The 144,179-nt window shown below is 34.5% G+C and overlaps 3 protein-coding genes and 3 long non-coding RNA genes across 8 annotated transcripts; 3 read left to right on the plus strand and 3 right to left on the minus strand.

Annotated features, from left to right (window-relative positions):
• Positions 1-15,329: 15,329 nt before the first annotated feature.
• Positions 15,330-20,210, minus strand: LOC135111798 (uncharacterized). Of its 2 annotated transcripts, none has more exons than XM_064025513.1 (2): positions 19,782-20,210; positions 15,330-15,860 (listed from the first exon to the last, which is right to left on the minus strand). In XM_064025513.1, exons 1-2 carry the CDS (start codon positions 20,208-20,210, stop codon positions 15,762-15,764), a joined length of 528 nt encoding a protein of 175 aa, XP_063881583.1. In that variant the 3' UTR covers positions 15,330-15,761. The 2 variants fall into 2 exon arrangements, with proteins under 2 accessions (XP_063881583.1, XP_063881584.1); XM_064025514.1 differs by lacking the exon at positions 15,330-15,860 and adding an exon at positions 17,329-17,403.
• On the plus strand, positions 16,793-22,795 carry LOC135111801 (uncharacterized). The gene is made up of 2 exons (XR_010273914.1): positions 16,793-17,120; positions 20,119-22,795. It is a non-coding gene; the product is annotated as an uncharacterized LOC135111801 (long non-coding RNA).
• Positions 22,796-32,653: 9,858 nt separating this feature from the next.
• LOC135111799 (uncharacterized) lies at positions 32,654-39,537 on the minus strand. 2 transcript variants are annotated; one of them, XM_064025516.1, is made up of 3 exons: positions 38,601-39,537; positions 36,772-36,903; positions 32,654-33,229 (listed from the first exon to the last, which is right to left on the minus strand). In XM_064025516.1, the coding sequence occupies exons 1-3, from the start codon at positions 38,649-38,651 to the stop codon at positions 33,149-33,151; spliced, it is 264 nt and encodes an 87-aa protein (XP_063881586.1). In that variant the 5' UTR covers positions 38,652-39,537; the 3' UTR covers positions 32,654-33,148. The 2 variants fall into 2 exon arrangements, with proteins under 2 accessions (XP_063881586.1, XP_063881585.1); XM_064025515.1 differs by lacking the exon at positions 38,601-39,537 and having other exon boundaries at positions 36,772-36,999.
• Positions 39,538-43,623: 4,086 nt separating this feature from the next.
• On the plus strand, positions 43,624-105,571 carry LOC135111836 (uncharacterized). The gene is made up of 4 exons (XM_064025548.1): positions 43,624-44,929; positions 45,085-49,445; positions 99,423-99,552; positions 101,250-105,571. The coding sequence occupies exons 1-2, from the start codon at positions 43,624-43,626 to the stop codon at positions 48,948-48,950; spliced, it is 5,172 nt and encodes a 1,723-aa protein (XP_063881618.1). The 3' UTR covers positions 48,951-49,445; positions 99,423-99,552; positions 101,250-105,571.
• Positions 105,572-114,775: 9,204 nt separating this feature from the next.
• On the minus strand, positions 114,776-121,655 carry LOC135111802 (uncharacterized). The gene is made up of 3 exons (XR_010273915.1): positions 121,483-121,655; positions 119,380-119,492; positions 114,776-116,442 (listed from the first exon to the last, which is right to left on the minus strand). It is a non-coding gene; the product is annotated as an uncharacterized LOC135111802 (long non-coding RNA).
• LOC135111803 (uncharacterized) lies at positions 116,436-121,343 on the plus strand. The gene is made up of 2 exons (XR_010273916.1): positions 116,436-116,781; positions 120,729-121,343. It is a non-coding gene; the product is annotated as an uncharacterized LOC135111803 (long non-coding RNA).
• Positions 121,656-144,179: the final 22,524 nt, after the last annotated feature.

The raw sequence follows: 144,179 nt of genomic DNA on the forward strand, positions 1-144,179 counted from the left end.
AAGTCTTGTGCAGCGAGGCCGCGGGAGGAGGAGAGGCATGCAGTTAGCAAGATCAGAAGAGCAGTTGGCATGAAAATAGCAGTAGAAGACAGCTAGATATGCAACATTGCGGCGGTGAGAGAGGGGCTGAAGACAGTCAGTTAGAGGAGAGGAGTTGATGAGACGAAAAGCTTTTGATTCCACCCTGTCTAGAACAGCAGTATGAGTGGAACCCCCCCAGACATGTGAAGCATACTCCATACATGGACGGATAAGGCCCTTGTACAGAGTTAGCAGCTGGGGGGGTGAGAAAAACTGGCGGAGACGTCTCAGAACACCTAACTTCATAGAAGCTGTTTTAGCTAGAGATGAGATGTGAAGTTTCCAGTTCAGATTATAAGTAAAGGACAGACCGAGGATGTTCAGTGTAGAAGAGGGGGACAGTTGAGTGTCATTGAAGAAGAGGGGATAGTTGTCTGGAAGATTGTGTCGAGTTGATAGATGGAGGAATTGAGTTTTTGAGGCATTGAACAATACCAAGTTTGCTCTGCCCCAATCAGAAATTTTAGAAAGATCAGAAGTCAGGCGTTCTGTGGCTTCCCTGCGTGATATGTTTACCTCCTGAAGGGTTGGACGTCTATGAAAAGACGTGGAAAAATGCAGGGTGGTATCATCAGCATAGGAGTGGATAGGACAAGAAGTTTGGTTTAGATCATTAATGAATAATAAGAAGAGAGTGGGTGACAGGACAGAACCCTGAGGAACACCACTGTTAATAGATTTAGGAGAAGAACAGTGACCGTCTACCAGAGCAGCAATAGAACGGTCAGAAAGGAAACTTGAGATGAAGTTACAGATAGAAGGATAGAAACCGTAGGAGGGTAGTTTGGAAATCAAAGCTTTGTGCCAGACTCTATCAAAGGCTTTTGATATGTCCAAGGCAACAGCAAAAGTTTCACCAAAGTCTCTAAAAGAGAATGACCAAGACTCAGTAAGGAAAGCCAGAAGATCACCAGTAGAGCGGCCTTGACGGAACCCATACTGGCGATCAGATAGAAGGTTGTGAAGTGATAGATGTTTAAGAATCTTCCTGTTGAGGATAGATTCAAAAACTTTAGATAAGCAGGAAATTAAAGCAATAGGACGGTAGTTTGAGGGATTAGAGCGGTCACCCTTTTTAGGAACAGGTTGAATGTATGCAAACTTCCAGCAAGAAGGAAAAGTAGATGTTGACAGACAGAGCTGAAAGAGTTTGACTAGGCAAGGTGCAAGCATGGAGGCACAGTTTCGGAGAACACAGTTTCGGAGGGACCCCATCAGGTCCATAAGCCTTCCGAGGGTTTAGACCAGCGAGGGCATGGAAAACATCATTACGAAGAATTTTAATACGTGGCATGAAGTAGTCAGAGGGTGGAGGAGAGGAAGGAACAAGCCCAGAATCGTCCAAGGTAGAGTTTTTAGCAAAGGTTTGAGCAAAGAGTTCAGCTTTAGAAATAGATGTGATAGCAGTGGTGCCATCTGGTTGAAGTAGAGGAGGGAAAGAAGAAGAAGCAAAGTTATTGGAGATATTTTTGGCTAGATGCCAGAAATCACGAGGGGAGTTAGATCTTGAAAGGTTTTGACATTTTCTGTTAATGAAGGAGTTTTTGGCTAGTTGGAGAACAGACTTGGCATGGTTCCGGGCAGAAATATAAAGTGAATGAGATTCTGGTGAAGGAAGGCTTAAGTACCTTTTGTGGGCCACCTCTCTATCATGTATAGCACGAGAACAAGCTGTGTTAAACCAAGGTTTAGAAGGTTTAGGACGAGAAAAAGAGTGAGGAATGTACGCCTCCATGCCAGACACTATCACCTCTGTTATGCGCTCAGCACACAAAGACGGGTCTCTGACACGGAAGCAGTAGTCATTCCAAGGAAAATCAGCAAAATACCTCCTCAGGTCTGTCTAGTTCTTTGTAAAAGTTTGTTTTATTCACATGTAATGTGATTGCCCTTCTTTTAAGTACTTTATTGCCTAACACGCTCATAAACACTCAATAGACATTTTCTGGCAATATAATTTTTTCCCCACATAAACCTAGTTTCGCATGGAATTTAGTGTTTTGGTAACTAAGAATGTGAAAAACACTCAAAATACACGCATTTGGTAAGGTTGTTCTGTATCTCAATCAAGAGTGTTATTCATGAGTTTCAGCATTTTGGTATCTAAGAAACTTTTGCCTTGTGGTTGTTGTGAAACTATAAAACACTCATTATACAGGTTTCTCGGAATGTCCTTTTGTTTCCCAATATAGTGTGCTTTGCATACATTTTCGCGTTTTTTGTAGGTAAGAAGCTCAAAAACACTCAAAATTTACCTTTTTGGCAGTGTTATTCTATTTCTTCATATTGGTTTGTTTGCATCCGTTTTAGTGTGTTTCTACGTAAAACACTGAAAAGACAAGTGTTAAATGATTTTGTTTTGGATTCCCATATAGAGTGACTTCCATATTAATTATTGTTTTGGTGCCTAACATGAAAAAAAAAACACTCAAAAGACAGGTTTCTGGTAAAGTCGTTTAATTTCCCTATAGAGGTGGCTTTGCATGCAATTTAGGTTTTGGTACATAATTGTCCGAAAAAAAAGCTAAAATTAACTTTTTTTGATAATGTTCTTTTTTCCACATAATTTCCCTGAATTTTGCCTGAATTTTGGCATCTCACTACCTATGAAGAAGAATAACAAAAAAAAAGGAAAATTCTTTTTTTTTTCTCTCTATAAAGAGTGTTATTTGTGGATTTTAGCTTTTTGGTGCTTAAGAAATTCAATAACATTCATAATACACGTTTCTCGTAATGTCCTTTCGTTTCCCAAACATAGGGTTCTTTGCATGTATTTAAGCGTTTTTATAGGTAACATGATCAAAAACACTCAAAATACATGCTTTTGGTAATGTTATTCTGTTTCTTTATAAAGGATGTTTTGCATGCGTTTTAGCGTTTTGGTATGTTAGGAGCTCAAAAAACTTAAAGGCAAGTTCTTGGTTAAAGTTGGTTTTATTCCCATGTAATGTGATTGCCCTGCTTTTTAATGCTTTATTGCCTAACACGCTCAAAAACACTCAAAAGACACTTTTCTGGAAATGTCTTTTTTTTTCTCCACATGAAGCTAGTTTCGTATGCAATTTGGGTTTTTGGTAACCAAGAATGTGAAAAACACTCAAAATACACGCATCTGGTAAGTTTGTTGTGTTTCTCAATTAAGAGTGTTATTCATGAGTTTCAGGGTTTTGGTATCTAAGAATCTGAAAAACACATAATGCACGTTTCTCGTAATGCCCATTTTTTTCCTCATTTAGGGTGCTTTGCATGCATTTTGGCATTTTATTTTTCACGGAATAGCTGAAAACACTGAAAATACACGCTTTTGGTAATAAGAACATAAGAACATAAGAAATAAGTAAATATGCAAGAAGGCATCAGGCCTACACGTGGCAGTACTTGTATGAAATATGCCTACTTATTTAAACCTATCATTCCCATCTATAAATGTGTAATTTTCTCTTACAGTTGCCAAATGCCTCAGCACTAACAGCTTGATTACTAAGTCCGTTCCAATCATCTACTACTGTATTTGAAAACTAATTCCTTCCTGTTTCCTTTTTGAACATCAAGTTTTCAGGCTCAAGCCTGAAAACTTGATGTTCTATTTTTCTTGTTCTATCATGGTTACAGATTCTAAGAATTTTCCTTATGTTCCCCTTGTTATAACCCATATACCTCTTAAAGACTTCTATCAGGTCCACTCTTAACCTACGTCTCTCTAAAGAATGTAAATTTAACAGCTTGAATCTCGCTTCGTAAGGAATACTCCTCATTCCCTGTATCTTTTAGTCATTCTCCTTTGAAGTGATTTTAATAGACCTTTATCCTTCCTGTGATGTGGTGACCAGAATAGGACAGCGTAGTCTAGATGAAGTCTGACCAGCGCTAAATGTAACTTTAATATTACTTCGGGAGTTTTACTTTTAGCACTCCTGAAAATGAATCATAATACACTATTTGCTTTTTTTCTGGCCTCTTTGCATTGCTTTCTTAAACGGAGTTCAGAGCTAACTTTAAATCTCAAATCTTTTTCTAACCCTGAACCTACCAGAACTTGGTTGTTCATTGTGTAACTACTGTGTGGGTTTCTTCTACTTTCGCTAAGTGCTTTGCATTTGTTGATATTAAACTGCATTTGCCATCTGTCTGTCCATTCGTTCATCCTATCCAAATCTGCCTGCAAGGCGATGGTATGCGATTCTGACCTAATTAATCTACATACTCTCGTGTCATCCGCAAATTTACTAACAACACTACTAATTCCACTATCCAAGTCATTGACATATATTACAAACAACATCGGCCCTAATACTAATAATCCCTTTGTCACCCGACTAATTACTTGACCCCACTCGGATTTAGAGCCGTTTATTACAACACTCTGTCGCCTGCCGCTTGGCTATGACTTCATCCAGATTACTTATAACATTTTTCCAATTCTTAAATACTGTGGAATAAATTTCATCTGGTCCTGGTGACTTGAACTTTTCAGCTTATCTATCTCCTGTTCCACTATCTCTTTAGTTATGGTAATATCTGTCAGCTTCTCATTTTCTTCTACTCTAAATGTCTTGTCACTATTCGGCAAATCCTGCATGTTTTCCTGGGCAAAGACAGTTAAAAAATACTCGTTCACAATTTTACTAATCTCCTCCCAACAACTAAGCAGGTCCCATTCTGCTGTCTTTAAGGAACTATTGTTTCTCTATTCTTCGTCTTATATGCCTGATAAAATCCCTTGGGGTCCATCTTCGCTTGGCTGGCTACCTTTAATTCATAACTATTTTTAGCTTTCCTTGTTAAACTCCTGACTTTTAAAATTCATTATATTATGGCCTTAAAACCACTTCCCCTGTCTTTAATCTCATATATACTTCTCTTTCGCCCTATGTAATGTTTTAACCTCAGTCATCCATTTAGGATCATTCTTCTGCGATCTTATTCTTCTGTCCTGAATGTAATTTATCAACGAAATATTTATTTCGCTTCTCTATAAAGGGTGTTTTGCTTGAGTTTTAGCGTTTCTGTACATAAGAACCTTTAAAACAGGTTGTTAGTAATGTTATTTTGTATTCCATTATGGAGCGCTTTCCATGCTTTTCAGCGTTTTGGTGTCTAACACGTTGAAAAACACTCAAAAGACACGTTAATGATAATGTCGTTTCGTTTCCCGATAAAGGGGGCTTCCAATGCATTTTGTCTTTTGGTACTTAACAATATAAAAAAAAGTTTAAGTAAAAGTTTTCGGTAGAGTTTTTTCCATATAAAGTTCTAATCATGTGTTTTTGAGTCTGGGTACCTAAAAAGCTCAAAATCTCTCATAATACACTTTTCTCGTAATGTCCTTTCTTTTCTCCATGAAGGATGCTTTGCGTGTAATTTGGCACTTTTATACTTAACAAGCACAAAAACAATCAAAATACAAGTTTTTGGTAATGTTAATTTGTTTCTCCGTAAAGGTTGTCTTGCATGCTTTTCAGCGATTTCGGATGTAAGAAGGTGAAAAACACTCTAAAGACACTTTCTTGGTAATGTTATTTTATATTGCCAAATAGGGTGCTTTCAATGCTTTTTAGCATTTTGATTCCTAACACTGAAGTAAACACTCAAAAGACACGTTTCCTGTAATATCGTTTTGCTTCTTCATATAGGGATCTGCATGCATTATGATGTTTTGCTACATAATGTGAAAAACGCTCAAAATAAAGATTTTAGGTAATGTTGTTCTTTTTCTCTATATAGGGTGCTATTCATCCTTTTTAGCGTTTCGGTACTTCGGAAGCTTACTTAGGAAGCTCAAAAACACAAATAAAACTTGTTTCTCCAAACGTCTTTCCATTTCCCCATATAGGATGCTTTGTATGTATTTTGACGTTTTGGTACATAAAAAGGAAAAAAAAACACTCAAAAAACACGTTTTTGGTGATGTTCTGTTTCTCTGTTAAGAGATATACAATATATTTAATTTTCATTCAGGCGGTTTAGTGTTTGGTACTAAGAGACTCAAAACTCTCATAATGCACGTTTCTCGCAATGTCCTATCGTTTCCTCATACAGGGTGCTTTACATGCATTTTTAAGATGATGTACGTAACAGACTCAAAAAGACTCAAAATACACGTTTTTGGTAATTTTTTTTTTCTGTTTGGTAAGATTATTCGTGTTTGTTGCACGTGTTTTAGCGTTTTGGAACGTAAAAAGTTTAAAACACTTAAAAGACATGCTTATTATTTTGCATTTCTATATAAGGTGCTTTCCATGCTATTTAGCGTTTTCGTGCCTAACGCGCTGAAAAACACATAAAAACACATTTCTTACATTGTTGTTTAATTTTCTCGTATAGCGAGCAAGCATTATGGTGTTTTGCTACCTGCCAATGTGAAAAACATTCAAATTACACGATTTTGGTAATGTTTTTTTCTTTCTCCATTTTTGCGTTTTGGTACCTGAGAAACTAAAAAAAAAAAAACTCATAATACACGTTTTTTGTCATGTCCTTTTGTTTCCTCATATAGGCCGTTTTTGGTGCTTTGTTACCTAACAGGGTGTTTGCGTGTATTTTGATATTTTAGTTCGTAAGAACCTAAAAAAAACACTCTAAAGACACGTTTTAGTAAAGTTGTTTTGTATTCCCCTATGGGGTGATTTCGTTGCTTCTTACTGATTTGGTGCCTAACACGCTCAAAAAATAACAAAAGACAAGTTTCTAGTGATTTCGTTTCGTTTCTTCATATAGGTTGCTTTACATGCATGTTGGCGTTTTGGTAATTATCAATGTAAAAAAATACCCGTATTTGGTAAGTTTGTTCTTTTTCTTCAGAGCACTATTGAAGTACTGATTTGGTACTTAATAAAATAATAATAAAAAAATAAAAAAAACACAACAAACGTTTCTCGTAATGTCCTTATTATTTCCATATGCAGGGTGATTTGTTTGATGACAGGCGATTTTGTACATAATAAGCTCAAAAAAAAATAAATAAAAAAACACAAAATACACGTTTTTGGTTAGTGTATTCTGTTTCTCTATATATGGTATTTTCATACGTTTTTAAAGTCGTTTCATATATCTATATATGGGTCTTTGCATAAATTTTGGCTTTTTGGTAACCAACAATGTCATAACACTCAAAATGCACGTTTTTTTTTTTTTTTTTTGGCAGTATTGTTCTGTTTCTCCATATAGAGTGTTTTTCATGCGTTTTACCCTTTTGATACTAAGAAAATAAAAAACACTCATAATACACGTTTCTCGTAATGTCTTTTAATTTTTCCCATATAGGATATTTCCGATTCATTTAGGCGTTTTTTTACGTAACAATCTTACAAAAGACTCAAAATACTTGTTTTGTATGCGTTTTAGCGTTTTCTTATGTAAGGAGCTTAAAAACACTTAAAGACAAGTTATTGGTAAAAGTTGGTTTTATGCCCATGTAATGTGATTGCCCTGCTTTTTAGTGCTTTACTGCCTAACACGCTCAAAAAAACTCAAGACACTTTTCTGGTAATATTTTTTTTTTTCACACATAAAGCTAGTTTCGCATGCAATTTGGGGTTTTGGTAAGTAAGAATGTTAAAAAGATTCAAAATACACCCATTTGGTAAGGTTGTTCTGTTTCTCAATTAAGAGTGTTATTCATGAATTTCAGCATTTTGGTATCTAAGAAACCCATATACACGAATTTTTGCGTGTTTTGCCTTGTGGTTCTTGTGAAACTATAAAACACTCATTATACACGTTTCTCATAATGTCCTTTTCTTTCCCAATATAGAGTGCTTTGGAACTATTTTCGCGTTTTCTGTAGGTAACAAGCTCAAAAACACTCAAAATATAACTTTTTAGTAATATTATTTTATTTCTTCATATTGGTTGGTTTGTATCCGTTTTAATGTTTTTCTAAGTAAAACACTAAAAAGACACGTTTTCAGTAATTTTGTTTTGGATTCCCATAAAGAGTGACTTCCATATTATTTATCGTTTTGGTGCCTAACTTGCTGAAAAACACTCAAAAGACAGGTATCTGGTAAAGTCGTTTAATTTCCTCATGTAGGTGGCTTTGCATACATTTTAGGGTTTGGTACATAACAGTCCGGAAAAAAAAAAAAAAAAGCTAAAATTAACTTTTTTCATAATATTATTTTTTCACATAAATTCCCTGAATTTTGCCAGAATTTTGGCATCTCCGTACCTATGAAGATAAATAACAAACAAACAAAAAATCCTAGTTTTTATTTATTTATTTATTTTCACGTATTTTGAGTGTTTTTGATCACGTTACCAATAAAAACGCTTAAAAACATGCAAAGAACACTATTTTTGGGAAACGAAAGGAGATTACGAGAAACGTGTATTATGAATGTTTTTCAGTTCATTAATTACCAAAAAGCTAAAAGCCACAAATAAAACTCTTTATTGAGAAAACAATAAATAAATAAAAATAAATACGATATTTTTTTTTCTTTCTTATTCATCTTCACAGGTACCGATATGCAAAAATTCGGGCAAAATTCAGGAAATTATGTGAAATAAGAACATTATCAAAAAAGTTAAACTTAGCTTTTTTTTCGGACTGTTATGTACCAAACCCGTAAAGTGCATGCAAAGCCACCTATAACGGTAAATTAAACGTCTTTGCCAGAAAACGGTCTTATGAGTGTTTTTCAGCATCTTAGGAACCAACAAGATAAATAACATGCAAGTCAATCTATATGGGAATCCAAAACAAAATTACTAAAAACGTGTCTTTTCCGTGTTTTACGTAGAAAAACGCTAAAACGGATGCAAACCAACCAATATGAAGAAATAAAATAACATTACCAAAAAGGTATATTTTGAGTGTTTTTAAATTTGTTACCTACAAAAAACGCGAAAATAGATGGAAAGCACTTTATATTCGGAAGCAAAAGGACATTAGGAGACACGTGTATAATGAGTGTTTTATAGTTTCACAAGAACTGCAAGGCAAAAAACGTAAAAACTCGTGTATATAGAGAAGTTTCTTACATTCTAAAATGCTGAAACTCTGGAACAACACTCTTAATTGAGAAACAGAACAATCTTACTAAATGCGTGTATTTTGAGTGTTTTTCACATTCTTAGTTACCAAAACCCCAAATTGCATGCGAAACCAGCTTTATGTGGGTAAAAAATGACATTACTATAAAAAATATCTTTTGAGTGTTTTTGAGCGTGTTAGGCAATAAAGCACTAAAAAGCAGGGCAAACACATTACATTGGAATAAAACCAATTTTTAACAAGAACTTGCCTTTAAGTGTTTTAGAGCTCCTTATATACCAAAACACTAAAACGCATGCAAAATACACTTTATGGTGAAACAGAAGAACATTACCAAAAACATGTATTTTGAGGGTTTTTGATCATGTTACCAATAAAAACGCTTAAATACATGTAAAGAACCCTATTTTAGGGAAACAAGAGGACATTACGAGAAACGTGTATTATGAGTGTTTTTAAGTTCCTTAAGTACCAAAAAAGCTAAAACCCACAAATAACACTCTTTAGCGAGAAAAAAAAGAAAAGAATATATATATATATATATATATATATATATATATATATATATATATATATATATATATATATATATATATATATATATATATATATATATATATATATATATATATATATATATATATATATATATATATATATATATATATATATATATATATATATATATATATATATATATATATATTGTCACACACGTGACTACTCTACCACGGAACCAGGTGCCTGCCTCTCAACTCGTGGCGCTGCCACGTGTATAGCTTGAGGCATACTGGATACGTGACCTCTAGCAGGCTACCAAGCCGATAACGAGGGGTGGAGTTCCATCGAGCTTCAGTCTCCTCCAAGGGTCGCTACAGCTCTGAGGTCGCCTTGGCATACGCTGGGAGCCTCATATACACTCGAGAGCGGTGGTAAGAGTTACACCAGTGTTACACACCCACACACACACACACATAAACACACACACACACACACAAACACATTTATATTTATTTTCTATTATGTATATGTAAAGGTGTTTATTTTTGTAATTTGTATCTATATGCATTTACTAACTTGGCTTAAGTTATTAACTGAACCAGTCTTTTAAGTTATTCAGTCCAGTTCAGATTGCCACTCCATGTTACTTACTTTTACTTACTTAAATAATCTTTAATTTTGTATTGTTACTTAATTTAAGGGTTAACTTTAAGATATTAAATAGCAGTTAAAATGTCTCCTTTTCTCTATTCTTTTAACCCTTCCATTGTTAGTGTGAGCAACACCCCTTCATGGTCCATCCCCTAGAGTTCAGTGTATGCTCACACGTAACAATATATATATATATATATATATATATATATATATATATATATATATATATATATATATATATATATATATATATATATATATATATATATATATATATATATATATATATATATATATATATATATATATATATATAATTTTATATATATATATATAATATATATATAAAAAACGCGAAAATGGATGCAAAGCACTCCGTATTGGGAAAGAAAAGGACATTCCGAGAAACATGTATAATGAGTGTCTTATTATTTTCGGGGAAAAGAACTTGTGGTTCACAAGAACCACAAGGCAAAAAACGCAAAAACTCGTGTATATAAAGAAGTTTCTTAGATACCAAAATGCTGAAACTCATGAATAAAAATCTTAATTGAGAAACAGAACAACATTACCAAATGAGTGTATTTTGCGTGTTTTTTCATATTCTTTTCCAAAACCCTAAATTGCATGCGAAACTAGCTTTATGAGGGAAAAAAAATGACATTACCAGAAGTATCTTTTCAGTGTTTTTGAGCGTGTTAGGCAATAAAGCACTAAAAAGCAGGGCAATCATATTACATTGCAATAAAACCAACTTTTACCAAGAACTTGCCTTGAAGTGTTTTTCAGCTCCTTACATACCAAATCGCTAAAATGCATGCAAAACACTCCTTTATGGAGAAGCAGAATAACATTCCCAAAAATAAGTGTTTTGAGTGTTTTTTTATCATATTACCTATAAAACGCTTAAATACATGCAAAGATCCCCATATTTTGGAAACGAAAGGACATTACGAGAAATGTGTATTATGAATGTTTTTATTTTCCTTAAGTACCAAAACGTTAAAACCTACAAATACAACTCGTTATAGAGAAAAAAAATAAATAAAAAAATAGCATTTTTATTTTTTTGTTATTGATGTTCATAGGTACCAAGATGCCAAAATTCTGCCAAAATTCAGGGAAATTATGTGATTTACGTAGAAAAACGCTAAAACGGATGCAAACCAACCAATATGAAGTAATAGAATAACATTACCAAAAAAGTATATTTTGTGTGTTTTTGAGCTTGTTACATAAAAAAAAATACGCGAAAATGGATGCAAAGCACTCTATATAAGAAAAAAAAGGGACATAACGAGAAACGTGTATAATGAGTGTTTTATAGTTTCACCAGAATCACAAGGCAAAAAACGCAAAAACTCGACTGTATGGAGAAGTTTCTAAGATACCAAAATACTGAAACTCATGAATAACACTCTTAATCAAGAAACAGAACAACCTTACTAAATGCGTGTATTTTGAGTGTTTTTTACATTCTTAGTTACCAAAACCCCAAATTCCATGCGAAACTAGTTTTATGTGGGAAAAAAATGATATTACCAGAAAAGTGTCTCTGAGTGTTTTTGAGTGTGTTAGGCAATAAAGCACTAAAAAGCAGGGCAATCACATTACATGGGAATAAAACCAACTTTTACGAAGAACTTGCCTTTTAGTCTTTATGACACGCATTTAGTAAGGATGCTCTGTTTCTCAATTAAGAGTGTTATTCATGAGTTTCAGCATTTTGGTATATAGGAAACTTCTCCATATACACGAGTTTTTGCGTTTTTTGCCGTGTTTTTTTTTTACTATAAAGCATTCATTATACACTTTCCTCGCAATGTCCCTTTGTTTCCCAATATAGAGTGCTTTGTATCAATTTTCGCGTTTTTTTTGTAGGTAACAAGCTCAAGAACACTCAAAATATACATTTTTGGTAATGTTTTTCTGCTTCTTGATATTGGTTGGTTTGTATCAGTTTCAGCGTTTTTACGTAAAACACTGAGAAGACACGTTTTAAGTAATTTTCTTTTGGATTCGCACATAGAGTGACTTCCTTATTATTTATCGTTTTGGTGCCTAACATGCTGAAAAACACTCAAAAGACATATTTCTGGTAAGGTCTTTAATTTCCTCATATGGGAGACTTTGCATGTCTTTTCAGTCTTTTTGAGCGTGTTACGCAATAAAGCACTAAAAGCCAGGGCAATCACATTACATGGGAATAAAACCAAATTTTTACCAAGAACTGGCCTTTAAGTGTTTTTGACCTCTTTACATACCAAAACGCTAGAACGCATGCAAAGTATATTTTATGGAGAAACAGAAAAACATTACCAAATACACGTATTTTGAGTGTTTTTGATCATGTTATCTATAAAAACGCTTAAATACATGCAAAGAGAATTTTTTGTTTGGGAAACGAAGGGACATTACGAGAAACGTGTATTATGAGTGTTTTTTTAAGTTCCTTCAGTACGAAAAAGCTAAAACCCACAAATAACACGTTTTAGAAAAAAAAAATTAATAAATAAAAAAAATAAAAAATGGGAATTTTTTTTTTTTCATCTTCATAGGTACCGAATTGCCAAAATTCTGCCAAAATTCAGGGAATTTATGTGAAAAAAAGAACATTATCATGAAAGTTAATTATAGCTTTTTTTTTATGATTGTTATGTACCAAAACCTAAAGTGCATGGAAAGCCACCTATATAGGGAAGTTAAACGACTTTACCAGAAACCTGTCTTTTAAGTGTTTTTCAGCATGTTAGGCACCAATACGATAAATAATATGAAAATCAGTCAATATGTGAATCCAAAACAAAATTACTGAAAACGTGTCTTTTCAGTGTTTTACGTAGAAAAACGCTAAAGCGGATGCAAACCATCCTATATGAAGAAATAGAATAACATTACTAAAAATATATATTTTGAGTGTTTTTGAGCTTGTTACCTACAAAAAATGCAAAAATGGATGTAAAGCATTCTATATTAGGAATTTTGGTACCTAAGAAATCTCTCCACATACACGAGTTTTTGCTTTGTTTGCTTTGTGGTTCTTTTGAACTATAAAACACTCATTATACACTTTTCTTGCAATGTCCTTTTGTTTCCCAATATAGAGTGCTTTGCATCAGTTTTCGCGTTTTTGTAGGTAAAAAGCTCAAAAACACTCAAAATATACCTTTTTGGTAACGTTTTTCTATTTCTTGATATTGGTTGGTTTGCATCCGTTTTAACGTTTTTCTACGTAAAAAACTGAGAAGACACGTTCTCAGTAACTTTGTTTTGGATTCCCATATAGAGTGAGTTCCTTATTATTTATCGTTTTGGTGCCTAACATTCTTAAAAACACACAAAACACAGATTTCTGGTAAGGTCGTTTAATTTCCTCATATTGGAGGCTTTGCATACACTTTAGGGTTTAGTACATAACAGTCCGAAAAAAAAAGCTGAAATTAACTTTTTTGATATTATTCTTTTATCACAGAATTGCCCTGAATTTTCCCAGAATTTTGGCATCTCGGTACCTATGAAGATGAATAACAAAAAAAAAATCCTATTTATTTTATTTTTTATTTTTCATTTTCTAAATAAAGAGTGTTATTTGTGGGTTTTAGCTTTTTGGTACTTAAGGAACTTATAAAAACACTCATAATACACGTTTCTCGTAATGTCCTTTTGTTTCCCAAACATAATGTTCTTTGCATGTACTTAAGCGTTTTTATAGATCACATGATCAAAAACACTCAAAATACATGTTGTTGGTAATGTTATTCTGTTTCTCCATAAAGTTTTTTTTCCATGCGTTTCAGCGGTTTGGTATATAAGGGGTTAAAAAATACTTAAAGGCAAGTTCTTCGTAAAAGTGATGAAATTATTCCTTTGAAAGTATTGATGGCTGATCTCTTTCTATAGGTGAGGTTTAGTGTTCTCTACTGTACCAAATACTGAACTGTCTTTTGTACTATTTCTTCATCTGTATCCTACCCAGTAATGGTAATAGACTGAGGAACTCCCCACCTTTGTTCATTTTTACTAAGTATTGTCCTAGTGGTAATCAGATGCAGCATTGATTTGCTTAGGAGTTGGGTATCTGAGAATGAGTGGTTATTGGCACCAAGTGCAGATCAGTTGTGGGTAACTCCAGTTGTTGGGAGCATTCCATGGTACACAGATGGTGGGATAGTCTTGCCTTGGACTCTTGCAAATGTGTACTATGTCCCAGTGAGTTTTGTTTTTATTTGACATGAATCCCAAGTTTATTTAGGCATTTCAGGGACTTACTGTGGGTGATGGAGATCTCCACAGCACTCTTCTCTTGGTGGGTGGGTAGCTGTAGAAAAATTCATATGAATAGAGATGTCAGATGTAGGTAAAATAGAGAAATGTTGATTTGATTGTGAACTAAATCCCACAACTTATATTATCTTTAATAAGAAAGGTTTCGTTTAGACCATGAAAAATTGGATAAATGAAGCTGAGCATTATTTTACTGCAACAAGAAGGCACACAAAGTGAAGGAGATCGCATACTTGACTTTAGTTTGTTGTTCCTTTGATGGGGAACTTGTATCATTGTTAAAAGCTTAAATCCTGTAAAATAGCATGGATCCATCTGAATCTTTATTCAGTCAAAAGTTTATATGATGTGTAGACTATTCAAGCTTGCCAGCCTGGAGCCTGGAGCCTGCTTGTTGTAGAGTTGTCCTATGTTCTGTAGATTTGCTTGATATTATAAACAATTATGATAAAATTTCTGTAAACAATTTTGTTCTTTATTTCTGTCAGTATCAGATTCAGTATTTTCTCCATCATATGGCAGCATGTATTTTCAACACAGAGTGAGGGCAGTGTCATTCCTCCTGTCCACTACCCCAACTTCTACTCCCAACACTACCACAGCAATGAGTGGTCTGGTGTGGTGGCTGAGGATTCTTTTGAAGAGGACAACGCTTCTGCTCCATCTGAGCAGGTCAGAAGGTGGATGGCAGCAGTACTAGTAGCAGACTGGTGTTACCTTGATGCTACTGCTACATTGCATTATTTGCATAGTTTTTTCAGTTGTCATGGACTTTGTGTAATATATATAAAAGTATATGAAGCTCAAAAAACTTGTTGATAAGGTTTATGTTCAGCATACAAATTGTAGGATGCAAAGACAAGGATTGAAATATCATTGCCACAATTCCTGACAAAGCATTTGGTGCCACAGAATATTCAGCAATGTAATGTTTGTTTGGCAAACAAACCAGTTTCCCTGAATGATAGCTTTATTTCTGCAGGTTAATACAGTCTCTCTATGGGGGAGAGTTTGGAGACAAAGCCAAGCATATATATATATGTGGTTTGTGAGCCAAGCATACTGATCATTACACTAGCATGTGTAGTTTTAATATGTAATTTAGATCAAGGACAGTGCAGTGATAGAGGAAAAATTATTCACTAGATTTTTTCAGAGAAGTTTTATGACATAAAGGATTAATTGAACGATCAGTATATATATTGGCTCACTAGCTGCATCTCTTTAACACAGAAAGCTTTCACTAATTATCTTGGCCCAATTCATTAAGTGCATCGCTGTTGTGGGAGGGAAGATATGCAGTGTTTCCCTGCCATCTGTGGGAGTTACATTCCAGAGCCTCCTGCAAATAGATAAAATCTGTGAATATGGGAAACCATCCTTATAAGGATCAGAGCTACCTAAATTTATAGTTTAAACCTTAAACTATGCATCTCACATTTACTAAGCAATTCACTTTAAGACAATAAAAAACAGTTATTATATGTATAGTACATGATATTTTAATTAAAAAATACAGTGCACTATACAATAAAAGGGGAATAAGTTGATATGTACAATAAACCCTTGATATAATGAACTTCTATTTACCAAATTTCAGGTATAACAACCTATTTAAGGCTGCTGTCTGCTGCCTCTCTCTCTCTCTCTCTCTCTCTCTCTCTCTCTCTCTCTCTCTCTCTCTCTCTCTCTCTCTCTCTCTCTCTCTCTCTCTACACATATATAGCAAATTTTCATCTCAAATGACCCACTCTCCCCCCATATGTGTTCGTTATATCTTGGGTTACTGTAATGAAAGACTGAGCTGGTGGTGACACCTGGCAACTCTGAAAACTCCCCATTAGTTAGATTAGGTTAGGGAAAACTCCACAAATATGCAAAACCGTGAATATGTGAGGGAACGCTGATATATGCTATCTCTTATTTGTTGTAGATGTATTCCATTCTATTGGCATAGAACGATAGGAAAATGGCATCAAGGAAGTAGGGATGCCACCAAACTTTATGAGACTAGACATAACCTTGCACATAGAATTGCTGAACATAAAGGTATTTCTCCTTGAACTAATAATCAACCAGCTGTTCCATCATTTTCAGCAATAAGTTCCCATTCACATGAACATGATCATCCCTTTTTGTGACAAAGATTTCAGAATACTACACAAGACAGAGTCCAATATGGATACAAAATTATTACAGGCAATATATATTAAACACATAAATCCAGTACTGAATAATAACTTAACATCAAGTCAATCACATATTGTAAGATAATGTTTCGGAGGCCCGTTCCAATACCATTATCATAGTGTTAGGAACCCAACTATTTCAGTCCCTCTCTCATTGCCATACAGGCAAGATGTGTGTGGATACTTATTGTTTTCTGTCAATCCAGTTTATAATCTTGGTGCTTGTAGTGTTTTGTTTTTTGTGTGTAGTGCCATATGATGTGAATTTTACACAACTTTTACATAGTATTTTATTGTTTTTTTTAGCTTGAAGGTGCCTGCAGAAATAGGCAAAACAGCAACTGACGAAAGAATAAAGTTGAAGGAAACTGGAGTTTCCCTGCAAAACAAGCTATCAAGAAGACCTATACAATGTGTGTATATATATATATATATATATATATATATATATATATATATATATATATATATGTATATATATATATATATATATATATATATATATATATATATATATATATATATATATATATATATATATATATATATATCCTTGTCATCATAATGCTCTTCATTGGCACTTGAAGCATGCATCACACTTTTGTATGATTGATCGTATCATTTTTCCTGAGTGGCCCAATCACCCACACTATCACATTCACTATCCAAGTCCTTCCTTCAGCCTTGACACACGCACTGTAATGATGGAACAGTATTTTTCTGTATGTCACAACTAGATAAGTGTAATCAACTAGGTTAACACACACACACATACAAGTATTTTTGAGGGCTTCAAGGAAGAGGATCTCAATGTAGCTCATACAAATACATGAATGTGGATAACTAAAGAAGAAAATGTGAAAATACAAGAAGCTTAACAGCGATGATAAAGGCATAGAAGGAAGAAACAGAAGTGGGTGGCGACAATGTAAAAAAGATATCCAGTGATATAATAGAGATGGAAAGGGAAAAAGAAAACAAAGAACTGAGAAGAGGTGACAAAAATAGTGGACTTAAATAAGAAATACTGTGAAGAGATTAAGAAACTCAAGAAAGAGAATGAAGAATTAAAGAAAACTTTGCAAGAGAGGTTAGGGTTGGAGGAGTGAGAGTTAGTTACAGAGGAAGTCAAAGGTTGGAAAGAGAGAGAACAGCAAAAGGTGGACATGGAGGACATAACAAGGCAACAGCAACAGAAACAACAAGGATATGGAAAAGCAAGTGATTAAAATAATAAAGGAAAAAAGTAATCTTGTGAGAGACACAGTACAGAGAAAGATGTGTATGGTGGTATTTGGGGTCAAGGAAAAGAACCTACCCATGAAAACAGCTAGAGAGAAAGAAATGAAAAGAACTAAGGAAATTATAGCAGAAGTGGCAGAGGAAGGAGAGGGGAGAGTCGAACAAATTAAAGAGGTTTACAGGATCGGAAAGTATGACAAAAATAGAACAAAGCCAATGTAAAACAAGAATCATGTCACAAACAGCAGCAGAACATATCTTGCAAAGAACAGGAAAATTGGCAAAAGCAAAAGGATTGAAGGAAATATGGATAAAAAGAGACATGAACGAAGAATAGAGAAGTAAACTAAAAGTAAAAAAATGAATAGAGAACACAGGAGAGTTGTGGACATGAAAGTGAGGAAATGGTGGCACAAAGATGCCACACAAGACCACCAAACAGAAGTTTAAAGATTATGTATACTAATGTAGATGGTTTGGTGTCCAGCCTACTGGAACTTGAAGACTATTTAAAGAACAATAAACCAGATGTGGTATGTTTAACAGAAACCAAACTAGAAGAGGAAATAAAGTTGGGATTTGCAAAGGAAGGATACAGTACATGGAAGAGGGACAGAAAAGGAAAGGGAAGAGAAGTGATGATATTGGTAAGAAAAGGATATTGTTGTTGAGGAAGTGGAATATGGTGATGGAATGGTAGAAACAATGAGTGTTGTGATTAAGATCAAAAGATGTGAAAAAAGGAAAATCATTGTGAAATACATACCACCAAAAACTAATGCATGGTAGACTAATAAATTCAAAAGTATGCAACTAGAAACAAAAAAATAGTATGGAGGAAATGATAAGGAAAGGTAACAAAGTACTCTTAGTAGGTGACTTCAACACTAAAAGAATTAACTGAGAGGAGATGGAAGTAACAGAAAATGTTGGGTCATGGAGTGAAGAACTTATGCAAACCATGATGATGAATACAACGAGACAGTGGGTGAATGAGCCTATAAGATGTAGAAGAGAAGAAGAACCATCACAGCTGGATTTAATGTTTATGAAAACCCCAGAAAGTAGACCAAGTATACATTGTCTGAGTTCAATGGGAAGAAGTGATCATGTGACAATAGAGATAGTACTACAGGAGGAAACAGTGTTGCACAGGAAAGAACAATACAGAAATTGGAGACAGAACTATGCTAAGTTAAACTTTGCAGAGCTTAGTAAGTTTTATTGAAAAATTAAATGGAAAGAGCAATTTGAAGGTAAAGTAGTGCAAGAAAAATATGAGATATTTTTGAGCAAGTATAGAGAGAGGATGCAACAGTTTGTACGGTTATAAAATGAAAATTGGGAAACAAGAACGGTATAATGGCAGGTGTGTAGAAGCAAATAAGAAAAAGGACAGGACATGGAAGAAAATGGCTATGGCCTGTTTTAAGACTATACAAGTGGAAATACCCTGGTCTGAGGCAATTTTTCTCTCTCTCTCTCTCTCTCTCTCTCTCTCTCTCTCTCTCTCTCTCTCTCTCTCTCTCTCTCTCTCTCTCTCTCTCTCTCTCTCTCTCTCTCTCTCTCTCTCTCTCTCTCTCTCTCAAACAAACAAAAAATAAAAAAGGTGGAGAAACAAGGGGAAAGGGAGATGAATGAACAGAAGGTAGCCAAAATCAAATTTGTACATTTGTGTGTGTTTGCATTTGTTTCTTATTTGTATTTTCACAGATTGACCCAAATCTAAATTACCATTTTTAATGAGAGAGAGAGAGAGAGAGAGAGAGAGAGAGAGAGAGAGAGAGAGAGAGAGAGAGAGAGAGAGAGAGAAATCACAAATACCTACTAACCTGGAAAGTGGAGTCCTTGATGATAAATTGGCTGGGATCAGCAGGGTGAACTGTGGCAGAAGTTTGGTGCATGGCAAATATGGCTTCAGGATGAGTAAATGGAGAGGCAGGAGGGAGTGATGGTTGTGGGGGAGATGATGAGTGAGCAGAAGGTGAGAAGGATGAGGAGAAAAAAGGTGATGGTGCAGAGAATGATGAGGAATGGACTAATGGGGAAGGGGAAATGAGATAATTTTGAGGACTCAAAGGCAGTAATAACAGGTGGTGTAGTGCTGAGGTGAGTATGGTCTGAGGCATGGCCAGGAGCTGCTGTATGACCAGATTTCTGAATTTCCAGTCAAAGTGTCTGGCTAAGAGTTGGAGATCTGGCAGAGAAGCTGTGGCCAGAGGAAGGAGGCTTGGCTGCTGCACCAGACCCATAGACCACATCTTTGGAGTGGCTTTGGCCTTGAGGTGCAGCCAGGTAGCTGTAGCTCACCACCTGCCAGAGAAAAGCTTTTTTAACCTCACTGCCTGCCAGGGAAGAGCTTTTTTAATTTCCATTTTAATCTTACATGATTAAGGTCATATGATTAATAGTTATACCATCTTCTGTATATCTAGCCTGGAGGTTGAGATGTGATGGAATGATTCCAAATGTGAATGTATACCATATTAAATCCTTGTCTCTACTTTCCTCCAAATGAGATCCATGGGCCTTGTAAAAAAAAGTTGGGAGTCCAATCTTTTAAAACTAGTAACTCTAATATTAGAGATTTGAGAGACAGAATGAAGCATTTATAAATCTGTACATTCTTTCAATTTTTTTTCACCATTTTTGAATGGCATATTGGAGTGATTTGAGTCAGAAATAACAATTTTGAACACTTTTGTTTCTATTTGTTGGTAATGTGTAATACCACTGATGAGAGACAAACTTTGTGCTTGGAAGGAAAGAACTGACACCCTTTCTCTATAAATTCTGCTTCACTGCATGCCACAAGTTTTATAATTTATATCAGAACTATTTCTAGACTAACCACTTCATAAGCATAATCATTTTGTCATCACAGTTTTCACTATGCTGCCTTATCACCATTGTGCTACAGTGATCTCAGATGCTTCTGATTTCATAATGAAAGTTAGGGTTCACTTTAAAACCAGTTGACAACTGATAGTCTAAATTCCAATCCAAGAAATGAATTTTGTATCATCAATGAATGAAAGTGCTTGATTGTTCTACAAGTTTGGTGAGGATTGAGGTTGCTGGTTAGTTCTGGGGAGTAGATTAGTAAAATTCTGAAGAAGTATTTTTTAACTGTCTTCACCCAGGAAAACATGCAGGAAATGCTGGATAGTGAAATTTTTAGAGCAGAAGAGAATGAGAAGCTGAAAGATATTACCATAATTAAGGAGATAGTGGAACAGGTGATAGATAGGCTAAGAAAGTTCAAGACACCAAGACCAGATGAAATATATCCCAGAGTAGTTGGGTTTAGGAAGGGGGATAAAACCCAGGGAGGAGGTAGGATTCTTTTAATCTCTAACGTTTCAGCTGAATAGCCATCCTCAGAGAGACTGATTTACATGAGTGAAAACACATTATTTATAACAACAAACAAAATTTTCTCATATGACATTCGTACAGAGTATTGCCATCCTGGCGTGTACCTCACCTAATTTTATTTTCCTAGTCAGGTGGCATTATTCGCCTACGTGACGAGCCTTTACTGGGGATTTTCCTTGTACCTGACCTGAGGGCCAATCTGGCGGAATTATCCACCCACCTGATAAAACCTTCTCTGTGGTTAATGACTTCCCTAGTTGTTTTGAGGGCTGCCTCTATAGCTTTTCTCATTCTTTTCTTCAATCCAACTTAAATTTCTTTAGCCTCTTCCCATTTTGGTAGGTGATTACATTTTTCTATGTTCAATACAAGGGAGTTTGATGTGTTGTGTTTTAAAACATCTTTCCTATGCTCTGCTATTCTTGTTTTAAGTCCCCTGCCTGTTTCTCCTATGTACTGCTTTGTACAACCTTTGCATGGTATGCTGTACACTACGCTGTTATTATTAACAAGTCCGGTCTCTTTAGTCCTCGTTAGCTCACCAATTTTCTCTCCCGCTAATGTTGCTATTTTTAATCCTGTTCTAGACAAATATTTATTAATTATGGAAGCCTTGTCCGAATTTGGTACACATGTATAACTCTCTCTTTTGCTGGTTGTACAGAGATCTTTATTCTCTTTGTTTTCAGTTGTTATTTTCTTTGCCTTATTCTTAAGCCTAACAAGGAGCCCTTCAGGATAACCCAGCTTTTTGAAAGTTGATATGATATATCATATTTCTTGCTCTAGGAAGTTGTTGCTGCAAATTCTGAACGCTCTTAAGTAAAAACCAATAATCACATCAGATTTGATTCTCATGCTGTGGGCTGAAAGGTAGTGAATGAAATCGTCCTTATTGGACATTCATTCACTTGTTAATAATAACAGCGTAGTGTACAGCATACCATGCAAAGGTTGTACAAAGCAGTACATAGGAGAAACAGGCAGGGGACTTAAAACAAGAATAGCAGAGCATAGGAAAGATGTTTTAAAATGCAACACATCAAACTCCCTTGTATTGCACATAGAAAAATGTAAACACCTACCAAAATGGGAAGAGGCTAAGAAATTAAAGTTGGATTGAAGAAAAGAATAAGAAAAGCTATAGAGGCAGCCCTCATAACAACTAGGGGAGTCATTAACCACAGAGAAGGTTTTATCAGGTGGGCGGGTAATTCCGCCAGATTGGCCCTCAGGTCAGGTACAAGGAAAATCCCCAGTAAAGGCTCGTCACGTAGGCGGATAATGCCACCTGACTAGGAAAATAAAATTAGGTGAGGTACACGCCAGGATGGCAATACTCTGTACGAATGTCAAATGAGAAAATTTTGTATGTTGTTATAAATAGTGTGTTTTCACTCATGTAAATCAGTCTCTCTGAGGATGGCTATTCAGCCAAAATGTTAGAGATTAAAAGAATCCTAACTCCTCCCTGGGTTTTTATCCCCCTTCCTAAACCCAACTACTTGTCAACATGAACAGTTCATATCCCAGAGTACTTAAGGAATGCAAAGAAGTTATTAGTGAACCGTTAGTTTCTGCCTTTAGGAAATCACTTGAGATACCGGTAATGTGGAGGCAAGTTTAAGCTTTAAGAAAGGAGATTTAAGCTTAACTTCTGTTGTAGATAAAATAATGAAGTCTGTAATAGTAAAGAACATTAGGGAACATTTAGACAAACATAACTTGATAAATTGGTCACAGCATAGCTTCACAAAGGGGAAGTCTTACCTGACAAACTTGTCAAGATTTTACTGTAAAGTTTACATGGCAGGAGATAATGCTGATAGTTATGACATCCTATATCTGGACTTCAGTGAAGTGTTTGACAAGGTACCCCATCAGAGGCTCCTGAGAAAGGTTAGGGCACACGGAATAGATGGGAAGGTGTTACGGTGGATAAGGTTGTGGCTAAGTGACAGGCGACAGAGTCATAATAAACAGCTCTAAATCGGAGTGGGATTAAGTAATTAGTGGGGTGCCACAGGGATCAGTATAAGGGCCATTGATGTTTTTAATATACATCAGTGACTTGGATAGTTGAATTAGTTGTGACGTTAGTAAATTTGAGGATGACACGAAGATAGGTAGATTAATTAGATTAGAATTGGATGCCATTCCCTTGCAGGCAGATTTGGATAGGATGAACGAATGGACAGACAGATGGCAAATGCAGTTTAATATAAAAAAATGTAAAGTACTTAGCATAAGTAGAGGAAATCCACACAGAAGGTACACAATAAACAATGAACCTCTGGTAGGTTTAGGGTACAAAAAAGATTTAGAATTTATAGTTAGCTCTAAATTCCATATAAGAAAGCAATGCATAGAGGCCAGAAACAGGGCAAATAGGATATTAGGATTTATTTTTAAGAATGTTAAAAGTAGAAGTCCCGAAGTAATATTAAAGTTATATTTGGTGCTGGTCAGACCTCATCTATATTATGCTGTGCAGTTCTGGTCCCCCATATTACAGGAAGTATATAGGTCTTTTAGAATCAATACAAAGGAGAATGGCTAAAAGGATACAAGGAGTGAGGAGTATTCCTTACAAAGAGAGATTGAAGCTGTTAAATTTACATTAAGAGAGATGTAGGTTAAGAGGGGACCTGATAGAAGTCTTTAAATGCTATAAGGGTTACAACACAGGGGATGTAAGCAAAATTCTTAGGATTAGTAACCAGGATAGAACAACAAATAACAGTTTTAAGCTTGAAAAATTTAGTTTAAAAAAGAGATAGGAAGGAATCAGTTCTCAAATAGAGTGGTAGATGAATGGAACGGACTCAGTAATCAGGTTGTTGGTGCTGGGTCATTAGGAAGCTTTAAGAGAAAATTAGAGATTTATGGATGGGGATTGATAGGTGGAAATAGGTAAGTATATTTCATACAGGAACTGCCACATGTATGCCTGATGGTTTCTTGCAGCTTCCATTTTTTATGTTCTTATATTCTTATGAGTATGTATCTTGAACCTGAGATATTATGCTTGTCTTATTATCACAGGGATATTGATCATAGAAAAGAAACACTCATCTTTTGTACTTACATTTTTTTTTTTTTTTGTGAATGTGAAAGAAAATGCCCTGACAGAATTAATTTATCTTTTTAAGGAACATAAGGAAAAAAGTTATATTTGCAATTGTCATGTTTGGGTTAACTATAATTAGCCTTAGTTTGTGTTGGCTACACACACTGGATCATGTGTGTTGCTGCTGTGATTATTAATGAGTGTAATTTCCAGAAATGTGATTTCAGTACTCTCCTAGCAAGTCAGTTAAACACACATGATTTATTCAAAGCAAAAGACTATTCAGTGTGTTTGAAGACTACTTGATATTGATAATAAAACCCATCTTAATGCTTACTTTCAGGTTTTTTTTCTGATTTTATTTTCAGACAAGGATATGTTCACATTGTTGTTGTTGTTGTTGAGAAACTGTTGTTCTTAGTGAGCTATGAAAGCCCTGACCCATTCATAGCTATGAATGTTCCATGGTTCTTAGTTGCGAATGATTTTGCTTTAAAAAATTACCAGCACTAAGATGTTCATAGCCCACTAAGATAAATCTTAGAAACATCTGGGAATGTGGCTTCTGGCTCCTCAGGGGTATGTTGTTGTCCGTCATAATAATGAAAGGCTTATGTGTTGTGTAAAAGTAAAATTAAGATAGCAGCCTGTTATTTATGGATAGCAAGCAGGCTGGAGGGAGGGAGAGTGTGAAGTGTGTGGGTGTCGTGGTGGGGAAGTGTCTCAGTGTGACACGTGAATCACTGCACGAGCTGTCATTGGCTGACTCTTCTCGTGCTGCTGTGGCGAGGGAGTTATTCTCTCTGGCCCCAGCAACTGATAGCTATCACTCAAGCGTGACAAAAAGGTTCTGTGGATAATTTCACTTGGATGGATTTTGACCCTAATGTGGGGTCCATTCTGATGTCTGCACTCTCTCTCGTCATGTTAGGAAGGTTGGGGATGACAATGCAATAAAATAGTAATTTTGACCACAAGGGCACTTAGATCACTCTGGCTCTGGGAACCTCATATAATATCTGATGCAATATGATCATAGGATAGTGCAATTAATTTTTTTTTCCCCCTTCCCCCCTTTTTTCTTTTTTCTTTTTTTTTTACCTAGGAGGGACACTGGCCATGGGCAACAAAAATCCAATAAAAAAAAAGCCCACTGTGATGCTAGTTCCAGAAAAGGGTCCAAACCGGTAGTCAAAAATTAAAGGATAAGTGTCTTGAAACCTCCTCCCTCTTGAAGGAATTCAAGTCATAAGAAGGTGGAAATACAGAAGCAGGTAGGAAGTTCCAGAATTTACCAGAGAAAGGGATGAATGATTGAGAATACCAGTTAACTCTTGCATTAGAGAGGTGGACAGAATAGGGGTGAGAGAATGAAGAAAGTCTTATGCAGCAAGGCTGCAGGAGGAGGAGAGGCATGCAGTTAGCAAGATCAGAAGAGCAGCTAGCTTGAAAACTGCAGTAGAAGATAGCTAGAGATGCAATATTGCAGCGATGAACAGAGGCTGAAGACAGTCAGCTGGAAGAGAGGAGTTGATGAGACGAAAAGCTTTTGATTCCACCCTGTCTAGAAGAGCAGTAATAGTAGAACCTCCCAGACGTGTGAAGCATACTCCATACATGCACGGATAAGGCCCTTGTACAGAGTTAGCAGTGTGGGGGTGGGTGAGAAAAACTGGCAGAGATGTCTCAGAACACCTAACTTCATAGAAGCTGTTTTTAGCTAGAGATGAGATGTGAAGTTTCCAGTTCAGATTATAAGTAAAGGACAGACCGAGGATGTTCAGTGTAGAAGAGGGACAGTTGAGTGTCACTGAAGAAGAGGGGATAGTTGTCTGGAAGGTTGTGTCGAGTTGATGGATGGAGGAATTGAGTTTTGAGACAACAAACAATACCAAGTTTGCTCTGCCCCAATCAGAAATTTTAGAAAGATCAGAACTCAGGTGTTCTGTGGCTTCCCTGCGTGAAATGTTTACTTCTTGAAGGGTTGGATGTCTATAAAAAGATGTGGAGAAGTGCTGGATGGTATCATCAGTGTAGGAGTGGATAGGACAAGAAGTTTGGTTTAGAAGGTCATTGATGAATAATAAGAAGAGAGTGGGTGCCAGGACAGAATCCTGAGGAACACCACTGTTAATAGATTTAGGAAAAAACAGTGACCATCTACCACAGCAGCAACAGAATGGTCAGAAAGGAAACTTGAGATGAAGTTACAGAGAGAAGGACACAAGCCATAGGAAGGTAGTTTGGAAATCAAAGCTTTGTGCCACACTCTATCAAAAGCTTTTGATATATCCAAGGCAACAGCAAAAGGTTCACCAAAATCTCTAAAAGAGATGACTGAGACTCAGTAAGGAAACCCAGAAGATCACCAGTAGAGCGGCCTTGACAGAACCCATACGGTGATCAGATAGAAGGTTGTGAAGTGACAGATGTTTAAGAATCTTCCTCTTGAGGAAGATTGATTCAAAAACTTTAGATAGGCAGGAAATTAAAGCAATAGGATGGTAGTTTGAGGGATTAGAACAGTCTTCCTTTTTAGGAACAGGCTGAATGTAGGCAAACTTCCAGCAAGAAGGAAAGGTAGATGTTGACAGAGTTGAAAGAGTTTGACTAGGCAAGGTGCAAGCATGGAGGCACAGTTTTGGAGAACAATAGGAGGGATCCCATCAGGCAACCTTTCAAATCAATAATTAATTAGAAAGTTATTATAATATCTGTACCACTATTTCTTACCATAGATAGTATACATTTAGTTCAGATAATACTCCATTCTTGGCATCACACTTATTGAAACATCACACAACATCTCTATAATGGTCAGAAACAAGTCCATGTAGCCATGCACGGTGTGCACTGTGTTGTGTATTTACCTAGGTGTAATATACAGGGCCCGAGCTACACTCAAGTGGTCCCATCTCCATACCTATACATGTCTAATTTTTCCTTTAGTTTGTGTACACTTGTTGCCAAAACTATACATATCTTCTTTTAGTCCATTCCAAACTTCAGTGTGTCTTTGTGGAAAACTATTCTTTGTGTTGTTCAGACATCTTCTTTTCCCTACTTATGTGAGTGTCCCATTCTACTGTCATGACTGCTTGTCTCTTTTAGTAATGGTTTTGTCATTACCAACTTCCATTTTGTTTGCCAACTTGTAGATAGTTATCAAATCTCTTTCTCTCCTTTGTTCCAGTATTGGTAAGTATATTTTTTCTAATCTTTCTTCATAGCTTAATTCCTCAAATTCTGCCACCATTTTTGTTCCTATTGTTTGTATTCTTCCTAGCTTGTTTACATGCTTCTTACATAGAGACTACACAACTGCTGCATATTCCAATCTAGGTCTTATTATCATAGGGATTATTTTTCTCAATCTACTTTTGTTCATGAGGTGAGAAGCTGTACTATGTTTCATAGTAATCTGTAAATGTTCCTCATATTCTACCTATATGCTTCTCTGGTTGGAAGTTATCTGGCTTTACTACTCCTAGATCCTTTTCTTCCTGGATCCTTTTAATATATTTGTTTTCTACCTTGTATGTCCAATGTGGTCTTCTATTCACTTCTGCACATCTCCATCATATGACATTTGCTTACATCGAATTTAACTTCCCATTTTTTGCTCCATTCACAAATTTTATTGGTCATTTTGTAGATATTCACAGTCTTTGCAACTTTTTATTTCTTTCTGTAATTTAGCATTATCTGCAAATAGGCTGTTGTAGCTATCAATTTTTTCAAGAATATCATTTATATAAACAATGAACAATACCATATTGGTGATAGTACTGACCCTTGTGGCACACCACTCTTTACTGTTTTCCAAACCAACTTTTCATCATTAGCTACTGTTCTCATTTCTCATCATTTTAAGTAATTTTCCATCCACTTTATACTTGTCCCATGTAGTCTCTTAATATTTTCAAGTTTCCACATAAGTCTTTCATGGGGGAACCTTGTCAAAAGCTTTTTATCAGATCTAGTTATATACAGTCCACAAATGCTTCTCTTTCCTACATGATGTCATCACTCTTGAGCTGAAGCTTAATAGATTTGTTACACATGATTTTCTTTTCCTGGAGCCATATTGTTTGTCTGTTATTATTCCTTCTTTTATAAGAATTCTGCTGCCCAGTGTGTGTGTGTGTGTGTGTGTGTGTGTGTGTGTGTGTGTGTGTGTGTGTGTGTGTGTGGGGAGGGGGACAGAATTTGATGACACTGACATTACAGTGTCCCTTCATAATGTGCAATTAGTGATTGGGTGCCAATTATACCAGAGACACTCTTCAGTGAATTCTTTCACTCATAATACCCCATAATCAATGATCTAGTGCCTCTAAATATTACAGTAATAAAATTATTTTGTAATCACCTTTCAACAAGCATTACCTACTCAGCTAGACTACCAGTATGCAGAAACTTCTGCTAGCCCCTAAGCAACGGGTTTTTTGTGCAGAAACCTCTTCTTGTAATGAGTTTTTAGAGAAAAATAACTCTTATTCCTAGTTATATCTCATTTAGTACAGATTCTAGAATAATGAAACTTACAGCATAAGAAGCACCTATCCTTCTCCATTCTAGTGGTACTTTTGTCTGACTCATTATTTTAGTTCAACAGGAAGTAAAGGTGTGTTCATTATGCTGGATATAGTACTGGCTACAGCTCACTTGCCCCACCTGCCCTCACTGCTTTCCCCACATATCAAAAGGAATGTTCTTCCACTGTGACTCCTTGTTTAACAGCACTTAATGGGAGTGGATGAGGTTAGCTTGCATTTGCACTTAGCCATTCATTAGGATGAGGGCAGATCACCTCCTTCCATGATACTTGCCTTGTATAGAATACCAGATGGCAAGTCACTAAAAGTGGTAGGGAGCAGCTTTGTAAATGTTGCTAAGTAATGTTCAAAATATCTCTCTCCCACTTTCATTTTGATTTAAGGATTGAAAATCATGAGGCACATACATTCATTACCCATCAGAGCCCTGAAATGCACACCACTGTGTTGCTTGTTGCTCAGGGGGTTAAAATTATTGATACCTGTGAGATGTTATTCTAAAAACTGGAAAAATAAATAACAGGCAGCTCTAAATAAATTATATACTGTCGACAAATAACAACAGTAGCTTATGTAAAAAGGAACATAAATGCTTGGTACACATTTTTAGACCTCAGCTAGGATGTGAAAACATGAGCTAAAGCTAAACTAGATGTGATGTACTTTATGATTATGTCAGCTAAAGGCTTGTCCTTTAAGCTTGTCAGATCTGGTTTCAATCCCTGGTCACATCCACTTCCCATGTTTATACATTTTTTTTTTCATAATTTTTAATTTTGTAATAGGAAATGTATTTCTTTGTTTAACTATGACATTGGCAACATGGTGGTGGGATGGTCTTAAAAGATTTCATATAGGGGAAAGAATAAAGCCTAGTATGAACTTATGATGGCATTGTTTTGTTGCGTCAAACAGGAAATGAGTGTCCCACCCAAAAAAGGGAGAAAACATGAATGGAGCAGGGGCTTCCTAGTGAATACTCTGGTAAACCTTGCAAGACCAGAACCACACTTCCCAGACACACACTTTGGATTGTTTGGATACTTATTGTACCACATTAAATTAATGAAACATCAGAAATTAACCTAGAAGGAAGAGCCATGTAATGCAGTGATAGGACACAAATATGAGCCAAAGCTAGATTAGCTGTGAGGTACCTCATGGTCCAGTTAGTTAAGGCTTGGTATTCTGGTATGTTCATTCCTGGTTCAGTCCCTGATCACATCTACCTCCCTTTTTTTTCTTTTTTTCCCCTTCATGTAGGAGTGGCACAGGCCAAGGGAAACAAAAATTCCAGCAAAAAAAAAAAAAAAAACAGCCACTGAGGTGCCAGTCCCCAAACAGTCAAAAATGTTAGTCAAAAATACAAGTTAAGTGTCTTGAAACCTCACTCTTGAAAGAGTTCAAGTCATAGGAAGGTGGAAATACAGAGGCAGGCAGGGAGTTCCAAGGTTTACTAGAGAAAGGGATGAATGATTGAGAATACTGGTTAACTTGCATTAGAGAAGTGGACAGAATAGGGATGAGAGAAAAAAGAAAGTCTTATGCAGCAAAACCAAGGGAGGAGGGGAGGCATGCACTTCACAAGATAAGAAGAGCAGTTGGCATGAAAATAGCAGTAGAAGATAGCAAGAGATGCAACATTGCAGCAATGAGAATGAGGCTGAAGACGGTCAGTTAGAGGAAAGGAGTTGATGAGATGGAAAACTTTTGATTACACCCTATCTAAAAGATAGCATACTACATACATGGACGGATAAGGAGGGGTGGGGGTGAGAAAAACTGGTGAAGAAGACTGATGCCTAACTTCACAGAAACTGTTTTAGCTAGAGATGAGATGTGAAGTTTCCAGTTTAGATTATGATTAAAGGACAGAGGACAGACTGAGGATGTTCAGTGTAGAGAAAGGGGACGGTTGAGTGTCACTGAAGAAGAGGGGATAGTTGTCTGGAAGGTTGTGTCGAGTTGATAGACGGAGGAATTGAATTCTTGGGACACTGAACAATACTAAGTTCATTCTCCCCCAGTCAGAAATTTTGGAGAGATCAGAAGTCAGGAATTCTGTGGCTTCCTTGTGTGAACTGTTTACTTCCTGAAGGGTTGGACGTCTACAAAAAGACGCGGAAAAGTGCAGGGTGGTATCATCAGCATAGGAATGGATAGGACAAAAGTTTGGTTTAGGTCATTGATGAATAATAGGAAGAGAGTGGGTGACAGGACAAAACCCTGAGGAACACCATTGTCAATAGATTTAGGAGAAGAACAGTGACCATCTACCACAGTACCAATAGAATGGTCAGAAAAGAAACTCGAGATCAAGTTACCAAGAGAAGGATAGAGGCTGTAGGAGGGTAATTTGGAAATCAAAGCTTTGTGCCACTCTATCAAAAGCTTTTGATATGTCTAAGGTATCAGCAAAAGATTCACCAAAATCTCTAAAAGAGGATAATCAAGACTAAGGAAAGCCGGATCACCAGTAGAGTGGCATTGACGGAACCCATACTGTTGATCAGATAGAAGGTTGTGAAGTGATAGATGTTTAAGAATCTTCCTGTTGATGCATCAAAAACTTCAGATAAGCAGGAAATTACAGCAACAGGATGGTTATTTGAGGGATTAGAACGGTCACGCTTTTTAGGAATAGGCTGAATGTAGGCAAGCTTCCAGCAAGAAGAAAAGATAGATGTTGATAGACAAAGATGAAAGAGTTTGACTAGGCAAGGTGCAAGCACAGAGGAGCAGTTTTGGAGAACAATAGGAGGGACCCCATCAGGTCCATAAGCCTTCCGAGGGTTTAGGCCAGCAAGGGCATGGAAAACATCATTGTGAAGAATTTTAATAGGTAGCATGGAGGATGGAGGAGAGGGAGGAACAAGCCCTGAATTGTCCAAGGTAGAGTTTTTAGCAAAGGTTTGAGCAAAGAGTTCAGCTTTAGAGATAGATATGATAACAGTGGTACTATCTGGTTGAAATAAAGGAGGGAAAGAAGAAGCAAAGTTATTGGAGATGTTTTTGGCTAGGTGCCAGAGATCACGAGGGGAGTTAGATCTTGAAAGATTTTGACACTCTATTAATGAAGGAGTTTTGGCTAGTTGGAGAACAGACTTGGCATGGTTCCGGACAGAAATATAAAGTGCAAGAGATTCTAGTAATGGAAGGCTCAGGTACCTTTAGTGAGCTACCTCTCTATCATGAATAGCAGGAGAACAGGCTGTGTTAAACCAAGGTTTGGAAGGTTTAGGTATGGGCAGAAATATAAAGTGCAAGAGATTCTGGTAATGGAAGGCTCAAGTACCTTTTGTGAGCTACCTCTCTATCATGAATAACAGGAGAACAGGCTGTGTTAAACCAAGGTTTGGAAGGTTTAGGTCGAGAAAAAGAGAGGAATGTAGGGCCCGATGCCAGACACTATCACCTCCGTTATGCGCTCGGCACACAGTCTCTGGCACAGAAGCAGTAGTCATTCCAAGGAAATTCAGCAAAATACCTCCTCAGTTCCCCCCAACTAGCAGAGGCAAAACACCAGAGGCACCTCTCCTTAGGAGATCCTGAGGATGGATTGGAGCAATAGGACAAGATACAGATATGAGATTGTGATTGGAGGAGCCCAATGGAGAAGATAGGGTAACAGCATAAGCAGAAGGATTAGAGGTTAGGAAAAGGTCAAGAATATTGGGTGTATCACTTAAACACTTAAACACTTAAACACTTTATTATAGCCTAGGTTTATACATTTCATTATTGGATAGGTATACATTATTGGCCAGCCTATGTATAAGCTTGATGCTTTTCAGGCAAATGAAAAATTTAAAAGTACATTACTTAAAGTAAACACAATAGACAACTTAAAATCGAAAAATCTATCATGAAGATAAATAAAAACATAATATGATAAGGTTTATACAGAATAATATATATCTATATTGTTATAAAGTTGAGTATGAAGATGGATGGGATGACACATAGGGTTAGGTGATATAAATTGATACATATATGAGACTGAAATCATATAGATGTGTTTAAAAATAAAGTACAGGAAAGATGATAAAGTTTTGTAGGGTTAGTTTTGTAAGATCAGGGGGGAAGTAATATAAGGTATGAGTGTAGGAAGTGACTGATTAGTATGCATCTCTAAAACGGTCAAGGATATGAGCAGGGTGTTGCACCAATTGGAGGATAGCAAAGTTGAAGGCTAGTTCACCATGATGATCAGTGAAGGGAGAGGAAACCCAAAGCTGGTGGTGAACATTGAAGTCTCCAAGAATGGAGGTCTCTGCAAAAGGGAAGTGAGTCAGAATGTGCTCCACTTTGGAGGTTAAGTAGTCAAAGAATTTCTTATAGTCTGAGGAGTTAGGTGAGAGGTATACAGCACAGATAAATTTAGTTCGAGAGTGACTCTGTAATAGTAGCCAGATGGTGAAAAACTCGGAATATTCAAGAGTGTGGGCACAACAGCAGGTTAAGTCATTGCGCACATAAACGCAACATTCAGCTTTGGATTGAAAATGAGAATAAAGAAAGTAGGAGGGAACGGAAAAGGGGCTATTGTAAGTTGCCTCAGACACCTATGTTTCAGTGAGGAAAAGAAGATAAGGTTTAGTAGAGGAGAGATTGTGTTCTAGAAATTGAAAACTAGATCTAAGACTGTGAATGTTGCAGAAATTAATGAAGAAAAAGTTGAGGGGGGGGTCTCAAGAGACTTAGGGTTGATACCAGAAGACACTAGCCTTGATGAGCATCATCAACAGGACCCATCAAGTAAATTTTAAGTTGGTTTTTACCTAATTATTTTTTATTATTTTATTCATAATACTGTACATGCATATCATAAATAAAGATGAGGTTTACTAGAGGAGAGGTGATGTTGTACAGATAGAAAATTATATCTAAGACAGCAAATGTTACACAATTTAATGAAGAAAAGTTATAATATACCAGTAAAATGCCTTGGAAGGCAATTAACGAGCAAAGATGTCAGTAATGCATCAGTGGAAGGGGTATTTCAAGAAGAGAGAGAGAGAGAGAGAGAGAGAGAGAGAGGCAACTTCAGGCACCCCACACTTGCCTAATATTCAAATCACTCTAGCTCAAAACTCTGCAAGAGCCCAGTGGTTGTGCTATATACCACTTGATAGGAAATTTCATTTTGTGTTCAGTGGTATCTATCCGCTCTCATTGAGGCAAAAGAAAATTGGTGAAAATTGCAGAAAACTGATGGTCACTTTACAAAAAGTTTTGTATTGTATTTTGCATATGCACAGTAGTATTGCAAATTTCATATGATTTTTCATTATAACTTGTATTACTCTTATTACCAACAAAAATTTGAGCTTGATCAGTTAATTACTTAAAAAGTTGTAATTTTGACTTTGTGCATGTACAGTGCTACTTCAAAGTTGACGTAAGGAATTTTATTAAAATTATAACATGACACCTCTTAAGTTTCATTAAAACTGGTTGAGTAGTTTTTGAGAAATCCCATTTCTGACACCCTTCTACTTTTAGTAAGTTAACTTCACCCAATAGAAGAGATGAAAGCTATATCATATAAAATTGATAGAGGTGTGCTATCATATGATGCTAATTTTGTTACGATCAGCCACATAGTTCTGGAGATATTAGCGATTGAATAGGGTTATGGTCAGACTGAGCCAGGCCCCTCAAAACGAAACAACAACCTCCATAGTAAACTTTGTTTTGCTCATAATTAATTTCTCACTCTTTCATAAAAGAGAACATAGGTATCCATTTAATCATGATGAGTTTCCCTTCAATACAGGGACTGTAATATATATACCTCCCATATTTATAATATATGAATTTCTCACTCTTTCATAAAAGAGAACATAGTTATCCATTCAATCATGATGATTTCCCCTTCAATACAGGGACTGTAATATATATACCTCCCATATTTATAATATATGAATTTCTCACTCTTTCATAAAAGAGAACATAGTTATCCATTCAATCATGATGATTTCCCCTTCAATACAGGGACTGTAATATATATACCTCCCATATTTATAATATATGAATTTCTCACTCTTTCATAAAAGAGAACATAGTTATCCATTCAATCATGATGAGTTCCCCTTCAATACAGGGACTGTAATATATATACCTCCCATATTTATAATATATTAATTTCTCACTCTTTCATAAAGGAGAACATAGAGTTCTTTGTTTAATCATGATTAGTTCCTTTTCATTACATGGACTGTACTAAATACATATTTTTCTTAAGCTACGTTTTTAGAATACTTTTGGCTTAAGTTGAGAACTTGACTGCCCTGATTTGAGGAATGGTGAAGTGGAGCCACCAGGCACAATATCTACCAATTCACAAAACAGAGCAATGACTAAATTTTGACTTCTCTATTTCCTTAGTTTGGTGGCATTCCTACTTCCTTGATGCCATTTTCCTATCATTCTATGCCAATAGAATGGAATACATCTACAACAAATAAGAGATAGCATATATCAGCGTTCCCTCACATATTCATGGTTTTGCATATTTGCAGAGTTTTCCCTAACCTAACCTAACTAATGGGGAGTTTTTAGAGTTGCCAGGTGTCACCACCAGCTCAGTCTTTCAGCCCAAAGAGCCCAAATTATTCTTTCAGTTATAAATTACAGTAACCCAAGATATAACGAACACATATGGCGGGAGAGTGGGTCACTTGAGATGAAAATTTGCTATATATGTGTATAGAGAGAGAGAGAGAGAGAGAGAGAGAGAGAGAGAGAGAGAGAGAGAGAGAGAGAGAGAGGCAGCAGACAGCAGCCTTAAATAGGATGTTATACCTGAAATTTGGTAAATAGAAGTTCATTATATCAAGGGTTTATTGTACATATCAACTTATTCCCCTTTTATTTTATAGTGCACTGTATTTTTTAATTAAAATATCATGTACTATACATATAATAACTGTTTTTTATTGTCTTAAAGTGAATTGCTTAGTAAATGTGAGATGCATAGTTTAAGATTTAAACTATAAATATAGGTAGTTCTGATCCTTATAAGGATGGTTTCCCATATTCACAGATTTTAACTATTTGCAGGAGGTTCTGGAATGTAACTCCCACAGATGGCAGGGAAACACTGCATATCTTCCCTCCCACAACAGCGATGCACTTAATGAATTGGGCCAAGATAATTAGTGAAAGCTTTCTGTGTTAAAGAGATGCAGCTAGTGGGCCAATATATATACTGATCGTTCAATTAATCCTTTATGTCATAAAACTTCTCTGAAAAAATCTAGTGAATAATTTTTCCTCTCTCACTGCACTGTCCTTGATCTAAATTACATATTAAAACTACACATGATAGTGTAATGATCAGTATGCTTGGCTCACAAACCATATATATATATATATATATATATATATATATATATATATATATATATATATATATATATATATATATATATATATATATATATATACTCGTATGCTTGGCTTTGTCTCCAAACTCTCCCCCATAGAGAGACTGTATTAACCTGCAGAAATAAAGCTATCATTCAGGGAAACTGGTTTGTTTGCCAAACAAACATTACATTGCTGAATATTCTGTGGCACCAAATGCTTTGTCAGGAATTGTGGCAATGATATTTCAATCCTTGTCTTTGCATCCTACAATTTGTATGTTGAACATAAACCTTATCAACAAGTTTCTTGAGCTTCATATACTTTTATACATATTACACAAAGTCCATGACAACTGAAAAAACTATGCAAATAATGCAATGTAGCAGTAGCATCAAGGTAACACCAGTCTGCTACTAGTACTGCTGGTATCCACCTTCTGACCTGCTCAGATGAAGCAGAAGCATTGTCCTCTTCAAAAGAATCCTCAGCCACCACACCAGACCGCTCATTGCTGTGGTAGTGTTGGGAGTAGAAGTTGGGGTAGTGGACAGGAGGAATGACACTGCCCTCACTCTGTGTTGAAAATATATGCTGCCATAAGATGGAGAAAATACTGAATCTGATACTGACAGAAATAAAGAACAAAATTGTATACAAAAATTTTACCATAATTGTTTATAATATCAAGCAAATCTACAGAACATAGGACAACTCTACAACAAGCAGGCTCCAGGCTCCAGGCTGGCAAGCTTGAATAGTCTACACATCATATAAACTTTTGACTGAATAAAGATTCAGATGGATCCATGCTATTTTACAGGATTTAAGCTTTTAACAATGATACAAGTTCCCCATCATAGGGACAACAAACTAAAGACAAGTATGCAATCTCCTTCACTTTGTGTGCCTTCTTGTTGCAGTAAAATAATGCTCAGCTTCATTTATCCAATTTTCATGGTTTAAACGAAACCTTTCTTATCAAAGATAATATAAGTTGTGGGATTTAGTTCACAATCAAATCAACATTTCTCTATTTTACCTACATCTGACATCTCTATTCATATGAATTTTTCAACAGCTACCCACCCACCAAGAGAAGAGTGCTGTGGAGATCTCCATCACCCACAATAAGTCCCTGAAATGCCTAAATAAACTTGGGATTCATGTCAAATAAAAACAAAACTCACTGGGACATAGTACACATTTGCAAGAGTCCAAGGCAAGACTATCCCACCATCTGTGTACCATGGAATGCTCCCAACAACTGGAGTTACCCACAACTGAGCTGCACTTGGTGCCAATAACCACTCATTCTCAGATACCCAACTCCTAAGCAAATCAATGCTGCATCTGATTACCACTAGGACAATACTTAGTAAAAATTAACAAAGGTGGGGAGTTCCTCAGTGTATTACCATTACTGGGTAGGATACAGATGGAGAAATAGTACAAAAGACAGTTCAGTATTTGGTACAGTAGAGAACACTAACCCTCACCTATAGAAAGAGATCAGCCATCAATACTTTCAAAGGAATAATTTCATCACTGTAATCAGTTTCAGGTCCCTTCAATAAACCTTGCATGTCACTAGGTCATGGACCATGCTTCTATGAAAAGGCACAGATCAATGCCTCTTATGAAAGAGCACAGAGTTGATCAGGAATGAAAAAAGAAAAACTTAACTGACTTTGGAATCAAATATCTAAACTACATCTCTGTAAAAAAGATAGGGAGACTGAAAGAAATTTAATTGGAAAACATTCTATACAACATGGACAACCAAGGTCATGTGACCTTCTTAACATAATTCCTCCTATCAAATCGTAATCTAAAAGCTTAAACACCTGATGCGTTGAGGCTCCTACACACATTATGAACAAATGGTTCCCAGCCTTTTTTAGGAGATTAGTACAATGCCATGTTAACCTTCACATTATCATCCAAACATCAATTTAAAAAGCTAAATACTTATCAAGTGAATTTACACATGCTTCAACACTCAAATGCAGAATCCTGCACACAAACTTGACATGCCTTTGACAACTTTTTTATTGTCATATAAGAGAAATAATAAATCACCACCTCATTTCCTTCCCTCTTATGTTGCTTAGTGTTTTGAGAACATGCTGCCATACATACATAGCACAACACAAGTACAAAAATTAAGAGTGAAACATTGTGAAAACAAGGAATAAATATGTTTCATGTGACAGCATAGGAAGTGAAGCACAAGAAGTACAAGTGGCTAGGTGTACAGGCCACACACCTACCTGGCTTGGTCTCAGGTTCAACACCCGGGCTTGGCGGGGCACGGCGGCCATGCCTGCTGCTAATGACCTGGCCTGTACCTGGTTGATTCGGACTTCATCCTCAGCCGTCAAAAGCTTGTTGTTGATAATTCTGTGCCATCACCAGGGAATGGAACAGAAGGGAAGGGGAGGTGAAGAGAAAAAAGACAGTGGGTAAGGATATAAGAACTTCTGAAAATATGCAATAAAGGGAGAATGGAAAAAGGAAGATGAAAATGAAATTTAGGAGATTACAAGGAGGTTGGTGGGTTCCCCTTGTTACTAATACTGTACATACTGTATATGGATGAATAAAGCTACAAAATATCTTTTATCTTGCCTCCTTAAAAAAAAGTCAATACTGACCTTCATTAGCATCCTTAAAAATTTCATCAGATACAAAACAAAACTGCTGTTATAGTGACTTAAACACTCCATATCATCTGTCAGCCCCTGCAGGCTCCACACTGAATAAAAGGGTCACACCTGTCAGTACAGCAGTCATGTGAACCTTTATGACTTGTCTCACAGTACTTGCACACAACCAAAATATATAAATGACCACATATTTTACACTTCCCTCAGCTTGTTAAGTGTGGTTCAACAGCCCCCACAACAAATGATCTGTCTCATTGTAGCAACAGCATGTCTTTATCAACTGCACACACACACACACACACACACACACACACACTAGCTCTAATTTTGTATATCATTTTATGTAAATTATATGCTAAATGACCAAAGAAAATATATGTCTGTAAATGATGCTACAGTCATGAAGATAATCATGCAAAATGAAAAGTGGAGAATTATCAGAAAATTCTGAATATAATGGAGCCAATCTGATTATTAACATGAATATGACGGAGTCAAGATTGATAAATGGAGCTAAGAAATAGCATATTGTAACGCCCGGGTATTATTGTTGTTTAGTCTAAGTTGCCTTTATTTCTTTCTGTGGGATTGAGTGTGTGACGTGCGTGTGTGTGTGTCAGCTGTGCCTGGTGTCTGGCAGTGGTGCATGGATGGCGGGAGAGAAGTCGCGTGACTGCAGTGACTGGGCAGTGTGTTGTTGGCCCCGCTCTGGATAACTTGTGTTTGCGTGTCCTCCGTGCCGAGTGCCTGTTGCGTGAGCCTGAAGAGTTTGACTGTCCCTGCCTGTGTCTGTAACTGCCTGTAACTAACGGAACTAGTAAAGGAAGAAAGTGTTGCCCACTGTTTGTCTACCCGCTCTGTCTGGCTGTGCGTGAATCACGTGGGACGTGGTACCCTTAGCATCTCTTGTCTAGCCTGCTGGTGTTCCCGAGTGCTGTCCTGACTGTCGGGGAATTGTGGGCGTCTACGGGAGTGCTGAGGTTTGTGCTTTCGTAACAATATGTTGGAAATGGGACAAGAGGATAAAGAAACAAAGATGGGTGGTCGTAGAATAAAGTGATAGAGTGAGAGAAACTTGGAAGTAGCACTAGAGAAATGAATATGATTACTTCAAGAACTAAATAAATGTTGATAAATTTGAAAGTGGTGTATATATATATATATATATATATATATATATATATATATATATATATATATATATATATATATATATATATATATATATATATATATATATATATATATATATATATATATATATAGCTGGTTGTGATGACGAAAAAAATTGATCATGATAACTGATAAATCGGAAACAATAACCTTATCAGTGATGACTGATAATTGGCAATAAATTTATTGCCCAATAACCAATAACTGATAAATTTATAAATCTAAAATTCCTATACCACCGATAACAATGAGTGTTTTTGAGCTTGTTACCTATAAAAAACACGAAAATTGATGCAAAGCACTCTATAATGGGAAAGAAAAGGACATTGCAAGAAAAGTGTATAATGAGTGTTTTATAGTTCAAAAGAACCACAAGGCAAAAAATGCAAAAACTAGTGTATATGAAGAAGTTTCGTAGATACCAAAATGCTGAAACTCATGAACAACACTCTTAATTGAGAAACAGAACAATCTTACTAAATGTGTGTATTTTGAGTGCTTTTCACATTCTTAGTTACCAAAACCCCAAATTGCATGCGAAACCAGCTTAATGTGGGAAAAAAATGACATTACCAGAAAAAAAATGTCTTTTGAGTGTTTTTGAGCGTGTTAGGCAATAAAGCACTAAAAAGGGGGGCAATCACATTACATTGGAATAAAACCAATTTTTAATAAGAACTTGCCTTTAAGTCTTTTTGAGCTCCTTATATACCAAAACACTAAAACGCATGCAAAATACACTTTATGGTGAAACAGAATAACATTACCAAAGACATGTGTTTTTAGTGTTTTTGATCATGTTACCAATAAAAACGCTTAAATGACATTATCAGAAAAACGTCTTTTAAGTGTTTTTGAGTGTGATATGCAACAAAGCACTAAAAACCAGAAAAATCACATAACTTGGGAATAAAACCAACTTTTACGAAGAACTTGCCTTTAAGTGTTTTTTTTTAACTCCTTACATACCAAAACGCTAAAACGCATGTAAAACACCCTTTATGGAGAAACAGAATAACTACCAAAAATATGTATTTTGAGTGTTTTTGATCATGTTACTTATAAAAACGCTTAAATACATGTAAAGAACCCTATGTTCCTATAAGAAAAGGACATTAAGAAAATCGTGTATTATGAGTGTTTTTAAGTTCCTTAAGTACTAAAAAGCTAAAACACACAAATAACACTTTATAGAGAGAAAAAAAAATTGTTATTCATCTTCATAGGTACCAAAATTCTGGAAAAATTCAGGGAAATTTTGTAAAAGAAATTCATTATAAAAAAATAATTTTAGCTTTCTTCCGGAGTTATGTACCAAACCCTGAACTGCATGCAAAGCCACCTATATGGAGAAATTACTCGACTTTACCAGAAACCTGTCTTTTGAGTGTTTGTTTTTTTTCAGCAATTTCAACAATATTATTGAAAACGTGTCTTTTCAGTGATTTACGTAGAAAAACGCTAAAACGGATGCAAACCAACCAATATGAAGAAATAGAATAACATTACCAAAAAGATATATTTTGATGTGTTTTTGAGCTTGTCACCTACAAAAAAATGCGAAAATGGATGAAACGCACTCTATATTAGGAAAGAAAAGGACATTACGAGAAACGTGTATAATGAGTGTTTTATAGTTTCACAAGAACCACAAGGCAAAAAACTCAAAAACTCGTGTACATAAAGAAGTTTCTTACATACCAAAATGCTGAATCTCATGAATAACCCTTTTAATTAAGAAACAGAACAACCTTACTAAATGCCTGTATTTTGAGTGTTTTTCACATTCTTAGTTACCAAAACCCCAAATTTCATGCGAAACTAGCTTTATGTGGGAAAAAAATATTACCAGAAAATGTCTTTCGAGTGTTTTTGAGCGTGTTAGGCAATAAACCACTAAAAAGCAGGGCAATCACATTACATGGGAATAAAACCAACTTTTACCAAGAACTTGCCTTTAGGTGTTTTTGAGCTCATTACATACCAAAACGCTAAAACGCATGCAAAACACCTTTTATGGAGAAACAGAATAACATTACCAAAAATATGTATTTTGAGTGTTTTTGATCATGTTATCTATAAAAACGCTTAAATACATGCAAAGAACCTTATGTTTGGGAAACGAAAGGACATTACGAGAAATATGTATTATGAGTGTTTTTTTAGTTCCTTAAGTACCAAAAAGCTAAAACCCACAAATAACACTCATTATTTAGAAAAATAAATAAATAAAAATAAAAAAATAGGATTTTTTTTTTTTTGTTATTCATCTTCATAGGTACCGAGATGCCAAAATTCTGGGAAAATTCCGGGCTATTATATGATAAAAGAAAATTATCAAAAAAGTTAATTTTAGCTTTTTTTTTCGGACTGTTATATACCAAACCCTAAAGTGCATGCAAAGCCTCCTATATGAGGAAATTAAACGACCTTAAAAGAAATCTGTCTTTTGAGTGTTTTTCAGAATGTTAGGCACCAAAACGATAAATAAATAAGGAACTCACTCTATATGGGAATCCAAACAAAACTACTGAAAACGTGTCTTCTCAGTGTCTTACGTAGAAAAAACGATAAACGGATGCAAACCAACCAATTAAAAAAAAAAAAAATAGAAAAACATTACCAAAAAGGTATATTTTGAGTGTTTTTAAGCTTGTTACCTACAAAAAACGCGAAAATTGATGCAAAGCACTCTATATTAGGAAATAAAAGGACATTGCAAGAAAAGTGTATAATGAGTGTTTTATAGTTCAAAAGAACCAAAAGGCAAAAAACGCAAAAACTTGAGGATATGTAGAAGTTTCCTAGATACCAAAATGCTGAAACTCATGAATAACATTCCTAATTGAGAAACAGAACAACCTTACTAAATGCGTGTATTTTGAGAGCTTTTCACATACTTACGAGTAGTTACCAAAACCTCAAATTGCATGCGAAACCAGCTTTATGTGAGAAAAAAATGACATTACCAGAAAAAAGTCTTTTGAGTGTTTTTGAGCCTGATAGGCAATAAAGCACTAAAAAGCAGGGCAATTGCATTACATTTGAATAAAACCAATTTTTAATAAGAACTTGCCTTTAAGTCTTTTTGAGCTCTTTATATACCAAAACACTAAAACGCATGCAAATTACACTTTATGGTGAAACAGAATAAAACTACCAAAAACATGTATTTTGAGTATTTTTGATCATGTTACCTATAAAAACGCTTAAATACATGCAAAGAACCTTATGTTATGGATGTTTTGGCAAACAAAAGGACATTACGAGAAACCTGTATAATGAGTGTTTTATAGTTTCACAACAACCACAAGGCAAAAGTTTCTTAGTTACCAAAATGCTGAAACTCATCAATAACGGGAGTGCTGAGGTTTGTGCTTTCGTAACAATGGCGTCAGGAGTGGGATGCTAAGTGTGTGCTCGTACAGACCTACGTGACTCGAGTGGAGAAACCATGGCAGACAAGGTGGTAGACAAAATGGCGGGCGAGAGTGGTGCTGCTGACCAGTGTGAGGGACTGAGTGGGTCTAGTCACGACTCTAGTGATGCTGGTGACGAGAAGCCCACCCAGATGGACCTCCTCATGTCCCAACTGGCGAGTATGGCTCAGAAGCAGGAGGAAAGGCACGAGCAAACCGTGGCAACACAAGCTGCCCAAACTGAACGACTGATGGAAGCCTTGCAAAGCAGCCTAGGTTCTCTGAGGGCTGAAACGCAGGCGTATACTGATCGCTCGTGTGAGGCAGTGAAACAGGAGGTAAAAAGTGAACTCCAAGCCTTGCGGGAAGAGGTGGTAGACCTGCGTGAGGGCGCGAGTGTTTGGCGGCAGGGCGCGTGGCCGCCACGTGGCGTCTTGGCGGGAGGTGTACAGCTGCCCGCAACCCCCGCCTGGCCTCCCGTGACTAGCCCAGGACCTGAAGGGAGTGTGGCCTCAGCCCCACCTGCTGTTGGGGGCCTTGGATGGGGCCCTGTGGGGGAAGCAGGTCCTTGGGAAGCACCCGAGATGGCCGTTGGGGGCTGGCCGCCCACCCGGGACAGGAGGGGAGGGCTTAGCCTGCCCCCTACACCGCCGGGCTCACCTCCCCGTGCCGCCTCCCCGCCCCCGAGCCCTAAGGCAGCCCGCTCGTCACCTCGTCACGTGAGACGCAAGCCAGCGGAGTACGATGGTAAGGTCAGCTGGGAGTCTTACGTCGCCCAGTTCGATATGCTGGCCTTGGCCCAGGGCTGGGGGGAGGCAGAGAAGGCCCTGCAACTAGCGACAGCGCTGCGAGGCCCGGCGTTGGAAGTGCTGGGTCATCTCCCTGCCAGCCAGCGCACCTCATACGCAGCAGTGTCCGAAACTTTGCGGCGACGTTTCGGACACCGTCATCAGGCGGAGGTATACCGCGCCCAGCTTAAGAAGAGGACGCGAGAGAAGGACGAAACCCTTTCCCAGCTGGCGCAGGACGTAGAAGGGCTGGTGAGGAGGGCGTATCCAAGCGCGGCCGAGGACATGGTCATTGTTCTGGCGCGCGACGCGTTCGTAGACGCCCTCCAGGACCACCAGCTCCAAATCTATGTGAAGCAGGCACACCCAGCTGACGTGCAGGTGGCGTTGGCACGGGCTATGGAGTTTGAGGCCTTCCTACAGACGACGACCAGCCTCTCTTCTCTTGCCCAGCCTCGCGGTGAGGTACGGGGCCGGAAGGCGAAGGTGGAGCACAAGGCGGCGTCACGGGAGGCGAGCCCGTCCGAGTTCGCCGGCCGCTGTTGGGGCTGCAGTGAGAGAGGCCATAGACGCAGCCAATGTCCGAGGGGACGAAGGACGCGCTCCCTCGATCGGCCTAACTCCAAAGCCTTCCAGACGTGCTGCGCCGCATGCGGCAAATCGGGCCACCGCTCCAGCGCCTCCCCCAAGCCCAAGGAGGTTGCTGAGGCGGGAAACAGCAGCGGGCTGGAGGAGGGGGCGACCTCACAGCCTGCCAAGGTGCCAATGCCCCGTGCTGTGTAAAGTGCCACCTCACCGTCAGCGCAGTGCAGGTACGAGGTGCGGTTGATGGAAGGCCTTGCTGCATGACCATTGACAGCGGGGCTGAGCGCACCATCGTGCAGCGGAGGCTGGTAAGTGCTGAGTGGCTCCCGTGCACCGTGGACAGGCTGTGTGGAGTAACGGGGGACTGCATGCCGTTGCAAGGCCCAGTAGACGTTCGAATAAGTGTCGGCAGCGCGGAGGTGAACCTGCCCGTGTATGTTGCCGAGCTGGAGGAAGAGTGTCTGCTGGGTTACGACTACCTGAAGAAGACCAGGGCCTGCGTAGACTTTGGACGGAAGGTGATAAAGGTATGTGGATACGATGTGCCTTTCCTTCCGGAGGTCGGCCGGTCGGAGGTAGTGACGACACGGCGGATGCAGTTGGCCCCGCGCTCTGAGTGTCGAGTACAGTGTCGACTCGCACGGCCGATGCAGAGCACGGAGGGCCTAGTGGAACCAGCCAGCGACTGTCGACTGGCTGACGGAGTGGCAGTCGGAAGGAGCCTCGTGCAAGCGGGGGAGAAGGTAGTCACTGTCTTACTGGCTAACTTCTCCGACGAGGCTCGCAACATACCCGCCGGAACAGCGGTGGGCGAGTGCGTGGAGGTGCAGCGTGCCGAGGCACCGCCGCAGGGTGAGCGGGCGGCCGAGGGAGCCCCGCTGCCGAGCTTCCTGGAGGATCTAGCGACCCGGAGCGCTGTCAATCTGACGGAGGCGCAGACGGAGCTCGTGTGTGACACCCTGGGCCGGTACGCCGATGTGTTCAGCCAGAGCGCCTCGGACTTGGGTCGCACGTCACTGGTGAAACACACGATCAACACTGGCACCCACGCACCGGTCAAGAGCCCACCCCGACGCATCGCACCAGCAAGGCGCGAAGAAATGCAGCGTGCAGTGAACGACCTGGCCACGCAAGGGGTAATCGAGCGATCAGACAGTCCTTGGTCGTCGGCGGTAGTCCTGGTAAAGAAGAAAGATGGAACGCAGCGCTTCTGTGTGGACTACCGGGCCCTGAACGACGTGACGGTGAAGGACTCTTACCCCCTGCCGAGGATAGACGACACGCTGGACGCTCTGGTCGGGGCCTGCTGGTTCAGTACACTTGACCTGAAGTCAGGGTACCACCAGGTGGAGATGGCGGAGGAGGGCAAGCCTAAGACGGCCTTCTCTTTCGGGCAGGGCCTGTGGCAGTTTAACGTCATGCCATTTGGCCTCTGCAACGCCCCGGGCTGTTTTGAGCGGCTGATGGAGCGAGTGCTAGACGGCCTGCAGTGGAAAACGGCACTCGTATATCTGGACGACGTGATAGTCTTCGGGAGCACCTTCGAGCAGGAGCTGGGGAGGCTGGAGGAGGTTCTGCAGCGCCTGAGGAAGGCCAATCTCAAGCTTAGCCCCAAGAAGTGCCTCCTCTTCCAGCATGAGGTGCCGTTCCTGGGACATGTCGTCAGCAGTGGTGGCGTGCGCACCGACCCTGGCAAGGTGGCAGCGGTGGCTGACTGGCCCACTCCCTCCAACGTAGCTGAAGTGAGGAGCTACTTGGGCCTCTGCACGTATTACCGCCGTTTCGTGCCCAACTTTGCCACCTTAGCTGCTCCTCTTAACCGTCTCACCAAGAAGGGGGCGAGCTTCCGCTGGGATGAGGCATGTCAGGCGGCCTTTGACAGCTTGAAGGCGGCGCTTGTGGAGGCGCCCGTCTTGCCTTACCCTGACCCGAAGCTGCCCTACCTGCTTGACACCGACGCCAGTGCCGAGGGCGTCGGGGCTGTGCTGTCGCAGGTAAAGGACGGCAAGGAACACGTAGTGGCTTACTACAGCTGCAAGTTTAGTAAACCAGAGCGCAACTACTGTGTAACCAGGAAAGAGTTGTTGGCCGTAGTGAAAGCGTTCGAACACTTCCACCCCTACCTGTACGGCGCCGAGTTTACCGTCCGTACTGACCATGCCGCCCTGAAGTGGTTAAAGACGCTTAAGGGGCCGGAGGGACAGTTGGCGAGGTGGTTGGGGCGCATGGAGCAGTATAACTACCGGATCGTTCACCGCCCAGGACGCGTGCACAACAATGCTGACGCCCTGAGCCGACGCCCGTGTGAGGCTAGTTGCTCACACTGCACCGCCAGGGAGCCCAGCCCGTGTGAGGCGTCCTCACCTGGCGCTCCTGGGGTGTTGGACACAGTGTGCCGCCGTTTACGTGTGCCTGCAAACACCGCCGAGTGCAATGAGCGGTGGCGTGTGGCGCAGCGCAGTGACCCCGATCTAGCCCCCGTCGTGCGTTGGCTAGAAGCCAGCGACGAGCGCCCCAGCTGGCAGGTAGTGGCGGCTGAAAGCCCCGCCGCTAAGTGTTTGGTAAGCCAGTGGGAGACGCTATCAATTGACGAGAGCGGGGTGTTAGTGAAAAGGTGGGAGGCGGTAGGCGGGATGGGCAGAGACGCCTGGCTTGTGGTAGTGCCTCGTACTATGCGGCCGGAACTATTGAAGGAAGTGCACGCGGGTGTGACGAGTGGCCACGTAGGCGAAAAGCGTACCCTTCAACGCCTCCGCCAGCGGTTCTATTGGGGAGGAATGCGCAGTGACGTGACGGAATGGTGCCGGGCCTGTGACGTGTGCAGCGCTAAAAAGGGCCCAGCGCACCGTAACCGGGCCCCACTGCAGTTGTACAATGTAGGGGCACCGATGGAGCGGGTGGCAGTGGACATTGCCGGCCCGTTTCCCCTCACTCCCCGCGGGAACCGGTACATTTGTGTAGCCATGGATTATTTCACTAAGTGGCCAGAGGCGTATGCTATCCCCAATCATGAGGCAGAGACTGTGGCGAGTGTACTAGTCGACCAGTTCTTCTCTAGGTTTGGCGTGCCCGTCGAGCTGCACTCCGATCAGGGCCGTGAATTTGAGTCTCGTGTATTCAGCGAGTGCTGTGACTTGATGGGGATTTATAAGACGCGTACCACCCCGCTCCACCCACAGTCTGACGGCATGGTTGAACGTTTCAATAGGACGCTAGTTCAACAGTTGGCCAAGTATTGTGGGGCGGGGCAGGAGGACTGGGACGTCAAGCTGCCGGCGATGCTGATGGCATACCGTTCCGCCGTCCATGAAGCCACCGATCACTCGCCCTCCCAGCTGATGTTTGGCCGGGAGCTCCGCCTTCCTATTGACCTGGCCACGGGGCGCCCTCCTGATGTTGACCTCCCCACAGTCACCTCTGGGTTCGCAGCCGCCCTGCAGGAGCGGTTCGCGGAGGTACACCACCGGGTGAGAGGCAAGTTGAGGGCAGCGAGTCAGGCCATGAAAGGTCTTTACGACCGGCGAGTGAGGGAGGCGAGTTACGCGGTAGGCGAGAAAGTGTGGCTGCATAATCCTCGCCGCCGGCGTGGCCTCTCTCCGAAACTCCAGAGCCCCTGGGAGGGGCCTTACACTGTCATCGCCGTGATCTCGGGGGTGACGTACAAAATCCAGCGTGGACGCCGTCGCCCTTCCATTGTGCATGTGGACCGTCTGTGGCGCTATCACAGTCCTGGGCACTACACTTGGGGCTTCGGGGGAGGTGGCGGCGATGATGCCGATTCTGCTGCCGAGGAAATCGACGAGTCCCCGGAGACAGCTGTCACCACCCCCAGCGAGCCAGAGGAGGCCGAGGCTGAGGAGTCAGGGGTGGGCGACGGCCGCGACTCAGAGCCAGCAGAGGAACCTCAGCCCACTCGGCCGCGCAGGGACAGACGCCGCCCACGGCGTTATGATGATTTTGTGTTGATTGACTCTGAGGGAGAGATATAAGGAGAGGCAAGGTCGGGTCGACCTTTTTGTAAAGGAGGGGGTGATGTAACGCCCGGGTATTATTGTTGTTTAGTCTAAGTTGCCTTTATTTCTTTCTGTGGGATTGAGTGTGTGACGTGCGTGTGTGTGTGTCAGCTGTGCCTGGTGTCTGGCAGTGGTGCATGGATGGCGGGAGAGAAGTCGCGTGACTGCAGTGACTGGGCAGTGTGTTGTTGGCCCCGCTCTGGATAACTTGTCTTTGCGTGTCCTCCGTGCCGAGTGCCTGTTGCGTGAGCCTGAAGAGTTTGACTGTCCCTGCCTGTGTCTGTAACTGCCTGTAACTAACGGAACTAGTAAAGAAAGAAAGTGTTGCCCACTGTTTGTCTACCCGCTCTGTCTGGCTGTGCGTGAATCACGTGGGACGTGGTACCCTTAGCATCTCTTGTCTAGCCTGCTGGTGTTCCCGAGTGCTGTCCTGACTGTCGGGGAATTGTGGGCGTCTACGGGAGTGCTGAGGTTTGTGCTTTCGTAACAATATGTTGGAAATGGGACAAGAGGATAAAGAAACAAAGATGGGTGGTCGTAGAATAAAGTGATAGAGTGAGAGAAACTTGGAAGTAGCACTAGAGAAATGAATATGATTACTTCAAGAACTAAATAAATGTTGATAAATTTGAAAGTGGTGTATATATATATATATATATATATATATATATATATATATATATATATATATATATATATATATATATATATATATATATATATATATATATATATATATATATATATATATATATATATATAGCTGGTTGTGATGACGAAAAAAATTGATCATGATAACTGATAAATCGGAAACAATAACCTTATCAGTGATGACTGATAATTGGCAATAAATTTATTGCCCAATAACCAATAACTGATAAATTTATAAATCTAAAATTCCTATACCACCGATAACAATGAGTGTTTTTGAGCTTGTTACCTATAAAAAACACGAAAATTGATGCAAAGCACTCTATAATGGGAAAGAAAAGGACATTGCAAGAAAAGTGTATAATGAGTGTTTTATAGTTCAAAAGAACCACAAGGCAAAAAATGCAAAAACTAGTGTATATGAAGAAGTTTCGTAGATACCAAAATGCTGAAACTCATGAACAACACTCTTAATTGAGAAACAGAACAATCTTACTAAATGTGTGTATTTTGAGTGCTTTTCACATTCTTAGTTACCAAAACCCCAAATTGCATGCGAAACCAGCTTAATGTGGGAAAAAAATGACATTACCAGAAAAAAAATGTCTTTTGAGTGTTTTTGAGCGTGTTAGGCAATAAAGCACTAAAAAGGGGGGCAATCACATTACATTGGAATAAAACCAATTTTTAATAAGAACTTGCCTTTAAGTCTTTTTGAGCTCCTTATATACCAAAACACTAAAACGCATGCAAAATACACTTTATGGTGAAACAGAATAACATTACCAAAGACATGTGTTTTTAGTGTTTTTGATCATGTTACCAATAAAAACGCTTAAATGACATTATCAGAAAAACGTCTTTTAAGTGTTTTTGAGCGTGATATGCAACAAAGCACTAAAAACCAGAAAAATCACATAACTTGGGAATAAAACCAACTTTTACGAAGAACTTGCTTTTAAGTGTTTTTTTTTAACTCCTTACATACCAAAACGCTAAAACGCATGTAAAACACCCTTTATGGAGAAACAGAATAACTACCAAAAATATGTATTTTGAGTGTTTTTGATCATGTTACTTATAAAAACGCTTAAATACATGTAAAGAACCCTATGTTCCTATAAGAAAAGGACATTAAGAAAATCGTGTATTATGAGTGTTTTTAAGTTCCTTAAGTACTAAAAAGCTAAAACACACAAATAACACTTTATAGAGAGAAAAAAAAAATTGTTATTCATCTTCATAGGTACCAAAATTCTGGAAAAATTCAGGGAAATTTTGTAAAAGAAATTCATTATAAAAAAATAATTTTAGCTTTCTTCCGGAGTTATGTACCAAACCCTGAACTGCATGCAAAGCCACCTATATGGAGAAATTACTCGACTTTACCAGAAACCTGTCTTTTGAGTGTTTGTTTTTTTTTCAGCAATTTCAACAATATTATTGAAAACGTGTCTTTTCAGTGATTTACGTAGAAAAACGCTAAAACGGATGCAAACCAACCAATATGAAGAAATAGAATAACATTACCAAAAAGATATATTTTGATGTGTTTTTGAGCTTGTCACCTACAAAAAAATGCGAAAATGGATGAAACGCACTCTGTATTAGGAAAGAAAAGGACATTACGAGAAACGTGTATAATGAGTGTTTTATAGTTTCACAAGAACCACAAGGCAAAAAACTCAAAAACTCGTGTACATAAAGAAGTTTCTTACATACCAAAATGCTGAATCTCATGAATAACCCTTTTAATTAAGAAACAGAACAACCTTACTAAATGCCTGTATTTTGAGTGTTTTTCACATTCTTAGTTACCAAAACCCCAAATTTCATGCGAAACTAGCTTTATGTGGGAAAAAAATATTACCAGAAAATGTCTTTCGAGTGTTTTTGAGCGTGTTAGGCAATAAACCACTAAAAAGCAGGGCAATCACATTACATGGGAATAAAACCAACTTTTACCAAGAACTTGCCTTTAGGTGTTTTTGAGCTCATTACATACCAAAACGCTAAAACGCATGCAAAACACCTTTTATGGAGAAACAGAATAACATTACCAAAAATATGTATTTTGAGTGTTTTTGATCATGTTATCTATAAAAACGCTTAAATACATGCAAAGAACCTTATGTTTGGGAAACGAAAGGACATTACGAGAAATATGTATTATGAGTGTTTTTTTAGTTCCTTAAGTACCAAAAAGCTAATACCCACAAATAACACTCATTATTTAGAAAAATAAATAAATAAAAATAAAAAAATAGGATTTTTTTTTTTTGTTATTCATCTTCATAGGTACCGAGATGCCAAAATTCTGGGAAAATTCCGGGCTATTATATGATAAAAGAAAATTATCAAAAAAGTTAATTTTAGCTTTTTTTTCGGACTGTTATATACCAAACCCTAAAGTGCATGCAAAGCCTCCTATATGAGGAAATTAAACGACCTTAAAAGAAATCTGTCTTTTGAGTGTTTTTCAGAATGTTAGGCACCAAAACGATAAATAAATAAGGAACTCACTCTATATGGGAATCCAAACAAAACTACTGAAAACGTGTCTTCTCAGTGTCTTACGTAGAAAAAACGATAAACGGATGCAAACCAACCAATTAAAAAAAAAAAATAGAAAAACATTACCAAAAAGGTATATTTTGAGTGTTTTTAAGCTTGTTACCTACAAAAAACGCGAAAATTGATGCAAAGCACTCTATATTAGGAAATAAAAGGACATTGCAAGAAAAGTGTATAATGAGTGTTTTATAGTTCAAAAGAACCAAAAGGCAAAAAACGCAAAAACTTGAGGATATGTAGAAGTTTCCTAGATACCAAAATGCTGAAACTCATGAATAACATTCCTAATTGAGAAACAGAACAACCTTACTAAATGCGTGTATTTTGAGAGCTTTTCACATACTTAGTTACCAAAACCTCAAATTGCATGCGAAACCAGCTTTATGTGAGAAAAAAATGACATTACCAGAAAAAAGTCTTTTGAGTGTTTTTGAGCCTGATAGGCAATAAAGCACTAAAAAGCAGGGCAATCGCATTACATTTGAATAAAACCAATTTTTAATAAGAACTTGCCTTTAAGTCTTTTTGAGCTCCTTATATACCAAAACACTAAAACGCATGCAAATTACACTTTATGGTGAAATAGAATAAAACTACCAAAAACATGTATTTTCAGTATTTTTGATCATGTTACCTATAAAAACGCTTAAATACATGCAAAGAACCTTATGTTATGGATGTTTTGGCAAACAAAAGGACATTACGAGAAACTTGTATAATGAGTGTTTTATAGTTTCACAACAACCACAAGGCAAAAGTTTCTTAGTTACCAAAATGCTGAAACTCATCAATAACACTCTTGATTGAGATATAGAACAACCTTACCAAATGCGTGTATTTTGAGTGTTTTTTCACATTCTTAGTTACCAAAACACGAAATTGCATGCGAAACTAGGTTTATGTGGGGAAAAAATTATATTGCCAGAAAATGTTTTTTGAGTGTTTATGAGCGTGTTAGGCAATAAAGTACTTAAAAGAAGGGCAATCACATTACATGTGAATAAAAAAAAAATTACCAAAAACTTGCCGTTAAATATTTTTGAGCTCCTTACATACGAAAACGCTAAAACGAATGCAAAAAATCCTTTATGGAAAAACACAATAACATTACAAAAAACATGTATTTTGAGTCTTTTTGATCATGATACCTATAAAAACGCTTAAATACATGCAGAGAATCCTATGTTTGGGAAACGAAAGGACATTACGAGAAACGTGTATTATAAGTGTTTTTAAGTTACTTAATTACCAAAAAGCTAAAACCCACAAATAACACTCTTTATGAAGAAACTAAAAAATAAAAAATAAAAATAGATAAATGAAATAAAAGAAAATAATATTTTTTTTTTTATTCATCTTCATAGGTACCGAGATGCCAAAATTCCGTTAAAATTCAGGGAAATTATGTGGATGAAAGAACATTATCGAAAAAGTTAATTTTAGGTTTTTTTTTTCGGACTGTTATGTACCAAACCCTAAAGTGCATGCAAAGCCATCTATATGGGGAAATTAAACGACTTTACAAACTGTCTTTTGAGTGTTTTTCAGCATGTTAGGCACCAAAACGATAAATAATATGAAAGTCACTCTACTTGGGAATCCAAAACAAAATTACTTAAAACGTGTCTTTTCAAAGAGACCAATATAAAGAAATAGAATAACATTACCAAAAAGGTATATTTTAAGTATTTTTGAGTTTGTGACCAACAAAAAAAAAAAACGTGAAACTGGATACAAAGCACTCTATATTAAGAAATAAAAAGACATTACGAGAAACGTGTTTAATGAGTATTTTATACTTTTACGAGAACCACGAAGCAAAAAACGCAAAAACTAGTGTATATGGAGAAGTTTCTTAGATACCAAAATGCTGAAACTCCTAAATAACACTCTTAATTAAGAAACAGAATAACATTACTAAATGCGTGTATTTTGAATGCTTTTCACATTCTTACTTACTACAACCCCAAATTGCATGCGAAACTAGCTTTATGTGGGAAAAAAAAAATGACATTACCAGAAAAGTTTCTTTTTATGGTTTTTGAGAGTTAGGCAATAAAGCACTAAAAAGGAGGGCAATCACATTACATGGGAATAAAACCAACTTTTAAGTGTTTTTTAACTCCTTATATATAAAAACGCTAAAACACATGCAAAACACCCTCTATGGAGAAACAGATTAACATTACCAAAAACATTTATTTTGAGTGTTTTTGATCATATTACTTCTAAAAACGCTTAAATACATGCAAAGAACCCTATGTCTGGGAAACGAAAGGACATTATAAGAAACGTGTATTATGTGTGTTTTTAAGTTCCATAAGTACCAAACAGCTAAAACCTTTTTATAGAGAAATAAAATAAAGAAATAATTAAAAAATAGGATTTTTTTTTTTGTTATTCTTCTTCATAGGTACTGAGATGCCAAAATTCTGGCAAAATTCAGGGAAATTATGTGTAAAAAGAATATTATCGAAAAAGTTAATTTTAGCTTTTTTTTCGGACTGTTATGTACCAAACCATGAAGTGCATGCAAAGCCAACTATATGGGGAAATTAAACGACTTTACGAGAAACCTGTGTTTCTAGTGTCTTTGAGCATGTTAGTCACCAAAACAATAAATAATATTGAAGTTATTCTATGTGGGAATCCAAAACAAAATTACTTTAAACGTGTCTTTTTCGTGTTTTACGTAGAAAAACGCTAAAACGGATGCAAACCAACCAATATGAAGAAATAGAATAAGATTACCAAAAAGGTATAATTTGAGTGTTTTTTCAGCTTTTTACTTACAAAAAACGCGAAAATGGATGCAAAGCTCTCTCTATTGGTTAACAAAAGGACATTACGAGAAACGTGTATAATGAGTGTTTTATAGATTCTCAAGAATCACAAGGCAAAAAACGCAAAAACTCATATATATGGAGAAGTTTCTTAGATACTAAAATGCTGAAACTCCTGAATAACACTCTAAATTGAGAAACAGAACAACATTACTAAATGCGTGTATTTTGAGTGTTTTTCACATTCTTAGTTACCAAAACCACAAATTTTATGTGAAAGTAGCTTTATGTGGGAAAAAAAATGACATTACCAGGAAAGTGTCTTTTAAGTGTTTTTTTTTTTTTTTTTTTAGCATGATAGGCAATAAAGCACTAAAAAGCAGGGCAATCACATTACATGGGATTAAAACTAACTTTTACTAACAACTTGCCTTTAAGTGTTTTCGAGCTCCTTACATACCAAATCGCTAAAACGAATGCAAAACACCCTTTATGGAGAAACAGAATAACATTTCCAAAAACATGTATTTTGAGTGTTTTTGATCATGTTACCTATAAAAACTCTTAAATACATGCAAAGAACCTTATGTTTGGGAAATTAAAGGGCATTTCCAGAAACATGCATTACGAGTGTTTTTAAGTTCTTTAAGTATCATTTAGCTAAAACCCATAAATAACACTGTTATAGAAAAAAAAATAAATAAATGAATAAAAAGATAGGAATTTATTTATTTTTTTTGTTATTCATCTTCATAGGTACCAAGATGCCAAAATTCTGGCAAAATTCAGGAAAATTTTGTGAAAAAAGAAAATTATGAAAAAAATTTAATTTTAGCTTTTTTTTTTCGGACTGTTATGTACCAAACTCTAAAGTGCACGCAAAGCCACCTATATGAGGAAATTAAACGACTTTACCAGAAACCTGTCTTTTGAGTGTTTTTCAGCATGTTAGGCACCAAAACGATATATAATATGGAAGTCACTCAATATGGGAATCTATCACAAAATTACTGAAAAAGTGTCTTTTCAGTGTTTTACGTAGAAAAACGCTAAAACGGATGCAAACCAACGAATATGAAGAAATAGAATAACATTAGCAAAAAAGGTATATTTTCAGTGTTTTTGAGCTTCCTATCTACAAAAAACGCGAAAATGGATAGAAAGCACTCTATATTGAGTTACAAAAGGACATTATGAGAAACTTGTTAAATGAGTGTTTTATAGTTTCACAAGAACCACAAGGAAAAAAACGGAAAAACTCGTGTATATGGATAAGTTTCTTACATACCAAAATGCTGAAACTGAGAAATAACACTCTTAATTGAGAATACAGAACAACCTTACGATATGCGTGTATTTTGACTGTTTTTCACATTCTTAGTTACCAAAACCCTAAATTGCATGCAAAACTAGCTTTATGTGGTAAAAAAATGACATTACCAGAAAAGTGTCTTTTGAGTGTTTTTGAGCGTGTTAGGCAATAAAGCACTAAAAAGGAGGGCAATCACATTACATGGGAATAAAACCATCTTTTACCAAGAACTTGCCTTTAAGTGTTTTTGAGCTCCTTATATACCAAAACGCTAAAACGCATGCAAAACACCCTTTATGGAGAAACAGATTAACATTACCAAAAACATGTATTTTGAGAGTTTTTGATCATGTTACCACTAATAACGCTCTAATACATGCAAAAAAACCCTATGTCTGGGAAACGAAAGGACATTAGGAGAAACGTGTATTATGAGTGTTTTTAAGTTCTATATGTACCAAAAAGCTAAAACCTCTTTAAAGAGAAAAAAAAAAAAGTAAATAAATAAATAAGATTTTTTTTTTTTTTATTCTTCTTCATAGCTACCGAGATCACAAAATTCTGGCAAAATTCAGGGATTATATGAAAAAAGAACATTATCAAAAAAGTTAATTTTAGCTTTTTTTTCGGACTATTATGCACAAAACCCTAAAGTGCATGCAAAGCCAACTATAAGGGGAAATTAAACGACTTTACAAGGAACCTATGTTTCTAGTGTTTTTCAGCATGTTAGTCACCAAAATAATTAACAATATGGAATTCATTCTATTTGGGAATCCAAAACAAAATACTGAAAACGTGTCTTTTCCGTGTTTTAAGTAGAAAAATGCTAAAACGGATGCAAACCAGCCAACATAAAAAAAAAAGAATAAGATTACCAAAAAGGTATATTTTGAGTATTTTTGAGCTTTTTACAAAAAAAAAAAAAAAAAAACGCGAAAATGGATGGAAAGCTCTCTATATTGGTTAACAAAAGGACATTACGAGAAACGTGTATAATGAGTGTTTTATAGATTCTCAAGAAGCACAAGGCAAAAAAACGCAAAAACCCGTATATATCGAGAAGTTTCTTAGATACCAAAATGGTGAAACTCCTGAATAACACTCTTAATTGAGAAACAGAACAACCTTACCAAATGCGTGTATTTTGAGTGTTTTTCACATTCTTAGTTACCAAAACCCCAAATTGCATGTGAAAGTAGTTTTACGTGGAAAAAAAATGACATTACCAGAAAAGTGTCTTTTAAGTGTTTTTTTTTTTTAGCATGATAGGCAATAAAGCACTAAAAAGCTGGGCAATCACATTACATGGGAATAAAATTAACTTTTACCAAGTGTTTTTTCTAAGTGTTTTGAGCTCCTTATATACCAAAACGCTAAAACGCATGCAAAACACCCTTTATTTAGAAACAGAATAACATTACCAAAAACATGTATTTTGAGTGTTTTTGATCATGGTACCTATAAAAACGCTTAAATACATGCAAGGAATCTTATCTTTGGGAAACAAAAGGACATTTCGAGAAACGTGTATTATGAGTGTTTTTAAGTTCTTTAAGTACCAAATAGCTAAAACCCACAAATAACACTCTTTAAAGAGAAAAAAAAATAAATAAAAACAATAAGATTTTTTTTTATTTATCTTCATAGGTACCGAGATGCTAAAATTCTGCCAAAATTCAAGAAAATTATGTGAAAAAAGAACATTACGAAAAAGTTAATTTTAGCTTTTTTCTAGGACTGTTATGTACAAAACCCTAAAGTGCATGCAAAGCCACCTATATGGGGAAATTAAACGACCTTACCAGAAACCTGTCTTTTGTGGTTTTTTTCAGCATGTTAGGCACCAAAATGATAAATAATATGAAAGTCACTAAATGTGGGAATCCATCACAAAAATACTGAAAAAAGTGTCTTTTCAGTGTTTTATGTAGAAAAACGCTAAATCGGATACAAACCAACGAATATGGAGAAATAGAATAACATTACCAAAATGTATATTTTGAGTGTTTTGACCTTATTACCTTCAAAAAACGCGAAAATGGATGGAAAGCACTCTATATTGGGATACAAAAGGACATTACGAGAAACGTGTATAATGAGTGTTTTATAGTTTCACAACAACCACAAGGCAAAAATCGCAAAACTCGGTGTATATGGAGAAGTTTCTTAGATACCAAAATGCTCAAACTCAGAAATAACACTCTTAATTAAGAATACAGAACAACCTTACCAAATGCATGTATTTTGAGTGCTTTTCACATTCTTAGTTACCAAAACCAAAAATTGCATGCGAAACTAGCTTTGTGTGGGAAAAAAATGACATTACCAAAAAAGTGTCTTTTGAGTGTTTTTGAGCTTGATAGGCACTAAAGCACTAAAAAGGAGGGCAATCACATTATATGGGAATAAAACCAGCTTTTACCAAGAACCTGCCTTTACGTGTTTTTCAGCTTCTTACATACCAAAACGCTAAAACGCATGCAAAACACCCTTTATGGAGAAACAGAATAACATTACCAGAAACATGTATTTTAAGTGTTTTTGATCGTGTTACCTATAAAAATGCCTAAATACATGCAAAGAACCCTATGTTTGGAAAATGAAAGGACATTACGAAAATCGTGTATTATGAGTGTTTTTAAGTTCCTTAAGTACCAAAAAGCTAAAACCCACAAATAACTCTTTATAGAGAGAAAAAAAAATTGTTATTCATCTTCAGAGGTACCAAGATGCCAAAATTCTGTCAAAATTAATTGTAAAAAAAAAAATCATTATAAAAAAATAATTTTAGCTTTTTTCCGGAGTTATGTACAAACTCTGAAGTGCATGCAAATCCACCTCAATGGGGAAATTACACGACTTTACCAGAAACCTGTCTTTTGAGTGTTTTTCTGCAATCTCAACAATATTATTTAAAACGTGTCTTTTCAGTGATTTTCGTAGAAAAACGCTATAACGGATGCAAACCAACCAATATGAAGAAATAGAATAACATTACTTAAAAGATATATTTTGATGTGTTTTTGAGCTTGTTACCTACAAAAAATGGAAAAATGGATGGAAAGCACTGTATATTGGCAAAGAAGAGGACATTACGAGAAACGTGTATGAGTGTTTTACAGTTTGACAAGAACCACAAGCTAAAATACTCAAAAACTCGTATACATAAAGAAGTTTCTTACATACCAAAAATCTGAAACTCATTAATAACACTTTTAATTTTGAAACAGAAATACTTTACAAATGTGTGTATTAGAATAGTTTCTTACATACCAAAATGCTGAAACTCATGAATAACACTTTTAATTAAGTTACCAAAACCCCATATTCCATGCAAAACTAGCTTCACGTGGGAAAAAAAAAAAGATATTACCAGAAAAGTGTCTTTTGAGTGTTTTTGAGCGTGTTAGGCAATAAAGCACTAAAAAGCAGAGGAATCAGATTACATGGGAATAAAAAAAACTTTTACTAAGAACTTGCCTTTAAGTGTTTTTGAGGTAATTACATACCAAAACGCTAAAACGCATGCAAAACACCTTTTATGGAGAAAGAGAATAAAATTACCAAAAACATATATTTTGAGTGCTTTTGATCATGTATCTATAAAAACGCTTAAATACATGCAAAAAAAACTTATGTTTAAAAAACGAAAGGACATTACGAGAAATGTGTATTATAAGTGTTTTTAAGTTCCTTAAGTACCAAGAAGCTAAAACCCACAAATAACACTCTTTATTTAGAAAAAAAAAAGTAAGAAAATAAAAAAATAGGATTTTTGTTTTTGTTATTCATCTTCATAGGTACCGAGATCCCAAAATTCTGGGAAAATTCAGGGCTATTATATGTTAAAACAAAAATTATCAAAAAAGTAAATTTTTTGTTTTTTTTTGGACTGTTTTGTACCAAACCCTAAAGGGCATTCAAAGACTCCTATATGAGGAAATTAAACGACCTTACCAGAAATCTGTTTTTTGAGTGTTTTTCAGCATGTTAGGCACCAAAACGAGAAATAATAAGGAACTCACTCTATAGAATCCAAAACAAAATTGCTGAAAACGTGTTTTTTCTTTCTTTTACGTAGAAAAACGCTAAAACGGATGAAAACCTACCAATATCAAGAAATAGAAAAAACATTACCAAAAAATATATAATTGAAATGTTTTTGAGTTTGTTACCTACAAAAAACGCGAAAATTGATGCAAAGCACTCTATATTAGAAAACAAAAGGATTTTGCAAGAAAAGTGTATAATGAGTTTTTTTTTATAGTTCAAAAGAACCAAATGCAAAAAACACAAAAACTCGTGTATATGGAGAAGGTTCCTAGATACCAAAATGCTGAAACTTATGAATAACACTCTTAATTGAGAAACAGAACAACCTTACTAAATGCGTGTATTTTCAGTGCTTTTCACATTCTTAGTTAACAAAACCCCAAATTGCATGCGAAACAACCTTTTGTGAGAAAAAAATGACATTACCAGAAAAGTGTCTTTTAAGTGTTTTTGAGCGTAATAAGCAATAAAGCACTAAAAGCAAGGCAATCTATTATATTACATTGGAATAACACCAATTTATACCAAAAACTTGCCTTTAAGTGTTTTTGAGGTCCTTATATACCAAACCGCTAAAACAAACTTTATGGAGAAACAGAATAAAATTACCAAAAACATGTATTTTGAGTGTTTTTGATCATGTTATCTATAAAAACGCTTAATTACATGCAAAGAACATTATGTTTGGGAAACAAAAGGACATTACGAGAAACGTGTATTATGAGTGTTTTTTTTTAAGTTCCTTAAGTACCAAAAAGCTAAAACCCACAAATAACACTATTTATTTAGAAAATAAAAAATATAAATTTTTGTTATTCATAGTCATAGGTACGAGATGCCAGAATTCTGGGAAAATTCAGGGCAATCATATGATAAAAGAATATTATCATAAAAGTTAGTTTCCGTTTATTTTTTTTCGTACTGTTATGTACCAAACCTTAAAGTGCATTTAAAGACTCTTATATAAGGAAATGAAACGACCTTACCAGAAATATGTGTTTTGAGTGTTTTTTTTAGCATGTTAGGCACCAAAACGATAAATAATAAGGAACTCACTCTATATGGGAATCCAAAAAAAAGTTACTGAAAACGTGTCTTCTCAGTGTTTTACGTAGAAAAACGCTAAAACGGATGTAAACCAACCAATATCAAGAAATAGAAAAACGTTACTAAAAACGTATATTTTGAGTGTTTTTGAGCATGTTACCTACAAAAAACGCGAAAATTGATGCAAAGCATCTATATTGGGAAACAAAAGGACATTGCAAGAAAAGTGTATAATGAGTGTTTTATAGTTCAAAAGAACCACAAGGCAAAAAACGCAAAATCTCGTGTATATGGAGAGGTTTCCTAGATACAAAAATGCTAAAACTCATATATAACACTCCTAATTGAGAAAGAGATCAGCCTTAATAAATGCGTGTATTTTGAGTGCTTTTCACATTCTTAGTTGGCAAATCCCCAAATTGCATGCAAAAATAGATTTGTGGGAAAAAAAAGACTTTACCAGAAAAGTGTCTTTTGAGTGTTTTTGAGCGTGATAAAAAAAAAAATAAAATAAAGCACTAAAAAAGAGGGCAATTACGAGGAACGAGTATAATGAGTGTTTTTAAGTTCAATAATTACCAAAAAGCTAAAAGACACATATAACACTCTTTATTGAGAAACAATAAATAAATAAAAAAAAATACAATATTTTTTTTTCTTTCTTATTCATCTTCATAGGTACCGAAATGCCAAAATTAGGGCAAATTTCAGGAAATTATGTGAAATAAGAACATTATCAAAAAAGTTCAATTTTGCTTTTTTTTCGAACTGTTATGTATCAAACCCCTAAAGTCCATGCAAAGCCACCTATAGGGGGAAATTAAACGTCTTTGCCAGAAAACGGTCATATAAGTGTTTTTCAGCATGTTAGGAACCAACACGATAAATAAAATGCAAGTCAATCTATATGGGAATCCAAAACAAAATTACTAAAAACGTGTCTTTTCGTTGTTTTACGTAGAAAAACGCTAAAACGGATGTAAACCAACTAATATGAAGAAATAAAATAACATTACCAAAAAGGTATATTTAAAGTGTTTTTGAAATTGTTACCTGCAAAAAACGCAAAAATGGATGGAAAGGACTCAATATTGGGAAGCAAAAGGACATTACAAGAAACACGTATAATGAGTAATTTATAGTTTCACAAGAACTACAAGGCAAAAAACGCAAAAACTCGTGTATATAGAGAAGTTTCTTACATTCCAAAATACTAAAACTCTGGAACAACACTCTTAATTGAGAAACAGAACAATATGACTAAATGCGTGTATTTTGAGTGCTTTTCACATCCTTAGTTACCAAAACCCAAATTGCATGCGAAACCAGCTTTTTGTGGGAAAAAAATGACATTACCAGAAAAATGTCTTTTGAGTGTTTTTTAGCGTGTTAGGCAATAAAGCAGTAAAAAGCAGGTCAATCACATTACATTGGAATAAAACGAATTTTTAACAATAACTTGCCTTTAAGTGTATTTGAGCTCCTTATATACCAAAACACTAAAATGCATGCAAAATACACTTGATGGTGAAACAGAATAATATTACCAAAAACATGTATTTTGAGTGTTTTTGATCATGTTATTAATAAAAACTCTTAAATACATGCAAAGAACCGTATTTTTGGGAAATGAAAGGACATTACGAGAAACGTGTATTATGAGTGTTTTTAAGTTTATTAAGTACGAAAAAGCTAAAAGCCACAAATTACACTCTTTATTGAGAAAAAAAATAAATAAAAAAAATAAGAATTTTTTTTATCATTCTTATTCATCTTCACAGGTAACGAGATGCCAAAATTCGGGCAAAGTTCAGGAAATTATATGAAATAAGAAAATTATCAAAAAAGTTAAATTTAGCTTTTTTTTCGGACTGTTACGTACCAAACCCCTAAAGTGCATGAAAAGCCACCTATATCGGAAAATTAAACGTCTTTGCCAGAAAACTGTCTTATGAGTGTTTTTCAGCATGTTCGAAACCAACATGATAAAACCCAAGGAAGTCAATCTATATGGGAATCCAAAACAAAATTACTGAAAACATGTCTTTTCGGTGTTTTACGTACAAAACGCTAAAACGGATGCAAACTAACCAAAATTAAGAAATTGAATACCATTACCGAAAAGGTATATTTTGAGTGTTTTTGAAATTGTTACGTACAAAAAACGCGAAAATGGATGGAAAGCACTGTATATTGGGAAGCAAAAGGCACCAAAAAGCATGTTAGGCACCAAAACGATAAATAATATGAAATTCACTCTATATGGAAATCCAAAACAAAATAACAGGAAACGTGTCTTTCAAAAGATTTACGTAGAAAAACGCTAAAACGGAGGCAAACCAACCAATATGAAGGAATAGAATAACATTACCAAAAAAGTATATTTTGTGTGTTTTTGAGCTTGTTACATAAAAAGAAAATCGAAAATGGATGCAAAGCACTCTATATAAAGAAAAAAAAGGACATAATGAGAAACGTGTATAATGAGTGTTTTATAGTTCACCAGAATCACAAGGCAAAAAACGCAAAAACTCGACTGTATGGAGAAGTTTCTAAGATACCAAAATACTGAAACCCATGAATAACACTCTTAATCAAGAAACAGAACAACCTTACTAAATGCGTGTATTTTGAGTGTTTTTTTTACATTCTTAGTTACCAAAACCCCAAATTTCATGCGAAACTAGCTTTATGTGGAAAAAAATGACATTACCAGAAAAGTGTCTGAGTGTTTTTGAGCGTGTTAGGCAATAAAGCACTAAAAAGCAGGGCAATCACATTACATGGGAATAAAACCAACTTTTACGAAGAACTTGCCTTTTAGTGTTTTTGACATGCATTTAGTAAGGTTGCTCTGTTTCTCTATTAAGAGTGTTATTCAAGAGTTTCAGCATTTACACGAGTTTTTGCGTTTTTTGCCTTGTGAATTTTTTGAAGTATAAAACATTCATTATACATTTTTCTCGAAATGTTTCCTACGTAAAACACTGAGAAAACACGTTTTCAGTAATTTTGTTTTGGATTCCCACATAGAGTGAGTTCCTTTTTATTTATCGTTTTGGTGCCTAACATGCTGAAAAACACTTAAAAGACAGATTTCTGGTAACGTCTTTAATTTCCTCATATGAGAGGCTTTGCATGTCTTTTCAGTGTTTTTGAGAGTGTTACGCAATAAAGCACTAAAAGCCGGGGCAATCACATTACATGGGAATAAAACCAAATTTTACCAAGAACTGGCCTTTGTGTTTTTGAGCTCCTTACATACCAAAACGCTAAAACGCATGCACAATACATTTTATGGAGAAACAGAATAACATTACCATTTGATCATGTTATCTAAAAAAAACGCTTAAATACATGCAAAGAACCTTATGTTTGGGAAACGAAAGGACATTACGAGAAACGTGTATTATGAGTGATTTTCAAGTTCCTTCAGTACCAAAAAAGGTAAAACCCATAAATAACACTCTTTAGAAAAAAAAATAAATAAATAAATAAAATAAAAAAATGGGAATTTTTTTTTTTGTTTTTCATCTTCATAGGTACTGAATTGCCAAAATTCTGCCAAAATTCAGGGAATTTATGTGAAAAAAAGAACATTATCATAAAAGTTATTTATAGCTTTTTTTTTCTGGTTGTTATGTACCAAAACCTAAAGTGCATGCAAAGCCACCTATATAGGGAAGTTAAACGACTTTACCAGAAACCTGTCTTTTCAATGTTTTTCAGCATGTCAGGCACCAATACGATAAATAATATGAAAATCAGTCAATATGTGAATCCAAAACAAAATTACTAAAAACGTGTCTTTTTCAGTGTTTTACGTAGAAAACCGCTAAAGCGCATACAAAGCATCCTATATTAAGAAATAGAATAACATTACCAAAAAGATATATTTTGAGTGTTTTTCAGCTTGTTACCTACAAAAAATGCAAAAATGGATGTAAAGCACTCTATATTAGGAAACAAAAGGACATTACGAGAAACGTGTATAATGAGTGTTTTATAGTTTTAAAAGAACCACAAAGCAATAAACGCAAAAACTCATGTATATAAAGAAATTTTTACATACCAAAATGAAGAAATGCATGAATAACACTTTTAATCGATAAACAGAACTACCTTACCAAATTGTGTATTTTAAGTGTTTTTCACATTCTTAGTTTACAAAAATGTTAAATTACATGCGAAACTAGCTTCATTAGGGAAAAAAAATGACTTTACCAGAAAAATGTCTTTTGAGTGTTTTTGAGCGTGATATGTAACAAAGCACTAAAAAGCAGAACGATCACATTACATGAGAATAAAACCAAATTGTACGAAGAATTTGCCTTTAAGTGTTTTTTAACCACTTATATACCAAACCGCTAAAACGCATAAAAAAAAAAAAAAACTTTATGGAGAAACAGAATAACATTACCAAAAACGTATATTTTGAGTGTTTTTGATCATGCTATCTATGAAAACGCTTAAGTACATGCAAAGAACATTATGTTTGGGAAACAAAAGGACATTACGAGAAACGTGTATTATGAGTGTTTTTATAAGTTCCTTCAGTACCAAAAAGCTAAAACTCACAAATAACACTCTTTATTTAGAAAATGAAAAATAAAAAAATAAAATAAATAGGATATTTTTTTTTGTTATTCATCTTCATAGGTACCGAGATGCCAAAATTCTGGGAAAATTCAGGGCAATTATGTGATAAAAGAATATTATCAAAAAAGTTAATTTCAGCTTTTTTTTTCGGACTTATGTACCAAACCCTAAAGTGCATGCAAAGCCTCCAATATAAGGAAATTAAACGACCTTACCAGAAATCTGTGTTTTCTGTGTTTTTCAGCATGTTAGGCACCAAAACGATAAATAATAAGGAACTCACTCTATATGGGAATCCAAAACAAAGTTACTCAAAACGTGTCTTCTCAGTATTTTACGTAGAAAAACGTTAAAACGGATGCAAACCAACCAATATCAAGAAATAGAAAAACGTTACCAAAAAGGTATATTTTGAGTGTTTTTAGCTTTTTACCTACAAAAACTCGAAAATTGATGCAAAGCACTCTATATTGGGAAACAAAAGGACATTGCAAGGAAAGTGTAAAATGATTGTTTTATAGTTCAAAAGAACCACAAAGCAAACAACGCAAAAACTCGTGTATATGGAGAGTTAATTTCAGCTTTTTTTTTCGGACTTTTTTGTACCAAACCCTAAAGTGCATGCAAAGCCTCCAATATGAGGAAATTAAACGACCTTACCAGAAATCTGTGTTTTGTGTGTTTTTTTTAGCATGTTAGGCACCAAATCGATAAATAATAAGGATCTCACTCTATATGGGAATCCAAAACAAAGTTACTAAAAACGTGTCTTCTCAGTGTTTTACGTAGAAAAACGTTAAAACGGATGGAAACTAACCAATATCAAGAAATAGAAAAACGTTACCAAAAATGTATATTTTGAGTGTTTTTTGAGCTTTTTACCTACAAAAACGCGAAAATTGATGCAAAGCACTCTATATTGGGAAACAAAAGGACATTGCAAGAAAAGTGTATACTGAGTGTTTTATAGTTCAAAAGAACCACAAAGCAAACAACGCAAAAACTCGTGTATATGGAGAGATTTCTTAGATACCAAAATGCTGAAACTCATGAATAATACTCTTAATTGAGAAACAGAACAACCATACCAAATGCATGTATTTTGAGTGCTTTTCACATTCTTAGTTACCAAAACCAAAAATTGCATGCGAAACTAGCTTTATGTGGGAAAAGAATGACCTTACCAGAAAAGTGTCTTTTGAGTGTTTTTGAACGTGATAGGCACTAAAGCACTAAAAAAGAGGGCAATCACATTATATGGGAATAAAACCAACTTTTACCAAGAACCTGCCTTTACGTGTTTTTGAGCTTCTTACATACCAAAACGCTAAAACGCATGCGAAACACCCTTTATGGAGAAACAGAATAACATTACAAGAAACATGTATTTTGAGAGTTGTTGATCATGGTACCCATAAAAATGTCTAAATACATGCAAAGAACCCTATGATTGGAAAATGAAAGGACATTACGAAAATCGTGTATTATGAGTGTTTTTAAGTTCCTTAACTACCAAAAAACTAAAACCCACAAATAACTCTTTATAGAGAGAAATTTTTTTTTCTTCATAGATACCGAGATGCCAAAATTCTGGCAAAATTCATGGAAATTTTGTAAAAAAAAAAAATCATTATAAAAAAAATAATTTTAGGTTTTTTCCGGAGTTATGTACAAACTCTAAAGTGCATGCAGATCCACCTATACAGGGAAATTGCACAACTTTATTAGAAACCTGTCTTTTGAGTGTTTTTCAGCAATTTCAAGAATATTACTTAAAACGTGTCTTTTCAGTGATTTACGTAGAAAAACGCAAAAAACGGATGCAAACCAACCAATATGAAGAAATAGAATAACATTACCAAAAAAATATATTTTGATGAGTTTTTGAGCTTGTTACCTACTAAAAATGCAAAAATGGATAGAAAGCACTTTATATTGGCAAAGAAGAGGACATTACGAGAAACGAGTATGAGTGTTTTATAGTATAACAAGAACCACAAGGTAAAATACTCAAAAACTCGTGTACATAAAGAAGTTTCTTACATACCAAAAAGCTGAAACTCATGAATAACACTTTTAATTTTGAAACAGAAATACCTAACCAAATGTGTGTATTAGAAAAGTTTCTTACATACCAAAATGCTGAAACTCATGAATAACACTTTTAATTAAGAAATAGAACAACCTTACTAATTGCCTGTGTTTTGATTTTTTTTTCACATTCTTAGTTACCAAAACCTCAAATTCCATGCAAAACTAGCTTTATGTGGGAAAAAAAATGATATTTCCATAAAAATGTCTTTTGAGTGTTTTTGAGCGTGGTAGGCAATAAAGCACTAAAAAGCAGGACAATCATACTACATGGGAATTAAAACAACTTTTACCAAGAACTTGCCTTTAAGTGTTTTTGAACTCATTACATACCAAAACGCTAAAACGCATGCAAAACACCATTTATGGAGAAACAGAATAAAATTACCAAAAACATATATTTTAAGTGTTTTTGATCATGTTATCTATAAAAACGCTTAAATAAATGCAAAAAACCTTATGTTTGCGAAACGAAAGGACATTACGAGAAACGTGTATTATCAGTGTTTTTAAGTTCCTTAAGTACCAAAAAGCTAAAACCCACAAATAACGCTCTTTATTTACAAAAAAAAAAAGTAAGAAAATAAGAAAATTGGATTTTTTTTTGTTATTAATCTTCATAGATACCGAAATGCCAAAATTCTGGGAAAATTCAGGGCTATTATATCATAAAACAAAAATGATCAAAAAAGTAAATTTTAGCTTTTTTTTTCGGACTGTTATATACCAAACCCTAAAGTGCATCTAAAGACTCCTACATGAGGAAATTAAACGACCTTATCAGAAATCTGTTTTTTGAGTGTTTTTCAGCATGTTAGCCACCAAAACAATTAATAATAAGGAACTCACTCTATATGAGAATCCAAAACAAAATTGCTGAAAACGTGTTTTTCTTTGTTTTACTTAGAAAAACGCCAAAACGGATACAAACCTACCAATATCAAGAAATAGAAAAACATTACCAAAAAGGTATATTTTGTGTGTTTTTGAGCTTCTTACCTAGAAAAAAAAACGCGAAAATTGATGCAACGCACTCTATATTTGAAAACAAAACGACTTTGCAAAAAAAGTGTATAATGAGTTTTTTATAGTTCAAAAGAACCAAAAGGCAAAAAACACAAAAACTCGTGTATATGGAGAAGGTTCCTAGATACCAAAATGCTGAAACTCTTAATTACAAATCTTAAACACTCTTAATTGAGAAACAGAACAACCTTAAGAAATGCGTGTATTTTGAGTGCTTTTCACATTCTTAGTTACCAAAACCCCAAATTCCATGCGAAACCACCTTTATGTGAGGAAAAAATGAAATTACCAGAAAAGTATCTTTTAAGTGTTTTTGAGCGTGATAGGCAATAAAGCACTAAAAAGCAGGGATATCATATTATATTGGAATAACACCAATTTATACCAAAAACTTGCCTTTAAGTGTTTTTGAGCTCCTTATATACCAAACCGCTAAAACGCATGGAAAACACTCTTTATGGTGAAACAATAACATTACCAAAAACATGTACGAGTATTTTGAGTGTTTCTGATCATGTTACCAATAAAAACGCTTAAATAAATGCCAAGAACACTATTTTTGGGAAACGAAAAGAAATTACGAGAAACGTGTATTATGAGTGTTTTTTTAAGTTCATTAATTACCAAAAAGTTAAAAGCCACAAATAACACTCTTTATTGAGAAACAATAAATAAATAAAAAAAATACAATATTTTTTGTTCTTTCTTATTCATCTTCACAGGTAACGAAATGCCAAAATTCGGGCAAAAATTCAGAAAATTATGTGAAATAAAAACATTATCAAAAAAGTTAAATTTAGCTTTTTTTTCGGACTGTTATGTACCAAACCCCTAAAGTGCATGGAAAGCCACCTATACGGGTAAATTAAACGTTTTTGACAGAAAACGGTCTTATGAGTGTTTTTCAGCATGTTAGGAACCAACACGATAAATAACATGGCAGTCAATCTATATGGGAATGTAAAACAAAATTACTAATAACGTGTCTTTACGGTGTTTTACGTAAAATAACTTTAAAACGGATGTAAAATAACCAATATGAAGAAATGAAATAGCATTACCAAAAATGTATATTTTAAGTGTTTTTGAAATTGTTACCTACAAAAAACGCGAAAATGGATAGAAAGCACTCTATATTAGAAAGCAAAAAGACATTACGAGAAACGTGTATAATGAGTGTTTTATAGTTTCACAAGAACTACAAGGCAAAAAACGCAAAAATTCGTTTATATAGAGAAGTTTCTTACATTCCAAAATGCTGAAACTCTGGAACAACACTCTTAATTGAGAAACAGAACAATCTTACTAAATGCGTGTATTTTGAGTGCTTTTCACATCCTTAGTTACCAAAACCCCAAATTGCATGCAAAACCATGTTTATGTGGGACAAAAATGACATTACCAGAAAAATGTCTTATGAGTGTTTTTTAGCGCAATAAAGCACTAAAAAGCAGGGCAATCACATTACATTGGAATAAAACCAATTTTTAACAAGAACTTGCCTTTAAGTGTATTTGAGCTCCTTATATACAAAAACACTAAAATGCATGCAAAATGTTACCAATAAAAACATCGTGTTACCAATAAAAACGCTTAAATACATGCAAAGAACCGTATTTTTGGGAAATGAAAGGACACTACGAGAAACGTGTATTATGAGTGTTTTTAAGTTCATTAAGTACGAAAAAGCTAAAAGCCACAAATTACACTCTTTATTGAGAAAAATAAATAAATAAATGAAAAAATACAATTTTTTTTCATTCTTATTCATCTTCACAGGTAACGATTTGCCAAAATTCGGGCAAAGTTCAGGAAATTATATGAAATAAGAACATTATCACAAAAGTTAAATTTAGCTTTTTTTTTTTAGGACTGTTATGTACCAAACCCCTAAAGTGCATCCAAAGCCACCTATATGGGGAAATTAAACGTCTTTGCCAGAAAACTGTCTTATGAGTATTTTTCAGCATGTTAGGAACCAACACGATAAAACACAAGGAAGTCAATCTAAATGGGAAGCCAAAACAAAATTACTGAAAACGTGTCTTTTCGGTGTTTTACGTAGAAAACTCTAAAACGCATGCAAACTAACCAAAATGAAGAAATAGAATAACATTACCAAAAAAGTATATTTTGTGTCTTTTTGAGCTTGTTACATTAAAAGAAACGCGAAAATGGATGCAAAGCACTCTATATAAGGAAAAAAAAGGACATAACGAGAAACGTGTATAATGAGTGTTTTATAGTTTCACCAGAATCACAAGGCAAAAAAACGCAAAAACTCGACTGTATGGAAAAGTTTCTAAGATACCAAAATACTGAAACTCATGAATAACACTCATAATCAAGAAACAGAAGAACCTTACTAAATGCGTGTATTTTGAGTGTTTTTTTACTTTCTTAGTTACCAAAACCCCAAATTCCATGTGAAACTAGCTTTATGTGGGAAAAAAAATGACATTACCAGAAAAGTGTCTTTGAGTGTTTTTGAGCGTGTTAGGCAATAAAGCACTAAAAAGCATGGCAATCACATTACATGGGAATAAAGCCAACTTTTACAAAGAACTTGCCTTTTAGTGTTTTTGAAACGCATTTAGTAAGGTTGCTCTGTTTCTCAATTAAGACTGTTATTTATGAGTTTCAGCATTAACACGAGTTTTTGCGTTTTTTGCCTTGTGGTTTTTTTTTTAACTATAAAACATTCATTATACATTTTTTTCGCAATGTCCCTTTGTTTCCCTATATAGAGAGCTTTGTATCCATTTTCGCTATTTTTTTTCTTTGTAACAAGCTCAAAAACACCCAAAATATACATTTTTGGTAATGTTTTTCTGCTTCTTGATATTGGTTGGTTTGTATCAGTTTTAGCGTTTTTGTAAGTAAAACACTGAGAAGACACGTTTTCAGTAATTTTCTTTCATTCCCACATAGAGTGAGTTCCTTATTATTTATCGTTTTGGAGCCTAACATGCTGAAAAACACTCAATAGACAGATTTCTGGTAAGGTCTTTAATTTCCTCATATGGGAGGCTTTGCATGTCTTTACAGTGTTTTTGAGCGTGTTACGCAATAAAGCACTAAAAGCCAGAGCAATCATAGGAATAAAACCAAATTTTACCAATAACTGGCCTTTAAGTGTTTTTGAGCTCCTTACATACCAAAACGGTAAAACTCATGCAAAATACATTTTATGGAGAAACAGAATAACATTACCAAATACATGTATTTTGAGTGTTTTTGATCATGTTATCTAAAAAAAACGCTTAAATACATGCAAAGAACCTTGTGTTTGGGAAACGAAAGAACATTACGAGAAACGTGTATTATGAGTGATTTTTAAGTTCCTTCGGTACCAAAAAAGCTAAAGCTCAAAAATAACACTCTTTAGAAAAAAAAAATAAACAAAAAAATGGGATTTTTTTTTTTTTTCTTATTCATCTTCATAGGTACTGAGATGCCAAAATTATGCAAAAATTCAGGGAATTTATGTGAAAAAAAAGAACATTATCATAAAAGTTAATTATAGGATTGTTATGTACCAAACACTAAAGTGCATGCAAAGCCACCTATATAAAGAAGTTAAACGACTTTACCAGAAACGTGTCTTTTTTATGTTTTCAGCATGTTAGGCACCAAAACGATAAATAATATGGAAGTCAGTCACTATGTGAATCCAAAAGAAAATTACTGAAAACGTGTCTTTTCAGTGTTTTACGTAGAAAAACGCTAAAGCGGATGCAAACCATCCTATATGAAGAAATAGAATGACATTATCAAAAAAGATATATTTTGAGTGTTTTGAGCTTGTTACCTACAAGAATGCAAAAAAAGAATGTAAAGCACTCTATATTACGAAACAAAAGGACATTACGAGAAACGTGTATAATGAGTGTTTTATAGTTTTAAAAGAACCACAAGGCAATAAACGCAAAAACTCGTGTATATAGAGAAATTTCTTACATATCAAAATGAATAAATGCATAAATCGATAAACAGAACTACCTTACCAAATTGTGTATTTTGAGTGTTTTTCACATTCTTATTTATGAAAATGCCAAATTACATGCGAAACTAGCTTCATGTGGCAAAAAAAAAAAAAAAGACATTAGAAAAGTGTCTTTTGAGTGTTTTTTTTAGCGTGATATGCACCAAAGCACTAAAAAGCAGAACTATCACATTACATGGGAATAAAACCAACTTTTACGAAGAATTTGCCTTTAAGTGTTTTTTAACCCCTTATAGACCAAACCGCTAAAATGCATGCAAAACAAACTCTATGGAAAAACAGAATAACATTACCAAAAACAAGTATGTTAATTGTTTTTGATCATGTTATCTATAAAAACGCTTAAGTATATGCAAAGAACATTATGTTTGGGAAAGAAAAGGACATTACGAGAAACGTGTATTATTTTTTTATTTTTTTTATTTCTTAAAAGTGAAAAAGCTAAAACCCACAAATAACACTCTTTATTTAGAAAATAAAAAAATTAAAAAAATTAAAATTATGATTTTTTTTTTTTTTTTTTGTTATTCATCTTCATAGGTACCGAGATGCCAAAATTCTGGGGAAATTCAGGACAATTATGTGATAAAAGAATATTATCAAAAAAGTTAATTTCAGCTCTTTTTTCTTCGGACTGTTATGTACCAAACACTAGAGTGCATGGAAAGCCTCCAATATGAGGAAATTAAACGACCTTACCAGAAATCTGTGTTTTGATTGTTTTTTAGCATGTTAGGCACCAAAACGATAAATAATAAGGAAGTCACTCTATATGGGAATCCATAACAAAGTTACTGAAAACATGTCTTCTCAATGTTTTACATAGAAAAACGCTAAAACAGATGCAAAGCAACCAATATCAAGAAATAGAACAACGTTACTAAAAAAGTATATTTTGAGTGTTTTTGAGCTTGTTACCTACAAAAAACGCGAAAATTGATGCAAAGCACTCTATATTGGGAAACAAAGGGACATTGAGAGAAAAGTGTATAATGAGTGTTTTATAGTTCAAAGGAACCACAAGGCAAAAAACGCAAAATCTCGTGTATATGGAGAGGTTTCCTAGATAATAAAATGCTAAAACTCATGTATAACACTCCTAATTGAGAAACAGAACAACTTTACTAAATGCGTGTATTTTGAATGCTTTTAACATTCTTAGTTACCAAAACCCCAAATTGCATGCGAAAATAGATTTGTGGGAAAAAAAAAAAAAAGATTTACCAGAAAAGTGTCTTTTGAGTGCTTTTGAGCGTGATAGGCAATAAAGTATTAAAAAGGAGGGCAATCACATTACATTGGAGTAAAACGAATTTTTACCAAGAATTTGCCTTTTAGTGTTTTTGAGCTCCTTATATACCAAAACACTAAAACGCATGCAAAACACACTTTATTGTGAAACAGAATAACATTACCAAAAACATGTATTTTGAGTGTTTTTGATCACGTTACCAATAAAAACGCTTAAATACATGCAAAGAACACCATTTTTGGGAAACGAAAGGAGATTCTGAGAAACGTGTATTATGAGTGTTTTTAAGTTCATTAATTACCAAAAAGCAAAAAGCCACAAATAAAACTCTTTATTGAGAAAACAAAAAATAAATAAAAATAAATACAATATTTTTTTTCTTTCTTATTCATCTTCACAGGTACCGATATGGCAAAATTCGGGAAAAATTCAGAAAATTATGTGAAATAAGAACATTATCAAAAAGTTAAACTTAGCTTTTTTTTCGGACTGTTATGTACCAAACCCGTAAAGTGCATGCAAAGCCACCTATAACGGTAAATTAAACGTCTTTGCCAGAAAACGGTCTTATGAGTGTTTTTCAGCATCTTAGGAACCAACACGATAAATAACATGGAAGTCAATCTATATGGGAATCTAAAACAAAATTACTAAAAACGTGTCTTTTCCGTGTTTTATGTAGAAAAACGCTAAAACGGATGCAAACCAACCAATATGAAGAAATAAAATAACATTACCAAAAAGGTATATTTTGAGTGTTTTTAAATTTGTTACCTACAAAAAAACGCGAAAATGGATAGAAAGCACTTAATATTCGGAAGCAAAAGGACATTACAAGAAACGTATATAATGAGTGTTTTATAGTTTCACAAGAACTACAAGGCAAAAAACGTAAAACACGTGTATATAGAGAAGTTTCTTACATTCTAAAATGCTGAAACTCTGGAACAACACTCTTAATTGAGAAACAGAACAATCTTACTAAATGCGTGTATTTTGAGTGTTTTTCACATTCTTAGTTACCAAAATCCCAAATTGCATGCGAAACCAGCTTTATGTGGGTAAAAAATGACATTACTATGAAAAATGTCTTTTGAGTGTTTTTGAGAGTGTTAGGCAATAAAGCACTAAAAAGTAGGGCAAACACATTACATTGGAATAAAACCAATTTTTAACAAGAACTTGCCTTTAAGTGTTTTTGAGCTCCTTATGTACCAGAACACTAAAACGCATGCAAAATACACTTGATGGTGAAACAGTAGAACATTACTAAAAACATGTATTTTGAGGGTTTTTGATCATGTTACCAATAAAAACGCTTAAATACATGTAAAGAACCCTTTTTTGGGGAAACAAGAGGACATTCGAGAAACGTGTATTATGAGTGTTTTTAAGTTCCTTAAGTACAAAAAAAGCTAAAACCCACAAATAACACACTTTATAGAGAAAAAAAATAAAATAAAATATGTATTTTTTTTATTTTTTTTATTCATCTTCATAGGTACTATGATGCCAAAATTCTGGCAATATTCTTTGGGAATCGAAAACAAAATTACTGAAAACGTGTCTTTTCGGTGTTTTACGTAGAAAAACGCTAAAACAGATTAAAACCAGCCAATATGAAGAAATAGAAAAACATTACCAAAGAGGTATATTTTTAGTGTTTTTGAGCTTGTTACCTACAAAAAACGCGAAAATGGATGCAAAGCACTCCCTATTGGGAAAGAAAAGGAGATTACGAGAAATATGTATAATGAGTGTCTTATTATTTTCGGGCAAAAGAACTTGTGGTTCACAAGAACCACAAGGCAAAAAACGCAAAAACTCGTGTATATAAAGAAGTTTTTTAGATACCAAAATGCTGAAACTCATGAATAAAAATCTGAATTGAGAAACAGAACAACATTACCAAATGAGTGTATTTTGAGGGTTTTTTTTTCATATTCTTTTCCAAAACCCTAAATAGCATGCGAAACTAGCTTAATGTGGGAAAAAAAATGAAATAACAAAAAGTATCTTTTCAGTGTTTATGAGCGTCTTAGGCAATAAAGAACTAAAAAGCAGGGCAATCATATTACATTGCAATAAAACCAACTTTTACCAAGAACTTGCCTTGAAGTGTTTTTCAGCTCCTTACATACCAAATCACTAAAACGCATGCAAAACACTCCTTTATGAAGAAGCAGAATAACATTACCAAAAATAAGTGTTTTGAGTGTTTTTTTATCATGTTACCTATAAAAACGCTTAAATACATGTTAAGATCCCCATATTTTGGAAAAGAAAGGACATTACGAGAAATGTGTATTATGAATGTTTTAATGTTCCTTAAGTACCAAAACGTTAAAACCTACAAATAACACTCTTTATAGAAAAAAAAATAAAATAAAAAATAGCATTTTTATTTTTTTGTTATTGATGTTCATAGGTACCAAGATGCCAAAATTTTGCCAAAATTCAGGGAAATTATGTGGAAAAAACATTATCGAAAAAATTAGTTTTACTTTTTTTTTCGGAGTTATGTTCCAAACCATAAAGTGTATGCAAACCACCTATCTGATGAAATTTAACGATTTTACAAGAAATCTGTCTTTTGAGTGTTTTTCTGCATGTTAGGCACCAAAACGATAAATAATATGAAAGTCACTCTATATGGAAATCCAAAACAAAATGACTGAAAACGTGTCTTTTAAAAGATTTACGTAGAAAAACGCTAAAACGGACGGAAACCAACCAATATGAAGAAATAGAATAACATTACCAAAAAAGTATATTTTGTGTGTTTTTGAGCTTGTTACATAAAAAAAAAGCGAAAATGGATGCAAAGCACTCTATATAAGAAAAAACAAAGGACATAATGAGAAACGTGTATAATGAGTGTTTTATACTTTCACCAGAATCACAAGGCAAAAAACGCAAAAACTCGACTGTATGGAGAAGAATCTAAGATACCAAAATACTGAAACTCATGAATAACACTCTTAATCAAGAAACAGAACAACCTTACTAAATGCGTGTATTTTAAGTGTTTTTTTTACATTCTTAGTTACCAAAACCCCAAATTCCATGCGAAACTAGTTTTATGTGGGAAAAAAATGGCATTACCAGAAAAGTGTCTTTGAGTGTTTTTGAGCGTGTTAGGCAATAAAGCACTAAAAAGCATGGCAATCACATTACATGGGAATAAAACCAACTTTTACGAAGAACTTGCCTTTTAGTGTTTATGACACGCATTTAGTAAAGTTGCTCTGTTTGTCAATTAAGAGTGTTATTCATGAGTTTCTGCATTTTGGTATATAAGAAACTTTTCCATACACACGAGTTTTTGCGTTTTTTGCCTTGTGTTTTTTTTGAACTATAAAACATTCATTATACACTTTTCTCGCAATGTCCCTTTGTTTCCCAATACAGAGTGCTTTGTATCCATTTTCGCGTTTTTTTTTTTTTTGTAGGTAACAAGCTCAAGAACACTCAAAATATACATTTTTGGTAATGTTTTTGTGCTTTTTGATATTGGTTGGTTTGTATCAGTTTTAGCGTTTTTTTTTTACGTAAAACACTGAGAAGACACGTTTTCAGTAATTTTCTTTTGGATTCCCACAGAGAGTGAGTTCCTTATTATTTATCGTTTTAGTGCCTAACATGCTGAAAAACACTTAAAAGACAGATTTCTGGTAAGGTCTTTAATTTCCTTATATGGAAGGCTTTGCATGTCTTTTCAGTATTTTTGAGCGTGTTACGCAATAAAGCACTAAAAGCCAGGGCAATCACATTACATGGAAATAAAACCAAATTTTACCAAGAACTTGCATTTAAGTGTTTTTGAGCTCCTTACATACCAAAACGCTAGAACGCATGCAAAGTACATTTTATGGAGAAACAGAATAACATTACCAAATGCATGTATTTTGATTGTTTTTTATCATGTTATCTATAAAAACGCTTAAATACATGCAAAGAGAAAAGAAAGGACGTTACGAGAAACGTGTATTATGAGTGTTTTTTAAGTTCCTTCAGTACGAAAAAGCTAAAACCCACAAATAACACGTTTTAGAAAAAAAATAATAATAATAAATAAAAAAATTTAAAAATGGGAATTTTTTTTTTTTCATCTTCATAGGTACCGAATTGCCAAAATTCTGCCAAAATTCACGGAATTTATGTGAAAAAAAGAACATTATCATGAAAGTTAATTATAGTTTTGTTTTTTTTCTGAGTGTTATGTACCAAAACCTAAAGTGCATGGAAAGCCACCTATATAGGGAAGTTAAACGACTTTACCAAAAACCTGTCTTTTCAGTGTTTTCCAGCATGTTAGGCACCAATACGATAAATAATATGAAAATCAGTCAATATGTGAATCCAAAACAAAATTACTGAAAACGTGTCTTTTCAGTGTTTTACGTAGAAAAACGCTAAAGCGGATGCAAACCATCCTATATGAAGAAATAGAATAACATTACCAAAAAGATATATTTTGAGTGTTTTAGAGCATGTTACCTACAAAAAATGCAAAAATGGATGTAAAGCACTCTATATTAGGAAACAAAAGGACATTACGAGAAACGTGTATAATGAGTTTTATGGTTTTAAAAGAACCACAAGGCAATAAACGCAAAAACTCCTGTATATAGAGAAATTTTTACATACCAAAATGATGAAATGCATGAATAACACTTTTAATCGATAAACAGAACTACCTTACTAAATTGTGTATTTTAAGTGTTTTTAACATTCTTAGTTACAAAAATGCCAAATTACATGCGAAACTAGCTTCATTTCGGAAAAAAAATAACATTACCAGAAAAGTGTCTTTTGAGTGTTTTTGAGCGTGATATGCAACAAAGGAATAAAAAGCAGAATAATCACATTACATGAGAATAAAAAATACTTTTACGAAGAATTTGCCTTTAAGTGTTTTTTTAACCCCTTATATATAAAAACGGCTAAAACGCATGCAAAACAAACTTTATGGAGAAACAGAATAACATTACCAAAAACATGTATTTTGAGTGTTTTTGATCATGTTATCTATAAAAACGCTTAAGTACATGCAAAGAACATTATATTTGGGAAACAAAAGGACATTACGAGAAACGATTATTATGAGTGTTTTTATAAGTTCCTTAAGTACCAAAAAGCTAAAACTCACAAATAACACTCTTTATTTAGAAAATAAAAAATAAAAAAATAAAAAAAATTAATTCATCTTCATAGATACCGAGATGCCAAAATTCTCGGAAACTTCAGGGCAATTATGTGATGAAAGAACATTATGAAAAAAGTTAATTTCAGCTTTTTTTTTTCGGACTGTTATGTATCAAACCTTAAAGTGCATGGAAAGCCTCCAATATGAGGAAATTAAACGACCTTACCAGAAATCTGTGTTTTGTGTGTTTTTTAGCATGTTAGGCACCAAAATGACAAATAATAAGGAACTCACTCTATATGGGAATCCAAAACAAAGTTACTGAAAACGTGTCTTCTCAATGTTTTACGTAGAAAAACGTTAAAACGGATGCAAACCAACCAATATCAAGAAATAGAAAAACGTTACCAAAAAGGTACATTTTCAGTGTTTTTGAGCTTTTTACCTACAAAAATGTGAAAATTGATGCAAAGCACTCTATATTGGGAAACAAAAAGGACATTGCAAGAAAAGTGTATAATAAGTGTTTTATAGTTCAAAAGAACCACAAAGCAAACAACGCAAAAACTCGTGTATATGGAGAGATTTCTTAGATACCAACATGCTGAAACTCATGAATAACACTCTTAATTGAGAAACAGAACAACCTTACTAAATGCGTGTATTTTGAGTGCTTTTCACATTCTTATTTACCAGAAACCCCAAATTACATGCAAAAATAGCTTTGTGGGGAAAAAAAATTACTTTACCATAAAAGTATCAAAAACTCGTGTACATAAAGAAGTTTCTTACATACCAAAATGCTGAATCTCATGAAAAACACTTTTCATTAAGAAACAGAACAACCTTACTAAATGCCTATATTTTGAGTGTTTTTCACATTTTTAGTTACCAAAACCCCAAATTCCATACGAAACTAGCTTTATGTGGGAAAAAAATAATAATACCAGAAAATGTCTTTCGAGTAATTTTGAGCGTGTTAGGCAATAAACCATTAAAAAGCAGGGCAATCACATTACATGGGAATAAAAAAAACATTTACTAAGAACTTGTTTTTAGGTGTTTTTGAGCTCATTACATACCAAAACGCTAAAACGCATGCAAAACACCTTTTATGGAGAAACAGAATAACATTACCAAAAATATGTATTTTGAGTGTTTTTGATCATGTTATCTATAAAAACGATTAAATACATGCAAAGAACCTTATGTTTGGGAAACGAAAGGACATTCCGAGAAATATGTATTATGATTGTTTTTTAGTTCCTTAAGTACCAAAAAGCTAAAACCCACAAATAACACTCATTATTTAGAAAAATAAATAAATAAAAAAATATAAAAAAATAGGATTTTTTTTTTTTTTTTTTTTGTTATTCATCTTCATAGGTACCGAGATGCAAAAATTCCGGGAAAATTCCGGGCTATTATATGATAAAAGAAAATTATCAAAAAATTTTTGCTTTTTTTTCGTACTTTTATATACCAAACCCTAAAGTGCATGCAAAGCCTCCTCCTATATGAGGAAATTAAACGACCTTTATAGAAATCTGTCTTTTGAGTGTTTTTCAGAATGTTAAGCACCAAAACCATAAATAAATAAGGAACTCACTCTATACGGGAATCCAAATTAAACTACTGAAAACGTGTCTTCTCAGTGTTTTACGTAGAAAAACGCTAAAACGGATGCAAACCAACCAATATAAAAAAAAATAGAAAAATATTACCAAAAAGGTATATTTTGGGTGTTTTTGAGCTTGTTACCTACAAAAAAACGCGAAAATTGATGCAAAGCACTCTACATTAGGAAATAAAAGGACACTGCAAGAAAAGTGTATAATGAGTGTTTTATAGTTCAAAAGAACCAAAAGGCAAAAAACGCAAAAACTTGTGGATATGGAGAAGTTTCCTAGATATCAAAATGCTGAAACTCATGAATAACATTCCTAATTGAGAAACAGAACAACCTTACTAAATGCGTGTATTTTGAGAGCTTTTCACATTCTTAGTTACCAAAACCCCAAATTGCATGCGAAACCAGCTTTATGTGAGAAAAAAAATGACATGACCAGAAAAAAGTCTTTTGAGTGTTTTTGAGCACTAAAAGCACTAAAAAGCACTAAAAAGCAGGGCAACGACATTACATTTGAATAAAACCAATTTTTATCAAGAACTTGCATTTAACTGTTTTTGAGCTCCTTATATACTAAACCGCTAAAACGCATGCAAAACAAACTTTATGGAGAAACAGAATAAAATTACCAAAAACATGTATTTTGAGTATTTTTGATCATGTTATCTATAAAAACGCTTAAATACATGGAAAGAACCTTATGTTTGGGAAACTAAAGGACATTACGAGAAACGTATATTAAGAGTGTTTTTAAGTTTAAGTACCAAAAACATAAAACCCACTCTTTATTTTGAAAAAATAAATAAATTAAAAAATTAAAAAATAGGATTTTTTTTTTGCTATTCATCTTCATAGGTATCGAAATGCCAAAATTCTGCGAAAATTCAAAACAATTGAATTAAAAAGAATATTATCAAAAAAGTTGATTTTAGCTTTTTTTTCGGACTGTTATGTACCAAACCCGTAAAGTGCATGCAAAGCCACCTATAACGGTAAATTAAACGTCTTTGCCAGAAAACGGTCTTATGAGTGTTTTTCAGCATCTTAGGAACCAACACGATAAATAACATGGAAGTCAATCTATATGGGAATCTAAAACAAAATTACTAAAAACGTGTCTTTTCCGTGTTTTATGTAGAAAAACGCTAAAACGGATGCAAACCAACCAATATGAAGAAATAAAATAACATTACCAAAAAGGTATATTTTGAGTGTTTTTAAATTTGTTACCTACAAAAAAACGCGAAAATGGATAGAAAGCACTTTATATTCGGAAGCAAAAGGACATTACAAGAAACGTAGATGATGAGTGTTTTATAGTTTCACAAGAACTACAAGGCAAAAAACGTAAAAACACGTGTATATAGAGAAGTTTCTTACATTCTAAAATGCTGAAACTCTGGAACAACACTCTTAATTGAGAAACAGAACAATCTTACTAAATGCGTGTATTTTGAGTGTTTTTCACATTCTTAGTTACCAAAATCCCAAATTGCATGCGAAACCAGCTTTATGTGGGTAAAAAATGACATTACTATGAAAAATGTCTTTTGAGTGTTTTTGAGAGTGTTAGGCAATAAAGCACTAAAAAGTAGGGCAAACACATTACATTGGAATAAAACCAATTTTTAACAAGAACTTGCCTTTAAGTGTTTTTGAGCTCCTTATGTACCAAAACACTAAAACGCATGCAAAATACACTTTATGGTGAAACAGTAGAGCATTACTAAAAACATGTATTTTGAGGGTTTTTGATCATGTTACCAATAAAAACGCTTAAATACATGTAAAGAACCCTTTTTTGGGGAAACAAGAGGACATTCGAGAAACGTGTATTATGAGTGTTTTTAAGTTCCTTAAGTACAAAAAAAGCTAAAACCCACAAATAACACACTTTATAGAGAAAAAAAATAAAATAATATATGTATTTTTTTTTTTTATTCATCTTCATAGGTACTATGATGCCAAAATTCTGGCAATATTCTTTGGGAATCAAAAACAAAATTACTGAAAACGTGTCTTTTCGGTGTTTTACGTAGAAAAACGCTAAAACAGATTAAAACCAGCCAATATGAAGAAATAGAAAAACATTACCAAAGAGGTATATTTTTAGTGTTTTTGAGCTTGTTACCTACAAAAAACGCGAAAATGGATGCAAAGCACTCCCTATTGGGAAAGAAAAGGAGATTACGAGAAATATGTATAATGAGTGTCTTATTATTTTCGGGCAAAAGAACTTGTGGTTCACAAGAACCACAAGGCAAAAAACGTAAAAACTCGTGTATATAAAGAAGTTTCTTAGATACCAAAATGCTGAAACTCATGAATAAAAATCTGAATTGAGAAACAGAACAACATTACCAAATGAGTGTATTTTGAGGGTTTTTTTTTCATATTCTTTTCCAAAACCCTAAATAGCATGCGAAACTAGCTTAATGTGGGAAAAAAATGAAATAACAAAAAGTATCTTTTCAGTGTTTATGAGCGTCTTAGGCAATAAAGAACTAAAAAGCAGGGCAATCATATTACATTGCAATAAAACCAACTTTTACCAAGAACTTGCCTTGAAGTGTTTTTCAGCTCCTTACATACCAAATCACTAAAACGCATGCAAAACACTCCTTTATGGAGAAGCAGAATAACATTACCAAAAATAAGTGTTTTGAGTGTTTTTTTTATCATGTTACCTATAAAAACGCTTAAATACATGTTAAGATCCCCATATTTTGGAAAAGAAAGGACATTACGAGAAATGTGTATTATGAATGTTTTAATGTTCCTTAAGTACCAAAACGTTAAAACCTACAAATAACACTCTTTATAGAAAAAAAAATAAAATAAAAAATAGCATTTTTATTTTTTTGTTATTGATGTTCATAGGTACCAAGATGCCAAAATTTTGCCAAAATTCAGGGAAATTATGTGGAAAAAACATTATCGAAAAAATTAGTTTTACTTTTTTTTTCGGAGTTATGTTCCAAACCATAAAGTGTATGCAAACCACCTATCTGATGAAATTTAACGATTTTACAAGAAATCTGTCTTTTGAGTGTTTTTCTGCATGTTAGGCACCAAAACGATAAATAATATGAAAGTCACTCTATATGGAAATCCAAAACAAAATGACTGAAAACGTGTCTTTTAAAAGATTTACGTAGAAAAACGCTAAAACGGACGGAAACCAACCAATATGAAGAAATAGAATAACATTACCAAAAAAGTATATTTTGTGTGTTTTTGAGCTTGTTACATAAAAAAAAAGCGAAAATGGATGCAAAGCACTCTATATAAGAAAAAACAAAGGACATAATGAGAAACGTGTATAATGAGTGTTTTATACTTTCACCAGAATCACAAGGCAAAAAACGCAAAAACTCGACTGTATGGAGAAGAATCTAAGATACCAAAATACTGAAACTCATGAATAACACTCTTAATCAAGAAAGAGGACAACCTTACTAAATGCGTGTATTTTAAGTGTTTTTTTACATTCTTAGTTACCAAAACCCCAAATTCCATGCGAAACTAGTTTTATGTGGGAAAAAAATGGCATTACCAGAAAAGTGTCTTTGAGTGTTTTTGAGCGTGTTAGGCAATAAAGCACTAAAAAGCATGGCAATCACATTACATGGGAATAAAACCAACTTTTACGAAGAACTTGCCTTTTAGTGTTTATGACACGCATTTAGTAAAGTTGCTCTGTTTGTCAATTAAGAGTGTTATTCATGAGTTTCTGCATTTTGGTATATAGGAAACTTTTCCATACACACGAGTTTTTGCGTTTTTTGCCTTGTGGTTTTTTTGAACTATAAAACATTCATTATACACTTTTCTCACAATGTCCCTTTGTTTCCCAATACAGAGTGCTTTGTATCCATTTTCGCATTTTTTTTTTTTTTTTTTTTGTAGGTAACAAGCTCAAGAACACTCAAAATATACATTTTTGGTAATGTTTTTGTGCTTTTTGATGTTGGTTGGTTTGTATCAGTTTTAGCGTTTTTTTTTTACGTAAAACACTGAGAAGACACGTTTTCAGTAATTTTCTTTTGGATTCCCACAGAGAGTGAGTTCCTTATTATTTATCGTTTTAGTGCCTAACATGCTGAAAAACACTTAAAAGACAGATTTCTGGTAAGGTCTTTAATTTCCTTATATGGAAGGCTTTGCATGTCTTTTCAGTATTTTTGAGCGTGTTACGCAATAAAGCACTAAAAGCCAGGGCAATCACATTACATGGAAATAAAACCAAATTTTACCAAGAACTTGCATTTAAGTGTTTTTGAGCTCCTTACATCCCAAAACGCTAGAACGCATGCAAAGTACATTTTATGGAGAAACAGAATAACATTACCAAATGCATGTATTTTGATTGTTTTTTATCATGTTATCTATAAAAACGCTTAAATACATGCAAAGAGAATTTTATGTTTGGGAAAAGAAAGGACGTTATACGAGAAACGTGTATTATGAGTGTTTTTTAAGTTCCTTCAGTACGAAAAAGCTAAAACCCACAAATAACACGTTTTAGAAAAAAATAATAATAATAAATAAAAAAATTTAAAAATGGGAATTTTTTTTTTTTTCATCTTCATAGGTACCGAATTGCCAAAATTCTGCCAAAATTCACGGAATTTATGTGAAAAAAAGAACATTATCATGAAAGTTAATTATAGTTTTGTTTTTTTTCTGAGTGTTATGTACCAAAACCTAAAGTGCATGGAAAGCCACCTATATAGGGAAGTTAAACGACTTTACCAAAAACCTGTCTTTTCAGTGTTTTCCAGCATGTTAGGCACCAATACGATAAATAATATGAAAATCAGTCAATATGTGAATCCAAAACAAAATTACTGAAAACGTGTCTTTTCAGTGTTTTACGTAGAAAAACGCTAAAGCGGATGCAAACCATCCTATATGAAGAAATAGAATAACATTACCAAAAAGATATATTTTGAGTGTTTTAGAGCATGTTACCTACAAAAAATGCAAAAATGGATGTAAAGCACTCTATATTAGGAAACAAAAGGACATTACGAGAAACGTGTATAATGAGTTTTATGGTTTTAAAAGAACCACAAGGCAATAAACGCAAAAACTCCTGTATATAGAGAAATTTTTACATACCAAAATGATGAAATGCATGAATAACACTTTTAATCGATAAACAGAACTACCTTACTAAATTGTGTATTTTAAGTGTTTTTAACATTCTTAGTTACAAAAATGCCAAATTACATGCGAAACTAGCTTCATTTCGGAAAAAAAATAACATTACCAGAAAAGTGTCTTTTGAGTGTTTTTGAGCGTGATATGCAACAAAGGAATAAAAAGCAGAATAATCACATTACATGAGAATAAAAAATACTTTTACGAAGAATTTGCCTTTAAGTGTTTTTTTAACCCCTTATATATAAAAACGGCTAAAACGCATGCAAAACAAACTTTATGGAGAAACAGAATAACATTACCAAAAACATGTATTTTGAGTGTTTTTGATCATGTTATCTATAAAAACGCTTAAGTACATGCAAAGAACATTATATTTGGGAAACAAAAGGACATTACGAGAAACGATTATTATGAGTGTTTTTATAAGTTCCTTAAGTACCAAAAAGCTAAAACTCACAAATAACACTCTTTATTTAGAAAATAAAAAATAAAAAAATAAAAAAAATTAATTCATCTTCATAGATACCGAGATGCCAAAATTCTCGGAAACTTCAGGGCAATTATGTGATGAAAGAACATTATGAAAAAAGTTAATTTCAGCTTTTTTTTTTCGGACTGTTATGTATCAAACCTTAAAGTGCATGGAAAGCCTCCAATATGAGGAAATTAAACGACCTTACCAGAAATCTGTGTTTTGTGTGTTTTTTAGCATGTTAGGCACCAAAATGACAAATAATAAGGAACTCACTCTATATGGGAATCCAAAACAAAGTTACTGAAAACGTGTCTTCTCAATGTTTTACGTAGAAAAACGTTAAAACGGATGCAAACCAACCAATATCAAGAAATAGAAAAACGTTACCAAAAAGGTACATTTTCAGTGTTTTTGAGCTTTTTACCTACAAAAATGTGAAAATTGATGCAAAGCACTCTATATTGGGAAACAAAAAGGACATTGCAAGAAAAGTGTATAATAAGTGTTTTATAGTTCAAAAGAACCACAAAGCAAACAACGCAAAAACTCGTGTATATGGAGAGATTTCTTAGATACCAACATGCTGAAACTCATGAATAACACTCTTAATTGAGAAACAGAACAACCTTACTAAATGCGTGTATTTTGAGTGCTTTTCACATTCTTATTTACCAAAAACCCCAAATTACATGCAAAAATAGCTTTGTGGGGAAAAAAAATTACTTTACCATAAAAGTATCAAAAACTCGTGTACATAAAGAAGTTTCTTACATACCAAAATGCTGAATCTCATGAAAAACACTTTTCATTAAGAAACAGAACAACCTTACTAAATGCCTATATTTTGAGTGTTTTTCACATTTTTAGTTACCAAAACCCCAAATTCCATACGAAACTAGCTTCATGTGGGAAAAAAATAATAATACCAGAAAATGTCTTTCGAGTAATTTTGAGCGTGTTAGGCAATAAACCATTAAAAAGCAGGGCAATCACATTACATGGGAATAAAAAAAACATTTACTAAGAACTTGTTTTTAGGTGTTTTTGAGCTCATTACATACCAAAACGCTAAAACGCATGCAAAACACCTTTTATGGAGAAACAGAATAACATTACCAAAAATATGTATTTTGAGTGTTTTTGATCATGTTATCTATAAAAACGATTAAATACATGCAAAGAACCTTATGTTTGGGAAACGAAAGGACATTCCGAGAAATATGTATTATGATTGTTTTTTAGTTCCTTAAGTACCAAAAAGCTAAAACCCACAAATAACACTCATTATTTAGAAAAATAAATAAATAAAAAATAAAAAAATAGGATTTTTTTTTTTTTTTTTGTTTTTGTTATTCATCTTCATAGGTACCGAGATGCAAAAATTCCGTGAAAATTCCGGGCTATTATATGATAAAAGAAAGTTATCAAAAAATTTAAGCTTTTTTTTCGTACTTTTATATACCAAACCCTAAAGTGCATGCAAAGCCTCCTTCTATATGAGGAAATTAAACGACCTTTATAGAAATCTGTCTTTTGAGTGTTTTTCAGAATGTTAAGCACCAAAACGATAAATAAATAAGGAACTCACTCTATACGGGAATCCAAACTAAACGTTTTCAGTAGAAAACGTGTCTTCTCAGTGTTTTACGTAGAAAAACGCTAAAACGGATGCAAACCAACCAATATAAAAAAAATAGAAAAATATTACCAAAAAGGTATATTTTGGGTGTTTTTGAGCTTGTTACCTACAAAAAAACGCGAAAATTGATGGAAAGCACTCTACATTAGGAAATAAAAGGACACTGCAAGGAAAGTGTATAATGAGTGTTTTATAGTTCAAAAGAACCAAAAGGCAAAAAACGCAAAAACTTGTGGATATGGAGAAGTTTCCTAGATATCAAAATGCTGAAACTCATGAATAACATTCCTAATTGAGAAACAGAACAACCTTACTAAATGCGTGTATTTTGAGAGCTTTTCACATTCTTAGTTACCAAAACCCCAAATTGAATGCGAAACCAGCTTTATGTGAGAAAAAAAATGACATGACCAGAAAAAAGTCTTTTGAGTGTTTTTGAGCACTAAAAGCACTAAAAAGCACTAAAAAGCAGGGCAATGACATTACATTTGAATAAAACCAATTTTTATCAAGAACTTGCATTTAACTGTTTTTGAGCTCCTTATATACTAAACCGCTAAAACGCATGCAAAACAAACTTTATGGAGAAACAAAATAAAATTACCAAAAACATGTATTTTGAGTATTTTTGATCTTGTTATCTATAAAAACGCTTAAATACATGGAAAGAACCTTATGTTTGGGAAACTAAAGGACATTACGAGAAACGTATATTATGAGTGTTTTTAAGTTTAAGTACCAAAAACATAAAACCCACTCTTTATTTAGAAAAAAATAAATAAATTAAAAAATTAAAAAATAGGATTTTTTTTTGCTATTCATCTTCATAGGTATCGAAATGCCAAAATTCTGCGAAAATTCAAAACAATTGAATTAAAAAGAATATTATCAAAAAAGTTGATTTTAGCTGTTTTTTTCGGACTGTTCTGTACCAAATCCTAAACTGCAGGCAAAGCCTCCTATATAAGGAAATTAATCGACCTTACCAGAAATCTGTCTTTTGAGTGTTTTTCAGCATGTTCAGCACCAAAATGATAAATAATAAGAAATTCACTTTATATAGGAATCCAAAACAAAATTACAGAAAACGTGTCTTCCCAGTGTTTTACGTAGAAAAACACTAAAATGGATGCAAACCCACCAATTACCAAAAAGGTATTTATATTTAAAATTAATACAAAGCACTCTATATTGAAAAACAAAGGGACATTGCTAGAAAAGTGTATAATGAGTGTATTATAGTTCAAAAGAACAACAAGGCAAAAAAATGCAAAAACTTGTGTATATGGAGAAGTTTCCTAGATCACAAAATGCTGAAACTCATGAATAACACTCTTAATTGAGAAACAGAACAACCTTACCCAATTCGTGTATTTTGAGTGTTTTTCATATTCTTAGTTACCAAAAACCCAAATTTCATGCAAAACCAGATTTATGTTGAAAAATATGACATTTCTAGAAAAAAGTCTTTTGAGTATTTTTGTGCGTAATAGGCAATAAAGCACTAAAAAGCAGGGCAATCACTTTTCATTGCAATAAAAACAATTTTTACCAAGAACTTGCCTTTAAATGTTTTTGAGCTCCTTATATACCAAACCAGTAAAACGTATGCAAAAACAAACTTTAGGAGAAACAGAATAACATTACCAAAAACATGTAATTTGGGTGTTTTTTTTATCATGTTATCTATAAAAACCCCTAAATACATGCAAACAACATTATGTTTGGGAAACAAAAGGACATTACGAGAAACGTGTATTATGAGTGTTTTTTTTAAGTTCCCTAAGTACCAAAAAGCTAAAACCCACATATAACACTTTTTTTAGAAAAAAAAAAAAAAATAGGAATTTTTTTTTCATCTTCATAGGTACCGAGATGCCAAAATTCTGGGAAAATTCAGGAAAATTATATGAACAAAAGAATATTATAAAAAAAGTTAATTTCAGCTTTTTTTTCGGACTGTTATGTACCAAACCCTAAAGTGCATGCAAAGCCTCCTATATGAGGAAATTAAACGATCTTACCAGAAATCTGTCTTTTGAGTGTTTTTCAGCATGTTAGGCACCAAAACGATAAATAATAAGGAATTCACTCTATATGGGAATCCAAAAAACAATTACTGAAAATGTATCTTCTCAGTGTTTTACGTAGAAAAAGGCAAAAACTCGTGTATATAAAGAAGTTTCTTAAATACCAAAATGCTGAAACTCATGAATAACAATCTGAATTGAGAAACAGAACAACCTTAGCAAATACCTGTATTTTGAGTGTTTTTTTCATATTCCTAGGTAGCAATACCCAAAATAGCATAAGAAACTAGCTTTATGAGGGAAAAAAATGACATTACCAAAAGTGTCTTTTAATTCTTTTCGAGAGTGATAGGCAATGAAGTACTAAAAAGCAGGGGAATCACATTACATGGGAATAAAACAAACTTTTACCAAGAACTTGCCAATATGTGTTTTTGAGCTCCGTACATACCAAACAGCTAAAACGCATGGAAAACAAACTTTATGGAGAAACAAAATAACATTACCAAAAACATGTATTTTGAGTTGTTTTGATAATGTTATCTATAAAAACGCTTAAATGCATGCAAAGAACCTTATGTTTGGTAAACGTAAGGACATTACGAGAAACATGTATTATGAGTGTTTTTAAGTTCCTTAACTACCAAAAAGCTAAAAACAACAAATAACACTCGTTATTTAGAAAAATAAATAAATAAATAAAAGGTTTTTTTTTTTTTTTTTTTTTGTTATTCACCTTCATAGGTACCGAGATGCCAAAATTCTGAGAAAAATTAGGGCAATTATATGATAAGAGAATTATATCAAGAAAGTTGATATTAGCTTTTTTTTCGGACTGTTATGTACCAAACACTAAAGTGCATGCAAAGCCTCCAATATCAGGAAATTAAACGACCTTACCAGAAATCTGTGTTTTGAGTGTTTTTCAGCATGTTAGGCACCAAAACGATAAATAATAAGGAACTCACTCTATATGGCAAACCAAAACAAAAGTACTGAAAACGTGTCTTCTCAGTGTTTTACGTAAAAAACGCTGAAAAGGATGCAAACCAACTAATATCAAGAAGCAGAAAAACATTACCAAAAAGGTATATTTTGAGTGTTTTTGAGCTTGTTACCTACAAAAAAACGCGAAAATTGATACAAAGCACTCTATATTGGGAAACAAAGGGACATTGCGAGAAAAGTGTATAATGAATGTATTATAGTTTAAAACAACCACAAGCCAAAAAACGCAAAAACTCGTGTATATGGAGAAGTTCCCTAGATACCAAAATGCTGAAACTCATGAATAACACTTTTAATTGAGAAACAGAAAAACTTTACTAATGCGTGTATTTTGAGTGCTTTTCACATTCTTAGTTCCAAAAATCCCAAATTGCATGCGAAACCAGCTTTACGTGAGAAAAAAAAAATGACATTACCAGAAAAGTGTCTTTTGAGTGTTTTTGAGCATGATAGGTAATAAAGCACTAAAAAGCAGGGGAATCACTTTACATGGAAATAAAATCAATTTTTACCAAAAACTTGCCTTTAAGTGTTTTGAGCTCCTTATATACCAAAACGCTAAAACGCATGCAAAACACACTTCATGGAGAAAGAGAATAACATTACCAAAAATATATATTTTGAGTGTTTTTTTATCATGTTACCAATAAAAACGCTTAAATACATGCAAAGAACCCTATTTTTCGGAAACGAAAGGACATTACAAGAAACGTGTATTATCAGTGTTTTTAAGATCATTATTTACCAAAAAGCTAAAAGCCACAAATAACACTCTTTATTGAGAAAAAATAAATAAATAAAAAAATACGATATTTTTTTCTTTCTTTTTCATCTTCACAGGTACCGAGATGCCAAAATTTGGGCAAAATTTAGGAAATTATCAGTCGATTATCAAAAAAGTTAATTTTAGCTTTTTTTTATTCGTACTGTCATGTACCAAACCCTAAAGTGCATACAAAGGGGAAATTAAACGTCTTTGCCAGAAAACTGTCTTTTGAGTGTTTTTCAGCTTGTTAGGCACCCTAACGGTAAATAACATGCAAATCACTCTATATGGGAATCTAAAACAAAATGACTGAAAAAATGTCTTTTCGGTGTTTTACGTAGAAAAACGCTAAAACGGATGCAAACCAACCAATAACAAAAAAAAAATAACATTACCAAAAAGGTACATTTTGAGTGTTTTTCAGCTTGCTACCTACAAAAAACGCGAAAATGGATGCAAAGCACTCCCTATTGGGAAACAAAAAGACATTACGAGAAACGTGTATAATGAGTGTCTTATTATTTTTGAGCAAAAGAACTTGTGGTTCACAAGAACCACAAGGCAAAAAACGCAAAAAACTCGTGTATATAAAGATGTTTCTTAGATACCAAAATGCTGAAACTCATGAATAACAATATTAATTGAGAAACAGAACAACCTTACCAAATGCGTGTATTTTGAGTGTTTTTCACATTCTTAGGCAAACCCCAAATAGCACGCGAAACTATGTTGGAAAAAAAATGACATTACTAGAAGTGTCTTTTGAGTGTTTTTCAGCGTGTTAGGCAATAAATCACACAAAAAAACAGGGCAATCACATTACATGGGAATAAAATCGACTTTTACCAAGAACTTGCCTTGAAGTGTTTTTGACCTCCTTACAAACCAAAACGCTAAAACGCATCCAAAAAACTCCTTTATTGAGAAGCAGAATAACATTTCTAAAAACATGTGTTTTAAGTGTTTTTAAGTGTTTTTAAGTGCTCCTTAAATACCTTTAAGTGTTTTTAACTGTTCCATAAGTAGTAATTGATTTTCATAGGTACCAAGATGCCAAATTTCTGCCTAAATTCAGGAAATTTATGTGGAAAAAAGAACATTATCAAAAAAGTTAATTATAGCTCTTTTTTTCGGATTTTTATGTACCAAACTATAAAGTGCATGCCACCTATTTAAGGAAGTTAAACGACTTTACCAGAAATCTGTCTTTTCAGTGTTTTTCAGAATGTTAGGCACCAAAACGATAAATAATATGGAAGTCAGTCAATATGTGAATCCAAAACAAAATTACTGAAAACATGTCTTTTCAGTGTTTTACGTAGAAAAACGCTAAAACGGATGCAAACCAAAAAATATGAAGAAATAGAATAACATTACCAAAAAAGTGTTTTTGAGCTTTTTAACTACAAAAAACGCGCAAATGAATGGAAAGCACTCTATATTAGGAAGCAAAAGGACATTACGAGAAACGTGTATAATGAGTGTTTTATAGTTTCACAAGAACCACAAGACAAAAAACGCAAAAACTCGCATATATAGAGAAGTTTCTTACATACCAAAACGCTAAATCTCATGAATAACACTTTTAATTGAAAAAACAGAACTACCTTTCCAAATGTGTGTATTTTGAGTGTTTTTCACATTCTTAGTTACGAAAATCCCAAATTACATGCGAAACTAGCTTTATGTGGGAAAAAAATGACATTACCAGAAAAGTGTCTTTTGAGTGTTGTTAAGCGTTATATGCAATAAAACACTAAAAAGCAGAACAATCACATTACACTGGAATAAAACCAAATTTTACGAAGAACTTGCCTTTAAGTGATTTTTAACTCCTTACATACCAAAACGCATGCAAAACAACCTTTATGGAGAAGCAGAATAACATTACCAAAAACATGTATTTTGAGTGTTTTTGATCATGTTACCTATAAAATCACTTAAATACATACAAAGAACCCTATGTTTGTGAAACGAAAGGACATTACGAAAATTGTGTATTATGAGTATTTTTAAGTTCCTTAAGTACCAAAAATCTAAAACCCACAAATAACACTCTTTATAGAGAAAAAAAATAATTAAAAAAATTTTTTTTTTTTGTTATTCATCTTCATAGGTACAGAGATGCCAAAATTCTGAGAAAATTCAGGGAAATTATGTGAAAAAAAAAATCATTTTAGCTATTTCCGGAGTTTTGTACGAAACCCGGAAGTGCATGCAAAGCCACCTATATGGGGAAATTACACTTTACAAGAAACGTGTCTTTGGGCGTTTTCAGCAATTTCAACAATATTACTGAAAACGTGTCTTTTCAGTTTTAGCGTAAAACGCTAAAACGGATGCAAACCAACCAATATGAAGAAATAGAATAACATTACAAAAAAGTTGAGTGTTTTTGAGCTTGTTACCTACAAAAAACGCAAAAATGAATGCAAAGCAGTCTATATTGGGAAACAAAAAAATATTACAAGAAAATTGTATAATAAATGTTTTTATAGTTTTCAAGAGCCATAAGGCAAAAAACGCAAAAACTCGTATATATTGAGAAGTTTCTTAGATACCAAAATGCTGAAACTCATGAATAACACTCTTAATTCAGAAACAGAACAATCTTAGGAAATGAGTGTATTTTGAGTGTTTTTCACATTCTTAGTGGTCCAACCCCAAATTACATGCGAGAATGTGGAAAAAAATGAAATTACTAGAAAAGTGTCTTTTTAGTGTTTTTCAGCGTGTTAGGCAATAAAGCACTAAAAAGCAGGGCAATCACATTACATGGGAATATAACCAATTTTTACCAAGAACTTGCCTTTCAGTTTTTTTCAGCTCCTTACATACCAAAACGCTAAAACCCATGCAAAACACCCTTTATGGATAAACAGAATAACATTATGAAAAACATGTATTTTGAGTGTTTTTGAGCTTGTTACCAATAAAAACGCTTTAATACATGCAAAGAACCCTATGTTTGGGAATGAAAGGACATTACGAGGAATGTGTATTATGAGTGTTTATAAGTTCCTTTAGTACCAAAAAGCTAAAACCCACATATAACACTGTTTATAGAGAAAAAAAAAACAAGTAAAAAATAGCATTTTTTTTATTGATCTTGATAGGTACCGAGATGCCAAAATTCTGGCAAAATTAAGGAAAATTACGTGAAAAAAAAATATTATGAAAAAGGTTAATTTTAGCTTTTTTTTCAGACTGTTATGTACCAAACCCTAAAGTGTATACAAAGCCACCTATATGGGGAAATTAAACTACTTTACAAGAAACCTGTCTTTTGACTGTTTTTCAGCAAGTTAGGCATCAAAAACGATAAATAATATGGAAGTCACTCTATATGGGAATCCAAAACAAAATTACTGAAAACGTGTCTTTTCTGTGTTTTTCGTAGAAAAACGCTAAAACGGATGGAAACCAACCAATATGAAGAAATAGAATAACATTACCAAAAAGGTATATTTTGAGTGTTTTTGATCATGTTACCTATAAAAACGCTTAAATATATGCAAAGAACCTTATCTTTAGGAAACAAAAGGACATTACGAGAAACGACTATTATGAATGTTTTTACGTTCCTTAAGTACTAAAAAAAACTTAAATTCACATATAACACTCTTTATAGAGAAAAAATAAATTAATTAAAAAATAGCTTTTTTTTTTTTGTTATTGATCTTCATAAAATTCAGAGAAATTATATGAAAAAAAAATATCAAAAAAGTTAATTTTAGCTTTTTTTTTCAGACCGTTATGTACCAAACCCTAAAGTGCATGTAGAGCCACCTATATGGGGAAATTAAACGACTTTACCTGAAACCTGTCTTTTGCCCGTTTTTCAGTATGTTAGGCACCAAAACAATAAATAATATGGAAGTCACTCTGTATGGGAATCCAAAACAAAATTACTGAAAACGTGTCTTTTCAGTATTTTACGTAGAAAAACGCTAAAACGAATGCAAATCAACCAATATCATGAAATAGAATAATATTTCCAAAAAGGTATTTTTTGTGTTTTTGAGCGAAAATGGATGCAAATCTTTCTATATTGGGTAACAAAAGGACATTACGAGAAACGTTTATAATGAGTGTTTTATAGTTTCACAAGAACCACAAGGCAAAACAAGCAAAAACTCATGTACATGGAGATTTTTCTTAGATACCAAAATGCTGAAATTCATGAATAACACTCTTAATTGAGAAACAGAAGAACCTTACCAAATACGTGTATTTTGATTGTTTTTCATATTCTTAGTTACCAAAACCCGAAATTACATGCGAAACTAGCTTTATGTTGGAAATAAATGACATTACCAGAAAAAAAAAGTGTCTTTTGAGTGTTTTTGAGCGTGTTAGGCAATAAAGCACAAAAAAGCAGGGCAATGACATTACATGGGAATAAAACAAACATTTACCAAGAACTTGTCTTTAAGTGTTTTTCAGCTCCTTACATACCAAAACGCTAAAATACATGCAAAACACCCTTTATTGAGAAACAAAATAACATTACGAAAAACATGAATTTTCAGTGTTTTTCATCTCTTACGTATAAGAACGCTTAAATACATCCAAAGAACACTATATTTGGGAAACGAAAGGACATTACGAGAAACGTGTATTATGAGTGTTTTTAAGTTCCATGAGTACGAAAAGAGTTAAAACCCACAAATAACACTCTTTATAGAGAAAATAAATAAATAAAAAAAAACTAGGATTTTTTTTTTTTTTGTTATTTATCTTCATAGGTACCGAGATGGCAAAATTCTGGCAAAATTCAGGGAAATTATGTGAAAAAATAATATTATGAAAAAAGTTAATTTTACCTTTTTTTTTCAGACTGTTATGTACCAAACCCTAAAGTGTATGCAAAGCCACCTACATGAGGAAATTAAACGACTTTACCAGATACCTGTCTTTTGAGTGTTTTTCAGCAAGTTAGGCACCAAAACGATAAATAATATGGAAGTCACTCTTTATGGGAATCCAAAACAAAATTACTGAAAATGTGTCTTTTTAGTGTTTTACTTAGAAAAACATTAGAACGGATGCAAACCAACCAATATGAAGAAATAGAATAATATTACTAAAAAGTTATATTTTGAGTGTTTTTGAGCTTGTTACCTACAGAAAATGCGAAAATAGTTGCAAAGCACTCTTGGGAAAGAAAAGGACATTACGAGAAACGTGTATAATGAGTGTTTTATAGTTTCACAAGAACCACAAGGCAAAACACGCAAAAACTCGTGTATATGGAGATGTTTCTTAGATACCAAAATGCTGAAATTCATGAATAACACTCTTAATTGAGAAAGAGAACAACCTTACCAAATGGGTGTATTTTGAATCTTTTTAACATTCTTACTTACCAAAACCCCAAATTGCATGCGAAACTAGCTTTATGTGTGAAAAAAACATATTACCAGAAAAGTGTCTTGAATTTTTTTGAGCGTGTTAGGCAATAAAGCACTAAAAAGCAGGGCAATCACATTACATGGGAATAAAACCAACTTTTACCAATAACTTGCCTTTAAGTGTTTTTAAGCTCCTTACATACGAAAACGCTAAAACGCATACAAAACAAGTATTTTGAGTCTTTTGTAAGATTGTTACGTAAAAAAAAACGCCTAAATGAATCGGAAATATCCTATATGGGAAAAAATTAAAAGACATTACGGGAAACGTGTATTATGAGTGTTTTTTTTATTTTCTTAGTATCAAAAGGGTAAAACGCATGAAAAACACTCTATATGGAGAAACAGAACAATACTGCCAAAAAAAAACGTGCATTTTGAGTGTTATCACATTGTTAGTTACCAAAAAGCCAAAATTCATGCAAAGACCCATATCTAGATATATGAAACGACTTTAAAAATGTATGAAAATACCATATATAGAGAAACAGAATACACTAACCAAAAACGTGTATTTTATGTTTTTTTTTTTTTTTTTTTTGAGTTTATTATGTACAAAATCGCCTGTCTTCAAACAAATCACCTTGCATATGGAAATAAAAACGACATTACGAGAAACGTTTGTTGTGTGTGTGTTTTTTTTTTTATTACTTTCTTATGTACCAAATCAGTACTTCAATAGTACTATATATATATATATATATATATATATATATATATATATATATATATATATATATATATATATATATATATATATATATATATATATATATATATATATATATATATATATATATATATATATATATATATATATATATATATATATATATACACCACTTTCAAATTTATCAACATTTATTTAGTTCTTGAAGTAATCATATTAATTTCTCTAGTGCTACTTCCAAGTTTCTCTCACTCTATCACTTTATTCTACGACCACCCATCTTTGTTTCTTTATCCTCTTGTCCCATTTCCAACATATGCTATTTCTTAGCTCCATTTATCAATCTTGACTCCGTCATATTCATGTTAATAATCAGATTGGCTCCATTATATTCAGAATTTTCTGATAATTCTCCACTTTTCATTTTGCATGATTATCTTCATGACTGTAGCATCATTTACAGACATATATTTTCTTTGGTCATTTAGCATATAATTTACATAAAATGATATACAAAATTAGAGCTAGTGTGTGTGTGTGTGTGTGTGTGTGCAGTTGATAAAGACATGCTGTTGCTACAATGAGACAGATCATTTGTTGTGGGGGCTGTTGAACCACACTTAACAAGCTGAGGGAAGTGTAAAATATGTGGTCATTTATATATTTTGGTTGTGTGCAAGTACTGTGAGACAAGTCATAAAGGTTCACATGACTGCTGTACTGACAGGTGTGACCCTTTTATTCAGTGTGGAGCCTGCAGGGGCTGACAGATGATATGGAGTGTTTAAGTCACTATAACAGCAGTTTTGTTTTGTATCTGATGAAATTTTTAAGGATGCTAATGAAGGTCAGTATTGACTTTTTTTTAAGGAGGCAAGATAAAAGATATTTTGTAGCTTTATTCATCCATATACAGTATGTACAGTATTAGTAACAAGGGGAACCCACCAACCTCCTTGTAATCTCCTAAATTTCATTTTCATCTTCCTTTTTCCATTCTCCCTTTATTGCATATTTTCAGAAGTTCTTATATCCTTACCCACTGTCTTTTTTCTCTTCACCTCCCCTTCCCTTCTGTTCCATTCCCTGGTGATGGCACAGAATTATCAACAACAAGCTTTTGACGGCTGAGGATGAAGCCCGAATCAACCAGGTACAGGCCAGGTCATTAGCAGCAGGCATGGCCGCCGTGCCCCGCCAAGCCCGGGTGTTGAACCTGAGACCAAGCCAGGTAGGTGTGTGGCCTGTACACCTAGCCACTTGTACTTCTTGTGCTTCACTTCCTATGCTGTCACATGAAACATATTTATTCCTTGTTTTCACAATGTTTCACTCTTAATTTTTGTACTTGTGTTGTGCTATGTATGTATGGCAGCATGTTCTCAAAACACTAAGCAACATAAGAGGGAAGGAAATGAGGTGGTGATTTATTATTTCTCTTATATGACAATAAAAAAGTTGTCAAAGGCATGTCAAGTTTGTGTGCAGGATTCTGCATTTGAGTGTTGAAGCATGTGTAAATTCACTTGATAAGTATTTAGCTTTTTAAATTGATGTTTGGATGATAATGTGAAGGTTAACATGGCATTGTACTAATCTCCTAAAAAAGGCTGGGAACCATTTGTTCATAATGTGTGTAGGAGCCTCAACGCATCAGGTGTTTAAGCTTTTAGATTACGATTTGATAGGAGGAATTATGTTAAGAAGGTCACATGACCTTGGTTGTCCATGTTGTATAGAATGTTTTCCAATTAAATTTCTTTCAGTCTCCCTATCTTTTTTACAGAGATGTAGTTTAGATATTTGATTCCAAAGTCAGTTAAGTTTTTCTTTTTTCATTCCTGATCAACTCTGTGCTCTTTCATAAGAGGCATTGATCTGTGCCTTTTCATAGAAGCATGGTCCATGACCTAGTGACATGCAAGGTTTATTGAAGGGACCTGAAACTGATTACAGTGATGAAATTATTCCTTTGAAAGTATTGATGGCTGATCTCTTTCTATAGGTGAGGGTTAGTGATCTCTACTGTACCAAATACTGAACTGTCTTTTGTACTATTTCTCCATCTGTATCCTACCCAGTAATGGTAATAGACTGAGGAACTCCCCACCTTTGTTAATTTTTACTAAGTATTGTCCTAGTGGTAATCAGATGCAGCATTGATTTGCTTAGGAGTTGGGTATCTGAGAATGAGTGGTTATTGGCACCAAGTGCAGCTCAGTTGTGGGTAACTCCAGTTGTTGGGAGCATTCCATGGTACACAGATGGTGGGATAGTCTTGCCTTGGACTCTTGCAAATGTGTACTATGTCCCAGTGAGTTTTGTTTTTATTTGACATGAATCCCAAGTTTATTTAGGCATTTCAGGGACTTATTGTGGGTGATGGAGATCTCCACAGCACTCTTCTCTTGGTGGGTGGGTAGCTGTTGAAAAATTCATATGAATAGAGATGTCAGATGTAGGTAAAATAGAGAAATGTTGATTTGATTGTGAACTAAATCCCACAACTTATATTATCTTTGATAAGAAAGGTTTCGTTTAAACCATGAAAATTGGATAAATGAAGCTGAGCATTATTTTACTGCAACAAGAAGGCACACAAAGTGAAGGAGATTGCATACTTGTCTTTAGTTTGTTGTCCCTATGATGGGGAACTTGTATCATTGTTAAAAGCTTAAATCCTGTAAAATAGCATGGATCCATCTGAATCTTTATTCAGTCAAAAGTTTATATGATGTGTAGACTATTCAAGCTTGCCAGCCTGGAGCCTGGAGCCTGCTTGTTGTAGAGTTGTCCTATGTTCTGTAGATTTGCTTGATATTATAAACAATTATGGTAAAATTTTTGTATACAATTTTGTTCTTTATTTCTGTCAGTATCAGATTCAGTATTTTCTCCATCTTATGGCAGCATATATTTTCAACACAGAGTGAGGGCAGTGTCATTCCTCCTGTCCACTACCCCAACTTCTACTCCCAACACTACCACAGCAATGAGCGGTCTGGTGTGGTGGCTGAGGATTCTTTTGAAGAGGACAATGCTTCTGCTTCATCTGAGCAGGTCAGAAGGTGGATACCAGCAGTACTAGTAGCAGACTGGTGTTACCTTGATCCTACTGCTACATTGCATTATTTGCATAGTTTTTTCAGTTGTCATGGACTTTGTGTAATATGTATAAAAGTATATGAAGCTCAAGAAACTTGTTGATAAGGTTTATGTTCAGCATACAAATTGTAGGATGCAAAGACAAGGATTGAAATATCATTGCCACAATTCCTGACAAAGCATTTGGTGCCACAGAATATTCAGCGATGTAATGTTTGTTTGGCAAACAAACCAGTTTCCCTGAATGATAGCTTTATTTCTGCAGGTTAATACAGTCTCTCTATGGGGGAGAGTTTGGAGACAAAGCCAAGCATATATATATATATATATATATATATATATATATATATATATATATATATATATATATATATATATATATATATATATATATATATATATATATATATATATATATATATATATATATATATATATATATATATATATATATATATATATATATATATGGTTTGTGAGCCAAGCATACTGATCATTACACTATCATGTGTAGTTTTAATATGTAATTTAGATCAAGGACAGTGCAGTGAGAGAGGAAAAATTATTCACTAGATTTTTTCAGAGAAGTTTTATGACATAAAGGATTAATTGAACGATCAGTATATATATTGGCCCACTAGCTGCATCTCTTTAACACAGAAAGCTTTCACTAATTATCTTGGCCCAATTCATTAAGTGCATCGCTGTTGTGGGAGGGAAGATATGCAGTGTTTCCCTGCCATCTGTGGGAGTTACATTCCAGAACCTCCTGCAAATAGTTAAAATCTGTGAATATGGGAAACCATCCTTATAAGGATCAGAACTACCTATATTTATAGTTTAAATCTTAAACTATGCATCTCACATTTACTAAGCAATTCACTTTAAGACAATAAAAAACAGTTATTATATGTATAGTACATGATATTTTAATTAAAAAATACAGTGCACTATAAAATAAAAGGGGAATAAGTTGATATGTACAATAAACCCTTGATATAATGAACTTCTATTTACCAAATTTCAGGTATAACATCCTATTTAAGGCTGCTGTCTGCTGCCTCTCTCTCTCTCTCTCTCTCTCTCTCTCTCTCTCTCTCTCTCTCTCTCTCTCTCTCTCTCTCTCTCTCTCTATACACATATATAGCAAATTTTCATCTCAAGTGACCCACTCTCCCCCCATATGTGTTCGTTATATCTTGGGTTACTGTAATTTATAACTGAAAGAATAATTTGGGCTCTTTGGGCTGAAAGACTGAGCTGGTGGTGACACCTGGCAACTCTAAAAACTCCCCATTAGTTAGGTTAGGTTAGGGAAAACTCTGCAAATATGCAAAACCATGAATATGTGAGGGAACGCTGATATATGCTATCTCTTATTTGTTGTAGATGTATTCCATTCTATTGGCATAGAATGATAGGAAAATGGCATCAAGGAAGTAGGAATGCCACCAAACTAAGGAAATAGAGAAGTCAAAATTTAGTCATTGCTCTGTTTTGTGAATTGGTAGATATTGTGCCTGGTGGCTCCACTTCACCATTCCTCAAATCAGGGCGGTCAAGTTCTCAACTTAAGCCAAAAGTATTCTAAAAAAGTAGCTTAAGAAAAATATGTATTTAGTACAGTCCATGTAATGAAAAGGAACTAATCATGATTAAACAAAGAACTCTATGTTCTCCTTTATGAAAGAGTGAGAAATTCATATATTATAAATATGGGAGGTATATATATTACAGTCCCTGTATTGAAGGGGAACTCATCATGATTGAATGGATAACTATGTTCTCTTTTATGAAAGAGTGAGAAATTCATATATTATAAATATGGGAGGTATATATATTACAGTCCCTGTATTGAAGGGGAAATCATCATGATTGAATGGATAACTATGTTCTCTTTTATGAAAGAGTGAGAAATTCATATATTATAAATATGGGAGGTATATATATTACAGTCCCTGTATTGAAGGGGAAATCATCATGATTGAATGGATAACTATGTTCTCTTTTATGAAAGAGTGAGAAATTCATATATTATAAATATGGGAGGTATATATATTACAGTCCCTGTATTGAAGGGAAACTCATCATGATTAAATGGATACCTATGTTCTCTTTTATGAAAGAGTGAGAAATTAATTATGAGCAAAACAAAGTTTACTATGGAGGTTGTTGTTTCGTTTTGAGGGGCCTGGCTCAGTCTGACCATAACCCTATTCAATCGCTAATATCTCCAGAACTATGTGGCTGATCGTAACAAAATTAGCATCATATGATAGCACACCTCTATCAATTTTATATGATATAGCTTTCATCTCTTCTATTGGGTGAAGTTAACTTACTAAAAGTAGAAGGGTGTCAGAAATGGGATTTCTCAAAAACTACTCAACCAGTTTTTATGAAACTTAAGAGGTGTCATGTTATAATTTTAATAAAATTCCTTACGTCAACTTTGAAGTAGCACTGTACATGCACAAAGTCAAAATTACAACTTTTTAAGTAATTAACTGATCAAGCTCAAATTTTTGTTGGTAATAAGAGTAATACAAGTTATAATGAAAAATCATATGAAATTTGCAATACTACTGTGCATATGCAAAATACAATACAAAACTTTTTGTAAAGTGACCATCAGTTTTCTGCAATTTTCACCAATTTTCTTTTGCCTCAATGAGAGCGGATAGATACCACTGAACACAAAATGAAATTTCCTATCAAGTGGTATATAGCACAACCACTGGGCTCTTGCAGAGTTTTGAGCTAGAGTGATTTGAATATTAGGCAAGTGTGGGGTGCCTGAAGTTGCCTCTCTCTCTCTCTCTCTCTCTCTCTCTTCTTGAAATACCCCTTCCACTGATGCATTACTGACATCTTTGCTCGTTAATTGCCTTCCAAGGCATTTTACTGGTATATTATAACTTTTCTTCATTAAATTGTGTAACATTTGCTGTCTTAGATATAATTTTCTATCTGTACAACATCACCTCTCCTCTAGTAAACCTCATCTTTATTTATGATATGCATGTACAGTATTATGAATAAAATAATAAAAAATAATTAGGTAAAAACCAACTTAAAATTTACTTGATGGGTCCTGTTGATGATGCTCATCAAGGCTAGTGTCTTCTGGTATCAACCCTAAGTCTCTTGAGACCCCCGCCTCAACTTTTTCTTCATTAATTTCTGCAACATTCACAGTCTTAGATCTAGTTTTCAATTTCTAGAACACAATCTCTCCTCTACTAAACCTTATCTTCTTTTCCTCACTGAAACATAGGTGTCTGAGGCAACTTACAATAGCCCCTTTTCCGTTCCCTCCTACTTTCTTTATTCTCATTTTCAATCCAAAGCTGAATGTTGCGTTTATGTGCGCAATGACTTAACCTGCTGTTGTGCCCACACTCTTGAATATTCCGAGTTTTTCACCATCTGGCTACTATTACAGAGTCACTCTCGAACTAAATTTATCTGTGCTGTATACCTCTCACCTAACTCCTCAGACTATAAGAAATTCTTTGACTACTTAACCTCCAAAGTGGAGCACATTCTGACTCACTTCCCTTTTGCAGAGACCTCCATTCTTGGAGACTTCAATGTTCACCACCAGCTTTGGGTTTCCTCTCCCTTCACTGACCATCATGGTGAACTAGCCTTCAACTTTGCTATCCTCCAATTGGTGCAACACCCTGCTCATATCCTTGACCATTTTAGAGATGCATACTAATCAGTCACTTCCTACACTCATACCTTATATTACTTCCCCCCTGATCTTACAAAACTAACCCTACAAAACTTTATCATCTTTCCTGTACTTTATTTTTAAACACATCTATATGATTTCAGTCTCATATATGTATCAATTTATATCACCTAACCCTATGTGTCATCCCATCCATCTTCATACTCAACTTTATAACAATATAGATATATATTATTCTGTATAAACCTTATCATATTATGTTTTTATTTATCTTCATGATAGATTTTTCGATTTTAAGTTGTCTATTGTGTTTACTTTAAGTAATGTACTTTTAAATTTTTCATTTGCCTGAAAAGCATCAAGCTTATACATAGGCTGGCCAATAATGTATACCTATCCAATAATGAAATGTATAAACCTAGGCTATAATAAAGTGTTTAAGTGTTTAAGTGTTTAAGTGATACACCCAATATTCTTGACCTTTTCCTAACCTCTAATCCTTCTGCTTATGCTGTTACCCTATCTTCTCCATTGGGCTCCTCCAATCACAATCTCATATCTGTATCTTGTCCTATTGCTCCAATCCATCCTCAGGATCTCCTAAGGAGAGGTGCCTCTGGTGTTTTGCCTCTGCTAGTTGGGGGGAACTGAGGAGCTATTTTGCTGAATTTCCTTGGAATGACTATTGCTTCTGTGCCAGAGACTGTGTGCCGAGCGCATAACGGAGGTGATAGTGTCTGGCATCGGGCCCTACATTCCTCACTCTTTTTCTCGACCTAAACCTTCCAAACCTTGGTTTAACACAGCCTGTTCTCCTGTTATTCATGATAGAGAGGTAGCTCACAAAAGGTACTTGAGCCTTCCATTACCAGAATCTCTTGCACTTTATATTTCTGCCCATACCTAAACCTTCCAAACCTTGGTTTAACACAGCCTGTTCTCCTGCTATTCATGATAGAGAGGTAGCTCACTAAAGGTACCTGAGCCTTCCATTACTAGAATCTCTTGCACTTTATATTTCTGTCCGGAACCATGCCAAGTCTGTTCTCCAACTAGCCAAAACTCCTTCATTAATAGAGTGTCAAAATCTTTCAAGATCTAACTCCCCTCGTGATCTCTGGCACCTAGCCAAAAACATCTCCAATAACTTTGCTTCTTCTTTCCCTCCTTTATTTCAACCAGATAGTACCACTGTTATCATATCTATCTCTAAAGCTGAACTCTTTGCTCAAACCTTTGCTAAAAACTCTACCTTGGACAATTCAGGGCTTGTTCCTCCCTCTCCTCCATCCTCCATGCTACCTATTAAAATTCTTCACAATGATGTTTTCCATGCCCTTGCTGGCCTAAACCCTCGGAAGGCTTATGGACCTGATGGGGTCCCTCCTATTGTTCTCCAAAACTGCTCCTCTGTGCTTGCACCTTGCCTAGTCAAACTCTTTCATCTTTGTCTATCAACATCTATCTTTTCTTCTTGCTGGAAGCTTGCCTACATTCAGCCTATTCCTAAAAAGCGTGACCGTTCTAATCCCTCAAATAACCATCCTGTTGCTGTAATTTCCTGCTTATCTGAAGTTTTTGATGCATCAACAGGAAGATTCTTAAACATCTATCACTTCACAACCTTCTATCTGATCAACAGTATGGGTTCCGTCAATGCCACTCTACTGGTGATCCGGCTTTCCTTACTGAGTCTTGATTATCCTCTCTTAGAGATTTTGGTGAATCTTTTGCTGATACCTTAGACATATCAAAAGCTTTTGATAGAGTGGCACAAAGCTTTGATTTCCAAATTACCCTCCTACAGCCTCTATCCTTCTCTTGGTAACTTGATCTCGAGTTTCTTTTCTGACCATTCTATTGGTACTGTGGTAGATGGTCACTGTTCTTCTCCTAAATCTATTGACAATGGTGTTCCTCAGGGTTTTGTCCTGTCACCCACTCTCTTCCTATTATTCATCAATGACCTTCTAAACCAAACTTTTGTCCTATCCATTCCTATGCTGATGATACCACCCTGCACTTTTCCGCGTCTTTTTGTAGACGTCCAACCCTTCAGGAAGTAAACAGTTCACACAAGGAAGCCACAGAATTCCTGACTTCTGATCTCTCCAAAATTTCTGACTGGGGGAGAGTGAACTTAGTATTGTTCAGTGTCCCAAGAATTCAATTCCTCCGTCTATCAACTCGACACAACCTTCCAGACAACCATCCCCTCTTCTTCAGTGACACTCAACCGTCCCCTTTCTCTACACTGAACATCCTCAGTCTGTCCTCTGTCCTTTAATCATAATCTAAACTGGAAACTTCACATCTCATCTCTAGCTAAAACAGTTTCTGTGAAGTTAGGCATCAGTCTTCTTCACCAGTTTTTCTCACCCCCACCCCTCCTTATCCGTCCATGTATGTAGTATGCTATCTTTTAGATAGGGTGTAATCAAAAGTTTTCCATCTCATCAACTCCTTTCCTCTAACTGACCGTCTTCAGCCTCATTCTCATTGCTGCAATGTTGCATCTCTTGCTATCTTCTACTGCTATTTTCATGCCAACTGCTCTTCTTATCTTGTGAAGTGCATGCCTCCCCTCCTCCCTTGGTTTTGCTGCATAAGACTTTCTTTTTTCTCTCATCCCTATTCTGTCCACTTCTCTAATGCAAGTTAACCAGTATTCTCAATCATTCATCCCTTTCTCTAGTAAACCTTGGAACTCCCTGCCTGCCTCTGTATTTCCACCTTCCTATGACTTGAACTCTTTCAAGAGTGAGGTTTCAAGACACTTAACTTGTATTTTTGACTAACATTTTTGACTGTTTGGGGACTGGCACCTCAGTGGCTGTTTTTTTTTTTTTTTTTGCTGGAATTTTTGTTTCCCTTGGCCTGTGCCACTCCTACATGAAGGGGAAAAAAAAGAAAAAAGAGGGAGGTAGATGTGATCAGGGACTGAACCAGGAATGAACATACCAGAATACCAAGCCTTAACTAACTGGACCATGAGGTACCTCACAGCTAATCTAGCTTTGGCTCATATTTGTGTCCTATCACTGCATTACATGGCTCTTCCTTCTAGGTTAATTTCTGATGTTTCATTAATTTAATGTGGTACAATAAGTATCCAAACAATCCAAAGTGTGTGTCTGGGAAGTGTGGTTCTGGTCTTGCAAGGTTTACCAGAGTATTCACTAGGAAGCCCCTGCTCCATTCATGTTTTCTCCCTTTTTTGGGTGGGACACTCATTTCCTGTTTGACGCAACAAAACAATGCCATCATAAGTTCATACTAGGCTTTATTCTTTCCCCTATATGAAATCTTTTAAGACCATCCCACCACCATGTTGCCAATGTCATAGTTAAACAAAGAAATACATTTCCTATTACAAAATTAAAAATTATGAAAAAAAAAATGTATAAACATGGGAAGTGGATGTGACCAGGGATTGAAACCAGATCTGACAAGCTTAAAGGACAAGCCTTTAGCTGACATAATCATAAAGTACATCACATCTAGTTTAGCTTTAGCTCATGTTTTCACATCCTAGCTGAGGTCTAAAAATGTGTACCAAGCATTTATGTTCCTTTTTACATAAGCTACTGTTGTTATTTGTCGACAGTATATAATTTATTTAGAGCTGCCTGTTATTTATTTTTCCAGTTTTTAGAATAACATCTCACAGGTATCAATAATTTTAACCCCCTGAGCAACAAGCAACACAGTGGTGTGCATTTCAGGGCTCTGATGGGTAATGAATGTATGTGCCTCATGATTTTCAATCCTTAAATCAAAATGAAAGTGGGAGAGAGATATTTTGAACATTACTTAGCAACATTTACAAAGCTGCTCCCTACCACTTTTAGTGACTTGCCATCTGGTATTCTATACAAGGCAAGTATCATGGAAGGAGGTGATCTGCCCTCATCCTAATGAATGGCTAAGTGCAAATGCAAGCTAACCTCATCCACTCCCATTAAGTGCTGTTAAACAAGGAGTCACAGTGGAAGAACATTCCTTTTGATATGTGGGGAAAGCAGTGAGGGCAGGTGGGGCAAGTGAGCTGTAGCCAGTACTATATCCAGCATAATGAACACACCTTTACTTCCTGTTGAACTAAAATAATGAGTCAGACAAAAGTACCACTAGAATGGAGAAGGATAGGTGCTTCTTATGCTGTAAGTTTCATTATTCTAGAATCTGTACTAAATGAGATATAACTAGGAATAAGAGTTATTTTTCTCTAAAAACTCATTACAAGAAGAGGTTTCTGCACAAAAAACCCGTTGCTTAGGGGCTAGCAGAAGTTTCTGCATACTGGTAGTCTAGCTGAGTAGGTAATGCTTGTTGAAAGGTGATTACAAAATAATTTTATTACTGTAATATTTAGAGGCACTAGATCATTGATTATGGGGTATTATGAGTGAAAGAATTCACTGAAGTGTCTCTGGTATAATTGGCACCCAATCACTAATTGCACATTATGAAGGGACACTGTAATGTCAGTGTCATCAAATTCTGTCCCCCTCCCCACACACACACACACACACACACACACACACACACACACACACACACACAATGGGCAGCAGAATTCTTATAAAAGAAGGAATAATAACAGACAAACAATATGGCTCCAGGAAAAGAAAATCATGTGTAACAAATCTATTAAGCTTCAGCTCAAGAGTGATGACATCATGTAGGAAAGAGAAGCATTTGTGGACTGTATATAACTAGATCTGATAAAAAGCTTTTGACAAGGTTCCCCCATGAAAGACTTATGTGGAAACTTGAAAATATTAAGAGACTACATGGGACAAGTATAAAGTGGATGGAAAATTACTTAAAATGATGAGAAATGAGAACAGTAGCTAATGATGAAAAGTTGGTTTGGAAAACAGTAAAGAGTGGTGTGCCACAAGGGTCAGTACTATCACCAATATGGTATTGTTCATTGTTTATATAAATGATATTCTTGAAAAAATTGATAGCTACAACAGCCTATTTGCAGATAATGCTAAATTACAGAAAGAAATAAAAAGTTGCAAAGACTGTGAATATCTACAAAATGACCAATAAAATTTGTGAATGGAGCAAAAAATGGGAAGTTAAATTCGATGTAAGCAAATGTCATATGATGGAGATGTGCAGAAGTGAATAGAAGACCACATTGGACATACAAGGTAGAAAACAAATATATTAAAAGGATCCAGGAAGAAAAGGATCTAGGAGTAGTAAAGCCAGATAACTTCCAACCAGAGAAGCATATAGGTAGAATATGAGGAACATTTACAGATTACTATGAAACATAGTACAGCTTCTCACCTCATGAACAAAAGTAAGATGAGAAAAATAATCCCTATGATAATAAGACCTAGATTGGAATATGCAGCAGTTGTGTAGTCTCTATGTAAGAAGCATGTAAACAAGCTAGGAAGAATACAAACAATAGGAACAAAAATGGTGGCAGAATTTGAGGAATTAAGCTATGAAGAAAGATTAGAAAAAATATACTTACCAATACTGGAACAAAGGAGAGAAAGAGATTTGATAACTATCTACAAGTTGGCAAACAAAATGGAAGTTGGTAATGACAAAACCATTACTAAAAGAGACAAGCAGTCATGACAGTAGAATGGGACACTCACATAAGTAGGGAAAAGAAGATGTCTGAACAACACAAAGAATAGTTTTCCACAAAGACACACTGAAGTTTGGAATGGACTAAAAGAAGATATGTATAGTTTTGGCAACAAGTGTACACAAACTAAAGGAAAAATTAGACATGTATAGGTATGGAGATGGGACCACTTGAGTGTAGCTCGGGCCCTGTATATTACACCTAGGTAAATACACAACACAGTGCACACCGTGCATGGCTACATGGACTTGTTTCTGACCATTATAGAGATGTTGTGTGATGTTTCAATAAGTGTGATGCCAAGAATGGAGTATTATCTGAACTAAATGTATACTATCTATGGTAAGAAATAGTGGTACAGATATTATAATAACTTTCTAATTAATTATTGATTTGAAAGGTTGCCTGATGGGATCCCTCCTATTGTTCTCCAAAACTGTGCCTCCGTGCTTGCACCTTGCCTAGTCAAACTCTTTCAACTCTGTCAACATCTACCTTTCCTTCTTGCTGGAAGTTTGCCTACATTCAGCCTGTTCCTAAAAAGGAAGACTGTTCTAATCCCTCAAACTACCATCCTATTGCTTTAATTTCCTGCCTACCTAAAGTTTTTGAATCAATCTTCCTCAAGAGGAAGATTCTTAAACATCTGTCACTTCACAACCTTCTATCTGATCACCGTATGGGTTCTGTCAAGGCCGCTCTACTGGTGATCTTCTGGGTTTCCTTACTGAGTCTCAGTCATCTCTTTTAGAGATTTTGGTGAACCTTTTGCTGTTGCCTTGGATATATCAAAAGCTTTTGATAGAGTGTGGCACAAAGCTTTGATTTCCAAACTACCTTCCTATGGCTTGTGTCCTTCTCTCTGTAACTTCATCTCAAGTTTCCTTTCTGACCATTCTGTTGCTGCTGTGGTAGATGGTCACTGTTTTTTCCTAAATCTATTAACAGTGGTGTTCCTCAGGATTCTGTCCTGGCACCCACTCTCTTCTTATTATTCATCAATGACCTTCTAAACCAAACTTCTTGTCCTATCCACTCCTACACTGATGATACCATCCAGCACTTCTCCACATCTTTTTATAGACATCCAACCCTTCAAGAAGTAAACATTTCACGCAGGGAAGCCACAGAACACCTGAGTTCTGATCTTTCTAAAATTTCTGATTGGGGCAGAGCAAACTTGGTATTGTTTGTTGTCTCAAAACTCAATTCCTCCATCCATCAACTCGACACAACCTTCCAGACAACTATCCCCTCTTCTTCAGTGACACTCAACTGTCCCTCTTCTACACTGAACATCCTCGGTCTGTCCTTTACTTATAATCTGAACTGGAAACTTCACATCTCATCTCTAGCTAAAAACAGCTTCTATGAAGTTAGGTGTTCTGAGACATCTCTGCCAGTTTTTCTCACCCACCCCCACACTGCTAACTCTGTACAAGGGCCTTATCCGTGCATGTATGGAGTATGCTTCACACGTCTGGGAGGTTCTACTATTACTGCTCTTCTAGACAGGGTGGAATCAAAAGCTTTTCGTGTCATCAACTCCTCTCTTCCAGCTGACTGTCTTCAGCCTCTGTTCATCGCTGCAATATTGCATCTCTAGCTATCTTCTACTGCAGTTTTCAAGCTAGCTGCTCTTCTGATCTTGCTAACTGCATGCCTCTCCTCCTCCTGCAGCCTTGCTGCATAAGACTTTCTTCATTCTCTCACCCCTATTCTGTCCACCTCTCTAATGCAAGAGTTAACTGGTATTCTCAATCATTCATCCCTTTCTCTGGTAAATTCTGGAACTTCCTACCTGCTTCTGTATTTCCACCTTCTTATGACTTGAATTCCTTCAAGAGGGAGGAGGTTTCAAGACACTTATCCTTTAATTTTTGACTACCGGTTTGGACCCTTTTCTGGAACTAGCATCACAGTAGGCTTTTTTTTTATTGGATTTTTGTTGCCCATGGCCAGTGTCCCTCCTAGGTAAAAAAAAAAAGAAAAAAGAAAAAAGGGGGGAAGGGGGAAAAAGAAATTAATTGCACTATCCTATGATCATATTGCATCAGATATTATATGAGGTTCCCAGAGCCAGAGTGATCTAAGTGCCCTTGTGGTCAAAATTACTATTTTATTGCATTGTCATCCCCAACCTTCCTAACATGACGAGAGAGAGTGCAGACATCAGAATGGACCCCACATTAGGGTCAAAATCCATCCAAGTGAAATTATCCACAGAACCTTTTTGTCACGCTTGAGTGATAGCTATCAGTTGCTGGGGCCAGAGAGAATAACTCCCTCGCCACAGCAGCACGAGAAGAGTCAGCCAATGACAGCTCGTGCAGTGATTCACGTGTCACACTGAGACACTTCCCCACCACGACACCCACACACTTCACACTCTCCCTCCCTCCAGCCTGCTTGCTATCCATAAATAACAGGCTGCTATCTTAATTTTACTTTTACACAACACATAAGCCTTTCATTATTATGACGGACAACAACATACCCCTGAGGAGCCAGAAGCCACATTCCCAGATGTTTCTAAGATTTATCTTAGTGGGCTATGAACATCTTAGTGCTGGTAATTTTTTAAAGCAAAATCATTCGCAACTAAGAACCATGGAACATTCATAGCTATGAATGGGTCAGGGCTTTCATAGCTCACTAAGAACAACAGTTTCTCCTCAACAACAACAACAATGTGAACATATCCTTGTCTGAAAATAAAATCAGAAAAAAAACCTGAAAGTAAGCATTAAGATGGGTTTTATTATCAATATCAAGTAGTCTTCAAACACACTGAATAGTCTTTTGCTTTGAATAAATCATGTGTGTTTAACTGACTTGCTAGGAGAGTACTGAAATCACATTTCTGGAAATTACACTCATTAATAATCACAGCAGCAACACACATGATCCAGTGTGTGTAGCCAACACAAACTAAGGCTAATTATAGTTAACCCAAACATGACAATTGCAAATATAACTTTTTTCATTATGTTCCTTAAAAAGATAAATTAATTCTGTCAGGGCATTTTCTTTCACATTCACAAAAAAAAAAAAAAATGTAAGTACAAAAGATGAGTGTTTCTTTTCTATGATCAATATCCCTGTGATAATAAGACAAGCATAATATCTCAGGTTCAAGATACATACTCATAAGAATATAAGAACATAAAAAATGGAAGCTGCAAGAAACCATCAGGCATACATGTGGCAGTTCCTGTATGAAATATACTTACCTATTTCCACCTATCAATCCCCATCCATAAATCTCTAATTTTCTCTTAAAGCTTCCTAATGACCCAGCACCAACAACCTGATTACTGAGTCCGTTCCATTCATCTACCACTCTATTTGAGAACTGATTCCTTCCTATCTCTTTTTTAAACTAAATTTTTCAAGCTTAAAACTGTTATTTGTTGTTCTATCCTGGTTACTAATCCTAAGAATTTTGCTTACATCCCCTGTGTTGTAACCCTTATAGCATTTAAAGACTTCTATCAGGTCCCCTCTTAACCTACATCTCTCTTAATGTAAATTTAACAGCTTCAATCTCTCTTTGTAAGGAATACTCCTCACTCCTTGTATCCTTTTAGCCATTCTCCTTTGTATTGATTCTAAAAGACCTATATACTTCCTGTAATATGGGGGACCAGAACTGCACAGCATAATATAGATGAGGTCTGACCAGCACCAAATATAACTTTAATATTACTTCGGGACTTCTACTTTTAACATTCTTAAAAATAAATCCTAATATCCTATTTGCCGTTTCTGGCCTCTATGCATTGCTTTCTTATATGGAATTTAGAGCTAACTATAAATTCTAAATCTTTTTTGTACCCTAAACCTACCAGAGGTTCATTGTTTATTGTGTACCTTCTGTGTGGATTTCCTCTACTTATGCTAAGTACTTTACATTTTTTTATATTAAACTGCATTTGCCATCTGTCTGTCCATTCGTTCATCCTATCCAAATCTGCCTGCAAGGGAATGGCATCCAATTCTAATCTAATTAATCTACCTATCTTCGTGTCATCCTCAAATTTACTAACGTCACAACTAATTCAACTATCCAAGTCACTGATGTATATTAAAAACATCAATGGCCCTTATACTGATCCCTGTGGCACCCCACTAATTACTTAATCCCACTCCGATTTAGAGCTGTTTATTATGACTCTGTCGCCTGTCACTTAGCCACAACCTTATCCACCCTAACACCTTCCCATCTATTCCGTGTGCCCTAACCTTTCTCAGGAGCCTCTGATGGGGTACCTTGTCAAACACTTCACTGAAGTCCAGATATAGGATGTCATAACTATCAGCATTATCTCCTGCCATGTAAACTTTACAGTAAAATCTTGACAAGTTTGTCAGGTAAGACTTCCCCTTTGTGAAGCTATGCTGTGACCAATTTATCAAGTTATGTTTGTCTAAATGTTCCCTAATGTTCTTTACTATTACAGACTTCATTATTTTATCTACAACAGAAGTTAAGCTTAAATCTCCTTTCTTAAAGCTTAAACTTGCCTCCACATTACCGGTATCTCAAGTGATTTCCTAAAGGCAGAAACTAACAGTTCACTAATAACTTCTTTGCATTCCTTAAGTACTCTGGGATATGAACTGTTCATGTTGACAAGTAGTTGGGTTTAGGAAGGGGGATAAAAACCCAGGGAGGAGTTAGGATTCTTTTAATCTCTAACATTTTGGCTGAATAGCCATCCTCAGAGAGACTGATTTACATGAGTGAAAACACACTATTTATAACAACATACAAAATTTTCTCATTTGACATTCGTACAGAGTATTGCCATCCTGGCGTGTACCTCACCTAATTTTATTTTCCTAGTCAAGTGGCATTATCCGCCTACGTGACGAGCCTTTACTGGGGATTTTCCTTGTACCTGACCTGAGGGCCAATCTGGCGGAATTACCCGCCCACCTGATAAAACCTTCTCTGTGGTTAATGACTCCCCTAGTTGTTATGAGGGCTGCCTCTATAGCTTTTCTTATTCTTTTCTTCAATCCAACTTTAATTTCTTAGCCTCTTCCCATTTTGGTAGGTGTTTACATTTTTCTATGTGCAATACAAGGGAGTTTGATGTGTTGCATTTTAAAACATCTTTCCTATGCTCTGCTATTCTTGTTTTAAGTCCCCTGCCTGTTTCTCCTATGTACTGCTTTGTACAACCTTTGCATGGTATGCTGTACACTACGCTGTTATTATTAACAAGTGAATGAATGTCCAATAAGGACGATTTCATTCACTACCTTTCAGCCCACAGCATGAGAGTCAAATCTGATGTGATTATTGGTTTTTACTTAAGAGCGTTCAGAATTTGCAGCAACAACTTCCTAGAGCAAGAAATATGATATATCATATCAACTTTCAAAAAGCTGGGTTATCCTGAAGGGCTCCTTGTTAGGCTTAAGAATAAGGCAAAGAAAATAACAACTGAAAACAAAGAGAATAAAGATCTCTGTACAACCAGCAAAAGAGAGAGTTATACATGTGTACCAAATTCGGACAAGGCTTCCATAATTAATAAATATTTGTCTAGAACAGGATTAAAAATAGCAACATTAGCCACTCCAAAGATGTGGTCTATGGGTCTGGTGCAGCAGCCAAGCCTCCTTCCTCTGGCCACAGCTTCTCTGCCAGATCTCCAACTCTTAGCCAGACACTTTGACTGGAAATTCAGAAATCTGGTCATACAGCAGCTCCTGGCCATGCCTCAGACCATACTCACCTCAGCACTACACCACCTGTTATTACTGCCTTTGTGTCCTCAAAATTATCTCACATTTCCCCTTCCCCATTAGTCCATTCCTCATCATTCTCTGCACCATCACCTTTTTTCTCCTCATCCTTCTCACCTTCTGCTCACTCATCATCTCCCCCACAACCATCACTCCCTCCTGCCTCTCCATTTACTCATCCTGAAGCCATATTTGCCATGCACCAAACTTCTGCCACAGTTCACCCTGCTGATCCCAGCCAATTTATCATCAAGGACTCCACTTTCCAGGTTAGTAGGTATTTGTGATTTCTCTCTCTCTCTCTCTCTCTCTCTCTCTCTCTCTCTCTCTCTCTCTCTCTCTCTCTCTCTCTCTCTCTCTCTCTCTCTCTCTCATTAAAAATGGTAATTTAGATTTGGGTCAATCTGTGAAAATACAAATAAGAAACAAATGCAAACACACACAAATGTACAAATTTGATTTTGGCTACCTTCTGTTCATTCATCTCCCTTTCCCCTTGTTTCTCCACCTTTTTTATTTTTTGTTTGAGAGAGAGAGAGAGAGAGAGAGAGAGAGAGAGAGAGAGAGAGAGAGAGAGAGAGAGAGAGAGAGAGAGAGAGAGAGAGAGAGAGAGAGAGAGAGAGAGAGAGAGAGAGAGAGAGAGAGAGAAAAAATTGCCTCAGACCAGGGTATTTCCACTTGTATAGTCTTAAAACAGGCCATAGCCATTTTCTTCCATGTCCTGTCCTTTTTCTTATTTGCTTCTACACACCTGCCATTATACCGTTCTTGTTTCCCAATTTTCATTTTATAACCGTACAAACTGTTGCATCCTCTCTCTATACTTGCTAAAAAATATCTCATTTTTCTTGCACTACTTTACCTTCAAATTGCTCTTTCCATTTAATTTTTCAATAAAACTTACTAAGCTCTGCAAAGTTTAACTTAGCATAGTTCTGTCTCCAATTTCTGTATTGTTCTTTCCTGTGCAACACTGTTTCCTCCTGTAGTACTATCTCTATTGTCACATGATCACTTCTTCCCATTGAACTCAATGTATACTTGGTCTACTTTCTGGGGTTTTCATAAACATTAAATCCAGCTGTGATGGTTCTTCTTCTCTTCTACATCTTATAGGCTCATTCACCCACTGTCTCGTTGTATTCATCATCATGGTTTGCATAAGTTCTTCACTCCATGACCCAACATTTTCTGTTACTTCCATCTCCTCTCAGTTAATTCTTTTAGTGTTGAAGTCACCTACTAAGAGTACTTTGTTACCTTTCCTTATCATTTCCTCCATACTATTTTTTTGTTTCTAGTTGCATACTTTTGAATTTATTAGTCTACCATGCATTAGTTTTTGGTGGTATGTATTTCACAATGATTTTCCTTTTTTCACATCTTTTGATCTTAATCACAACACTCATTGTTTCTACCATTCCATCACCATATTCCACTTCCTCAACAACAATATCCTTTTCTTACCAATATCATCACTTCTCTTCCCTTTCCTTTTCTGTCCCTCTTCCATGTACTGTATCCTTCCTTTGCAAATCCCAACTTTATTTCCTCTTCTAGTTTGGTTCCTGTTAAACATACCACATCTGGTTTATTGTTCTTTAAATAGTCTTCAAGTTCCAGTAGGCTGGACACCAAACCATCTACATTAGTATACATAATCTTTAAACTTCTGTTTGGTGGTCTTGTGTGGCATCTTTGTGCCACCATTTCCTCACTTTCATGTCCACAACTTTCCTGTGTTCTCTATTCATTTTTTGACTTTTAGTTTACTTCTCTATTCTTCGTTCATGTCTCTTTTTATCCATATTTCCTTCAATCCTTTTGCTTTTGCCAATTTTCCTGTTCTTTGCAAGACATGTTCTGCTGCTGTTTGTGACATGATTCTTGTTTTACATTGGCTTTGTTCTATTTTTGTCATACTTTCCGATCCTGTAAACCTCTTCAATTTGTTCGACTCTCCCCTCTCCTTCCTCTGCCACTTCTGCTATAATTTCCTTAGTTCTTTTCACTTCTTTCTCTCTAGCTGTTTTCATGGGTAGGTTCTTTTCCTTGACCCCAAATACCACCATACACATCTTTCTCTGTACTGTGTCTCTCACAAGATTACTTTTTTCCTTTATTATTTTAATCACTTGCTTTTCCATATCCTTGTTGTTTCTGTTGCTGTTGCCTTGTTATGTCCTCCATGTCCACCTTTTGCTGTTCTCTCTCTTTCCAACCTTTGACTTCCTCTGTAACTAACTCTCACTCCTCCAACCCTAACCTCTCTTGCAAAGTTTTCTTTAATTCTTCATTCTCTTTCTTGAGTTTCTTAATCTCTTCACAGTATTTCTTATTTAAGTCCACTATTTTTGTCACCTCTTCTCAGTTCTTTGTTTTCTTTTTCCCTTTCCATCTCTATTATATCATTGGATATCTTTTTTACATTGTCGCCACCCACTTCTGTTTCTTCCTTCCATGCCTTTATCATCGCTGTTAAGCTTCTTGTATTTTCACATTTTCTTCTTTAGTTATCCACATTCATGTATTTGTATGAGTTACATTGAGATCCTCTTCCTTGAAGCCCTCAAAAATACCTGTATGTGTGTGTGTGTTAACCTAGTTGATTACACTTATCTAGTTGTGACATACAGAAAAATACTGTTCCATCATTACAGTGCATGTGTCAAGGCTGAAGGAAGGACTTGGATAGTGAATGTGATAGTGTGGGTGATTGGGCCACTCAGGAAAAATTATACGATCAATCATACAAAAGTGTGATGCATGCTTCAAGTGCCAATGAAGAGCATTATGAAGACAAGGATATATATATATATATATATATATATATATATATATATATATATATATATATATATATATACACACACATTGTATAGGTCTTCTTGATAGCTTGTTTTGCAGGGAAACTCCAGTTTCCTTCAACTTTATTCTTTCGTCAGTTGCTGTTTTGCCTATTTCTGCAGGCAGCTTCAAGCTAGAAAAAACAATAAAATACTATGTAAAAGTTGTATAAAATTCACATCATATGACACTACACACAAAAAACAAAACACTACAAGCACCAAGATTATAAACTGGATTGACAGAAAACAATAAGTATCCACACACATCTTGCCTGTATGGCAATGAGAGAGGGACTGAAAAAGTTGGGTTCCTAACACTATGATAATGGTATTGGAACGGGCCTCCGAAACATTATCTTACAATATGTGATTGACTTGATGTTAAGTTATTATTCAGTACTGGATTTATGTGTTTAATATATATTGCCTCTAATAATTTTGTATCCATATTGGACTCTGTCTTGTGTAGTATTCTAAAAACTTTGTCACAAAAAGGGATGATCATGTTCATGTGAATGGGGACTTATTGCTGAAAATGATGGAACAGCTGGTTGATTATTAGTTCAAGGAGAAATACCTTTATGTTCAGCAATTCTATGTGCAAGGTTATGTCTAGTCTCATAAAGTTTGGTGGCATCCCTACTTCCTTGATGCCATTTTCCTATCGTTCTATGCCAATAGAATGGAATACATCTACAACAAATAAGAGATAGCATATATCAGCGTTCCCTCACATATTCATGGTTTTGCATATTTGCAGAGTTTTCCCTAACCTAACCTAACTAATGGGGAGTTTTCAGAGTTGCCAGGTGTCACCACCAGCTCAGTCTTTCAGTCCAAAGAGCCCAAATTATTCTTTCAGTTATAAATTACAGTAACCCAAGATATAACGAACACATATGGGGGGAGAGTGGGTCACTTGAGATGAAAATTTGCTATATATGTGTATAGAGAGAGAGAGAGAGAGAGAGAGAGAGAGAGAGAGAGAGAGAGAGAGAGAGAGAGAGAGAGAGAGAGAGAGAGAGAGAGAGAGAGAGAGAGAGAGAGAGAGAGAGAGAGAGAGAGAGAGAGAGAGAGGTAGGAGACAGCAGCCTTAAATAGGTTGTTATACCTGAAATTTGGTAAATAGAAGTTCATTATATCAAGGGTTTATTGTACATATCAACTTATTCCCCTTTTATTATATAGTGCACTGTATTTTAATTAAAATATCATGTACTATACATATAATAACTGTTTTTTATTGTCTTAAAGTGAATTGCTTAGTAAATGTGAGATGCATAGTTTAAGGTTTAAACTATAAATATAGGTAGTTCTGATCCTTATAAGAATGGTTTCCCATATTCACAGATTTTAATTATTTGCAGGAGGCTCTGGAATGTAACTCCCACAGATGGCAAGGAAACACTGCATATCTTCCCTCCCACAACAGCGATGCACTTAATGAATTGGGCCGAGATAATTAGTGAAAGCTTTCTGTGTTAAAGAGATGCAGCTAGTGAGCCAATATACATATATACTGATCGTTCATTTAATCCTTTATGTCATAAAACTTCTCTGAAAAAATCTAGTGAATAATTTTTCCTCTATCACTGCACTGTCCTTGATCTAAATTACATATTAAAACTACACATGATAGTGTAATGATCAGTATGCTTGGCTCACAAACCACATATATATATATATATATATATATATATATATATATATATATATATATATATATATATATATATATATATATATATATATATATATATATATGCTTGGCTTTGTCTCCAAACTCTCCCCCATAGAGAGACTGTATTAACCTGCAGAAATAAAGCTATCATTCAGGGAAACTGGTTTGTTTGCCAAACAAACATTACATTGCTGAATATTCTGTGGCACCAAATGCTTTGTCAGGAATTGTGGCAATGATATTTCAATCCTTGTCTTTGCATCCTACAATTTGTATGCTGAACATAAACCTTATCAACAAGTTTCTTGAGCTTCATATACTTTTATACATATTACACAAAGTCCATGATAACTGAAAAAACTATGCAAATAATGCAATGTAGCAGTAGCATCAAGGTAACACCAGTCTGCTACTAGTACTGCTGCTATCCACCTTCTGACCTGCTCAGATGAAGCAGAAGCATTGTCCTCTTCAAAAGAATCCTCAGCCACCACACCAGACCGCTCATTGTTGTGGTAGTGTTGGGAGTAGAAGTTGGGGTAGTGGACAGGAGGAATGACACTGCCCTCACTCTGTGTTGAAAATATATGCTGCCATAAGATGGAGAAAATACTGAATCTGATACTGAAAGAAATAAAGAACAAAATTGTTTACAAAAATTTTATCATAATTGTTTATAATATCAAGCAAATCTACAGAACATAGGACAACTCTACAACAAGCAGGCTCCAGGCTCCAGGCTGGCAAGCTTGAATAGTCTACACATCATATAAACTTTTGACTGAATAAAGATTCAGATGGATCCATGCTATTTTACAGGTTTTAAGCTTTTAACAATGATACAAGTTCCCCATCAAAGGAACAACAAACTAAAGTCAAGTATGCGATCTCCTTCACTTTGTGTGCCTTCTTGTTTCAGTAAAATAATGCTCAGCTTCATTTATCCAATTTTCATGGTCTAAACGAAACCTTTCTTATCAAAGATAATATAAGTTGTGGGATTTAGTTCACAATCAAATCAACATTTCTCTATTTTACCTACATCTGACATCTCTATTTATATGAATTTTTCAACAGCTACCCACCAACCAAGAGAAGAGTGCTGTGGAGATCTCCATCACCCACAATAAGTCCCTGAAATGCCTAAATAAACTTGGGATTCATGTCAAAAAAAAACAAAACTCACTGGGACATAGTACACATTTGCAAGAGTCCAAGGCAAGACTATCCCACCATCTGTGTACCATGGAGTGTTCCCAACAACTGGAGTTACCCACAACTGAGCTGCACTTGGTGCCAATAACCACTCATTCTCAGATATCCAACTCCTAAACAAATCAATGCTGCAGCTGATTACCACTAGGACAATACTTAGTAAAAATTAACAAAGGTGGGGAGTTCCTCAGTCTATTACCATTACTGGGTAGGATACAGATGGAGAAATAGTAAAAAAGATAGTTCAGTATTTGGTACAGTAGAGAACACTAACCCTCACCTATAGAAAGAGATCAGCCATCAATACTTTCAAAGGAATAATTTCATCACTTTTACGAAGAACTTGCCTTTAAGTATTTTTTAACCCCTTGTATACCAAACCGCTAAAACGCATGCAAAACAAACTTTATGGAGAAACAGAATAACATTACCAAAAACATGTATTTTGAGTGTTTTTGATCATGTGATCTATAAAAACGCTTAAGTACATGCAAAGAACATTATGTTTGGGAAACAAAAGGACATTACGAGAAACGTGTATTATGAGTGTTTTTATAAGTTCCTTAAGTACCAAAAAGCTAAAACCCACAAATAACACTCTTTATTTAGACAATAAGAAATAAAAAGATAAAATAAATAGGATTTTTTTTTTTGTTATTCATCTTCATAGGTACCGAGATGCCAAAATTCTGGGAAAATTCAGGGCAATTATGTGATAAGAGAATATTATCAAAAAAGTTAATTTCAGCTTTTTTTTTTTTCGGACTGTTAAGTACTAAACGCTAAAGTGCATGCAAAGCCTCCAATATGAGGAAATTAAACGACCTTACCAGAAATCTGTGTTTTGTGTGTTTTTAAGCATGTTAGGCACCAAAACGATATATAATAAGGAACTCACTCTATATGGGAATCCAAAATAAAGTTACTGAAAACGTGTCTTCTCAGTGTTTTACGTAGAAAAACGTTAAAACGGATGCAAACCAACCAATATTAAGAAATAGAAAAACGTTACCAAAAAGGTATATTTTGAGTGTTTTTGAGCTTTTTACCTACAAAAACGCGAAAATTGATGCAAAGCACTCTATATTGGGAAACAAAAGGACATTGCAAGAAAAGTGTATAATGAGTGTTTTATAGTTCAAAAGAACCACAAAGCAAACAACGCAAAAACTCGTCTATATGGAAAGTTAATTTAAGCTTTTTTTTTTCGGACTGTTATGTACCAAACCCTAAAGTGCATGCAAAGCTTCCAATATGAGGAAATTAAACGACCTTACCAGAAACCTGTGTTTTGTGTGTTTTTTAGCATGTTAGGCACCAAAACGATAAATAATAAGGAACTCACTCTATATGGGAATCCAAAACAAAGTTACTGAAAACGTGTCTTCTCAGTGTTTTACGTAGAAAAACGTTAAAACGGATGCAAACCAACCAATATCAAGAAATAGAAAAACGTTACCAAAAAGGTATATTTTGAGTGTTTTTGAGCTTTTTACCTACAAAAACGCGAAATCTTGATGCAAAGCACTCTATATTGGGAAACAAAAGGACATTGCAAGAAAAGTGTATAATGAGTGTTTTATAGTTCAAAAGAACCACAAAGCAAACAACACAAAAACTCGTGTATATGGAGAGATTTCTTAGATACCAAAATGCTGAAACTCATGAATAACACTCTTAATTGAAAAACAGAACAACCTTACTAAATGTGTGTATTTTGAGTGCTTTTCACATTCTTAGTTACCAAAAACCCCAAATTACATGCGAAAATAGCTTTGTGGGGAAAAAAAAATGACTTTACCAGAAAAGTGTCTTTTGAGTGTTTTTCAACGTGATAGGTAATAAAGCACTCAAAAGCAGGACAATCACATTACATTGGAATAAAACCATTTTTTACCAAGAACTTGCCTTTAAGTGTTTTTCAGCTCCTTATATACAAAACTGCTAAAACGCATGCAAAACACACTTTATGGAGAAACAGAATAATATTACCAAAACCTTGTATTTTGAGTGTTTTTGATCATGTTATCTATAAAAACGCTTAAATACATGCAAAGAACCTTATGTTTGGGAAACGAAAGGACATTACGAGAAACGTGTATTATGAGTGTTTTTAAGTTCCTTAAGTACCAAAAAGGTAAATCCCACAAATAACACTCTTTATTGAGAAAAAATAAATAAATAAAAAATAAAAAAATAGTTTTTTTATTTTTCTTTATTTATCTTCATAGGTACCAAGATGCCTAAAAGTGCATGCAAAGCCACCTATATCGGGAAATTAAACGTCTTTGCCAGAAAACTGTCTTATGAGTGTTTTTCAGCTTGTTAGGCACCCTAACGGTAAATAACATGCAAGTCACTCTATATGGGAATCTAAAACAAAATTACTGAAAAAGTGTCTTTTCGGTGTTTTACGTAGAAAAATGCTAAAACGGATGCAAACCAACCAATAAGAAGAAATAAAATAACATTACCAAAAAGGTATATTTTGAGTGTTTTTGAGCTTGTTACCTACAAAAAAACGCGAAAATAGATGCAAAGCACTCCCTATTGGGAAACAAAAAGACATTACGAGAAAGGTGTATAATGAGTGTCATTATTTTTGAGGAAAAGAACTTGTGGTTCACAAGAACCATGAGGCAAAAAACGCAAAAACTCGTGTATATAAACAAGTTTCTGAGATACCAAAATGCTGAAACTCATGAATAACAATATTAATTGAGAAACAGAACAACCTTACCAAATGCGTATATTTTGAGTGTTTTTCACATTCTTAGCAAAACCCCAAATAGCACGCGAAACTATGTTGGAAAAAAAATGACATTACTAGAAGTGTCTTTTGAGTGTTTTTGAGCGTGTTAGGCAATAAATCAGAAAAAAAACAGGGCAATCACATTACATGGGAATAAAATCAACTTTTACCAAGAACTTGCCTTGAAGTGTTTTTGACCTCCTTACAAACCAAAACGCTAAAACGCATGAAAAAACTCCTTTATGGAGAAGCATCCTAGTACCTATGAAGATAAATAAAAAAAAAAAAAAAAAGATTATATTTTCTTTTCTTTTTTTTATTCTCTATAAAGAGTGTTATTTGTGGGTTTTAGCTTTTTTGGTACTTAATGAACTTAAAAACACTCATAATACACGTTTCTCATAATGTCCTTTCGTTTCCCAAAAAATAGTGTTCTTTGCATGTATTTAAGCGTTTTCATTAGTAACATGATCAAAAACACTCAAAATACTTGTTTTTGGTAATGTTCTTCTGTTTCACCATGAAGTGTATTTTGCATGCGTTTTAGTGTTTTGGTATATAAGGAACTCAAAAACACTTAAAGGCAAGTTCTTGTTAAAAATTGGTTTTATTCCAGTGTAATGTGTTTGCCCTGGTTTTTAGTGCTTTATTGCCTAACACGCTCAAAAACACTCAAAAGACACTTTTCTGGTAAATCATTTTTTTTTCCCACAAATCTATTTTCGCATGCAATTTGGGGTTTTGGTAACTAAGAATGTTAAAAGCACTCAAAATACACGCATTTAGTAAGGTTTTTCTGTTTCTCAATTAAGAGTGTTATACATGAGTTTTAGCATTTTGGTATCTAGGAAACCTCTCCATATACACGAGATTTTGCGTTTTTTGCTTTGTGGTTCTTTTGAACTATAAAACACTCATTATACACTTTTCTTGCAATGTCCTTTTGTTTTAAAATATAGAGTGCTTTGTATCAATTTTTGCGTTTTTTTGTAGGTAACAAGCTCAAAAACACTCAAAATATACCTTTTTAGTAACGTTTTTCTATTTCTTGATATTGGTTGCTTTGCATCCGTTTTAGCGTTTTTTCTATGTAAAACACTGAGAAGACACGTTTTCAGTAAATTTGTTTTAGATTCCCATATAGAGTGAGTTCCTTATTATTTATCGTTTTGGTGCCTAACACGCTAAAAAACACTCAAAACAAATTTCTGGTAAGGTCGTTTAATTTCCTCATATAGGAGGCTTTGCATGCACTTTAGGGTTTGGTACATAACAGTCCGAAAAAAAGCTGAAATTAACTTTTTTGATAATATTGTTTTATCATATGATTGCCCTGAATTTCCCCAGAATTTTGGCATGTCGGTACCTATGAAGATGAATAACAAAAAAAAAAAAAAAAGAAAATTCCTATTTTTTAATTTTTTTAATTTTTTTTTTTATATTTTCTAAATAAAGAGTGTTATTTGTGGGTTTTAGCTTTTTGGTACTTAAGGAACTTAAAAAACACTCATAATACACGTTTCTCGTTATGTCCTTTTGTTTCCCAAACATAATGTTCTTTGCATGTATTTAAGCGTTTTTATAGATAACATGATGAAAAACACTGAAAATACATGTTTTTGGTAATGTTATTCTTTTTCTCCATAAAGTGTGTTTTCCATGCGTTTTAGCAGTTTTGTATATAAGGAGCTCAAAAACACTTAAAGGCAAGTTTTTGGTATAAATTGGTGTTATTCCAATGTAGTATGATTCCCTGCTTTTTAGTGCTTTATTGCCTATCATGCTTAAAAACACTTAAAAGACACTTTTCTGGTAATGTCATTTTTTTCTCACATAAAGGTGGTTTCGCATGCAATTTGGGGTTTTGGTAACTAAGAATGTGAAAAGCACTCAAAATACACGCATTTAGTAAGGTTGTTCTGTTTCTCAATTAAGAGTGTTATTCATGAGTTTCAGCATTTTGGTATCTAGGAAATTTCTCCATATACACGAGTTTTTTGCGTTTTTTGCTTTGTGGTTCTTTTGAACTATAAAACACTCATTATACACTTTTCTTGCAATGTCCTTTTGTTTCCCAATATAGAGTGCTTTGCATCAATTTTCAAGTTTTTTGTAGGTAAAAAGCTCAAAAACACTCAAAATATACCTTTTTGGTAACGTTTTTATATTTCTTGATATTGGTTGGTTTCCATCTGTTTAAACGTTTTTCTACGTAAAACACTGAGAAGACACGTTTTCAGTAACTTTGTTTTGGATTCCCATATAGAGTGAATTCCTTATTATTTATCGTTTTGGTGCCTAACATGCTAAAAACACTCAAAACACAGATTTCTGGTAAGGTCGTTTAATTTCCTCATATTGGAGGCTTTCCATGCTCTTTAGGGTTTGGTACATAACAGTCCGAAAAAAAAAGAGCTGAAATTAACTTTTTTGATAATATTCTTTTATCACATAATTGTCCTGAATTTTCCCAGAATTTTAGCATCTCGGTACCTATGAAGATGAATAACAAAAAAAAAAAAAAAAATCATATTTTTTATTTATTTATTTTTTTTTATTTTCTAAATCAAGAGTGTTATTTGTGGGTTTCAGCTTTTTGGTACTTAAGGAACTTAAAAAAAAAAAAACACTCATAATACACGTTTCTCGTAATGTCCTTTTCTTTCCCAAACATAATGTTCTTTGCATGTACTTAAGCGTTTTTATAGATAACATGATCAAAAACACTCAAAATACATGTTTTTGGTAATGTTATTCTGTTTCTCCATAAAGTTTGTTTTGCATGCGTTTTAGCGGTTGGGTATATAAGGGGTTAAAAAATACTTAAAGGCAAATTCTTCGTAAAAGTTGGTTTTATTTCCATGTAATGTGATCGTTCTGCTTTTTAGTGTTTTGTTGCATATCACGCTGAAAAACAATCAAAAGACATTTTTCTAATGTCATTTTTTTTTCCCGCATGAAGATAGTTTCGCATGTAATTTGGCATTTTCGTAACTAAGAATGTGAAAAACACTCAAAATACACAATTTGGTAAGGTAGTTCTGTTTATCTATTAAAAGTGTTATTCATGCATTTATTCATTTTGGTATGTAAGAAATTTCTCTATATACACGAGTTTTTGCGTTTATTGCCTTGTGGTTCTTTTAAAACTATAAAACACTCATTATACACGTTTCTCGTAATGTCCTTTACATCCATTTTTGTTTTACATCCATTTTTGCATTTTTTGTAGGTAACAAGCTCAAAAACACTCAAAATATTTCTTTTTGGTAATGTTATTCTATTTCTTCATATAGGATGGTTTGTATCCGCTTTAGCGTTTTTCTACGTAAAACACTGAAAAGACACGTTTTCAGTAATTTTCTTTTGGATTCACATATTGACTGACTTCCATATCATTTATCGTTTTGGTGCCTAACATGCTGAAAAACACTGAAAAGACAGGTTTCTGGTAAAGTCGTTTAACTTCCCTATATAGGTGGCTTTGCATGCACTTTAGGGTTTGGTACATAACAATCCGAAATAAAAAGGTATAATTAACTTTTATGATAATGTTCTTTTTTCCACATAAATTCCCTGAATTTTGGCAGAATTTTGGCATCTCGGTACCTATGAAGATGAATAACAAAAAAAAAAAAAAAAAAAAAAATCCCATTTTTAAATTTTTTTATTTATCATTTTTTTCTCTAAAGAGTGTTATTTGTGGGTTTTAGCTTTTTTGGTACTGAAGGAACTTAAAAATCACTCATAATACACGTTTCTCGTAACGTTCTTTCGTTTCCCAAATATAAGGCTCTTTGCATGTATTTAAGCGTTTTTTTTAGATAACATGATCAAAAACACTCAAAATACATGTATTTGGTAATGTTATTCTGTTTCTCTATAAAATGTATTTTGCATGTGTTTTAGCGTTTTGATATGTAAGGAGGTCAAAAACACTTAACGGCAAATTCTTGGTAAAATTTGGTTTTATTCCCATGTAATGTGATTGCCCTGGCATTTAGTGCTTTATTGTGTAACACGCTCAAAAACACTGAAAAGACATGAAAAGCCTCCCATATGAGGAAATTAAAGACCTTACCAGAAATCTGTCTTTTAAGTGTTTTTCAGCATGTTAGGCACCAAAACGATGAATAATAAGGAACTCACTCTATGTGGGAATCCAAAAGAAAATTACTGAAAACGTGTCTTCTCAGTGTTTTACGTAGAAAAAAACGCTAAAACTGATACAAACCAACCAATATCTAGAAGCAGAAAAACATTACCAAAAATGTATATTTTGAGTGTTTTTGAGCTTGTTACAAAAAAACGCGAAAATGGATACAAAGCACTCTATATTGGGAAAGAAAGGGACATTGCGAGAAAAATGTATAATGAATGTTTTATAGTTAAAAAAAAAAAAAAAACACAAGGCAAAAAACGCAAAAACTCGTGTATATGCTGAAACTCATGAATAAAACTCTTAATTGAGAAACAGAGCAACCTTACTAAATGCGTGTCAAAAACCGTAAAAGGCAAGTTCTTCGTAAAAATTGGTTTTATTCCCATGTAATGTGATTGCCCTGCTTTTTAGTGCTTTATTGCCTAACACGCTCAAAAACACTCAAAGACACTTTTCTGGTAATGTCATTTTTTTTTCTCACATAAAGCTAGTTTCGCATGGAATTTGGGGTTTTGGTAACTAAGAATGTAAAGAACACTCAAAATACACGCATTTAGTAAGGTTGTTATGTTTCTTCATTAAGAGTGTTATTCATGAGTTTCAGTATTTTGGTATCTTAGAAACTTCTGCATACAGTCGAGTTTTTGTGTTTTTTGCCTTGTGATTCTGGTGAAACTATAAAACACTCATTATACACGTTTTTTATGTCCTTTTTTTTCCTTATATAGAGTGCTTTGCATCCATTTTCGCGTTTCTTTTTATGTAACAAGCTCAAAATCACACAAAATATACTTTTTTGGTAATGTTATTCTATTTCTTCATATTGGTTGGTTTGCATCCGTTTTAGCGTTTTTCTACGTAAATCTTTTAAAACACACGTTTCCAGTAATTTTGTTTTAATTTTATTTTAATTTTATAGAGTGACTTTCATATTATATATCGTTTTGGTGCCTAACATGCTTTTTGGTGCCTTTTGCTTCCCAATATAGAGTGCTTTCCATCCATTTTCGCGTTTTTTGTAGGTAACAATTTCAAAAACACTCAAAATATACCTTTTTGGTAATGTTATTCTATTTCTTCATTTTGGTTGGTTTGCATCCGTTTTAGCGTTTTCTACGTAAAACATAGAAAAGACACCTTTTCAGTAATTTTGTTTTTGGATTCCCATATAGATTGACTTCCTTGGGTTTTATCGTGTTGGTTCCTAACATGCTGAAAAACACTCATAAGACAGTTTTCTGGCAAAGACGTTTAATTTCCCCATATAGGTGGCTTTGCATGCACTTTAGGGGTTTGATACATAACAGTCCGAAAAAAAAGCTAAATTTAACTTTTTTGATAATGTTCTTATTTCATATAATTTCCTGAACTTTGCCCGAATTTTGGCACATCGTTACCTGTGAAGATGAATAAGAATGAAAAAAAAATCGTATTTTTTTATTTATTTATTTATTTTTTTCCCAATAAAGAATGTAATTTGAGGCTTTTAGCTTTTTCGTACTTAATGAACTTAAAAACACTCATAATACACGTTTCTCGTAATGTCCTTTCATTTCCCAAAAATACGGTTCTTTGCATGTATTTAAGCGTTTTTATTGTTAACATAATCAAAAACACTCAAAATACATGTTTTTGGTACTGTTATTCTGTTTCACCATAAAGTGTATTTTGCATGCATTTTAGAGTTTTGGTATATAAGGAGCTCAAATACACTTAAAGGCAAGTTCTTGTTAAAAATTTGTTTTATTCCAATGTAATGTGATTGCCTTGCTTTTTAGTGCTTTATTGCCTAACACGCTCAAAAACACTCAAAAGACATTTTTCTGGTAATGTCATTTTTTCCCCACATAAAGCTGGTTTCGCATGCAATTTGGGGTTTTGGTAACTAAGGATGTGAAAAGCACTCAAAATACACGCATTTAGTAAGATTGTTCTGTTTCTATATGAAGAGTGTTGTTCCAGAGTTTCAGCATTTTGGAATGTAAGAAACTTCTCTATATACACGAGTTTTTGCGTTTTTTGGCTTGTAGAATTTTGGCATTTCGGTTCCTGTGAAGATGAATAAGAAAGAAAAAAATATTTTATTTTTTTTATTTATTTATAGTTTCTTAATAAAGAGTGTTATTTGTGGCTTTTAGCTTTTTGGTAATTAATGAACTTAAAAACACTCATAATACACGTTTCTCGTAATCTCTTTTCGTTTCTCAAAAAGAGTGTTCTTTGCATTTATTTAAGCTTTTTTATTGGTAACATGATCAAAAACACTTAAAATACCTGTTTTTGGTAATGTTATTCTGTTTCACCATAAAGTGTTTTGCATGCGTTTTAGTGTTTTGGTATATAAGCAGCTCAAAAACACTTAAAAGCAAGTTCTTGGCAAAAATTCGTTTTCCTCCAATGTAATGTGATTGCCCTCCTTTTTAGTGCTTTATTTTCTATCACGCTCAAAAACACTCCAAAGACACTTTTCTGGTAGTCTTTTTTTTCCCACAAATCTATTTTCGCATGCAATTTGGGGTTTTGTTAACTAAGAATGTGAAAAGCACTCAAAATACACGCATTTATTAAGGTTGTTCTGTTTCTCAATTAGGAGTGTTATACATGAGTTTTAGCATTTTTGTAACTAGGAAACCTCTCCATATAGACGAGATTTTTCGTTTTTTGCCTTGTGGTTGTTTTGAACTAGAAAACACTCATTATACACTTTTCTTGCAATGTCCTTTTGTTTATATAGAGTGCTTTGCATAAATTTTCGCGTTTTTTGTAGGTAACAAGCTGAAAAACACTCAAAATATACCTTTATAGTAACGTTTTTCTATTTCTTGATATTGGTTGCTTTGCAACTTTTTTTTGGATTTCCATATAGAATGAGTTCCTTATTATTTATCGTTTTTGTGCCTAACATGCTAAAAAAAAACACTCAATACACATATTTCTGGTAAGGTCGTTTAATTTTGTCTTTGCATGCAATTTAGGGTTTGGTACATAACAGTCCGAAAAAAAAGCTGAAATTAACTTTTTTGATAATATTCTTTTATCATATGATTGCCCTGAATTTTCACAGAATTTTGGCATCTCGGTACCTATGAATATGAATAATAAAAAAAAAAAATAAATAAATAAATAAATATAATTCCTATTTTTTTAATTTTTTAATTTTTTATTTTCTAAATAGTGTTATTTGTGGGTTTTAGCTTTTGGTACTTAAGGAACTTAAAAAAAACACTCATAATACACGTTTCTCGTATTGTCCTTTTGTTTCCCAAACATAATGTTCTATGCATGTATTTAAGCGTTTTTATAGATAAAATGATCAAAAACACTCAAAATACATGTTTTTGGTAATGTTATTCTGTTTCTCCATAAAGTTTGTTTTGCATGCGTTTTAGCTGTTTGGTATATAAAGAGCTCAAAAACACTTAAAGGCAAGTTTTTGGTATAAACTGGTGTTATTCCAATATAATATGATTACCCTGCTTTTTAGTGCTTTATTGCCTATCACGCTCAAAAACACTTAAAAGACACTTTTCTGGTAATGTAATTTTTTTTCTCACATAAAGGTGGTTTCGCATGCAATTTGGGATTTTGGTAATTAAGAATGTGAAAAGCACTCAAAATACACGCATTTAGTAAGGTTGTTCTGTTTCTCAATTAAGAGTGTTATTCATGAGTTTGAGCATTTTGGTATCTTGGAACCTTCTCCATATACACGAGTTTTTGTGTTTTTTCCCTTTTGGTTCTTTTGAACTATAAAAAAGAACTCATTAAACACTTTTCTTGCAAAGTCCTTTTGTTTTCTAATATAGAGTGCTTTGCATCAATTTTCGCGTTTTTTTATAGGTAACAAGCTGAAAAACTCTCAAAATATACCTTTTTGGTAATGTTTTCCTATTTCTTGATATTGGTAGGTTTGTATCCGTTTTAGCGTTTTTCTACGTAAAACAAAGAAAAAAACACGTTTTCAGCAATTTTGTTTTGGATTCTCATATAGAGTGAGTTCCTTATTATTTATCGTTTTGGTGCCTAACATGCTGAAAAAAACTCAAAAAACAGATTTCTGGTAAGGTCGTTTAATTTCCTCATATAGGATGGATGCACTTTAGGGTTTGGTACATAACAGTCCGAAAAAAAAACTAAAATTAACTTTTTTGATAATTTTTGTTTTATCATATAATAGCCCTGAATTTTCCCAGAATTTTGGCATCTCGGTACCTATGAAGATGAATAACAAAGAAAAAAAAATTTTTCTCTCTTTAAAGAGTTATTTGTGGGTTTTAGCTTTTTGGTACTTAAGGAACTTAAAAACACTAATAATACACGATTTTCGTAATGCCCTTTTATTTTCCAAACATAGGGTTCTTTGCATGTATTTAGGCGTTTTTATAGGTAACATGATAAAAAATATTCAAAATACATGTTTCTGGTAATGTTATTCTGTTTCTCCATAAAGGGTGTTTTGCATGCGTTTTAGCGTTTTGGTATGTAAGAAGCTCAAAAACACGTAAAGGCATGTTCTTGGTAAAAGTTGGTTTAATCCCATATAATGTGATTGCCTTCCTTTTTAGTGCTTTAGTGCCTATCACGCTCAAAAACACTCAAAAGACACTTTTCTTGTATTGTAATTTTTTTCCCACATAAAGCTAGTTTCGGATGCAATTTTTGGTTTTGGTAACGAAGAATGTGAAAAGCACTCAAAATACATGCATTTGGTAAGGTTGTTCTGTATTCTTAATTAAGAGTGTTATTTCTGAGTTTGAGCATTTTGGTATCTAAGAAACTTCTCCATATACACCGAGTTTTTGCTATTTTTGCCTTGTGGTTGTTGTGAAACTATAAAACATTCATGATACACGTTTCGCGTAATGTCCTTTTGTATTCCAATATAGAGTGCTTTCCATCCATTTTCGCGTTTTTTGAAGGTAAGAAGCTCAAAAACACTTAAAATATACCTTTTTGGTAATATTCTATTTCTCCATATTCGTTTGTTTGCATCCGTTTTAGCGTTTTTCTAAGTAAAACACTGAAAAGACACTTTTTCAGTAATTTTGTGATGGATTCTCACATTGAGTGACTTCCATATTATTTATGGTTTTGGTGCCTTTAGGGTTTGGTACATAACAGTCCGAAAAAAAGCTAAAAACTTTTTTCATAATGTTCTTTTTTCACATAATTTTCCTGAATTTTGGCAGAATTTTGGCATCTCGGTACCTATGAAGATGAATAAAAAAAAATCCTATTTTTTCTTTAATTTTTTTTCTTTATAAAGAGTGTTATTTGTGGGTTTTAGCTTTTTGGTACTTAAAGAACTTAAAAACACTCATAATACACGTTTCTCGAAATGTCCTTTCGTTTCCCAAACATAAGATTCTTTGCATGTATTTAAGCGTTTTTAGAGGTAACATGATCAAAAACACTCAAAATACATGTTTTTGGTAATGTTAATCTGTTTCTCCATAAAGGGTGTTTTGCATGTCTTTTAGCGTTTTGGTATATAAGGAGTTAAAAAACACTTAAAGGCAAGTTGTGGATAAAAGTTGGTTTTATTCCCATGTAATGTGATTGCTCTCCTTTTTAGTGCTTTATTGCCTAACTCTCTCAAAAACCCTCAAAAGACACTTTTCTGGTAATATTTTTTTTTCCCACATAAAGTTAGTTTTGCATGCAATTTAGGGTTCTAGTAATTAAGAATGTGAAAAAACACTCAAAATACACGCATTTAGTAATGTTATTCTGTTTCTTAATTAAGAGTGTTATTCAGGAGTTTCAGCATTTTGGTATCTATGAACCTTCTCCATATACACTAGTTTTTGCGTTTTTTGCATCGTGGTTCTTGTGAAACTATAAAATACTGATTATACACGTTTCTCGTAATGTCTTTTTATTTCCCAATATAGAGTGCTTTGCATCCATTTTCGCGTTTTTTTTTTGTTGGTTACAAGCTCAAAAATACTTAAAATATACCTTTTTGGTAATATTCTATTTCTTCATATCGGTCTGTTTGCATCCATCCGTTTTAGCGTTTTTTTACGTAAAACACTGAGAAGACACGTTTTCAATAATTTTGTTTTGGATTCCCATATTGAGTGACTTCCATATTATTTATCGGTTTGGTGCCTAACATGCTGAAAAACACTCAAAAGACAGTTTTCTTGTAAAGTCGTTTAATTTCCTCATATAGATGGCTTTGCATGCACTTTAGGGTTTGGTACATAAGAGTCCGAAAAAAAAAACTAAAATTAACTTTTACGATAATGTTCTTTTATCCACATAATTTCCCTGAATTTTAACAGAATTTTGGCATCTCGGTACCTATGAAGATGAATAACAAAAAAAAAAAAAAAATTATTTTCTTTTATTTCATTTATTTATTTTTATTTTTATTTATTTTTTTTTTTGTTTCTTCATAAAGAGTGTTATTTGTGGGTTTTAGCTTTTTGGTACTTAAGTAACTAAAAAAACACTTATAATACACGTTTTTCGTAATGTCCTTTCGTTTCCCAAACATAGGATTCTTTGCATGTATTTAAGCGTTTTTATAGGTAACATGATCAAAAACACTCAAAATACATGTTTTTTTTTAATGTAATTGTGTTTCTCCATAAAGGATTTTTTGCATTCGTTTTAGCGTTTTGGTATGTAAGGAGCTCAAAAATATTTAACGGCAAGTTCTTGGTAAAAGTTTGTTTTATTCACATGTAATGTGATTGCCCTTCTTTTAAGTACTTTATTGCCTAACACGCTCATAAACACTCAAAAGACATTTTCTGGCAATATAATTTTTTCCTCACATAAACCTAGTTTCGCATGCAATTTCGTGTTTTGGTGACTAAGAATGTGAAAAACACTCAAAATACACGCATTTGGTAAGGTTGTTGTATCTCAATCAAAAGTGTTATTCATGAGTTTCAGCATTTTGGTATCTAAGAAACTTTTGCCTTGTGGTTGTTGTAAAACTATAAAACACTCATTATATAGGTTTCTCGTAATGTCCTTTTGTTTCCCAATATAGAATGCTTTGCATCCATTTTCGCGTTTTTTTGTAGGTAACCGGCTCAAAAACACTTAAAATATACCTTTTTGGCAATTTCTTCATATTGGTTTGTTTGCATCCGTTTTAGCGTGTTTCTACGTAAAACACTGAAATATCAAGTGTTAAGTGATTTTGTTTTGGATTCCCATATAGAGTGACTTCCATATTATTTACTGTTTTGGTGCCTAACATGCTCAAAAACACTCAAAAGACACTTTTCGGGAAATGTCTTTTTTTTTCTCTCCACATAAAGCTAGTTTCGTATGCAATTTGGGGTTTTGGTAACCAAGAATGTGAAAAACACTCAAAATACACGCATTTGGTAAGGTTGTTCTGTTTCTCAATTAAGAGTGTTATTCATGAGTTTCAAGGTTTTGGAATCTAAGAATCTCTTAAACACTTATAATGCACGTTTCTCGTAATGTCCCTTTTTTTCGTCATTTAGGGTGCTTTGCATGCATTTTGGCATTTTATTTTTCACGGAATAGCTGAAAAACACTGAAAATACACGCTTTTGGTAATAAGAACATAAGAACATAAGAAATAAGTAAATATGCAAGAAGGCATCAGGCCTACACGTGGCAGTACTTGTATGAAGTATGCCTACGTATTTCCACTATCATCCCCATCTATAAATGTGTAATTTTCTCTTACAGTTGCCAAGTGCCTCAGCACTAACAGCTTGATTACTAAGTCCGTTCCAATCATCTACTACTGTATTTGAAAACCAATTCCTTCCTGTTTCCTTTTTGAACATCAATTTTCAGGCTCAAGCCTGAAAACTTGATGTTCTATTTTTCTTGTTCTATCATGGTTACAGATTCTAAGAATTCTCCTTATGTTCCCCTACCCATATACCACTTAAAGACTTCTATCAGATCCACTCTTAACCTACGTCTCTCTAAAAGAATGTAAATTTAACAGCTTGAATCTCGCTTCGTAAGGAATACTCCTCATCCCCTGTATCCTTTTAGTCATTCTCCTTTGAAGTGATTCTAAAAGACCTTTATCCTTCCTGTGATGTGGTGACCAGAATAGGACTGCGTAGTCTAGATGAAGTCTGACCAGCGTTAAATGTAACTTTAATATTACTTCGGGAATTTTACTTTTAGATCCTGAAAATGAATCATAATACACTATTTGCTTTGTTTCTGGCCTCTTTGCATTGCTTTCTTAGACGGAGTTCAGAGCTAACTTTAAATCTCAAATCTTTTTCTAACCCTGAACCTGCCAGAACTTAGTTGTTCATTGTGTAACTACTGTGTGGGTTTCTTCTACTTACGCTAAGTGCTTTGCATTTGTTGATATTAAACTGCATTTGCCATCTGTCTGTCCATTCGTTCATCCTATCCAAATCTGCCTGCAATGCGATGGTATGCGATTCTGACCTAATTAATCTACATACTCTCGTGTCATCCGCAAATTTACTAACAACACTACTAATTCCACTATCCAAGTCATTGACATATATTACAAACAACATCGGCCCAAATACTAATAATCCCTTTGTCACCCCACTAATTACTTGACCCCACTCGGATTTAGAGCCGTTTATTACAACACTCTGTCGCCTGCCGCTTGGCCATGACATTATCCAGATTACTTATAACCTTTTTCCAATTCTTAAATACTGTGGAATATATTTCATCTGGTCCTGGTGACTTGAACTTTTCAGCTTATCTATCTCCTGTTCCACTATCTCTTTAGTTATGGTAATATCTGTCAGCTTCTCATTTTCTTCTACTCTAAATATCTTGTCACTATTCGGCAAATCCTGCAAGTTTTCCTGGGCAAAGACATTTAAAAAATACTCGTTCACAATTTTACTAATCTCCTCCCAACAACTAAGCAGGTCCCATTCTGCTGTCTTTAAGGAACTATTGTTTCTCTATTCTTCGTCTTATATGCATGATAAAATCCCTTGGGGTCCATCTTCGCTTGGCTGGCTACCTTTAATTCATAACTATTTTTAGCTTTCCTTGTTAAACTCCTGACTTTTCTAATTCATTATATTATGGCACTTCCCCTGTCTTTAATCTCATATATACTTCTCTTTCGCCCTATGTAATGTTTTAACCTCAGTCATCCATTTAGGATCATTCTTCTGCGATCTTATTCTTCTGCAAGGGATATTCCCTAACTGTCCTGAATGTAATTTAACAACGAAATATTTATTTCGCTTCTCTATAAAGGGTGTTTTGCTTGAGTTTTAGCGTTTCTGTACATAAGAACCTTTAAAACCGGTTTTTAGTAATATTATTTTGTATTCCTTTATGGAGCGCTTTCCATGCTTTTCAGTGTTTTGGTGTCTAACACGTTGAAAAACACTCAAAAGACACGTTGATGATAATGTCGTTTCGTTTCCCGATAAAGGGGGCTTCCAATGCATTTTGTCTTTTGGTACTTAACAATATAAAAAAAAAGTTTAAGTAAAAGTTTTCGGTAGAGTTATTTTTCCATATAAAGTTCTAATCATGTGTTTTTGAGTCTGGGTACCTAAAAAGCTCAAAATCTCTCATAATACACTTTTCTCGTAATGTCCTTTCTTTTTTCCATGTAGGATGCTTTGCGTGTAATTTGGCACTTTTATACTTAACAAGCACAAAAACAATCAAAATACAAGTTTTTGGTAATGTTAATTTGTTTCTCCGTAAAGGTTGTTTTGCATGCTTTTCAGCGATTTCGGATGTAAGAAGGTGAAAAACACTCTAAAGACACTTTCTTGGTAATGTTATTTTATATTGCCAAATAGGGTTCTTTCAATGCTTTTTAGGATTTTGATTCCTAACACTCAAGTAAACACTCAAAAGACACGTTTCCTGTAATATCGTTTTACTTCTTCATATAGGGATCTGCCCGCATTAAGATGTTTTGCTACATAATGTGAAAAACGCTCAAAATAAAGATTTTAGATAATGTTGTTCTTTTTCTCTATATAGGGTGCTATTCATCCTTTTTAGCGTTTTGGTACTTAGGAAGCTTACTTAGGAAGCTCAAAAACACAAATAAAACTTGTTTCTCCAAACGTCTTTCCATTTCCCCATATAGGATGCTTCGTATGTATTTTGACGTTTTGGTACATAAAAAGAAAAAAAAAACACTCAAAAACATGTTTTTGGTGATGTTCTGTTTCTCTATTAAGAGATATAGAATATATTTAATTTTCATTCAGGCGGTTTAGTGTTTGGTACCTAAGAGACTCAAAACTCTGATAATGCACGTTTCTCGTAATGTTCTTTCGTTTCCTCATACAGGGTGTTTTACATGCATCTTTAAGATGATGTACGTAACAGACTCAAAAAGACTCAAAATACACGTTTTTGGTAAGTTTTTTTTTTCTGTTTGGTAAGATTATTCGTGTTTGTTGCACGTGTTTTAGCGTTTTGGAACGTAAAAAGACTTAAAAAGACTTAAAAGACATGCTTATTATTTTGCATTTCTATATAAGGTGCTTTCCATGCTATTTAGCGTTTTCGTGCCTAACACGCTGAAAAACACATAAAAACACATTTCTTATATTGTTGTTTAATTTTCTCGTATAGCGATCAAGCATTATGGTGTTTTGCTACCTGACAATGTGAAAAACATTCAAATTACACGATTTTGGTAATGTTTTTTCTTTCTCCATTTTTGCGTTTCGGTACCTAAGCTAAAAAAAAAAAAAAAAACTCATAATACACATTTTTTGTCATGTCCTTTCGTTTCCTCATATAGGCTGTTTTTGGTGCTTTCTTACCTAACAGGGTGTTTGCATGTATTTTGACATTTTAGTTCGTAAGAACCTAAAAAAAACACTCTAAAGACACGTTTTAGTAAAGTTGTTTTGTATTCCCCTATGGGGTGATTTCGTTACTTACTGATTTGGTGCCTAACACGCCCAAAAAATAACAAAAGACAAGTTTCTAGTGATTTCGTTTCGTTTCTTCATATAGGTTGCTTTACATGCATGTTGGCGTTTTGGTAATTATCAATGTAAAAAAAATACCTGTTTTTGGTAAGTTTGTTCTTTTTCTTCAGAGCACTATTGAAGTACTGATTTGGTACATAAGAAAGTAATAAAAAAAAAAAAAACACACACACACAACAAACGTTTCTCGTAATGTCGTTTTTATTTCCATATGCAAGGTGATTTGTTTGATGACAGGCGATTTTGTACATAATAAACTCAAAAAAAAAAAAAAAACACACACAAAATACACGTTTTTGGTTAGTGTATTCTGTTTCTCTATATATGGTATTTTCATACGTTTTTAAAGTCGTTTCATATATCTAGATATGGGTCTTTGCATGAATTTTGGCTTTTTGGTAACTAACAATGTGATAACACTCAAAATGCATGTTTTTTTTTTGGCAGTATTGTTCTGTTTCTCCATATAGAGTGTTTTTCATGCGTTTTACCCTTTTGATACTAAGAAAATAAAAAAAACACTCATAATACACGTTTCTCGTAATGTCTTTTAATTTTTCCCATATAGGATATTTCCGATTCATTTAGGCGTTTTTTTACGTAACAATCTTACAAAAGACTCAAAATACTTGTTTTGTATGCGTTTTAGCGTTTTCGTATGTAAGGAGCTTAAAAACACTTAAAGGCAAGTTATTGGTAAAAGTTGGTTTTATTCCCATGTAATGTGATTGCCCTGCTTTTTAGTGCTTTATTGCCTAACACGCTCAAAAAAATTCAAGACACTTTTCTGGTAATATTTTTTTTCACACATAAAGCTAGTTTCGCATGCAATTTGGGGTTTTGGTAAGTAAGAATGTTAAAAAGATTCAAAATACACCCATTTGGTAAGGTTGTTCTCTTTCTCAATTAAGAGTGTTATTCATGAATTTCAGCATTTTGGTATCTAAGAAACATCTCCATATACACGAGTTTTTGCGTGTTTTGCCTTGTGGTTCTTGTGAAACTATAAAACACTCATTATACACGTTTCTCGTAATGTCCTTTTCTTTCCCAAGAGTGCTTTGCAACTATTTTCGCATTTTCTGTAGGTAACAAGCTCAAAAACACTCAAAATATAACTTTTTAGTAATATTATTCTATTTCTTCATATTGGTTGGTTTGCATCCGTTCTAATGTTTTTCTAAGTAAAACACTAAAAAGACACATTTTCAGTAATTTTGTTTTGGATTCCCATAAAGAGTGACTTCCATATTATTTATCGTTTTGGTGCCTAACTTGCTGAAAAACACTCAAAAGACAGGTATCTGGTAAAGTCGTTTAATTTCCTCATGTAGGTGGCTTTGCATACACTTTAGGGTTTGGTACATAACAGTCTGAAAAAAAAAAGGTAAAATTAACTTTTTTCATAATATTATTTTTTCACATAATTTCCCTGAATTTTGCCAGAATTTTGCCATCTCGGTACCTATGAAGATAAATAACAAAAAAAAAAAAAAAATCCTAGGTTTTTATTTATTTATTTATTTTCTCTATAAAGAGTGTTATTTGTGGGTTTTAACTCTTTTCGTACTCATGGAACTTAAAAACACTCATAATACACGTTTCTCGTAATGTCCTTTCGTTTCCCAAATATAGTGTTCTTTGGATGTATTTAAGCGTTTTTATACGTAAGAGATGAAAAACACTGAAAATTCATGTTTTTCGTAATGTTATTTTGTTTCTCAATAAAGGGTGTTTTGCATGCATTTTAGCGTTTTGGTATGTAAGGAGCCGAAAAACACTTAAAGACAAGTTCTTGGTAAATGTTTGTTTTATTCCCATGTAATGTCATTGCCCTGCTTTTTTGTGCTTTATTGCCTAACACGCTCAAAAACACTCAAAAGACACTTTTTTTCTGGTAATGTCATTTATTTCCAACATAAAGCTAGTTTCGCATGTAATTTCGGGTTTTGGTAACTAAGAATATGAAAAACAATCAAAATACACGTATTTGGTAAGGTTGTTCTGTTTCTCAATTAAGAGTGTTATTCATGAATTTCAGCATTTTGGTATCTAAGAAAAATCTCCATATACATGAGTTTTTGCTTGTTTTGCCTTGTGGTTCTTGTGAAACTATAAAACACTCATTATAAACGTTTCTCGTAATGTCCTTTTGTTACCCAATATAGAAAGATTTGCATCCATTTTCGCTCAAAAACACAAAAAATACCTTTTAGGAAATATTATTCTATTTCATGATATTGGTTGATTTGCATTCGTTTTAGCGTTTTTTTACGTAAAATACTGAAAAGACACGTTTTCAGTAATTTTGTTTTGGATTCCCATACAGAGTGACTTCCATATTATTTATTGTTTTGGTGCCTAACATACTGAAAACAGGCAAAAGACAGGTTTCAGGTAAAGTCGTTTAATTTCCCCATATAGGTGGCTCTACATGCACTTTAGGGTTTGGTACATAACGGTCTGGAAAAAAAAGCTAAAATTAACTTTTTTGATATTTTTTTTTCATATAATTTCTCTGAATTTTATGAAGATCAATAACAAAAAAAAAAAAAGCTATTTTTTAATTTATTTATTTTTTCTCTATAAAGAGTGTTATATGTGAATTTAAGCTTTTTTTAGTACTTAAGGAACGTAAAAACACTCATAATAGTCGTTTCTCGTAATGTCCTTTTGTTTCCTAAAGATAAGGTTCTTTGCATATATTTAAGCGTTTTTATAGGTAACATGATCAAAAACACTCAAAATATACCTTTTTGGTAATGTTATTCTATTTCTTCATATTGGTTGGTTTCCATCCGTTTTAGCGTTTTTCTACGAAAAACACAGAAAAGACACGTTTTCAGTAATTTTGTTTTGGATTCCCATATAGAGTGACTTCCATATTATTTATCGTTTTTGATGCCTAACTTGCTGAAAAACAGTCAAAAGACAGGTTTCTTGTAAAGTAGTTTAATTTCCCCATATAGGTGGCTTTGTATACACTTTAGGGTTTGGTACATAACAGTCTGAAAAAAAAGCTAAAATTAACCTTTTTCATAATATTTTTTTTTCACGTAATTTTCCTTAATTTTGCCAGAATTTTGGCATCTCGGTACCTATGAAGATCAATAAAAAAAATGCTATTTTTTACTTGTTTTTTTTTTCTCTATAAACAGTGTTAATTGTGGGTTTTAGCTTTTTGGTACTAAAGGAACTTATAAACACTCATAATACACATTCCTCGTAATGTCCTTTCATTCCCAAACATAGGGTTCTTTGCATGTATTAAAGCGTTTTTATTGGTAACAAGCTCAAAAACACTCAAAATACATGTTTTTCATAATGTTATTCTGTTTATCCATAAAGGGTGTTTTGCATGGGTTTTAGCGTTTTGGTATGTAAGGAGCTGAAAAAAACTGAAAGGCAAGTTCTTGGTAAAAATTGGTTATATTCCCATGTAATGTGATTGCCCTGCTTTTTAGTGCTTTATTGCCTAACACGCTGAAAAACACTAAAAAGACACTTTTCTAGTAATTTCATTTTTTTCCACATTCTCGCATGTAATTTGGGGTTGGACCACTAAGAATGTGAAAAACACTCAAAATACACTCATTTCCTAAGATTGTTCTGTTTCTGAATTAAGAGTGTTATTCATGAGTTTCAGCATTTTGGTATCTAAGAAACTTCTCCATATATACGAGTTTTTGCGTTTTTTTGCCTTATGGTTCTTGAAAACTATAAAAACATTCATTATACAATTTTCTTGTAATATTTTTTTGTTTCCCAATATAGACTGCTTTGCATTCATTTTTGCGTTTTTTGTAGGTAACAAGCTCAAAAACACTCAACTTTTTTGTAATGTTATTCTATTTCTTCTTATTGGTTGGTTTGCATCCGTTTTAGCGTTTTACGCTAAAACTGAAAAGACACGTTTTCAGTAATATTGTTGAAATTGCTGAAAACGCCCAAAGACACGTTTCTTGTAAAGTGTAATTTCCCCATATAGGTGGCTTTGCATGCACTTCCGGGTTTCGTACAAAACTCTGGAAATAGCTAAAATGATTTTTTTTTTCACATAATTTCCCTGAA

Source organism: Scylla paramamosain, chromosome 22, assembly GCF_035594125.1.
Source record: "Scylla paramamosain isolate STU-SP2022 chromosome 22, ASM3559412v1, whole genome shotgun sequence".
In the NCBI taxonomy this organism is placed as follows: Eukaryota; Metazoa; Arthropoda; class Malacostraca; order Decapoda; family Portunidae; genus Scylla; species Scylla paramamosain.

Coding starts and splice junctions, on each gene's coding strand:
- LOC135111798 (XM_064025513.1), bottom strand. CDS start 20,210: ATGTGGTCTATGGGTCTGGTGCAGCAGCCAAGCCTCCTTCCTCTGGCC. Junction 15,861..19,781: donor TCAAGGACTCCACTTTCCAG/GTTAGTAGGTAT, acceptor ATCTATTTGCAG/GAGGCTCTGGAATGTAACTC.
- LOC135111799 (XM_064025515.1), bottom strand. CDS start 36,999: ATGGTAAAATTTTTGTATACAATTTTGTTCTTTATTTCTGTCAGTATC. Junction 33,230..36,771: donor CTTCTGCTTCATCTGAGCAG/GTCAGAAGGTGG, acceptor TCCCTTTTGCAG/AGACCTCCATTCTTGGAGAC.
- LOC135111836 (XM_064025548.1), top strand. CDS start 43,624: ATGGCAGACAAGGTGGTAGACAAAATGGCGGGCGAGAGTGGTGCTGCT. Junction 44,930..45,084: donor CGGCCGCTGTTGGGGCTGCA/GTGAGAGAGGCC, acceptor GAGGTTGCTGAG/GCGGGAAACAGCAGCGGGCT.